Here is a 135183-nt window from a genome sequence, read left to right on the forward strand (position 1 = left end):
TTGCATGTTGGAAAGACATGTGTTTCAATTTTAGGCACAAAACATGTGACGGGACTACCGGAGTGGTATTCTGATTAATCGTTGAAGTCGTGATTAAGAAAATAATCGAATTAATAATTAATTAGAATACTGTTTGAACGGTTTCTTACATAAAGTGTTTAGATGTCGCTTCTTGTAGCTTGCATAGGTGCTTTGTTTCTTGTCCTTGGTGTTTCTCCTCCGCCTGAGAGCATTGCGGTGGTCTGGTGAACTACCAGGAGGTATTCCGGCGATGTGATGAAGGCCCTGTGGACTTTCTTCTATATATATTCTTTGTTGTTTAGGGTTTTATCTGTATTTGATCAATTTTGGAAAAGATGAGACAATGAGTCTATGTGTTTCATTGTAGTTTTGACTTTCTCCAGGGTTGTCTTTGCATATCCGGTGTAAGCTTGTTGTTTGTTTTAATATAACTGGGCTTCTAGCCCCTTCCAAAAAAATAAAAATAAAATATTATATATACACACACTGCACCGGTGATTGTCTCGTGCACTAAACGTTATTGGTAGGGAGGGGCTGCTTTACGACTCCATTAAATAGCCCACTTGGTGTCTCGACCTCGTGTCCTAAGACAGACTAGGACTTAACCCATTGCCAGTTGCACGTCATAATCGATCGATTGATCTTTACTTTAATTGCAGATTTTCTTAAGAACGTATTCTAATTGCAGCTTTGCATGAGCTCTAAGTAATACTCAATTCGATCATAAATATATATTGTTTTAAACAAGATATTATCTCTTATACGTGTATAGTTTTATCATCTTCTATTAAAATATATTTGTAAAATCTATTGAATCTGTGATATTACGAGAATATTTTTCAAAATAAAGTTACACATACGATTTAAAAGTTTTCAAAATAAATACCTTAAAAGCTATTATAAATCAAATCAAATCTTTTTTAAAACGACATAGGGTAACATTTTTCAAAACAAAGTTACACATACGATTTAAATGTTTTCAAAATAAATACCTTAAAGGCTATTATAAATCAAAATTTTTAAAATTTGATTGGATCTTTTTTAAAACGATATAGAGTAACATAATAATCAAACAGCTTTTGACCATTGGAACGACACGACTGTGAATCCACGGCACCACTAGCTTGCTGTTACTAATGTTTGCATATCGGACTGTCGCTGCAAACGTAACGCAGTGGATTAACAAAATTCTACAGCACCTATCACTGATGTATATCAATAGTCTGGACAGGTAGCAGAGTGAGCCAATTTGGAGCTGGTCAACTGTTGACTAATCAGCGCTAGATTTTGTGTTTGAACTTGATTATGCGAATAGCATCAGTGGACCGCGGCCGTGTTGCCCGGCCAGGGACCATTGTGTCATAATTTGGCCGCTCTTAGAAATCGAGAATATTCTAGAATTAAAAGTGATTCCAGCTAGTGCTAGCTAGGTTGTTAGTGCACGTTGGAGTGGTCGCAGGACTGCGTCGCCGCTGTACCTTATTTTTGACAATGGTGATCCTTGGCTCCTTGCTCTGCAAGGTGCTCACAGGATCAACATCTCATGTGCTAAGTTTGGTTCCGCGTACACACCGAGGACGAATCGAACAAACCGTTCCTGAACTCCACGCGGCACTGGACATGTTCTTTCCTCTCTTTTTTTCGTTCACGTGCGTTCCTACTGTTTTATGGAGTTGGCTTTTCTCAAAAGGAAAAAAATACAAAACCCCCCAAAATTCATTTTTGTTTTGAGATTCTCTCAAAAGTCATTTGTTGTAAAAGGTCACCTACAAATTCAGTCCGATCTGAACTACACCATTGCACACACATATTTTGTTTCTTTGACCCATTTCTGCCGACATGGACGCGGGGTTTGATATGGCAACCCAATCGGGCTCGGTCCAGCGTGGCCCATTTTTTTGTTTCATGTGACCATTACTTTCAATTCTGCTACTCAAATATCTGAACATACACCTAGAAGATAAGTTATCATGTTCAATTAACCATATCTATGTTTTTTTTCATGTGACTATTACTTGCAATTGTACCTAAATATATACCTAGAACAAAATAAGTTTTCATGTTCAATTAACCTTATCAGATCCAAGCAGCAAGGAACTATAGGACCCCAACCTCGGATCTCCTGTGGCTCCATATCAGTCTATAGATTAAATAACTAATACATATAATACAACAGTTATAGTATCACAGTCAACTTCGTACTTAAATACTAATGTTCAAAGTACAAAAGGTTACAACTCAAACTGTATATTACAAACCTGATCGAGCGGCCAATAAAACACGGTAAAAAACGAAAGCCCAACCCACAAGCAGCTAGGGTGCGAACGCGACTTCTAAGACTACTTTTCATCATCGCCTTCAACTTTCACGAAGTCAGTATCGGCTTCCTCATCTGAATGATAGCAATAGTAAATACGGCAGGTACTCAACAAATTCTATAGTACTTCAAGATATTGATAGATGCATAAAGGGGGTAATTCAAAGATAAGGTCTTACGATTTAGTTTTAAGCGTAAAACAGTTTATGCAGGTATCCAATTGTATGATCTACGATTAACTTCAAAACAGTTTAAATAGTTCAAAACCAGGTAACAAGCTATATCTGGGGGTTTTCGGTCCGGAGAGGGCTATACCTCACTCTGTAGTCCCTATCATCGCCTCTGGTTAACTCTAGTACCACATAGGTTCTGGTGGATTGAGCCAGGAATCTCATCACACGGACATCTAGTCCACACACTCGTTCATGAAGACACACGCACCAAAGTCTAGTCAACGCGATTGCTGCTTTCGCATGTATATGACTGTGGACAAGACTATTCAAATAGATTTGCACTCTGTAGAGGTTGTATATTGTACCCACGCGATATGTTCAGCCTCCAACCGTTGCAAGTGGACGAACAAATCATACCGAGACACTCCAATCACCTTTTCTATTGGGCTTTTTTACAAGATTTACTCCCAAGTGCCAGAGTCCATGTATTGAAGGCCAATCCCCTTTTTAAGCCTAGGCTGGTTCTAGAAACCTCCAAACAGAGGGACATATGGTCACTTGACTGCTCGCTGCTCTCAGCCTCCTAGTATGATGTCCAACTCAGTCCAGTAAAGGAGAAGTCAACTCTTGCCCATTCATGATGTACGGTTACACTGCGTGGCTCGATCAAACGGTGCAACGACTCGGTCCTTAAGCGGTCGAGATAGGTATCTTCTGGCAATGAACAAAACAGAGGTGACTCAAGCCCTAGGAGCATCCTCATCCAGAGTACTACTTTACATGCCCCCGTCAAATAGTGTTCACCAATTTTTACACATCACCCATCATATCTCACACGACATCAAGAATTTCACAACCATCAAGGATTCATGGTATATGAGTTATCATTAATAATAGTAAATCTTATCTCCGAGGAGAGATGTTTTAAAAGCAACGTCTCCAAGGAGACATATTTAATCCTAAGCATGTTAGATATCAAGACATTGTCCGACGTTAATATAGATAACGACAGGTAAATTCTAAGGTGATATGTATTCTGAATGAGGACATGTTAAGACATGATAATTGTTTGATATGATTAACTACTATAAGCAGTTGTAAAAGCGCAATACATATCACATGAGAAAATAAGTCAAGTTTTAGTTAATCATATAGATTATTTGAAAATATAGGTTCAATATGATCAAGGAGATATGACTTGCATTCTCCGAGCTTTTCTTGAAGATCTTGGTTGTAGTCAGAATCTTCCTCGCTCCTGACGCTTCCCGCACATGACTCGTAGAATTCTGATGGTTCTGAAACTGTGACTACGATCATTAACGAACTATACTAGGAAAGAATCAAATAACATCAAATAGAAAGCTAAATGATCCCTAATGGATATCACATTGTGATGGATAGATCAATCTCAAATTTAGAAGAATTTGAACAAAAGAATTGTCGAAATCGGAGCCAGGATAGAGAAATTATGACTCATGAAAGATTTAATCTAATATAAATCTAGAAAATATGAAATGTTACTATTTATAGGTGGGACCCACTGAATAGCAACTGATGAGGCCCATATAAATAGTCCTAATTAGGCTGAATTGGGCCAGGTCCGAACCTGGATAAGCCTGCCTGAGCTTGGGCTGCATAGTACTAGGCTACACAGTACTGGTCTACTCGGGTTAGGGTGGTCGGTTTAACGAGCTTTGAAGATGGGCTGACCCACTAGGGCGTGGCCTGTGGGCGATTGGGCTGGCCAGCTCGGTAGGAATGCGCAGCGTGCGGACGAAGTGAGCTGCGATGGGGTAAAATCGGGTTGACGGCGAGTGATTCGGCGGAGCCGCGCCGGTGAACTCATCGGGAACGAGCTATCATCGGGGTTCCATGGCGTGAAGCAAACGTTGGGCATCTACGCACGAATAGGGAACTTGGCTAGGGGCACATCGACAGCGGCCGATGGTGGGAACGACACCAGATGGCGACTGGAGGAAACAGTGACGGCGCAAGAAAAATGGGCAGCACCTCCCCTAGTCTACGCACATTCTTCTTGCAAGAAAAATGAGCCAAGGGCTCCTGGCTACACGGCATGACGGCCGGACCATATACTCATAGGCATAAGGCACACCGATGGCGAGCTAAAGCACAACGGTGGAGCAAAAGCTCAGCGGCACGCGGCTACGCACGAGAAGGAAACACGGGGATGACTAAATGCTAACTAGGAGGGCTCATGGGGGACTGGGAGGCTCACCGAGAGCAAGGACAGCGATGGGCAAGGCAGCGGCTGACGATTCGTCGAAGAGGCGGTGGCGAAGTGGCTCGATCGAAGGCTCGAATGGCCTCCCGTCGGGCTTATGGTCGACAGAGAGTGGCACTAAGATGGTGTGATCCTCCTGGAGCTCCTTCACAGCACATGGGTGGCGGACCGGCGACGACGAGCTGAGGTGGTGAATGGCAATAGCGCATCGGTGGGGTGGATTTGAAGAAAGGGGGGAGAGAGGACCAGTGGCTCTATTTATAGAGGGAGAGGGAGTAGTGAGGGGGTGCAGTGCTTGCATCACATGCTCGTCGGCGAGCTGAGTGGCGGTGAGGTGGTGAGACGACACCCACCTTAATCCCCATGGTATGGGCGCGCTGTGCCGTCCAAGCACGTGCGTGGGCGTGAAAGTCATGCGATTGCAGCGACATGGCCGGCGCGAGCATGGCCATAGAGAGAAGAGAGAGGGCGGGAGCACGGAGGGTGTCACGGCAATATTTCCCCGGGGAAGGTGGCCGATGTGGTGGCAAGGACATCGCGGCGCTATGTCACACTGGTGGAGGGAGGAAGACGACGGAGGCACAGACGCGGATGGCCGACATGTGGGAGGCTGAGCTCGCGCGGGCTGAGCTTGCGCTGAACAGAATCTAAGAATAAATTTGAAATTGAGAGATATTCAATTTTAAATCTCCATACAAAGAACCATAAAAACCATAAAACAATACATGTGAACTAATTTAATGCAGAGATCATTTTGAAAATAACCCTAGTGCAGTTTGGAATACCTAGTCAAGTTAATATATTTGAGTATGTATTTTTCCTTGATTTTAGTTGACTTAATTAAGTAAAAAAAGTTTTAATTTAGAATGAAATTTGCAATTAATTAACATGTTAAAAATCTCAGGATATTACAGGAATCGAGTAAGAATGACAATTACCTGCCTTAGCCTTAAGTCACTTCTCACTGAAAATCTCTATTGGAGCCAACGCCACCGATTTCATCACTTCGCTTCCTCCTATGGTTCGCCTCTGCACTCGATGTATGGAGACGAGTTCGAAGAGCAGAGCGACCGAGCAAGTCAAGCTCGAATAAAGATGCAACTTAACCATCTTCACCCCAGATCGAGCCTGGCTAGGCTGCTATAGTGAGCCCCATGTCCATGCCAGCGGCAATGAAATAGAGAAGCAAAACACTTACGCAAAGATATAATTTAGATTGGACAGAATTTATAGGTGACCTTTTGCAATAAAAATAACTTCTAAGAAGAATCTCGAAACCAGACTGATTTTTAAAAGATTTGCATTTTTCTCTTTCTCATAAGGCAAAAGGCTTGTGCAGCTTTTAGAACATATACTTCTTTCTTCTGTCGCAAACTTTTCAAGCACCTGATCCGGGCAAAGAATTGTTGAACATACGGAGGTGATAAAGTTTGTTCTGACGAACGAACGCACTATCAAGCCAGCCAACGCAACATGCGCGATTGATGTTTCCTTTGAATCTGCCTGAGCATGTGATCAATTGATGTTTCCTTTGAATCTGCCTGAGCACGTGATCAATTGAGTACTAAGTCCTAACGGAGAATCAAACATTAGCTAGATGGTGGGTGAAGGAGATTGTATCTCCTATTTATTAGATATTAAAATACTAAGTCTGCTTTTGGTATATTTTATTAAAGCAGATTTTTTCCCACGGTAGATGATATGTTTATCAATAACGAAATATTTATAATAATTTTATCAATCTTAAAACATCGCATCTTTGATTTTTTAAGTTAATATAAATATATGTATTATGACGTGAGCGTGTGTCTTTACGGGTGTTTCTAGAAAAACAATGATGAAGTCACCAAGAGGAGTCAAATCAACTCGTCCACAGAGTACAGTTAATGCTACGGTGATCGTACAATTAATGCACTAGATCCAGCTTCCCGGAAGCAACCTGTCTGCTAACGTTATATTTGTTTTTTAGCACTCAGTTTAACTGTTGCACCGTAACAATCACTTTCCCGGGAAATTCTGAAACGTGGCACTGAACAAGCGCACGTCTTCCGTCTTTCAGCAATTCAGCACACGGCGTGGACTTCACCGTTCACTAGCACTGCAGCAATAGGTAGCCCGGGCTCACTTCCACTAACAGCTACCTGGCGACAGTACTGCCACTAATCCGAGCCGAGCTCCCAAGTCAGTCAACATGCTGCCGATGGAGTCAGGGCTGTTTGGTTTTGTTTTAAGAAGCTAAGTTAAAATTTAGTTATTTCTATTAAATTTAGTTTTTGTTTGGTTTAAGATTAAAATTTGATCATATTTTGAAAAATTAGGTAGCTATTTTTTTAATAGCAAAACTAGACAATATTTTAGTGTCTAAAATAATCGTCTCGATTTTTGGCTCGTTGAATTTTTTATTTTTCTTAAACCAAATACTACTTGTTATGATTACATTTTAACATAATCAAATTTTAGTTTAACTTACTGGAGGCTAGAACCGAACAGCCCTCAGGCCCCAAGACGAAGACTCGGCCGGTCGTCGCGGGCCTCGCGGCCACTGTTCCCGTCAAGTGGTCACGTCTGGCGAGCGATCTCGTCTGGCGGGCGCGTTGCACACGGCACGGCTCCCTGCTCCCTGAGCAGCCGCCCACCCACCCCACCCCCACGCGCGGACGGGTCCAAGCAGCGCCGGAACAGCGCGAGCGCGAGCGACCATGTAGCCACGCGACGGTTTCGTTGGCGCGTCACACGATTCGGCTCGATCAGATCAACCAGCCGCCTTCGTCGGGGCTTCCTTGAATCCTAGCCTTTGCCCGAGCTCGACGCCGCTCCGTTTCTTTAGAAACCGGATCCATTTTCACGCTGTCATGGTGGGCCGAAAAGTCGTCAGTCCGCGACCGCGACGTTGATGCCCCAGTGCCACTCCCGCGGCCTCCCCTCCTGCTATAAATTCGCGTCGCTCTCCATCTCCTTGCCGTCCCAATTAAACTAGTATCATTTGTTCGTACCGTTGCCCGTCGAATTCACCGCCGAGACACAGCCCGGCATTCCATTTAATCAATTGCTGACATCGTATACGCCGGCCCGGGCAGAGCAAAGGCGGCCAGCCATAAGAGCGGCTGCTGGTTCGGCACGGTAGAGAGATCAATCCCGGTTGGCTTGGCTATGGCCGCGAAGGTGCGTAATCACTTGAGAATTCTTGCTTGATTTGCAGCTGTTATCAGCAAGCTTCCAGCTATTGATTGCTCGTACGGCCGCCGGTTGCTTAACTGGATTGTTGTTTGTCCTGCTGCAGAAGATCGTGCTGAAGCTGGACCTGCACGACGACAAGGATAAGCAGAAGGCGATGAAAGCAGTTTCCACTCTCCCTGGTACTGGCCTCCTTCCTTTATCTGCTCTGCTTCTGAGTCATGGAGGTGTCTGTGTCTTCAAAATTTGCAAACTGAACCAAAAAAAAAAAAAAAAACCTTTGGTTTGTGATCCATCTCCGAATTCTGATCTCTGACGACAAGAACTTGCTGCAACGCAACCGCAGGTATCGAGTCGATCTCCGTGGACATGAAGGAGCAGAAGCTGACGGTGGTTGGCCTCGCCGACCCCGTCGACGTCGTGGCCAAGCTGCGCAAGCACGGGTCCGCAGCCATCGTCTCCGTTGGGCCGGCCAAGGAGGAGAAGAAAGACGGGGACAAGAAGGACGGCGCCAAGAAAGAGGGCGATAAGAAGGACGGCGGCGGGGATAAAAAGCAGGACCCGCCCAAGCTCGTGGTGTGCCCGCCGTGGTATCCGCAGCACCCCTACCCACCCCAGTACGTCGTCCACAGCGCGGAGGAGGACCCCAACTCTTGCGTCATCTGCTGATGGCGACGATGCCGATTTCGCGGTCCCGTTTGTACATTCGTAGTTGGCCTGCCTCGAGCTCGATCGTCATCGATCGCTGGTTCGAGTGCGGTGGTTGGTTGTTGCGCGCATTCCTATCCTTGGGTTGGTTGGCCCGTCCGCCCGCCGTTATATGATGTAAGAATTATACAGGCGATCCACGAGTTCTTGGTTTTTTGGAGGAAAGTTCTTGGGTTTCTAGGCTGCAGCTCGACTGCTGATCAGCGTGTTGTGCAGTGTGCAGATGTGTTTTTGTCCTCCTATCCTCGCGCTGAGGCATGAAAATATTGAGTAAGGGTAATTAAGCATAAATTCCAGCTTCTGATATCTGAAGTTGAGTAATGAGCACATGCCATGGGTGATGATGTACTGTGTATGAGACAGTCCATGAAATTAATGTAAAAGGAAGACATATACCCTCGAATGATCTAGAAGTAGCGGACAGTGGACAAAATTCAACGGAGGCAAGATGAACTAATAAAATGGTTGAATGTAGGGATACGAGTGAAGTGAAATGCAAATATATCAATAGCTTTGGAACTTATCGCTTTCTTTGAAATCTTCAACCAAAAGTAGCTGTGTCGATGACTTTTAGCAAATAGTATGCACGTATGGATAGCAGTCTCGCGAATCCCCATCCAGGCCCTCACGCCATCCTGACTTCAATGTTACTGTAACGTTAAAGTTAGAGGAACCCGATCCACTAGCATCATAAAAATCGCTACCCTTTATGAGGTTGTAGCTTTCAAATAAGTAAATGCATATAAACGTGCAAACAATAAATATCTTCTATCCGATTTCCATCTGAAGATTAAGATTGATCTCATCGTTTCACAAGTGGAGAGATTATTTCACGATATTTTATGACTATATGAGTTTTTTCTACACATCAACCTCTCAACGGGTAGGATGGTAAATCAACTATAGCATTCAGATATGGATCAGACGGACGATATTCATGGTTTACACATTTACACCTATTTACTTGCTTGCACAAATTTTTTATCTTAAATGCAAAGAGGGGAAGATAAATATACATTTACTAGCAACTGTACATATGTTTCGTACATGTGAAATTAATCAGGATATAATGATATATGAAGGATAAATATTGAACGTCTAGGTATGAAATACAAATAATTAGGGATTGAATGTATTTTTAGAATATATGGAATGTAAATATTGAACATCTAGATATAAAGGAAATTTATGTGAGATTAAATATATTTTTAAATGAGGAATAGGAAGAATCAATGTACGTCAGCTATTTAATCAATTCAGATCGACGATGAAGATCATTAGATTCTATTACACCTTGTGTATTTTATAGTAGTATAAAAACATGAAACTAGATTGAATCCTCCCGAGTGATTGGCGTGTCATAATTGCAGATCGTCGTCTCGAAAAGGAAAGTTCGAATAATGAGTTTGAATTTGGTTTCTCGGGCTGAATACTTTAATTTTTTATCTGAAATGTGGGAAAAAAATTAGAGTTTCATGAAATGTGGAAAAATAAAACTGGAAGTCCTAAGTTTCGAATTGAAACTTCAACTTTACAAGTTGTTTTGTGGTGTAGGAGAAGAGGAAAAGGAAAACCAGCGAGTACTCGTGTCAAGGCATCAGAACAGGATGAGGAAGAAGCTGAAAATGTCTATTTGGTTTAAGGTGCAAATTAATTAATCTAAAATAACATTCTTTTGTTCAATTAATATCATTATTTTTATTAAATTGAACAATTTTTAAAAAACTAGTGTTATTAGTTGAATTAAAGAGGATAAATGAGTAACCTCCGGTTAATTAATTTGGATCCCTAATTTGGTTGGTCATGCGGTGGGCAATTGTCGATTAGGCACTCCCACAGCCAAACACCCACAATAACGAACAAATGCAGACGATCGGAAACTTCATTGTCACTCAATTTGCGTCATTATCTTTTAATTTATTAGGGGTGCTATCGTCTTTCAGACCATGGAATATCGCGGAATCCAGCTGAGCTCGACTCGAACACAAACACAGACCCCAGTGAGGGAGTGATCCGAGATGAGTGCACCGGTAGCAGCTGTTACGAACAGACGTACTTAAGCTTGATAATTTTTAGCAGTTAATCGTGTAATTAGCAGTTACATGCTGGAGGGACGCTCGTCGGAGAAAACCGACCCCAGAACAGATGGCTTATCATCCATTCCTCCAGTATAAATATGTAAACATTGTTGATTAATAATATAAGTTGAGATATTCCCTTTAATATCTCAATTTACTGTTTGATCTCTACTCTAATATATTATCAGACACTAGTTCTACCACTGATTGGCTACAACAATCAAGAACAAAGAGGAAAATCAAGAACAGAGAGGCATGAAAGACTCTCTCAGACGGTGAGCACTCCATAACAAATATATTTTGCTCTATTCATGGTATACCTGCATCTTCGTACTTCATCGTCGTCGTCTTACCACATCGTCCACGCCATCACCCTTTCTTTCATTGTCCGAACCATAGTACTATTCGACGTCGGCCTGGCCGCACCAGCGACCCAGTGCGTTCAACTGTACACGCTGCAGCCCCTGCGTCAACCACTACCGTTTGGCCACCGTCCTCTCTACCACCGGTTGCGCTGCCCTTGCCGCCCTTCTCTTTTGTAGTAAGGGCCACAACAGCCCCGACCACCGGCGTGGAGTCCTTCTATGCGGTGGCCGCAACCTCTACAGCGGTTGCCTTCGGCCCACCGCCCACCATGGTAGCCCACACGGTGCTTCCCCTTCTTCAATAGCACACCAGCGCCAGCAACGATAGGCTACTCATCGGAGGAGGACCCAGAGGAGTACGTCCCATGGGCGCTCTCCCAAACTATTCCTCCTCTGCAGGCTGTCCCTGACATCAACGCCCTAGCAGCAGCAATAGCGACGTCGTCGACCCCTTCTTCCTCCGCTGCAATGTCGTATCGTCGTCTTCATCGCTTTGCAACAGTGCCGACCAACCGTCGTCTAGGTCTTCGCCCTGGGTTGTGGGCTCGCACGGCCCGCGACTTCCCCTCCGACGACACCTAAGCGTGACCCGACATGCGCACATGCATGGGAAAATGAGCTTTCGGGCCCTTTCATGCGTGCGTGTGAAGGGGAAGGAGGCAATGCGCCCCCAACGCTGGTGACCCCATCGGTGCCATGAAGAAGGCGGCGAATCACGACGCTCGCGTCTAGCCTTTTGACCTCTCAACGTTGGAAGCCCGGCTTCTCAACGTCAGCTATGCGAGCCCTTTTCATCTCCGGCGACGTGGCCTCCATCCCGGTTGGCTCGGCTCCGACCCCTCTCTGGCGATGTGGCCTGTATCTCGACCGGCTCGACTCCAGCCCATCTCTAACGACACACTCTCCTTCTAGGTCGGCCAGGCTCCAACCCCTCACTGGCGGCGTGTTTTCCACCCAGGCGGTACACAGTGGGGGCGTGCGGTTATGGTTCAACCCTAATGACCCCCCTCTTGCTCTTTTATATGGCGTGAGGTGAGGGGGAGCCCGACCGAGCTTTGGGTCAAAAGGCCAAATAGATCGGAGCCCAGGTTGTCCCGTGCACGTGCACATGCTCATGGATTGGCTATTTATCAAAGGAAAATCTAGGTTTTTTCATAATTATATCCATGTCTAATATACATTGTTTTACAATATTACCAATTTAAGTTTTAGCTCTTATCTTTAACTGTAACTGTGTTCAATACTGTTTTAGGTTGTAAATTAATGTTTCAGACCATGTTTTATCTAAAAATTTGTTATGACATATGTATTTTCCCTTTGCATTTCCTATGATATATTACTACTTTATCATTTTTTAATTAAAACTCTATTCTTGCAAAAACAATTATTGTTTTAAGCAGAATAAAATAATACAAATTTAATCATTACCTGGTGCACTTGACATAGCACATGTTCCGAACCTTTGCATATTGGCCAGTGAGGGAGTGCACCGGTAGCAGCAGCAGCTCACCAAGAACAACGGGACCTCGGCCGCGTCACGAGCCGCGCACGCGACGAATATCCAATCCCCGAGCGCACCCCGTCCGGCCGTGTCCCGGTTCGTCTCCCCGGCCGTCCGTCCCTTCCAAAGCTTCTGGTTGCTTCGGCCTCCTCGGCCGCACCGCGCTTCGTCTGTCCGCATCCGCACATGTAGCGCTACCGACCGCCGAGCCAGTGTCATCGGGGCCGGCGACAGAACCAACGCAACCCGATCCAATCCCCCATGGCGATGCTGCTCCGCAAGGTGTGGGGCTCCGTGCTCACTCGCGCGGCGCCGCTGCCCGGCCCGGCGGCCTCCTCCCCGCGGGGCCGCCGTGCGCCGCCGGCCGAGTACTACGCCTCGCTCTCGATGGGCACGCTCGACGCCGTCCCGACCGACGTGCTCGTCCAGATCCTGCGCCTTCTCGGACCCGCCGACGCCGCGCGCACCAGCGCCGTCTGCCGCGCGTGGCGCATCCTCGCCTCCGATAACGACCTCTGGGCCTTCTTCCTCCGCCTCGGCCCCGAGCCCTGGGACCTCGTCGTATTCGCCGAAACGCACCTCGCTTCCAGCCCCGCCTCGGACCCCAGGTTCGTACCGCCTATCCCGTCTCACCCACTGTAGTTCTCACAATTGTGCTTCGCGCTCGCTATTGTACCTGACATCGCTACGCGTTTGTAGATTGTATTACAATAACCGGCCGCAGCTCTCGTTCAAGCAGATTTACGGCCTCAGAGCGGTGGTTCCGGGTTCTGTCATAGTGGATGGTAACAACTAGCATACTCCTGATAATACATGCTCTACACTCTGAAAAAAGAAAACATTAAATGCTCGGATAGTTGCGTACACTCACTTGATATATATAACAAAATAAACGTTATTACTGTTTGTGCATCTTCGGTTACTAGGCAAACTTATTGCATGAGTTTATCACAGAAGCAACTGGCTATGAAAGATATGCTATATTATGTATCCATATAAGATTGCCGTAATAGTCTGTTGAAGTTTAGCTCTTTACATGTGTGATGAAATGTGGATTGCCCTCCTCCTTCTTCTTCTTTAATTTCAGTCTTGGTATGTTCCCTGTTGTTTCTTTTATTGAAGGTGGATCCGGGTATTGCAAGTATGGCTGGAGCAAGTATGCTGCTCCTTCTGGGCGTTGCGCCACATTGATGGTAAGCTGTGGTGATTAGTGGTCAGGGTCTCATCCTAAAGGCACATGCCCATGAACATTGTGATGACCAATGTTAACCTACCAATCTCAAGATTTATGTTAACTGACGATAGAGAGATGTCATTTTTGCCATGTCTGTTGGAATTTTCACGCAGGAATTTGGTAACATCGAATCACCTATGTATGCAAGGCTTCGTCTCTTCTTCTCTACAGTATATACCAGGTTTTAAAACCAGTTCACATACACAGTAGTATGTTCTTTTCTGTACTGATCAAGCAGTTTAGCCTTAGCTGCAGCAAATTTGTCCGCTGGCAACCTTTTCTGGTCTTAAAGGGAATTTTATTGATGATTCGAGTGGGCATTGGGTGAAATTATATTGTACATTTTTTGTTATGTTTATGAAAACTTAGGCTGACTAGGCTGCCTGTTGTCAAAGTGACTGCACCATCTCTAGCTTTGACATGAGCATGCATGTGCACAAGTATTCTAGGATGTGTGCTCATTTATATTGCTGTTTGGATATTTGCTGTTGATAGTTCATGTTCCAATTCTATCCTTCTAGCACATGCTAGGAGATTACTCTTCCATGATTATTTTTATATTTGCTAGTATCTAAATCACGAAAACTTAAGAGATGATACTCTGTTGTCCCAGTATCCTTTACTGTACTGGGATATACAGATCTGTGTTCAACTCAAAATTCTAATCTGCTTTTATATTCACTTATTGGCATTTGTTGTAGTCTCTTACACAAAAGAAGCTAACCTGAAATGTGAAAATCATACTTTAGTTCCTTTTTTCCTTCGCCACTGATTTGGTTTGAAGTCATCAGGAGCTGCAAGTCTATCAATTTTTTTCTGATTAATCATCTCGTGTGGTGTTTAGATTAAATTCTTGCTCCAGACATATTCATTACATTTTTTCGTGCCATTCTTGACTCTTGCAGGATGCAAGTAAAGCCTTCCACTCAACCAATTATTGTTGTCCTTCCACTCTGCCACTCTGATGGTTTGTAATCTCACTTGACCCAACTTTCTAGTTTGTGGTTCTGCATTTTGACCATATTACTTACCTTCATCAGTATTATTGCACTACACTCGCGAAATATATTCATTGCTTCGTACCCATCAACTCTTTACATTTTTTTCCTTATTTTAAAATCGAATCCGTTACTGTGACCCATATATCCGGGTACCTATAAGTGTAATTCTATTTGTCACAGATACTGAGCCTGCTAGGGCCTCAAGAAAGCAATACAAGGAGACGCTGTACTCTGTCTTGTTTGATATGAATGTTCCTGCTGTTTGCGCTGTTAATCAAGTATGCATTCTTACATTCCCTTTGATTACTGTTTAAATAAACTGGATAGTTTTTTTCACCTTGTGATTTCTATTTAATTCAATCGTCGCTCGGTCGTGAAGCAATTTGTCCTTCGGATTTAGGTTTTCGTAAATTAGTTGGTTCATGTAATTGCACCATATCAGAATCACGCGTTTTGGTCCAAGCTGGAGCTGCCCAATTGAGATCATTGGCAGTGAGCTCATTGGCATTTGCTTTCCAGGCAGTTCTAGCTTTATATGCTTCTAAACGGACCTCGGGTATCATTGTCCACATTGGATTCAATGTCACTTCGGTTGTTCCCAGTAAGTAATTATTTGTATTCTTGCTTTTCTTTTGTAGGGTTCAATATTGGTGACAGTACTAATTCTTTTTCCCCCCAGTATTTGCTGTTTCTCATGAGATTGGGGAGCGTCAGTTATGCCATTTACATGTTTCAATTGCACATGGTGATGTCATTTACATTTCGTCATTCTGATGTAATATGTTTTCAACAGTTTTTCAAGGTAGGGTAATGCATGAGATAGGTGTTGAAACTGTAGGGCAAGGTGCCCTTAAACTTACTGGATTTCTTAAGGAGCTAATGCAGCGGAGAAATATATCTTGTGAGTCACCGTACACTGTTCGAACCATCAAGGAGGTAAAGTTTGTTTATGCCACAACAGTTGAAGTTATTTTGGGTGTACGGGCATTCTTCTTAGAATTTTACCTAATGGCCATGGCTACCTTTTTAAACATGAATATCACAAAATGGAGATGATCTCTAATATGTGGCTCTACCTCTCTCATATGCGAAGAAACTTTGCTACGTAGCGGCTGATTATGAAGCTGAGCTACGTAAAGACACACAAGCTTCTTGTGAGGTTGATGGTGAAGGGTGGTTCACTCTGTCGGAAGAAAGATTCAAGACTGCAGAAATCCTTTTTCAGCCCCATATCGGAGGAATGTATGTTATCTTCATATATAGCTTGATTCGTGCTTTTATTACAGTTCAGTTATGGTTGCTCAATGCTTACCTTGCAGGCGTGCTATGGGCTTGCACAAAGCAGTATCTCTATGTATGGATCACTGCTACAATTCAGAAGTGGTCGGTGATGACAGCTGGTACAAAACGGTCGTTTTAGCCGGTGGATCATCATGCTTACCTGGTTTGCCAGGTATTTTCCTATGCATTTTAATGCTGATATGCTTATTAGGTATTAATTGGTTTTTAATCAAACATGGAATGATGATGGGTAATGCTATTTATTCTGGATCGTGTTTATTTTTGCTGACACTGACAGATACCATGTAATACAACAGAGAGGCTGGAGAAAGAGCTGCACCAATTTCTTCCGCCATACATTTCAGAAGGAATAAGAGTACTTCCTCCTGCATTTGGCACCGATTCTGCCTGGTTTGGTGCAAAGACAATTAGCAATGTAAGGACATGGAGCCTTGAGCTTTGTTTGTGTCCAATTCATTGTTGGTATAGTTTCACTTTTACTAAGGGCTGCTTGAACTTTAGGTGAGTACTTTCAACGAGACATGGTGCGTGAAGAAGAAGCAGTTCCGCCAGAAGATACGTCGGAATGGTCCATCGTTTGTGAATTCTTGGTAATAAGAACCTCAGTAACGAAGTTACAATTGCACGGTAACGGAGTCCATGAGCAAGAAAAAGAAGACATGGGTTTTCCATGTAGCTGTTCCCTAAATAGGCTATACAACATCCAGGCCACTAGTATAGAAAAAACCAATATTTTTAAGTCCATATCATGTACATATGTACTATGAGCAAATGCATCCTTGATCATTGTTGTTATTGAAAGTGTATCTAGGTTTCTACGTGAGTTTTGTATAATTGATGGTGAGTTTTGTATAATTGATGATAAATGATTAAGAAATTAATAAGTTTGTTAAAGTTATGAATATATTTTAGTCCTATCAAAAAAGTTAAATGATGTGGCGTCTCTTACACTCAATAGATTTAAATTAATTTTATTTTTAAATTTGAGTATAGGTATATCGTACTATCAAAAAAAATACGTATAGATAGTATATCGTACTATCAAGAAAAATACATATAGATAGTATATCATACTATCAAGAAACATACGCATAGATAGATTTAAAGATGTTTTAGTGCTCAAATTACCTATTTAGACTAAAGAAGAGAGACATAAATTACCTCACGAATATCTCGTAAGTACTAAGTCTATAACTGGAGTCTCTAGGCTGATCTGGATACTCTAGATTATTCGTAGTTTTTGAACTCCAGCTCTAGCGGTTGTTTGGTTAGTGCCCTTATGTTTTACCCGGAGTCTTCAGGTTAACCTGGTTACTCTGGAATCTGTCAACCATTTGGACCCTCTGTATTGGGTTCCGAACAGGGCTTTTGTTTACGTGTTAAAGTGCCAACGTGGAGTTTTTAGGTTGAATCTGGATACTTCGGATCAGTATAAATAAACAATGTAATATTTAGTTTTTTGGAAGGGTATAAATATCCCTCCCTCTCTCTATTTAAGTGATGTTGTTGCTGAACCAACTTGAGACAAACACATTCATAGCCATTCAATAGCCCTTCTAAATCTTTTAGTGTATCAAATCTTGCAAGGTTTTGAAAGTTAGGTTAGGAAAGTGAGATTGAGTACTAGTGAGCATAAAATCATCTTTCGAGCACTTGAGTTTGTTATCAAACCGTCGATTCGCGTTCGTTACTTTTGGAGCTTAGAGCTCCTAGATGGCTAAATGTTACCCAGAGAGCACCTAGTGGAGTGTCTCGTGAAGTTTATGAAGGTTATCCTCGTCTCTGCAAATGTAGATTGCTAAGAGTTTTTGCATCAAGAAACCCCATCTTGATCACCCTTATCCGAGAAAGAAGAGACTACAAGAGGCTCACACCAAGTGTTGTGCTCGGTTGAATTCTTGCTCATGAGCTCATGGAGGAGGAAGCTAGTGAAGTTAAAAACCTAGTCAAGTAAAACTCAACCTCTAAAAACAAAGAAGTAGCATTTAAGGCAAGTAAGAGTAAGCAAGTTGAAGAATCAAACTCAAGTGAAGATAAGGGCTCTAATGACGAAATGATTGCTTTTTTTAAGGAAATTCAAGAAATTTATAAAGAAAACTGGCTATAGCAAGCACAAGAGAGACATGTCTAAAAGAAGAACATCTAAGAGAATTTGCTATGAGTGTGACGAAGTCTACCACTTTATCACCAAATGTCCTAATAAGAAAAGGGCAAGGACAAGGAAGAACAAGTCTTTCAAAAAGGACAAGTACAAGACCCCATAAGAAGAAATATTCTGGTCAAGCTCACATTGGCGAGGAGTGAGACTCCAACTCCGATGATGAAGGGGTCACCATCATCGCTGTTGGAGGGTTAACTCCTGTCGCAGGGATCCTGAGGGATCCCTTTTTAGAGATTCGATCGGAGGGATGATCCTGAATATGTTTGCCGGAGAAATAAATGGGTATAAATGCGATGGCTGGCGGGGTGGAATGATCTAGTGCGGAACGAAGTAAATGCACTGGGGTTTAGACAGGTTCGAGCAGGTTCGAGCCGCACGGAGGCGTAACACCCTACTCCTGTATGGATACTATAAATGCCCTGGGAATGTCCCTAGAATGTTTGTCTATCCTAGAACCTGGGGCTCCTTGTTCTTCGGTCTGTGTGTATCTGTTGCCTTGGGTGCTCTTGGACTTCTCGATCTTCTCTACTTCCTTAACTGCTTCAGCTTTCCCTGAGCCAGAACCACCTGTCTTTGTCCGTGCTGCCGGCTGCCTTAAATACCTGCCAGCAGTAGCGTGCCCCGAATGGGAGGGCACGAGTTTTAAGGCACCATAAATGGAAAGGGCGTCATCATAGCCTCTGTGCGAAGTGATTGGGGGTGGAAAATGCGTCCCGCTCCCGGTCATCCGTCACCATAAATACACTGGCAACGGGCGCCGTGGAGAGGGCCCACCGGGCAGCCGCAGAGCGGCCCGGCGTGCCCGCCCTGTCTTGTTCTCCTGCCACAGCAGCGCGGCAGACGGAACGCCTAGGCCCTTACGACGTTATCCCAAGACGTGCCGGATGGCACGGGATGAGACCCGTGCATTTAATGTCCTCACGCCCTTCTGCCAGAATATGGCAGGAACTGACACCGAGCGTGGTGGGAGTAGTTGGAGGTGACAGGCCGCGCGTGCTCTTAAATGCGGCCTCGAGCCTTTGACTGGCTGACACCTCATCATTGGGCCCCTGTGGGGGCCACCGACGGAGGGGCTTCCTGGGTCGTTGGGGAACCGAGTGCTCGGGGGTCACTGTTCACCTCCCCGAGCACTCTCTCCCGAGAACGCCCTTCCTCGGTCCTCGGGGAACCGAGTGCTCGGGGACTACTGATCACCTCCCCGAGCACTCTCTCCCGGGCATGTTTGTACGGATCATCGGGGAACTGAGTGCTCAGGGGCCGCGGTTTGTAGCCCCGAGCACTCTCTCCCGGAACTTTCTTCAGTGGGTCCTCGGGATACTTGGGTGCCCGGGAGGCCACCGCTCGCGGCCCCGGGCACACTTCTCCCGGTACTTAGCTTTCCTGGTCATCGGGGGACTCGGGTGCTCGGGGGTCACCGTACACCTCCTCGAGCACTTTCTTCCCGGCACTTAGACTTCGCAGATCATCGGGGAACCTGGGTACTCGGGGACCACTGATTGTGGCCCCGAGTGCCCTCTCCCGGGACTTAATCTTTTTTGCCTTGCGGAGGAGACTCCGCGGGATGGAGCCACGTGACGGATTGCTGGCCTGGCCTCGGGATTCGGGGACCCCCGGTTCCTGATTCACCGACAATCGCCATCTGCTCTTCTACACCGATAAATTCACTTTTTAATGACATGAGCGACGACGATAACACTCTCAAGTATCTTATGACAAAATGGTATAAGGTAAAATCACAACCTAAGCTCCTATATAGTGATGATGATTGTGAATCTTTACTTAAAGGTTTAAGTAAAAATATCATGTCTAAAATAGAGGAGCTAATGGAAATGATAGAGAGTTTAATGGAGATTCTTGAGAAGCAATGAGCCTTGAAAAGAAGAGAAACCTTAAATTTGAGGAGTTTCTTGCTAAAAAGAAAGAGAAAGTTAAGAAATTGACCAAATATTTTAATTTGGTCATTATCTCAATTGTGAGTCTAGATGGTGGCAATTCTACATTTCAAAAGAAATTCAAATGTTTAGGTGAAACTCATAAAACTCTTGAAGTGTAAATTGATGTTCTTAGGAGTAACTCTTCTTCCTCTAATGATGCGATCTTACTCTCTAATGTTTCCACTAGTTAAGGTTGCTCTCGTTGTTACTATGTTGATATAAATATTTGTGCTACTAATATTCAATCTTTACAAGTATTATAAAAGGAGAATGAGGGGTTAAATACCTTGGTTAAGTATATATTTATCAAGACAAACAAATTCAAAGATGCACTATACAAGATCATTGAGACCAAGGACAATAAACAAAAAAGAGGTATTGTGTTTGATATGCATACAAGCAAGCCAAGTGAGCGTGTGGTGATAAATGGCAAGAAGTATCTCAAGTTCATCAAAGGAGGCAAGCAAAGTGATCTCACCAAACAAGTCAAACAACTCAAGGGTCATGCACCTCAATCTACTTTTTATGCATCTTATATTTTAAAAAGAACCACCATGATAAAGTTATCACTCTATATGTTGGTACCCGCACAAAAGATTGAGTTATAAAAATATATGTGGGTGCTAAAAGTATTTGTAACTAGCATAAAATGACACAAACAAATTTGGGTACCTAAAATAAAAGTTTAACTTATTTTGTAGGCATACTCATCTGATAAATCAAATTGGGTGCTTGATAGTGGATGCACAAATTATCTGACCGGAGAGAAGGGAATATTCTCATCATTTAAAGAAAATGAAGGATCTCATGAAAATATCGTTTTTGTGATGATGGGAAAGGAGAGATAATTGGTTTAAGTTAAATTGTTATCTCCAATGATTATTCTAATTTAAATGTGTTGTTAGTCAAATATTTTAGTTACAATTTATTATCCGTATCATAACTTTATGAAATAGATTATAATTATCTTTTTAATAATAAGGGTGTGATCGTCTCTGTAAGTAAAGTCTCCTTAATAGCTTTCACTGGTCGTTTGAACGGTAAACTTTATCTTGTTGACTTTTCAACGGATGAAGTAAGATCTAAGACTTGTTTGATTGCTAAGTCTAGCATGAGTTAGCTATGACATCGCCGACTAGCCCATGTTAGCATAAAGAACTTGTTTAAAATTCTAAAGGGAAGCACATCCTAGAACTAACAAATATTTCTTTTAACAAAAATAGAATTTATAGTGCATGTTAAACGGTCAAATAAATTGGAGCTTCTCCAAGAATGTTATGACGACCACAATGGCACTATTCTTCGAATGTATTTATTTGGACCAATCGCCTACATGAATATTGACGGTAACAAATATGGTTTGATTATTATTGATGATTATTCTTGTTTCACTTGGTTGTTCTTTTTGCATGATAAGAGTGAAACAAAAGTCATATTCAAGAAATTTGTAAGAAGAGCTCAAAATGAATTCGATGTAAAGATAAAAGGGTGAGAAACGACAACGAAAACGAATTCAAAATTACACAATGTTATAGAATTTTTTGATAAAGAAGGGACCAAACATGAATTCTTTGCACCCTATTATCCTCAATAAAATGGTGTTATCGAGAGGAACAATACGACACTCATAGAGTCGGCAATGATCAAGCTTGATGAGTATAAGATCTTTAAATCAATTTTGGGGGAGGCCATCAACATCACATGTTATATCATCAATTGGTTATATCTCCACAAGATCTTAGAAAAGACCGCCTACAAGCTTCTAACCGGTAACAAGTCTAATACCCCCTCTGATTGCAAATGTAGGTCGTTTTAGATTTATGCACAAGGATTAATAAAGTAGATCAAATGACCTTGTTTCCCTTTATTTATTATGTATTGGAAAAGATAACTCATTCATTTGTGAGAGTGGTAGCATTTATTAAACAAGAGCAAGACGGGAACAAAAGAGAAAAAAAATGCATAGAAGTTCGAGAATGACTTATATTTAGAGAATAGTTGAGGATGCTAAAACGACCTATATTTGCACCCAGAGGGAGTATGTCTTATTTTAAAACTTTTGGTAGTAAATGCTTTATTCTAAACAAGAAGACCAAAAGTTCTAAGTTTGATACTAAGGTAAATGAAGGTTTCTTGTTTGGTTATAGATCAAATGCCTACGTTTACCGTGTTTTCAATAAAATCATCGGTTATGTTGAAATCGAATGTGATGTGATATTTGATGAATCTAATGGTTTCAAGTGGAAGCAAGTTGATTCTAATGTTTTAGGTGTTGAAGAAATTTCAAATGAGACAATTAAGAAGATGACAATTAGTGAAATCAAATCTCAAGAACCCCAAGAGCAACAAGTGGAGCCACCAACATCAACTTAAGATTAAGACCAAAGTCTAGTTCATGATCAAGCTCATAATAACTCTAACAAATTCTTTTATGGTGATGATGTGGATGACATTCAACTATAATCCTAAGTGCCACATTCAAGAGTTTATCAAAGTATCCAAAAAGATCATCCAGTTGACAACATCATTGGTGATATAAAAAAGGGATAATCACTCGTTCTAGAATTGCAAGTTTTGTGAATATCACTCTTTTATTTTCTTTTTGGAACCTTAAGGTATAAGATGCATTTGGAGATCCAGATTAGGTAATGGCGATATAAGACGAGATCAGTTTGGTCATTGGTGTAAAGATCTAATCAAAATGTGATTGGCACAAAATGTGTCTTCCACAACAAACAAGATAAGAACGAGATCGTGACTAAAAACAAAACAATGTTGGTTGCTTAAGACTTCACAGAAATATAAGGTTTAGATTTTAGTGAGACTTACGTTAGGCTTGAGTCAATTCGTATATTATTTGCTTATACTACTCATTATGATTTCAAGTTACATCAAATAGACGTTAAGAGCGTATTTCTTAATGCACCTATCTCCGAATTAGTAAGGAAACATTTGGATTTAAAGATCCCAAATATCCTCATCATGTATACAAACTTTATAAGGCGCTCTATGAACTTAAGTAAGCACCTAGAGCATGGTATGAATGTCTTAAAAACTTTCTTGTTAAAAATGGCTTTGAAATAGGCAAAACTGATACTACTATTTTACTAAAAAGTTGATAATAATTTATTTATTTGTCAAATATATATCGATAGTATTATATTTGATTCTTCTAATCAATTATTTTACGAAGAATTTAGTATGATCATGATCAAAAGGTTCGGGATATCAATAATGAGGAAGTTGAAGTTATTCCTAAGTTTTCAAATCAAACAACTTAAAAAAGACATTTATATGTCAAACTAAGTGCACCAAAAATATGCTCAAAGAGAGGCCTTTAGCGGCAGGCTGGAGGGTGAAGTCTGATGACTGAGCAGAGGCGGGCCTCCGGCGGCAGGACGACACAGATCCAGGTGAGGTAAGCATGGGTCTATCAGTGGTGGGCCCTAGTGCTAGCAAATTCGGCGAGGAAGACCAGCTCGTGGGCGCGGTCGAGCAGCGTCGTTCGAGAAGCGTCACACCGCGGCCATCTGCGAGCACGAGAGGGTAGCGGATCCGCCGCAGGAGGCCAGCGTAGAGGAGGCCTAATGGTGCGTCGGAGACACCGCCATCGCGCACCACCCTCTCGGCCGCGGCTGCTCCTCGCCATCCACCGGCGGGTGCGGATCTCCAGTGGGTGGGGAGGCAGCAACATAGAGAGCGGCGACACGTCCTCACGTCGGGAGCGGCGGGCTAGCGGGAGTGCAGCGACCGCCTCCCTCTCTTCTTGGATGGGCGCAACGACGAGCTAACTGATGGTAGGCGAGCCACGATGCCGTCCCGCTGGAATAGCATGGCCCCCCTATGCAGATCCGACAGTGAGAGGACCGGATCTGCTCGGTGGCGCCATGTCCCTGCTCGGATCCAGCGATGAAGGGGGGAGGCGAAATGGAGCAGGCACGGCCGAGTGCCCCAGCAGCGGATCCGGCCATGGGCAGCGCATGCGGACGGTGTTAGAGCCCGATAGAGCTTGCTGGTGCTTGACGATCTACAATTATATTACAACTAGGTGGCCGCTGTCAGTGACATGGGAACCAGGGGTCCTCGAGTCCCGAGGCCAGAACAGCGGAGTGCCACGTGGCGCCCTCCCTCGGGGGTTATCTCCCCGAGGTCCGAGAAGACCAAGTCCTGGGAGAGGGTGCTCGGGGCCATACACAGTGGTCCCCGAGTACCCGAGTTCCCCGATGACCCGAGAAAACTAAGTCCCGGGATAGGGTGCTCGGGGCCGTGCACAGTAGTCCCCGAGCACCCAAGTTCCCTGATGACAAGAGAAGTCAGTTCTGGGAGAGAGTGCTCGGGGCCGTGAACAGTGACCCCCGAGCACCCAAGTTTCCCGAGGACCCGAGCAGTCAAGTTCCGGGAGAGAGTGCTCGAGGCCGTGAACAGTGGCCCCCGAGCACCCGAGTTCCCCGAGGACCAAGAGAGGGCATATCCGGGAGAGAGTGCTCGGTGCTATGAACAGTAGTCCCCGAGCACTCACAGTTCCCCGAGAGCCTGAGAAGTCCTTCGCCGGTGGTCCCCACAGGGGCTCAGCAGTGAGGTGTCAACTGGTGAGAGGTCCGATACTGCATTTAAGAGGGCGCGTGGCCTGTCACTTCCAACCACTCTCCCCACGCTTGCTGTCAGTCTCTGCCACGGTCTGGCAGGGAGGCGTGGGGACATTTAAGGCGCGGGTCCCATCGCACGTCATCCGGCGCGCCTCGGGATAACGTAGCAGGGCTCGAGGCGCAACGCCTGCCACCCTATTGTGTTAGGCTCGCTCTGACCGGGGGGGCACGCGGGGCTGCTCGGTGGCTGCCCGGCGGGCCCTCTCCGCTGCGCCCGCTAGGAAGCAGGATGATGACGACGAAGACCGGACGGGGTCGCATTTTCAACCCTCCCCGTCACCTCACGCAGCAGCCCATTATGGTTACTTTCCATTTATGAGGCCTTGGAACTTGCGCCAATCCTTTATGGGCACGCCACCCGCCCCACCGGGTATAAAAGAGGGGCGGGCTCCACGGAGAAGGACAAGTTTTGAGAACACCGGGGCACATCAGACGAGCTCTGGACGACGACGGAAGTAGCACGAAGCTCTAGACTTAGACAAATATTCTTGTAACACAGCAGATCTTCAGAGAGACATTCTCAGAGCATTTATAGCATACACACATGAGTAGGGTATTACGCTCAGTGCGGTCCGAACCTGTCAAAAAATCCCCTAAGCATTTACTCCTCCTGCGTCCGATCATTCCACTCCACATGCATCTCATTTACTCCCATTTATTTGATGTACGAGACGGGTTCAGAATCACCCCTTTGGCTGAATCTCAAAGGAGGTCCCTCCGGATCTCCGCTTGAGAAGTTCACCCTCCGACAGCCGTCCTTAGGAGTAGAGATCAATCCTCCCGAGGGCAGCATCAGCGGAAGAAGATGAAGCTTCGGTTTGAATCGAGGATTCGAGGAGGACCTAGAGCCATGATACCATGTTAACAGTATAAAGGGGACGAAACCTGGAAAAAGAAAAATACACTTTTACCCTTAACAGTATTGAAGTCATCTCCCTATGTAATCCTTTATATTTATCTATTAGATCTTGGTACAGTTCGAAATATTGTTACAGCCAATAAATTATTCTGTAGATGAGATAATCTCTTTCGCTGATGCGATCATAATGCTGGTTGCATAAATTCATGGATATATTTTTCATGGCCGGAGCTTCTTGTTGGTAATGCTTGGTCCTCCTTGTGGCTGTCGTTCTCACTTCCGCCTTCACTCCAGCCACCTTGCTGCACATACATCAGCAAGCTCCGGGGCATGCTATCGAGAAGTTCGTCATGACGTAAGCCGCCGCGGTGACCTAGCCCGCAGCGGATCTGAGCTTTGCAGGAACTACGGATTTGATCAGGAAAGAGGTGGATGGGAGACGAGCAAAAGCCAGAACCAAACAACTCTTTCCAGCTTTGCCTCTTGTCCGCCTTCTCGCACTCTGCATGCCTTTATAGTTAAAAGAACCAAACACACTCAATAACTAATTTGGCTGGTATACCGAGGAAATCCACGATGGAGCTGGTTGTAAATAACTCATCCTGTATTCTTTGGGAGTTCCAACTAGCTCGTCAGGTTCTCAAAACTCGGCGCTGGATGGGCCCTTGAACCCAGATGACGCAAATTTAATAAACAATGCAAGCAACGGACGCCACACAGGCACACACTATATAAATATGATTAAGGAGGCAACTTCAGATAATGGAACACTCAGGTAGAACAGACTACCAGACTCAAACGGACTTCGCAAGGTAATACATATGAGTTCAACAGGACGCAATAGGCCTCAAAAGTCCATTCATACTTGTTGGGGAGAGACTTGGCTGGTTATTTAGGTGATATCGTTTGGCGGGTTCGGACACATTCACCAGTTGGCCTTCTTCTAGCCCATGGCATACTTCTGCGTCCAGGAGCGAGCAGTGGACTCGTACTTGGCCCTATCAGTCTTGTACATGTGAGCAATCTCAGGCACAAGCGGGTCATCAGGGTTCGGGTCCGTGAGCAGCGAACAGATTGAAAGGAGCACCTGTTAACACAAGAACAGAACAAAAGCAAATCAGCAATATAGCCACAGAACTATTTTTGTAACCTGAAGTTATCGAGGATCATAGCTAGAAAACCTGATGGATGAGCTAATCAGCTCACGGCACAGAGAATATGCATGAAAACGACAAGAACTTCAACAGAAGACATAATGTGGATGATTCACCTTTGATATGGTAAGAGCAGGGCTCCACTGTTCCTTGAGAATGTCAAGGCAAATGCTTCCGTTGCTGTTAATGTTCGGGTGGAACACCTTGGTCCGGAATGAGACCTGCAAATAAGTTCATCTGAACATTAGAATCCAATAAACAAGTTAACAGATACCAAAATATTTGTTATCTGAGGATGTACAACTGTAACTATAGTATACAAGTATACCAGGGAGCTGGTATTAGAAATCTGATATTTAGAGAAATTACCTTGGGTGGTTTGAAAGGATAATCCGGTGGGAAATGAATGTTCACCAAAAATACACCACCGGCAAATGGGCTGTCCGAGGGCCCCATGATAGTGGCTTGCCAATGGAACATGTCCTCCCCAACAGGACCTGGAAAACATAACCAGTGAGTACAAACTATTTTTAAAAACTCTAAACTGGCCAAGCAAGCACAATGTAACAAGGAGTACAACAGAGTCAAACCTAATTTCCTTTTTTGTGTGTTTTTGGATGTTTGGGGGGGGGGGGGGGGTATTTGATTATTATATATAAGTCATACCTATATCCAATGTGCACCAAAGATCTAGTACATTCAAACACACAACACGTAATAATCAATTACATGACACAAGTAATACCTACAACAAATGCCAAGATTGACTGACTATTTCCGTATCTATCAAGAATCAAGACTATCTCACAGATTAGCGACAAAGGCTGCCTATTGCAATCTTCCGCACGTGAAAAACATCCTTCTAGTGGAAGGCCTCCCCGTTGCTCTAGTGAATAATGTCCAGCTTTGTAGTGCTTCTTCCTGGTCCTAGAATATGACTCCGTACTGGGTTAATTCTGATTGCTCCTTGCTGTTAATTTAATGGCTTTTGGTAATCGGAGAACATACAGTATGCTTACATAAAACCTACTAGTCTGTTGTGTTGTGAATTGGTGATAACTCCACAAGCCTTTCTGTTATAAACCGATTTTAAACCTATCATCGAACTGAAGAAAGGACACTGACAGTCTAACCCTGATAGGCCATCACACTCATGTGACAATAGATCATAAGTAGTTTTGAATCATCATCACAAAATAACACACGGCTCATAAAGCTTCTACAAACAGCTTCCCGTTCATGCCACAACACATACATCACACAACAAACAACTTGTTCATCGCAGTATGGCCAGATCTGGACGTAATCTATCATGATAGAGAGCAAATCACCTGCGCTGCAGGAGGTGGGTGGGTCCTTCTGCAGGTCCTTCAACTCCTTAAGGATCCTCTTCGACGCCATGGATCAAACCCTAAATCCCCCAAAATCCACAGCTCAAATCAGACCTAGGGCTCCACAGATCGAAGCGATCGAATAGGGAGAGGGGTTCGAGGGCCGCGTACCAATCGAGGTCGGGGGACTCGGGCGGGGTGGCGCTGGGTCGGTGCGGCGGCCGCCTCCCTCTCTTCTCGGGGGCGAGCGGCGGCGACGGTGTGCCGTGTGGGCTTGGCCACAAACGGGAGGAGGCGAGGAGTCGGGGATTTAGGTGGGGGAGCACGGGGGTCCCTTATATAGGGGGCTACGGGAGGGCGTGGACCGTCCGATGTGGAATCCGCGGGCGCCGACGACTCGCGTGATGCTTACGCTGGACGCGCTCAGGTTCGCCTTTTTTTTTTTAACGGCGCTCCCCACAACTTGCACGGCCTTCTAGCAGTCCGGCCTCCATGCCCATCCGTCACACGTTCGCTTTTCGGTGCTTTCCGAGTTTTTTTAGGGAAAAAAAAGAGGAAAAATCATTGTTCGATGAGGGTTTGATGTGTTGGGATTAACACACTTCTTGCAAAGAGAGATCTGTTTTAACTCTATGAGTTCAATACAAATATCTGTATTTTTTCTTGTTTGTATCTAGTATACAACTCTTTTTAGATACAACTTAGCTAGATTCTCATTTTTAAAGAATAATAATTATTATTCTTTTGGAAAACGAAAAATGATTATCTTGCCAATGCTAGCTCCGTCAACAATACAATTAGAACAATCAATCAATAGAACCATGTTTTGGTGGACCAAGAGACACAAGTTATGAGCCAGCTGCTAACGATGTCGGCCCTGGCGGCGAGCCGCCGCCTCCTCCACCTCCGGCCGGGGTTGGAGCTATGCCTGAGGTCCCGTGCCCTTACCCCCCTCTCCTCCTGGTACCTCTCCAACCTGCTCCCCACGCCGCTGGCCTAACTCCTCTCGATTCTCAGCACCCAAATTCACGCTCTGCTCAAATGTTTTCTTTACCAGGGCAAAGGGGGTGGCTCGTTTCCGGCACGAGCCTCCGCATCGGAAGCTTGTGAGCTGCCGGCGAGATTCTTACAAAGAGGGGAATGCGGGTGAGACCGTGATAGAGCTGCGGAAATGGTTTTTATTACTGTTCTTTAGACTGTATTGATATAGCCTTGCTTTTTTGGTTTTTGCCCGTCAGAGATGGATACGGCTAGGCCGAATCCGGATGAACAGTTTAGTAATTGCAAGGATGGCAATGGCGCAACCCTGGAGCCCATGGAAAATAACTTTGCCGGTGAGTTTGCGCAGCTTTCCTTGGAAGAGGAGGTGAGTGACGATGTGATGTCCGGGATCAGCGAAAACGTGGTGCAAGATGTGGAGAAGGCTGCGGTTGAATTGCTTTCTGCCAGGTGAGAACTGATATATGATGTTCTATTCAGTATCCACCTAGAGAGGTTGAAGGAATCTCCCTGAAACTCTGCTCGGAAACACGGTGTTTATCTGGATGATGTTGCGCTATTTCAATCTGTAGTATGAACTGTTCATCGAGTATAAAATAATGTTCTGTAGGTGATGTGTGCAGATGATCTTGATGGTTCAGGTGTCATATTGAACTATGTGAATGCTTATCCCGCTGTCACCACCTAATTAATCTGTTGAATTTGCCAATTTTTATATAATGATTTTGTTTTCCTTTATTTTATTTAAGTACCATATATAGTATAATGGAAGTTTCTATGCTATAAATTCAGGAAACTGACATTTTGCTTTTTTTCTTCTATGTCACGGTGCCACTATTGAAAATGAAATCTGAAATATGCCTTCTCTCTCTTGGGCAGAGCATTTACAGTCTCTGAGCTTAGGAAGAAACTATGCAGTAAGAAGTTTCCTATTGATACAGTCGATGCTGTGATTGCTGATTTCAAGTCAAGGTAATATTGTTTTCCTGTTGGCTATGCTGACATCAGAAGTTGAATACCATGGATCATCATTTTAGTTGAATCAAATGGGGTAGATGCACAACTACTCATTTTCACCAGTGGTGGTGACAGCACAATGATTATCCACCTTTACAATCTGTGGAACGTAAGTCCTAAGTCTGGAGTGGATCCAGTGATCCAATTGCTTCTGGATGTTGAATCCTCAAATTTTGTAAAGGGTCTTCATAAAAAAAATTTATACCAGAACTTGAATGTTAAATCTAGCAAGTACTTTTAGCTGATATAGCAAGGCAGTAGGCATTAATATATCGTTTTAACAATAAATCTTTTCTTTGCCTAGGCCCCTGCTTATATTATTTACAATATTTTCTTATTTTACTTCTGAAGAGGTTTGTTGAATGATGGTTTTTATGCGGAATCATTTTCGCGATCCCGGTGGCTGTCATCAACTTGGGGTCCAAGGCGAATAAAACAGGCTAGTATCTTTTTTCGCTCTTCTCCCTTTCTGTTGTTCTGAATGAAACAGTCGACAGACCTATCCCTGTTTTATTACTGAAGCTCTTTGCTATGAGTTGATACCTATAAATAAAGTTGGAGAATCCTTCTCGTCATGATCTGTTAACTGCTAGTTACTGCATTGGGAATTCTCTTGTGCTGTCTCCATATATTCCCAGGGTAAGAATAATCTCCATACCTAAAAGTAGTTCAGTGAAGTGAAAGAAAAGTAACTTTATGAAGCAACTTTATATTCTGATGCCTTCTGAAAGCAAATTTTTGCTACCTGTGTTCTAGCTCTGCTCGTATATTTGATTCCATGCTTTGCATCTCCACTGTGAAATTTCTGTAGCACCCATATTGTGATTTGACACTTCCCGTTCTCAAATTAGGCACTTCGACAAAAGGGGGTGCCAGAGGCGGAAGTAGACCAGGCAACAAGAAGAGTGTTCCAGGATGATCACGGCCATGGAAACCAGACAACGTATGGCATATCAGAAGCTTCCATGGATCATCTGTTTGCTCAGGCATCTAAACAATGGCAGCGGGGACAAAGCTTGCCCCTGGAGAATCGCCGCGCCCGACTGGTGAGATGGCTTCAGTACCGGGGGTTCAACTGGGCTGTGACCAATGCCATTGTTAGGAAGCTGGAGGCGCAGCACCCTCCCTGAGCCTTGTGCTTTGCAAGTTAGTGTGTTATTTTTGTGTCAAGTTGGCGATGTAGTAGGAGCATCTGTCTGCTCTAGCTATCTGGTTTCCGATGAGCGATGAACCTGATCATTCGTTTGCCACGCCGACACAATGGTTAACGGTTCATACATTGGTTGCAGCAAAGTTTGAAACGTGATACAAAAATCTCTACTACTTCAAAAGTTTCTAAGGAATTCTTTCGAATGCCCCAACTTCATCTGTTGGCGCCGCACTTGTTCGTCCGGCCGTGTCTTTGTCCTGCATTCCGCGTCCTCCCCCACTCCATGTTTCGCCTGTCTCGCTATGTCCACTTGATGCCACTTTGCACCACAAGATTGTTGCTGAGATCGCCGGATCCACACCGGAAACAAATCGCCCTCCCTGCGCCTGATCGGATCCCGCGCACCGTGAGTCGGACTGTCTTCTTGGGTCCCCATGCTGCTCCCATTTGCACCACCGCTGCCGCATTCCATCCCTCCCACCTCAACCATCGCTATATCCCGTCTCCATTTCCCTTCCCTCCCGCCCCCACCACCGCCGCAAGCCATCCTCTCTCCCTTCCCTCCCACCTCCACCACCGCTGCCATGGCGTTGTGCGTGGCGATGCGGTCGTCTCCCGCGTTAGATCCAGCACGCCCCCTGGTGCTCGGCGGAACGTCCCATCGCCCGCCGACGCTAATGCCGGACACCCTCTCCGATGCCTTCGCCGCCACCGTCCTCTCCTCCACCGACAAGCTCAACACACTCCCGACGGGCACGCTCTCGCCATTCTCCCCGCTCCCGCACTCCTCCAAGCACCCCACTCTAAGCTCCTCCTCAGGCTCCTCGGGCTGTCTCCCGGGCCCACCTCGCGCCTCCCTCGGGCCTCGCCTCCTAGAGGAGCCACTCTAGCGAGATCCTGCTCCCCTCGGATGCCCCTCCTCACGGCGCGCCCCGAGCCACCGCTGCACCGGCTCGGCCCCCTCATCTCCACCTCCGGCATCAGCGCCAGTGCTTGCTCTAGCTCCACCACCTCGCCGCTCACAAACGCGCTCCCGGCATCTACCCCTCCGACCGGCTCGCCAAGTCGTTCCCCTCCTCCTACTCCATCACCACCTGATCCGAAGGGACCTATTCCTGAACGCCGAGAACGAGAAGCAAGCGTTATGATCCCCAGATGCTGTTCACCGCCGGATGAGCTCCCGCATCCTGGACACAATGCCCTTCGTGCGCTCCGCCATCGTCGTCACCTCCGGCGAGCCTGAGCCTGAGCCTGAGCCTGAGCCCTCCACCTCCGGCTCCTCATCGATGACGGGAAGAACTCTGCACGCAGCAGACTCAACAGCGCCACTACCGTGCCCCATACTGATCTATCCTTTGTGATGACTTCATGGCGCCGGCCCCTAGCTCGCTTGGTCTCACTCGTCTACTCCACACGTCCATGAAAATCTAAATTTTAGTTTAGATTTTGCTTCGATCCTACACTTTGGTTCAGTTCCCATGAATGGAAATGGCCTGATACTTGTGATTGTGAACATCATCACAAAGCTATTCCGCTTGCCATGTTCTGATTCTTTTTGTGGGACGAACAAGCATTCTGTCGCAGCTAGCTGCTGCCAACCGTCTGCATGAAAAAGCACCTGTGTCGCAGCAGCAAACATCGTGTACAGATCTGCCTGACAAGAAGACGGCAGCATTCAACCATTCAACTCGACATGAAGTCATGAACACGGCGCAGCTGTTGTATGAGGCACATGTGAAAGCAACTTTGAAGCCAATTCAAGCATCTGTCTCATCTTTCCATGAAAAAGTGAGAAAATTATCGACTGAGCCCATGTGAACGGGTTGCAGGTTCCAGAACAAAGTGGAGCTGAAAACAAGATTGATGCTAAAGTGTAATTAACTCAATTCATTACATGAAACATCAATGGCGGCGGCCTGGTTCGCCATGCCTATGTAATTGCAAAAAAAAAAAAAAAGACCAAAGGCATTTGGCCCAACTTTATTAGAAAGCATTCGTTTTGCTGGGGATACCAGCTTACAATATATACTTGCTTACAAGTTCTTCTCCAAAACAGAACGATCTACACGCGGATTAACAAAACTCTAAGCATGACCAAAAGAAGAAGGATTTCTCGAATCCACTTTTTGGTTTTTGCAAGCCACCCAGGGCTGAGCGCGGCACTACAACTACTAGATTAAAGGCACAGAAGCCACAAAGGCTATGCAGTTGAAGAAAACATATTACATAGCTTTTATCCTACTCCTTCCACACGATCCACTGAAGGATTATTGAGGGACATCACGTATTGTTTGATCTTTGTTGCGCACTCTTCCACCTCCTCGCTTGCGGTGCTTCATTTTACTTATGATCTTCCACCGCTGCATAAAGGAGAACAAACTGTAAGAAACCGAAAAACAGATGATGAAACTATAATATCTCTTACACACCTCCTAAATCCCAGACGCTTGAAAATGAGAGGGATCTCTCAGGTGTCCGAATTAGGAGAGGGGGTTAGGGTTCGGGTGTGTGATTCGGGGTACCGGATTTAGAGGGAAGCTGGGCGGTGGCCGGACCAACGGTGTACTGCGGCGGTGGCAATGGCTGTTGGATTGTGATCCGAATTCTTGTTGGGCTAGACAAGGGACGCCTTCGGCCCATATTCCGGAACAGTCCGTATTAGACTAGAGTCGTATGTGTCCACCCCTATAAATATATCTTGTAAGCTGCAAGGAGAGCTAAGACGCTCATTGTAATCCTCTGCATTGTACACATCCCTGATATAATGAAGATCGCCGATTGGCGCCCGTGGTTTTTTCCTGAAAGGGTTTTCCACGTAAAAATCGTGTCTCGTATTTGATCCTGTCGTGCTTTATTTTTAACAAGTGGTACCAGAGCCGGATAAAAAAAAAACACACGAGCACAAGAAAAATAGATCGGTTTTCGTCTCCTTCGGGTTCATCGTCTCGGTCCGATCTACATCGCCTTCGTCTCGCTGAATCCGCCGCTCTTCGTCGCTGCGTCGAGATCTGTCGTCGTAGCGCACCACCAGGTCCTGCAGATTTCACGCCGCACTCCTCGCTCGGTTCTTCTGCGGCTCCGTTGCGTGCGCTCGTTCGTGAGCCGCCAGGATCCAGCCGTTGCCGGTCTCTATCGCGCCATACGACTTCGTCTAGGCCGGTCTCCTCCTCCCCTACTGCATATCACCGGATTTTCTGCACTCAAGCTTTGGGAGCTACGCCGTACTTCGTGCAGCGTGCCACAGATCTGTCACAAAACCAGATCATCATCAGCCAGGGCCCACGCTCTCTCACGTGGAGAGAAGGAAGCTGATCCTGTGCTCTCTCACGTGAAGAAAAAGGTGCGTGTCCCGTTGCCTGTGGAGAAGAAAAGCAAAACTACACATCAATTCCCAAGGAGATTCTCTTTCCAATTGGTTCCTGCTTCGTGCACACCAGAATTTCTACCAGGAGATTGGTTTTGGCTTCATTGCTAAGCGTACACGAAGCGTACCAGGACTTGTTCAGTTTATTGCTTGCTACACACAGGCTGTACCAGAAGCGCTGCAGATTATTTTGTGCTGATTATTCTTCACCATGGTTTCTATGAAATATGATATTCCGCTGCTAGATCATGATACGAGATTTTCTCTATGGCAAGTAAAGATGTGAGCTATTCTTGCGCACACTGATCTGGATGATGCGCTTGATAGTTTTGGAAACAAAGATCAAAAGTCTTGGTCCGATGAAGAAAAGAGAAAGGATCGTAAGGCTATGTCACAAATTCATCTTCATTTATCAAATAATATTTTGCAGGAGGTTTTGCAGGAGAAAACCGCTGCTGCTTTATGGCTAAAGCTGGAATCGATCTGCATGTCTAAGGATCTGACCAGTAAAATGCATATGAAGATGAAGTTGTTCACGAACAAATTACAGGAGGGTGGTTCTGTGTTGAATCATCTTTCGGTCTTTAAGGAGATCGTTGCTGACCTACAGTCTATGGAGGTAAAATATGATGATGAGGATTTGAGTCTTATTCTTTTGTGCTCATTACCTACTTCTTTTGCAAACTTCAGAGATACCATATTATACAGTCATGATACACTAACTTTGAAAGAAGTTTATGAGGCCTTGCATGCCAAGGAAAAGATGAAACAGATGGTGTCTACTGATGGCTCTACTTCCAATGGAGAAAGTCTGATTGTGCGTGGCAGGACAAAGGAGAAGAATTCGCATAATAGCCAAAGAGATAAAAGTTCGAACGGTTACAGGGGTCGTTCAAAGTCCAGAGGAAAAGAAAAAATCTGCAGGTATTGCAAGAAAAATAATCATGACATATCTGAATGTTACAAGTTGAAGAATAAAGAAAAGAGAAAAGGTAAATCTAATGAAGAAGGTAAAGCATCTGTTGCTGCTTCCGATAATAGTTCTGATGGAGAGACTCTCGTTGCTTTTGCTGGATGTGCTAAGTAGTGGTGATGAATGGATTATTGACTCTGTTGCGTCTTTTTCATATATGCATACATAGAGATTGGTTCACCACTTATAATTCTGTTCAAGATGATATTTTTGTTAGGTTGGGTGATGACAACCCACGTCCAATTGTTAGAATTGGATCAATTATGATAAAGATGCATGATGATATTGTTACAATCTTGACAGATGTGAGGCATGTTCCCGGTATAAAAAAGAACAATATTTTTTTAAGTATTCGTAATAATAAAGGGTATGATTGGTCTGGTGGAGATAATATTTTGAATGTGAAAAAATGTTCTCTTATTGTAATGAAAGGTGATTTAAAGTCTGTCAATTTATATAATCTTCGAGGCACTACAATCACATGTTAGACCGCTATAAGTTCACATTCATTACCAGATTATGATACTACTAATATTTGGCATATGCGTCTTGGGCATATGAGTGAACTTGATTTGGCAAATTGAGCAAGATAGGTCTTTTTGATGGACATAACATCGACAAGCTAAAATTTTTTCAGGTATGAAAAGGAACCTTGTTTCTTTGAGTACTCTTGATAATAAAGGGTATGATTGGTCAGGTGAAGATGGTATTTTGAAGGTGAAAAAAGGTTCTCTTATTGTAATGAAAGGTGATTTGAAATCTGCCAATTTATATCATCTCCGAGGCACTACAATCACAGGTGATGCCGCTGTAAGTTCACATTCATTATCAGATTCTGATGCTACTAATCTTTGGCATATGCGTCTTAGGCATATGAGTGAACTTGGTTTGGCAGAATTGAGCAAGAGAGGTCTTCTTGATGGACATAGTATTGGCAAGCTGAAATTTTGTGAGCATTGTATTTTTGGCAAGCATAAGAGGGTGAAATTCAACACTTCAGTTCATACAACAGAAGGTATTCTTGATTATGTGCATTCTGATTTATGGGGACCATCTCGTAGGTCTTCACTAGGTGGTTCTCGTTATATGTTAACTATTATTGATGATTACTCGAGAAGAGTTTGGCCTTATTTCTTGAAGCATAAATCAGAAGCATTTAAATCATTTAAAGAGTGGAAGGTTATGGTTGAAAGGCAAACTGAAAAGAAGGTAAAGAAGCTTCGCACTGATAATGGGATGGAATTCTGTTCTGATGAGTTTGATTCATATTGTAAGTCTGAAGGTATTGTGAGACACTACACTGTTCCTGGTACTCCACAACAAAACGGTGTAGCTGAGCGTATGAACAGAACTATCATCTCGAGGGCCCGTTGCATGTTGTCTAATGCAGGTATGCATAGACGTTTTTGGGCTGAAGCCGCTTCCACTGCTTGCTATCTTATTAATCGATCACCCAACATTGCTATTGATAAGAAAACTCCAATTGAGGTATGGTCTGGTTCTCCAGCTAATTATTCAGAATTGAGAGTTTTTGGTTGTCCTGCTTATGCTCATGTTGATAATGGTAAATTAGAGCCTAGAGCTGTTAAATGCATCTTTCTGGGTTATAAATCTGGTGTTAAAGGTTATAAATTGTGGAATCCTGCAACACAAAAGGTGGTGATTAGCAGGAATGTTGTCTTTAATGAATCTGCTATGTTGCCAAATGCTCCTGTTCAGAGTCAGCAGAGTTCTAACGTGCAGGTGGAGCATTTTATTAATGCAGAAAGTACACCAGATACCGTTGTCCAAGATACATCTATTGCTGAAAATTTATTTATTCATCATGATGCATCTAGTGCTCCACCTCCTTCATCCATTGTGCAGCCTACACAACATTCTATTGCAGTTGATAGGTCTAGAAGGCAAAGTTAATCCACCAAAGAGGTTAATTGAGGAGTGTAATATTGCTGCTTATGCTCTGAGTTGTGCAGAAGAAGTTGAAGGTAATGCAGAACCTTCTAATTACAATGAGGCTATTACTTCTGCTGATTGCAATAATTGGATGACTGCAATGCAAGATGAGATGGAGTCACTTGAAAAGAATGGTACTTGGGATTTAGTCAAATTACCAAAAGAGAAGAAGCCTGTTCGTTGCAAATGGATTTTCAAAAGAAATGAGGGTATTTCTCCTAATGAAGCAGCAAGGTATAAAGCAAGATTGGTTGCTAAAGGCTATAGCCAGATTCCAGGTATTGATTATAATGACGTCTTCTCTCCTGTTGTGAAGCATAGTTCTATTCGCACTTTACTCAATATTGTTGCTATGCGTGATTATGAACTTGAGCAATTAGATGTTAAAACTGCATTCTTACATGGGGAGTTAGATGAAGATATTTATATGGATCAACCTGAGGGTTTTGTTATTCCTGGAAAAGAAGACTTTGTCTGTAAATTAAAGAAATCTCTTTATGGTTTGAAGCAATCTCCTAGACAGTGGTACAAGAGGTTTGACTCATTTATGCTCTCTAATGGTTTTAAGCGTTCTAATTATGATAGCTGTGTCTATTTGAAGACTGTTAATAGTTCAGCTATTTATTTGCTTCTCTATGTCGATGATATGTTGATTGCTGCAAAGGATAAATCAGAAATAGCCAAATTGAAATCACAGTTGAGTAATGAATTTGAGATGAAGGATTTAGGTGCAGCAAAGAAAATTCTTGGCATGGAGATCATTAGAGACAGGAAAGCTGACAAGTTATATCTTAGTCAGCAAGGTTATATTGAGAAGGTCCTTCGTCGTTTCAATATGCATGATGCAAAACCAGTGAGTACTCCATTAGCTACTCATTTCAAATTATCTTCAGCTTTATGTCCTGAGTTAGAGTATGATATTGAGTACATGTCTAGAGTTCCATATTCTAGTGCAGTTGGTTCACTTATGTATGCCATGGTCTGCTCTCGTCCTGATTTATCTCATGCACTGAGTGTTGTTAGTAGATTCATGGCTAATCCTGGCAAAGAGCATTGGAAAGCTGTTCAGTGGATTTTCAGATATCTACGTGGTAGTTCTAATGCTTGTTTGCAGTTTGGAAAATCTGGAGATGGACTTGTTGGTTATGTTGACTCAGATTATGCTGGTGATTTGGATAAGAGGAGATCTCTCACAGGTTATGTTTTCACCGTTGGTGGTTGTGCTGTTAGTTGGAAAGCATGTTTGCAGGCTACTGTTGCTTTATCAACTACTGAAGCTGAATATATGGCTATTTCTGAAGCATGCAAAGAAGCTGTTTGGTTGAAAGGTTTGTACACTGAGCTTTGTGGAGATAATTCTTGCATTAATATATTCTGTGATAGTCAGAGTGCTATTTGCCTTACAAAGGATCAGATGTTTCATGAAAGAACAAAGCACATTGATGTGAGGTATCATTATATTCGAGATGTCATTACTCAAGGTGATATTAAAATATGCAAGATAAGCACTCATGATAATCCTGCTGATATGATGACAAAGCCAGTTCCTGCTACTAAATTTGAGCTATGCTCAAATTTAGTTGGTGTTACAGTTTGAGTTCTAGAGGCTTTTGGCGTCGGTGATATTTATTATTGAAGGGAGTTTATTGATGATTCTTTATTTGCTACAAGATGGAATTCGTCTCAAGGTGGAGTTTGTTGGATTGTGATCCGAATTCTTGTTGGGCCAGACAAGGGACGCCTTCGGCCCATATTCCGGAACAGTCCGTATTAGACTAGAGTCGTATGTGTCCACCCCTATAAATATATCTTGTAAGCTGCAAGGAGAGCTAAGACGCTTATTGTAATCCTCTGCATTGTACACATCCCTGATATAGTGAAGATCGCCGATTGGCGCCCGTGGTTTTTTCCCGAAAGGGTTTTCCACGTAAAAATCGTGTCTCGTATTTGATCCTGTCGTGCTTTATTTCTAACAATGGCGGTGGTGCCGGCACCCGTGCCGCGGGCAACAGGCAGGAGGGGTTGGCAGCGGGGGAGAGTGGCGGCGGATTGGTTAGCACGGCAGCGGGCATTGGGGGAGCACTGCGGGAGGATTAAATAGTCGGCGAGAAAGAAATAGAAGGAAGAAGAAGATTAGTAGTAACCGTTCGGTTCTGAAATATTAGATTGGAATCGGACGCGTGAGGTTGTCGCCAGAAAAAAAGATAAAAACAGGTGTATGTAGTATAGCACCACCCTATCTCTTAACACAAAATCATTCCTAGTGACCCGCAGCGTCCAGCAAGCTTCTGCTATAACTACAAACATCAAGTTTCTTGTTTTTTTGGGTTCCTGGTATAACATGCCATAGAGTTGCTCAATGCTTTGTGGCACACATCTTCATTGGAACATATCCCGAAGCATGTAATTGCAACAAAATTTGAAATGCGAAACACAAATTGAACAGAAACATGGTTACAATTTTTTTTGGGAGAAAAAAACACATAGTTACATGGTATATATTTATGCATCAACACAAATAAAGCTCCACTGGCTTGCTTAAGGATCGCCATCTCTAATATGCGGACGGTGTGTTTATTATTCCTTTAATTTGACGGATCATTGCGAGAAATCCACTTGGTCGCCTCCTCACGCATCCGCGGCGCTGGGTGCGTCGGATGGGCTGGATGCGCTTGGTGCGTCCGCCGGAGCATCGGCCGGCGCTTCCGCGGACCCGCTGGGCCCATCCGAGCTGGACACGGAGGCGCCGGAGGTGCTGATCGAGGCGGTGACGGTTTTGGCCTCGGCGAACGGCGCCACAGCGACGGCGGCGACGAGGATCACGAGGAGCGCGAGGGCACGGGCCATGGTGGTGAGTAGGTCTCGGCGCTTGTGCCTTGCGAGCTCGAAGCAGTTGGTGCCCTGGTTGCGGTGTTGGTTGCTGCGTTTGCGTGCTTGGTTTGGTGGCTGATGCGAGGCGAGGTGGTGGGTTTTTATACGTGAGATGGTGGCTATTTTTGGGTGGCGCATTGGTGCTGCATGCGTTGCCGTGCCTTTGTGTTCTAGCACGTCGCCGTGCGTGCTTGCCCAATGAGAGCCTGGCCGTTTTTAGCCATCGGCCGGTGGGCGCGACGTGTGGCGAGTCCGGCGAGTCTCTCTACTTCCGTTAGATGCGGTCCGGCTCCGGCCGGGCGTCATGCATTTCCCTTTCTCTGGTAGACTTGCAAGGGAGGGGGAAATTTCATTTACATTGAGATATATGATTTAGAACCGTTCACTCGTATCGATATTCGTATTATAAAAATAGTAAAAATTATAAAATAGATAAGAGAATCAATAAATAGATAAATATTGATTAGAATGGTTCAACGACTAAGATAGACCTGCATGCACAAAGTTATGTGAACTTGTATTTCCTGACTGCAAATACAGACAAGAGGATATGTAGCATCAACTCAAATACAACTCCTTACGTACTTATGGACCATCTCAATCGTACATCTCTCCCACCTAATACGTATCTATTTATTGATTTTCTCATCTATCGCGTATGATACGGCCTACTATTCAATATGAATCTCAACACAAATAAACGATTTTGATAAGACGTGCATTCACAAGGGCTGACGGAATTTTCGTGTTCAAATCTTCGCGATATGAAAGATATCAGAAGAGCAAATGGTTCGGCAAAAGGATGCGAGGAAGTGATGGAGGATGGTTGATTGCCAGTGCTGCTGCCTCCGCAGAAGGCAATTTGACGATGTACCATCTTCTGATAAATCTTACAGTAAGCGTCGGCTACCAGTGCATTGTAGCAAAGTAATTCCTTGAAATAAAGATGCCACAACCAAACATTAAGACAACGCATTTTTACATTATCACAAAGGTTCTTATTTGCTTGCCGATTTCAGAGTTGGGGAGACTACGTCCCCCCCCCCCCTTCTTTTCTGAGTAGGGGGAGACTACATCTTGCACACCGCATCGCTTAGGTGCGTGGCGGAAGTATTTACCCCGAATTCCGATGGTTGGTAAACATGTCATAGCTATGCACATATACCAGGTTCACAAGACATTGCAGTCCCAGAAGGTTCAGACGACAATGTAGCACCACCAGTAACAAAATTTGCTTTGAAGCTCATACCAGCGTTGCAAAACATAGACAAGCTACAAGCGCTGCTCAGCTGCTCAGGTCACTGAGTGTGAATCCCTCCACTAAACTGACAAGGAGAAATTACTGTGGCATTTTATCTCTTCACTGAAGCACAACAGCTTCTACAACAAAAGGAGATCAAAGGGTAAAAGGTAAATTAAAAATAGTACATTTGTAGCACTACATTGGAACTGTATCAGTGAGGTGGCACCCGGACACTGCTTAATGCTCCAGTTCATTGTGGATTGCTTATGACTGGTGTTCCTAGAAAGGGTAAATATTACTTCCATCAGAAATTTTATTCAAACATCTTCTTTGGCAATTGCTATGGTGGCGTGTAAAAGCTAGGCAATACCTGTACAGTTGGACCGGTATACATGCCCGGGCGCATGTAAATATTCACCGGGGTGTTTATGGCCTCAAGCCAGGCATAATTATCTGGGCTACTGACTACCTTTATGTGTCCAGCCGCCACTGTTGGAACATCAAGTGACCATGAGAAAATCAATCATGCTGCAGACAAAGCACTGCTACAGCTAACAACAGTTCCAGGGTGCCCAGAACACTAATACAGCATCTAAATGAACATTGCTTTCCTAAATTGCGGTAAACAGACAAAACAAAAGAGAACATATATCTAAAGTACTACCTAAAACACCAGTGGAAATAATAGCTATGTACCTTACACTGCTATTAAAGGCAATAGGATAAATCCTGACTAGTCACCAACCTGAGCAGACAGATCAAAATGCACTACACAGAGTGGCAGGTATGCCATGCTTGGCAATTGGCATGAGGGCAGACCTCTCACCACTGGCAATCCTGCGTTGCATCAGAGGGCAATAGGTGGTCCTGCAGATATATCTCCCTCCAAAGCTTTCATAGGCAATGAGGGCCACTTTTGAAAATTGTAGGCTGCTGAATTTGTTAAAGGGGCTCCTACAGAATGCGAGAGCAATGTTTCACCATGTTTCATTGCACTGTAGCACATAGGACTTCAGAAATTCTCCGAAAACAATTACTATTCCACTAATTGACTGGTTTACATAAGCCACCATGCTGGTATTTGCTGCCTCCAGTCTCTGATTTGTAGTGAGTTCTACTAATTAGATGCTTTTTTTAATGGATCTAATTAGATGCTTCTGTCCTGCTGTATGTATGACCTTTACTTCTATATATCAGATTCTATATATCAGAAACATGCCTCACTCCTAGCAAACCAAGAGTAATCTTACACCAACACCAATAATCTCTTGGGCACGAGTATGACCAAATCAATCAACCAGAAATCCAATCCAATTAATTCATAAAAATCAACTGGGAATAAGCAAAAGTGCAAAACAAATAGCTCATTGTCCTCCGGAATCATGGTTCCCACCTCATAAAGCAGACGTGTGCAAATTGTTATTTCCAGGACCAATATACCCATTTCAAAAATACAAATATCTAAGATGGTTGATATGTTGCTTCCACCAAATAAATAGAGTGAGTGTCATGTGGGTCTAGCATTATGCCAGGTGCCCATGGCAACAGCAGCAGCCACCACCAACCAAACCCTAGGGGGTGGTAGCAATGTTGCTTTGCCTGTTAAGTTAGCTGAACAAGATATTAGATCCTTCAAAAGATTTGGATTCTATCTTTTAGTTCAAGATCATTAGTCACCACCTTCACCATGACAGGCCCGACTCTGAGTCCCTGGACCATGGTCTGCTGTCCACAACTCCTACATCCTATGCTCCAATTCAGCCCAAAGCCCCAAACCCATAACAATGAATGTTTTATAAGAACAAACATGTAATATGATGACAATGAGAAGTTTTACTTACAGAGGCTAGAAAATGGATAATCATGAAAATATGTGCAAATCCGACCAGCATCTTCGGAATATGGTGGGGAAAGGACATCAAGAACAGCACAAGAAGCTACTGAAGTGAAGCAATGTAGGTTCCCACCGCTTTGGGGATACAAAACAGAGGTTGGACATGGGGCGGTCCGAACATCATCCGTATGTAACTTGGCCAGTCTTGCTGTAAATCACGAGCAAGAATAATCTTTTAGTAACCAAACACCTTTTTTTTCTAATACAAGATCAGGCTCTGAAAAAAACCAGGAAGGCTGAAGGCATGGGAATAACCAATCTGAAATGATTTCTCAGTAACACTGATAAATGATACAGTTGATTGAACACATAAGAAATTTTGTTATTCTCATAAATAAGGCCAGAGTTCTGCACTGGAATATGAATCACTTTGTAATGAATAAACAAAAAAAAAATTCTGAAACAAAACAGGACAATGACCTGGCTGGCTGCTTGCTAGCACAGTAGGCTCTATCCAATCATATGATTTTACATGCATAGAACCATAAAGGATTTTGCTCAATACAGTCATTCCTGGATGATCATGAAGAGGAATGATGGCTGAAGTTGGTAAGCAGAATATTCCAATCTGCAAAATATATAGGAAATAAAGAAGATGTGTTAAATAACCACTACAAGCTAGAAGTAGCATGTAGCATGTACATTGTATTTTGGTAAAAGAGAACTGCAGTCAAGCAAAACTGAACGTGCATGGAAAGCTTCCTAGGATAATTTGTCAAACTTGAACCATGAATACACAATGGTGAGCATTGCTAGCTAGCAACTATTCAGTTTAATGGTATCAAGACAAATATCACTCTTGAAGCTAAGGAACACCCAGATGAGAACCTACTTTGACTATAAGAAAGGGTATGTGGAGAAAAATACTTGGAATTGCACAGTTAACCAGCAGAGAGAAGTCCACACTCCACAAGAACAAGCTTGATATGCATAAATAGTATGGTTCGCGAATCAACATTAATGAGTTCATAAGCAACATTATATTTTCCAGTGTGGTTATTAACCTATAGGGATCAAGGGGGTTATGCAACAAATCACATAGTTTAAAGTTTAGACTTTGCAAAAGTAGTGGTTGCAATTAGCACAACTCTGGTCACAAAATAGTTCAAGATTAATAAGTGAACTCACAGAGAAAGCATCGCACTCGTAGATATGTAGATACGTGATAGGCTGCGCCCATCGAGCCACCCTTGCTGAACCCTTCAGGAAGTTGGACTCAAAGAACCCATGCCCCTTGTCGTCCTCAAGATTATCATCTCTGAGTCCAACATCCGCAGGAGTGATTGTATCTGAACATTAATAAGCATTCCATCATACACTATAGCAGGTGGCGATGCTTATTCAGTCTTATTGCCGGAGCATAAGAAAAAGATCAAAATTTGCGCAAGCATGAGCTAACTGCCGGCCATCAGCGAATTGCAACACCACAAAGGCACAAATAGATAAGGGAATAGGTCGGGAATAAGTCGCTGAGAGGCTGAGCTTACCCATGAGAGAGGAGATGGTGCGGATGGCGTGGGCGGGAGGGGGCCAGGACGAGGCAGCGGCGTCGGAAGGGGAGGGGAAGGTACGCTTGCAGAGCTCGTAGAGGGCCTGCACGCGCGACGACGGCGACCGCGGGGGTACGCCCCACGCCATTGGGACGGGATTCCGTTCAGGAGGGTCCTCTTCCCCTGCGCGGATAGCGCCTAGATGAAGGGCAACGGCGGCGCGGCGAGCCCGACAGGACGGCGAGGGAAGGGTCCGGGTGGTGTCAGGAAAGCGATAACGATGGTTGGGTTCAGGTTAGATATGCAAGTGGGTATTAATGGGCGGTTCTAGCTTATTATTTAACGTTTTTAATTTAATTTGGTGGAGATGAACGTTAGCTATTTTTTTAATTTTAAATCGATCTAATGACTAAAAATACACAACTTATATCACTATTTTAGGTGTCTTCAACGGATGTATTAGTTCACCGCGCAGCATATTTAAATGCGGTCAAAATTGAGTCATTGAATTTCATAAACAACTAGATGCAAAACATATTGCTTTGTGTGAGTAGAACGTCAAATTTCCTAACAACAGGCATACTATGTGTGTTGTGTAGTTTCCTAGTGTTCGGCCTAACATAAGTTGTAAAAAAGTCCTAAAAAAACATAAGTTGCATAAAACTGACAAGCTTGCGTGTCCGAGAAAAATTTTAGATTTTGCAGTTTTACTATTGTTTCCTAGACTTGTATACAGTGTTTTAATTTTTTCGAAACCTACGTGTATTTTTGCGAAATCTACTCATTCAGATACTGTGCACAGAGTTCATTTATTGATGGCACTGAAACCTCATGGCTGCTGTCATCTTTTGACCTGTGAGCAATACCTCCTTTTTCAAACTTAAAATTTCATGCCTAGTATCTGTGGTGTTGCTGTATTCGTTGTGTGCCGAGCAATACCTCTTTTCTAGTCGTCTCATACGAACTACTTTATGGTTCCTGTTAGCCTGTGAAACAAAATGTCAGCCGGTGCTGCATAATCCAGGCTTGTCCAACCTGCTTGCTTAATCTAGGATAAAAAAAATTCATTTAGAATATACGAACATATGATTTATCATAATATGACTAGGTCTTTTAGGCCACCGGTACAGATCTGGTTTGTCACGGTTTGTCAAGCTCGACTAACAAACCGGGTTGTTGTGCCGGCCCGTATGCTGAAAGTTGGCCGTCGAAGACATGATGTGCCGTGCAAAGTGGCAGGGCACTTCGTGGCAGCATGGTGAGGCGACTGAGCGAGGCCTTTGTGCATTGCTTAGGATCTACCTACAGTAGTAGATCTCGTGTTAGTCTAGATGACCAACCTTAGCTTATTAGGATCATTTATTTAAATTGAAATCCGTATCATAAAAGTAAGTTAAAAATTATAAATATGTAAATAATAATAATAAATAAAGTACGATTAAAATATACTTTTCATATATAAAAACACTTAGATCTTGTTTGTTTGAATTTCAAGCTATTACTTTCTAGAAAAACTAGAAGCAGAGCCCGCTCCATTCCGCTCCGCTCCTCGTTTGACCATACGCCGTCCGTCTCCCCTCCCCATTCCGCAGCTCTGCACTGCGCTCCTGCGACGAGTGGGCGCCGACTCCGTCCAAAAAGAGAGGAAGGAGCCAGCGACTCAGCCGCCGCTGTCTTCAGATTTCCCCTCGAATCCGCCCCCTCGATCTCGCGCCCGTGTAGCACGCGATGGACGCGGCGGCCGCCCCACGCGCGGCGCGGCCCACGAGTCCGTCGCGGCCGCCCAAGGCGATCCGCAGCACCAAGCCGCGGGGCCTCGACGAGGACACCGCGGCGCCGCCCACGTTCCCGAAGGGCCCTTCCTCCTCCGCCGCGGCCTCGCTCCTCCTAAACGCGGACGTCCCGATGGACGCCCGCGTCTGGGCGGGGCTGCCCGACGACCTTCTCGTCGAGGTGCTCGCCCGCGTGCCGCCCTTCCTCCTCTTCCGACTCCGCCTCGTCTCCCGCCGCTGGGACGCCATTCTCCACGACCCCACCTTCCTCGCCGCGCACGCGGCGGTGCCCTCCTACGGGCCCTGCCTCCTCACCTTCTCGAGGGGCGGCGGTGCCCACTCCCCGCCGCAGTGCAGCGTGCTCAGTCTGCCCCTGCACGCACGCTACAAGTTCCCCATCGGGTTCCTCCCCGCCTGGGACATCTGGCTCGTCGGCTCCTCGGGAGGGCTCGTCTGCTTCTCCGGTTTCGACGGCTCCGGATTCCGCACAGTCGTCTGCAATCCGCTCACGCAGGCCTGGCGGGTGCTCCCGGATATGCATTACAACCAGCAGCGGCAGCTGGTGCTCACGGTCGACAAAAACCGCCAGTCGTTCAAGGTAATCGCCGCCAGTGATGCTTATGGGGACAAGACGCTCCCCACTGAGGTATATGACTCTAAGGAGGATAGATGGTCCGTGCACCAGATGATTCCCGCGGCGAACCTGTGCTCGTCAAAGATGGCGTTCTGTGACTCTAGGCTGTACCTGGAGACGCTCTCGCCACTCGGGCTGATGATGTATAGAGTGGACGCAGGGTATTGGGAGCATATACCTGCTAAGTTCCCACGTTCCCTGCTGGATGGGTATTTGGTACCTGGAGCTCGCACAAGACTGTTCTTAGTGGGGCGGATCGGGCTATACAGCACACTGCAGAGTATGAGGATCTGGGAGCTGGATCATGGTAGGACAGTCTGGGTGGAGATAAGCAGGATGCCCCCCAGGCACTTTAGGGCTCTGCTGAGGTTGTCCGCTGAGAGGTTTGAGTGCTTTGGGCAGGATAACTTGATCTGTTTCACGTCATGGAACCAGGGCAAAGGTCTTCTATACGACATTGATAAAAAGTCTTGGTTGTGGATCGCTGGTTGTGCTAGCCAGCTGTGCAATAGCCAGGTCTGCTTTTACGAGCCAAGATTCGACACATCAATCTATTGAGTATGGCAATATGACCTGCATTGTGAAGAGTTTGTGCTCAAATGCTTCTGGGGTTGTATATCGAGATGCATGTCTGATGTCCTATTGAGTCATGGCTGTCAGATGCAAGTCAAGTGCTGAGACAAATAGTGCTTCTTCTTCGAGACACTTCTAGCAGTGGACTTGAGCAACCAATATTCTCAAATCATGCCACTAGATATTCTTCACTACTCAAGCTCCAGCAGTTAAGCCATCTCACAGTTCTGGATTAGAACATACAGAATATCGTCATTTTACACAGCAATGGAGGTCTTGTAAATGATATCTTGTCTGAAATGAAAAAAAGATCATGCGGTTCTTTGTGAATACAATTTCAATGGGTAGTGACCTTAACTTATTACTAGAGTTCAATTGGATCTGGGATGGTATTTCTCCATGCAAATGATTCCTGCATTGTTTCTTATGATACTTGTATGCTGTCATTCAAAGAACACCATATTATATTGTTTTCTTTGTTGTTCCAAAAGTTCATTTCTCCCCAGTTTTGATACGTACATTTGTACCATGATTCTTCTCCTAGGCAAAACGGATTTCTTAGCCTCTTAGCAGAATTGCTTACCAATATCTACTATTTTATAGTTCATTATGTTGACGCCACCTTTTTAGTGACATGATATGGTTAGGTTTGGAAATTCGATTATTTGAGATATGCTCAAAAGAGACAGTATTTTCATGGTGTATTGGCGACCTGTTAATAGACGCATCTTATTCTGTATAGGTTAGTACTTCGTAAATTAGATAACCCTGAACAGAGGTGTATTAAAGCTAGGTGTTTTGGTTTAGTTGTTCACTTGTTTGGGTTGGTGCTGGATGTGTCAAAGATGGTGTTTGGTTGTCTGAACTATGTTGAGATTTCTGCATTTGTTTACGTGAGCGAATTCTAGATGGTGTTGTTAATTAGCTACGTGGTTCACCCAACCAATGTACCAAACACTGTCACAAGTTCCATGCATCATTCTATGTGAGAATAGTGTAATGGGAGCAACAACTGAACACCTCAAGGTAAATACAACTGATGTCTGATGTATAGAAGCTGCAACTTCCAGGTTCAGTATGATCATCTACTCCCAGGCACATAGCACAATTTCCATTTATGCAATAGTAACTTGAGTTGCTTTTGCAGATATCAGATGCAGAATACAATTTTCTAAAGAAGAAATGAACAATTATATCAGCGCAGAGTGCCCTTGAGGCCATAAGCGCTTTACCACTCAACACCTACTAATTTATTCTCTTAAGCTGGTATCTCGTCTGAGGTTGACATGAACAAGTATAAAAAGATTAAAATTGGAGGTAGTGTCCACTGTGTGGGGGGGGGGGGGGATTGTTCTGGTACAACCTTTATCTATCCTCTGTATTGTTGCTAAGATGCTTGACCATATGTGTTCAGTGGGTGAGATGTTGAACCGAAAGCATCCAATGATACTGGCTGATGCAAATGGTTTGGAGGCTGGATCGTGCATGTGGTTTGCAGTCCTTGCTACATGAGACAGTAGTAGTCCATATACCATAGACCAAGGGTTCAAATTTCTATTGAATATATTCTATTAAATAACTAGTTGCATAGGGAAGATAGGCAAGGCTGTGTTAATGATCTGATGAAGTATTTGCTAAAATATAAACCCGCAACCAATTTGTAAAAGCAACTTTTACAGGCTGGTAACTCACAAATAAGATTGCGGCGCTGGTGCCATTGTTCAGATCATGTTATCTGTTAGACTGTTACTCTGTTATCTGGTAATCACTTATTTTCGGTCCAATCCTGGGAACTTGTTTCTCATATTCCTTTTTGGGAAAAGGGCGTACTCTTTGTTGACGACAGTATCTGCAGTGGAGTTTTTTTAGAACTGGAGCAGCTTTGATTTACATTGTTCGAGCAAGCATGTATTGAGGAAAGGTGGAGTATCCTCCAACCAAATAGCATGCTGCAGTGGAGATTTTGAACAGGCATGGAATGGCAAAGAGTACTGCAAGTTTTTGACAGTAGTGAAGCCGATGATTGGCTTATGGAGTTGGTAACTTCTACTGCTATGCATAAAGAAACTGTGCTTGAGGTTGATAATGCTATAGCTTTAACAGGACAACCATAATGATTGCACAAATGGAGCAATTCTATTGTTCAAAGATCTACTTTAGATAAATAGTATTCATGGACAAAAGGCATTCATATTATCAAAGTCTTCCTTTTTATTGACGGATTATGCTGAGTTCTGTTGTGCTCAAAGTCTACAGGTTACAGTCCGTGGCTAAATTAGTCAGAATGCGTATTGTTATATGTGAATCTATGATGATAGAATTACTGTTATTGGCTAAATGTTGTGTTCTCTCTCTCTCTCTCTCTCTCTCTCTCTCTCTCTCTCTCTCTTGATATTCTGTTCAGTTATCCACCATATAGTCATATGATTCGTCATGCCGCTGATGCACCTGAAGACTTTGTTCTTGTCACAACAGAAGCAGTTGGAGGTAGTTTTCCGCCTGGCTGTCCCCTGTTTGCAAAACTATCTAAGTAACTGGAGGTGAGAAGAGCTCCCGTTATTTGAGTTGAGTATTGTTAAACTATTTAACTAGTCCAAAACAGTTTTAAACTTGTCATATATGAAACATATATGCCTCGAAGAATTTTGGAGACCAATACCAAGCAACCATGACCACATCCAAGATATTCAACACCATTTAAGCATTTACATAGAAAATGCAATATTTACACTGCTCACAGCACAAACTACAAAGAATGTTTAGCAGCAGCTAAGAGATTTCACACAGTATCTAGCATCAAACCAATATACACAGGCTGACACGCATTTATTATTAATTATTTCCCTTCTTAAACATAGTTAATAAACATGCATAGCACTTCTCCACACCCACTATCCTTTTGATCCTGTGTATCCGATGCATAACAGTTACATCCCAGATCGTTGCACAAAGTTGAAGGTGTCTCATATGATGATATCTTCGTCCTGTACTCACTCCATAAGCAAGCAATACAAGTAGCCATATATACTTTCTTCTCTGCTGCGCTATTGCCCTACTCAAAACTTGCATGAAGTGCCCAGCCTTTGCTTCATCCTTTGACCTGCAGCTGCCCTTGCCCGCTCCTGCAGCACTTCTTTCAGCAGGTCCTGGAACTTTTTAAGGAAGAGACTCCACTCCTCTGCACTCATGTCTGACAGCCTGACAAAGCACATACTTGATGAAAGTTGTTCATCCGCACTCCTGTTCATGGCACTTCTTGTAGCGTTGCCATTCTGACCTGTAACTTTGCTAGGAACGCTGGGTGTATTCAATCCAGCATAAAAGACACGATCGGACTCGTTTCGGTCTTCATGGTCGTCATTGCCCTCATCAACGCTCTCGACAAGCTTGGACAGAGGGCTTCTGAAACTAGACCCCTTCACGCCTGAGCCACTGAACCCTGGGGATCGCATTACATCATTGTATTCTCCTAACATATCCATCGAGAACTGGAAATCCATATCCTCTCCTTGTTCGGCCATGGCAGAGAATGGCTCCCACTCTGCTACTCTCTTCCTGGCCTCCATACAAACAACCTCCAGCTGGCTTGGTTCCTCCTCCATCCCTTTGAACTCCCTGGTCATCATCTCGCCTATCTCTGCCAAGCAAAGCCCAAAAGCCGCGGCCTCCTTAAGGAACATTGTGCACAGGACCAGGATATGTAGGCAGGCCTCGCGTATCATAGGAAGTTCTCTGCGCAGCATCGCAACATCCTTCATTGGATCAAGATTTCTGATGTACTCGAGCTCTTCCTCGGAGAATGGAATCGACGACTGCGCCCAGTGTATCCACTCGAAATAAGGGTCCTCCAAGTTCTCCGGCAAGCACATGCCATGATCAATAGGAAACAACTCTGTCTGGTAACCAAAGCGGCCTGTGCCACTGTTAAGCTTCCTCACCAGCACGTTACCGCCATGCCTGTCAGTGTTGAAAATTCTGATATCTAGTACGCCGATCCTATGAACGGTGGTAACAGGGAAGCTTGACGTGCCGTGATCACTCGCGTCGAAGTCATGAGCGATGAACTGCTGGAATGAAGCAATCTTGCTGTTAACTTGCTGCTTCTGGTCATGAGCTGCTGCTGTATTTCCACCGTTCACTGGACAATTTATATTGAAAATGGAGTGTGTTATCTTCACCAGCGCCGTTGCAGGAACATTAGCAAAATTTTCATGGTCCAGCAGGTATGCCGCAACCTCCCTGAATCCTGTCTCCCCTACTCGCACAGATTTCTTCAGTCCCGGCTGGCCAAGCGATCTCCCGACAAAACCCTTTGGATTGTTTGGTGCAAAGGGCTCCTCGTCCGTCGGCTTCACAATGGCAACCCTGTCACCGACGGCATTCCTGAAGTAGTATGAGCCACCAAGGCCACAGTCAATGGGGACCGGATCCACGCCGCTCCTGATGGCAGCGACCACGTCGTCGACCAGGCGCTTCACCCGGGCACAGCTGCTTGAGCGCCCAAGTATCTCGACCAAACCACTGCAGTCCTTTTGCTCGAAGTCCTTGGAAACTGGGCAGAGGCACGGGGTGGAGCAGCTCCGGTTGATGCTGTTCCGGGTGAGCAGTAGCGGAGAGTCAGGTCGTACGAAAGAGAGGTCGTTCTCCAGGACGCGGTCGCCGAACGTGAGCGAGGTCTCACCGGTGGGCACGTTGAGCGCGAGCTGCAGCCGGCGCTTCACGGTGTGCGCGTTGTCCCCGCGGTCCAGGTCCATGCCGAGCACGCAGCCGGTCTCCGTCTGCACGAACACCCGCCGCCTCCCCACCGGCGAGCGCGGCAGCTGCTTGACCTCATCCCACCGCCCCGCGCCGTAACGGCGCCTCAGGAGCAGCGCCGGCACCTGGGTCTTGATAGCGCTGTCCAGGTTGGGGGACATAACTTCTTCCTCTTCTTGGTGCGCGCGCCGTGCGGGGTGGACGACGCCGTCAGGGAGAGGGAAAGGCGCGCTCTTGTTGCTATCATCGGATCACGCCTGCAAACCAACACCCCCCCCCCCCCACCCCAAAAAAATGAATCTTTTCACTCAATCCCTCAAACCAAACATCTAAAAATCACAAAATTGCTACGAACTCATCGTCAATTCAACCGGCCAACCTTGAAAAGAAAGAATTTGACTGAAAGATGCAAGAAAATATGTCAATTAGATTTCAGTTCTCACCATGGGGTGGTAAGGTGCCAGTGGAGAAGCGGGTGTGGGGGATAGCTGCAGGGACCGGCCGTGGCGCGGCCATCGACGGCGGGGGCGGCGCAGCGGCAGGCTAACGGCGGAGCAGAGCCCGGTTCCTCATCTGCCTCTCGATCCTCTGCAACTCGCGCACCCGCTGCCCACCGAATGTCCGAATTCCGCTGGGTTTCGGTTGGTTTTCTATCCCCATCCATGGAAAAAAGAAAGAAAATGATTATCCTTTATGATAAAACCTCCTGTGGGATACAGTATTTGAATGTAGGTTCACGCTTCCAGGCATTTAGCTGGGCAGGAGCGCACGCAGAAGAGGCCTAGCGAGAGAACATGTTTCCGCTCAAATTTTGGTTTTTTATAGACTTAAGTAGATTTATATTTTTTAAGTTATAAACTTCCGGTCACTATTACGTCTCCGCTCAATTTTTAGACTGATTGATCTGAAATGAGAAACTTCGAGAGGTTGCTTGTAGTAAGTAAATCTGGACGTGCATAGTAATGATAGACAATCTGTGCTAGCAACATGCACGGTCCGTTGATTTCAAGATTGGCGGCTCTGATGAGCTGGAGAGTTTTCTCGGGAAAATAATATATTTTTAGTTTCTCAACTATCACTACGGTTTAATTTTCACCTTTTATCTTCAATACAGAAATATTTCATCCCCTAATATTTAAAATCGTCCAAACTCATCTCTCAAGACGGTTTTTGCCTCACTAGCGTCCACGTTGGCACTGGTTTTGCCACACCCACAACTATTAGGTCACTATCTCGTCGCTTCGAGCCAGCCGAGCACCATTGCATCTAACGCCTGTGCTCCATCGACCTACTATACGCATTGCCTCTATGTGCTCTTCTCCCTCGCCTATAAATCCCCACAAGGATCTCCCCTTTTCCCTACACCAAGCTCAGAACATAGAAATCGTCACCACCCTTCCTTTCTTCTCCGACACTGGCAACCATCGCCCCACCTCTCCAGTGCCCCATTACTCAAACCAAGCGCACCAATGTGCTCCCCTCATCACCATGGTTTCGTTTTTGCCTTTCGCCGAGCTCGATTCCGACCGAGGCAGAAATGCTGAAAGGATTGAAAGACCAAGAAGAGGTGAATTAGACACTAAATAAAAATGCTACAATCGAATTAAAATAAAAATAAGTAGCAACCTTATCCTAGAAGTAATATAGAATAACTACTCTAACAAGCTAGAGCAAGGTTACTACACAAGCAAGCAATGACACAAATCAAATTGCAGGATTAAAAGCTTGCATGAAGATAAATACTCGTTGGAGCATCCACCAAAGATATATCTCCCCCTTGAGTCACCAAGACTAAGTGCTTCCTCATGATTACCACTTCTCCATCTCCGATTTTACGTGCATCAAACCAAACACATCACTCTTCCTGGGACTCCCACAAGAACTCTAAGAGCTCACTGAGATACCTCTAATCACTACAGACCAGCTAGATGTTACCAACTACCAAAAGTAACAAGTTAATAGCTTCACTTGCCCAAGATCAAGCCTAAACTACAGCTAGTAGCATACTTGCTACTTTTGAAGCACTAATGATGTCCTTAATTTTTAATTAGGGACTTGAAAATCAACCGAAGTGCTATCTCTTTCTTCTAGATGACGCACGCACTATATGAACTCCTCTGGATCGCAAGAGCGCCGAATGAGATCAAGTGGGGAGGTATTTATAGGCTAGAAGTCTAAATCTAATCGTTACCCAACTGCCTCATTTTTCTGTGAACGCCGAATGATCCGATGTGCACTAACTTACACACGCCGAAAAATTCGACGTGTATCCTTTTCAACCACTCCCGACTGCCAACTGTCAATTAGTCGTTAAGCCTGCTAAATACTCTAGCGAAGCCTTGTGGCACACACCGGATCATTCAGTGTACAGAACCATAAAATCCAGATTTCAAAATTCTTCTATGTAAGAAACACTCCGGTGTATATTTCGATGTACACTTCGGATCATCTTGCATGCATATTCATCAAACACGCTGCTGAAAACCATTCTGCAAGAAATGCTCCGGCGTAGCCTCTCATTAACGCTGGAACATCCGGCATGGACTTCAAATAAAAGGTGCTACATCACCACACAAAAATCTCCGATGCTCATAAGTCTTATATCGCCAGACCATCTATGGTACTTATGATCTTTTTGCCTTGATCTAAGAAATATTCTAGCGTTTTAATCTCTGGTAATGTCAGACCATATGGTGTATTGAAAATTTTCTGAACTTGTCCAATTCAAGTACTCTTGAGCTCTAGCTTCTCGGCATCTTAACCATGGTTTCTTTGAGCTACCTAGTGTTATAAAATCATAAATGTACATCCAATCTTGTCTAGACTCAACTAGATCAAGCTAGAACTCTTAGCCCCCTTTTATAGTACGGTCAAAAGACTCAGAAAAAAAGATCTAAACTACTATAAGTGTTTTTCTTCTCTTTGTAACATTTAGAATTAGAAGATCCTTAATCTTGATGCATATGTCCTTTGATCGTCTATTATATCACCTTAGGGACTAATAAAACCACTCATCATTGTGAATATTTTTTTATACCCTTCAAAACACACATGTTAGTCAAGATAATTTATCATTAATCACAGAAATACTTACAACTTATCTGGGGCTAGATGCTATAAGCACTCAATCTGGGCCGCCTCCGTTGATTCCTCCTCGCCGGTAAGACCTCGTTCTAATTCCCGTCTCCCTTGTGAGGAACCAGCGACTTAGCCAATAAATACTTAAATTTAATAAGCCAAATAATTTGTTGATACTAATTAAACATGGTAATTTCATTAATTATTTATAGCTTAAATGGAGAAGATAAATTCTACATATGGCCCACCTATCATGGATATATAATTTTGAGTTATTCTAGGATCACTTTGGATATGGATGAGTATAGTAATTTAAATATTTTAACTTGGAGGCCCACATGTATGTCACACATGAGCAACCATAATTTTTTTTGCATGGATAAAATCAAGCCAGCACATGGTTACTTTCACTATATATATCTTCCACGTGATACTCACCGTAGCAGCACCCACAATTCATGAATCAGCCCCTAGCTTTGCCATCATTTGTTAAATAAGGTGAGACACTTCCTTGTGGGATCTATTGATGTTGAGGTATATCTAAATCTGAGAAGCACCATGTGTTATGGTAGAAAGAAATAGCGCACAACATTTTTTACTCTGGTCTATCCTCCACGTAAGAATACCCAGTGTTTTCATTCGGATAGAGTCCAATCTTTTAACACAGTACATAGTTCCTTTGACCATTCCTTATCCTCCATGTCACATAGTCCAAATTAGCACTCATTATTTAATTACTACTCCAAGCACTCATTCATACTGTTGTTGATCATTAATGGTAGAATAGATACTGATGTGGACAGTTGATACATTTTGAGTCACCGGAAGTGTCTAGTGAAAGATCTAGTCATGTAGCCGAAACTATTTTATTCATATGTATGGTGCAGCATGTGCATTGAATGTATCATTTGGGACTATCCATAGGAAAAGCTCAGGCCTTGTCGTGGTACAAAACATGATGTAATATTAGTGATTAGACAATCTCTGCATAGTTAAATAAACAATGAAAATTTGATATTAGAATAATTCAGGTTTATTTATGCATGCAATGTCTTTATTTTACTGAGTATTTTATACTCATATTTGTTTTGGGTGTTAAACGTAGAATCTTAAGGTCATGATCAAGACATCGACGACTAGATGCTATGCGCGGGAAATTTTGGGATATATCAATAGTGTAGTATTTAATATTTTATTCACATCAAAATAAGTTGTATAAATAGACACTTAATCATGTATATTATGACTTCTCCTATAAATAAAGTTTCTGCTAGTTGCTCTGTAAACTACTGATTTTATATGAGTATTTTTTTTTTGCCTTAACATGGTTATGAGTTTTTAATCCATAATTATGTGGCGGCTGTCGCGTGGGCCCGTATTCGGGGTGTGACATCCCTCACCATCGCATAGACCCTAGCTCGCCTCTCATCAGTGTCGTGCCGCCTCTGTCTCAACCGTCACACATCATCGCCAACCCAATAGCTCAATCCTTACTCCAATCCATCCCTTTGCATACCCCCATCTTAGCTTAGAGGTGCTCTAGCCAAGGCCAATCTTCCCAAGGGGCCTCGACCTTCTCTCCCCTCTCTTGCGACCAAAGGTCATGCTACCGCCACTCGGCGCGAATCATACTCTCATTCACTGATCTGAGTCAATCACCTTCCTCCTCTCCTACTCTATCTCCTTGCCAAACCTCAGAGCATGAAGTGCTCTAGATTGCTCGGCCAAGAACGAGCGTCACTGGTCATCCATTCTTTGCCCTGTTCATATTCTTCCTCCCACCGAGCTCGATACCTCGCCCTTGATACCCTCTCTCTCCCTCACCCTCTACTAGAATCCAGCTTACCTTTTGTAGCTTCAATTTGAACCCTTCCGCCTCGAGCTACGTGGGCACCATGCCGCCCATGTCCTTGCCACCGTGCGTAGCTGCCGACGTCGTAGAAGAGACTGCAGCTCCATCTATTCCTCGGCATAGCTTCGCCTCAGCTTCTATGTGCTGCTAGGAGTACCACACCGAAGCCCTGGCTGCTGGTCGTGTTGTGCATGCCACCCACGCTGCTCCTGCTGGTCGTGATGTGCATGCCACCTGCGCTGCTCATGTTGGCCACCCAATTGCCACTACCCACCGTGGAGAAGAGGATCGGAGCCTTACCGATCGGAATGGCAAGTCAGGACAGGGGATGGAATGAGGACCAAAAATAGGTGGACAAGGTCATGGCTCATATCAGGAAGTCTGCGTCACCGGCGGTGTGGAGCAAGATCAAGGACCATCCAACCAGCGGGTTGTGTTATGCTATGTTGGTACACCAGAGAGAGACTGAGACGAATGGGTACTGACTCAACATGTTCGAGCCACGTGGGATCCTAGTCATGCACGCCACTTGTGTAAAACTACTCAAAAGTGGATCCAGGGATGAGTTCTAAACGTTTTTAAAAGTTTGAGAATGAAAGATTTCTGATACTAAAGTTGATGAACAAAAATGAAATCAGAGTAATAGTTGAGCGACTGTAAATATACTTTTTTACTTTTCGAACGGTTTCTCGAGAGTTGAGACCCGGATGAGAAACCAGGATCATATTTTCCACCGTGCAGAAAGGTCTAGAAGTGCTCCGGCTGTCGTTCGTGGTGGAAAGGGAAGGAGCTGGGCCGTCGAAATCTCGTGGAGGGCCCTCTCAACGACGGCGATTTGGATAAGAGTGATTGGGCCACGACCGGATGACGTGGGCCTGCCATGTGGACCCTGCACGCATGCGTACATTTTGCATGTAATCGTAGACTGGATCAAATTTGGAATAGTGTAAAAGATTTTCCCAGCCATCACTAATGGTTTGACTCAAATTTGGAATGGTGTAAAGATTTTCCGATCCATAGCCAATGGTGCAGCTATTACATGTCTCACTATTGTAAATTATAGTATTAACGTTCATTGTGAGTGTGGTGTGCAGTGTCATCCGTGATATATATTTTTTTTGCAGAAAAATTTTGGATAGTTCAAATATGGAAAGATAGAAATTTGCACCAGTTATCATATGCTTATAAATCAGATTGTTGAGAGGTATGTTTCAACAAACAATTATTAAGACAAGTTATACTTATGGTGCATGCTTTATGATATAGCTAACCGCACCAAGACAATATTAGCGCCCTGAAGAGCAGCGCTCCTGCTCATGGTTCAAAAAAATTATTGGCACCTTGGCCATACCATGAAATTAACGTGGTAATGACAGCACTATTGGTCATTTGCTGCACATTGTCATATGTGCACCAAATCAACTCCTATTTCTGACCTAAACATGTAATGTAACCAGGAAAAAAAATCTTACCTAAACATGGTAATGACAGTAAAAGTATTAGATAGCATAACACAGACGATTGATATATGTGCTTACACCTGTTTAGGTTCTAGAGATTTTTATGATATATTTCGAATTTGAATTAAATCATAAATTAAGTTATATTCACTTATGATTGTCAAATTAATCAACTGAATTCGCTAGCTAATATTGTAACTGAAAAATATCCAAAAAGGTCAATTTTACTTCTTGAAGTTTTTTTTATTGTTTGGATACCTGTTACATTTTTATTCATCTCATTTTACTCCCCCGAACTAATATAATCAAATCACTTCGCTTCATACTAACATTTGTCTCTTTCTCCCTCTCTGTTTTTTTCGCCTCCTTACAAGAGTCACGTTTAAAGTTGGATTTTTTGTCAGGTGATAGATGACAAATGCAAATAGTCAAAAAAAATCTTTAAATGCTTTATAACATAGGATATGATATAATCTATCGTTTAAAGCATGTAACTTAAGACAAGGGCTTGTAAAATAGAAGAGAAAAAATACATATGTCATCAAGGAGTGAATTGCTATGTTTTTAGTAGTTTGGGGTAAAGAAAAATGAAAAGATTATTTGACAACCGAAAAACCTGAAGTAAACTAGATACTTTATAAATGAGTTTCACAATAAAGTAGAATATTTTTAATAGTATGTGATATATCCATCAATAACAAGATGTTTAAAGTAACTTCGTCAATCTTATAACTTAATATATCTAGTCTTCGATAAATATTTTGTGAGTGTGTCAATGTATACTTGTGATCGAGTGTATATATATATGTGTAAAGGTTGTAGTAGTGTTAAAAAACACACGGCAAGCCTGCAAGTATGTGGCTATGCGCCGGTCCGACGGTACAGATCAGGATCTACGGAGCTGACAGCAGCAGGTAATGTCGCTTCTAAAAATGCCGGAGGAGAGCGTGGGAAACAAACTGGTGGTGTGGAGAGAATTGGGGATGTCGTCGCGTCGCGGTGGAGCAAGGCCGACCAGGAGCGAAACCCATTTGAACAGGCGGCCACCGCTGCGCCCCGAAGCCTCCTCGCTCGCCACCTGCTCACGGAGACGTCGCGAGGGAGACAGAGAGAGGCCGATGACGAGCTCGCTGGCCCGCCTGGGAGCGGCGCTGCTGCCCCGCGCGCGCCCGCGCGCTGCGGCGCGGGTCCTGCCGCCGGGACGGTGGGATGCCGCGGCGCTCGGCGTCTCTCGCCGTGCTGCGCTGAATGGTAAGCTAGCTAGCCATTTCGCGGTCCTCGATTCGTCGTTAGAGGGGAGGAAGGGGGATTGGTGGATCGTGCTTACTCATGAATCCTGTGGTGACCAAGTCGCGTACTTCGATCAGAACTAAGTAGATTGTTTTTGGTGAGTTGAACTGCTAGGTTGTGATGCTGCGTGGCTTGATCTCACACTCTCTGCTGCATTGTCTGATCATTGGGAGATCATTCGTGCAAAGTGATTTAGATAAGAGCTCAAATTTATCGTGCAAAAAAAGAACTCAAATGAGTAGCATTTAGAGACTTGAGGAAGCCCACAAAACTATTCCGTGTTTATTCCCTTCGCTACGAAAAATGTGTTGTTAGGTCTGTGTTTTTATACAGTAAATCCTGTTATTAATTGCGAATTGAACTTCAGCTTGCAGATGCCAAGTTCATTCCGACGTGAAAGTAGCCCCTACATCAGAATTAAAGGATGGGGGTAATTCATCTGAAAGATGGAGGATCAAGATGCTCTATGACGGTGATTGCCCGCTCTGTATGCGTGAGGTATGTTGTACAACAAATGGTTCGTGGGACCTGTCATGTTCAGCCATTGCACAATCAATGTTGCCCTAGAACTTTATGATGCATCTTAGGAATAACACAGCTTCATTTTCCAATAAGGCAATGATTATTTGAGCATGTTGATCTAATGGCAACATATAACTGTGATAGCATTGCTGATTGTATGATAAGCTGTACGGGTAACTTTGCATTCAGAAGTTGTTTTGTCTTGGCCCGGTTACAGAAACAAGATTTGTTGCATCTATTTAATATCCCAGGGGTATGCTTCAATTGCCTAAAATATTCTGAATGTAATAATGTGTTCGTTCCTATTATCTTTAGTTGCCTGAATACCCTTTCCAGTCTTATGGTCACTGATGACTAATCAACTGCTGAGAATAGTTGGCTATGAGCCTAGTGTACCTGGGTAGAAATTTCAGGATAAACTACCTTACATCTAAGAACTTCAGCTGAGATATCTAAACCCCATGCTTTCAGGGACACTCAGTGCAGACTGCAGAATTCTCCACCATAAATCTTATATTTTAAGACCCACTTACCAGTGTTAGCTATGCTATGAGCTCAGTGTGCAGCGTTATCTCATGAAAGGCCCACACTTTGACTCGTATTTATTTGAATTTGAAAGGATTTTATTCACTGATAAATGTTGGTGATGGCCAGAAAAAATAGACACCCACTGTACTGATATCAGAGCAACTAAATTTGCTTGTACTAACTCTCATGTTTGTACAGGTAAACATGCTGAGAGAAAGAAACAAATCCTATGCAGCTATAAAGTTTGTTGACATAAGCTCGAAAGATTACTCTCCAGAGGACAATCAGGACCTTGATTATGAAACTGTGCGTATTACTAGATTCACTTGTTTCTTTCCTCAGTTTATGCTTTCTCATGGCTGAAATCGTTCATGTCATGTTTGGTTTCTTAAAAGGTATGGTACAAAAGTTACATTGAAATAGTAGCAGCACACACATAAACAATCTCTGGCAATTTTTGGCATGCACAAAAGACTGCAATGAATTTCTCTATGTCCACTGAAAAATATTGAATTATGACCTTTCTTATCCTTGCTCAAGCACTTGATGTTGAATCTTTGATGGCTGTCGTTTTGTACTAGGCACTGTTGTTCTGATACTCCAACTACTTATGTTTGTAAATTCTTGACTGTGCTTAGCTCGTTAGTATTCGTGCTTCTATGCTCTCTCAAAAGGTGAAAAGCAAACTTTAAAGCACGTCAAGGGTCTGATTTATAACCACCCTATACTCCACTACTAACAATACTACTTGGTTCCTGCAATCCAGTTCTTGGGAGAGCATAGGAGCACTACTTGTTAGTAATATGTTTACTGGAACCAGACTTGTCCGCGTTATGTTTTGTGGCCACATAGGTAAATTTATTTTCTGCTTTCAGGCTATGGGGAGGATACATGCCATTCTCTCAGATGGAACTGTCGTCACAGATGTTGAAGTATGACACTCACATCATGTCCTATTGAATTTTTCGGGGATCGTCCTTTTCAAAAGGCAGAGGCTGCTGGCTTACTTCCAGATAAACTGTTGCATAGTAAAACAGACTAATTTGAACATATCTTTGCAGCTAATTAAAGGTTGAGTTAGACATGGAATTAATGAATTACTAGATGTTTCACCACCACGAACCTGTAACACATCTGTTTCTCCTGTGGTCACCTAAATACTCTTTGTTGGTGCATAAATGCATAGTTTTGTGCTTGTGTAGATGAGTTTCTACTATGTTCAAAATCAAGATTGTTCTCTTCAAAGCGAAGCAAGCTCAGATACTAATGTTTTCTTGATGACGTCCAAGACACTATAACATGCAGAGCTTATAATCATTAGACTGTTACAATAATTGTGTTGAGCATAGTGAAATATTTGCTTAAGAACTTTCCATTGAAGTTAGTCTGACTTTATCGTCAAGAAAGTTAGTTTGACCCAAGATCCGAAAGAATCACTCCAAACTGTAGTGCCAGCTTAACAAAGTATGAGTGCAATACCAAGAAAAATAAGATTTCTTATGGGCCTATTCAGAATTTAGTTGTGTTTAGTCTATGCATCAGGTATGTTTTATGCTAATATTATGTTTTTGAAAGGTAGTAATTGTTTTATAATTGCAGGCATTTAGAAGACTGTATGAGGAAGTAGGACTTGGATGGGTTTATGCTGTTACTAAGTATGAACCTGTAAGTCCTTACAGAGAGCAAAACATATGATCAGTTTATCTCATTCATTTCAGAGGGTTACCATTCAGCTGCATACTTTTTATATACTAGTAGCAGAACATTAGCTTTTCCAGCGGTGTTAGTGTAAGTTTAATCTTCTTACGACATTTGTACTTATTCTATTCATCTTGTTGTGATACTCTGCAGGTGGCTACCCTAGCAAATGCAGTATATGGTGTATGGGCAAAATACCGTATGCAAATTACAGGTTTAACCACTAAGAACTTTGCATATGATTGACTCTTGACAATATTGTTCTGTTTATTGTGGTAATCGGATTAAAATCATTTTAATGAAACAATCGGATTAAAACCATTTTAATGAAACTTACTTGCAAATGAAGTGTATTGAATATTTTGCATTAGTGTGAACGATTTGATCATTTTTTCCTACTATGGCAGGTCGACCTCCACTAGAAGAGATTTTGTCATCCCGAAAAACCGCAGTAAGTTAGCCTTCTAGTCACGAGCTCGTCTCCTCTGCCTAAAATTTCTGTATTAATCATACTGTCTGCGTGTGAATGAACATATCGGCAGCTTCAGTTTACTGACTGCTTTTGTCCTTCCGCAGGGCGAATGCAAAGATGACAAAGTATGCAAGATGTGAGCATGAAAATGCTGGTCTACTCTGCTGCACACCTCAGTTCTACATATGTTTACATAGGCACATACACAGTCTTAACGTTACAATAATAGCACAGTGGTATGGAAAAAATATATTCAGAGAATAGCTGATATAACGGTTTGTTGAAGTGAATAATGATATAACCTGTACACTGGTTCTGTGTGGAAGACATTTTATGGTGACCGTCTCCATGAACTGTTCTCATTTTAATCTTGAGCTACGGTGAGGGATCGCACCGTGCCTCCTGGACATGCGAATCATCTATGATGCCCCTGGACATTGTGTTTGTGAATTTACAAAGCAAATGGGATTGCAACGTTTAATAAATCACATTCAGAACACTGCAAGCGAATCTGCAATGTTTTACAGCCTGAATTGGCATCTTTTCATACATAAGATATTAAGTTGTGTTGCATCTACACCGACTTCTGTAATGTACGATCCAGGCCAAAAGAAAAACTAAGACAACTATTTCCTAACTTTAAGGGGGGAAAGAAAAACAAACAGAATATCATCAAAACTTTGAAATCTATGATGCCTGAACACGAAGATACAGGTCTCAGTCTTTACTTGTAACCGACTTTTTGACACAATCCACGATACCTTCACAATCGTTTTCAGGTATTACACATTCCGTATCAGTTTCTAAGCAGTTCTGCATGGAGTGAGGAGAACGAAGAGTTCCATGTGTTTGACAGGCCTTCATTGTCTTGCAGTGTTCTGCCTCATCATCTCGTATATTAACAAACACATCATATAAGTTATCTGCAACGCAGTAGTGGAAACAGTGAGCACTTACATACGATAATCTTATGGCAGAGAAATAGAAGGGTGAATTCAATATCTTTTTAACGTCAACACAAACAGTTCAAACCAGAAGGCCAGAAGTCAGTGAACATGGAATAGAAACAGTGATTTGATGGGTCCTAAATTATGTCTGTCTCAGTAACCGACAGTCACCAGCAGAGTTTCCCAATGAATTCATGACTTCATTAGGCAGATCAGTGAAACTAATTTCACCTTCCTTCTGAAAAAATAAATTAGCAAAAGGTAGCTGTTACAGGAAGAACGAGAGAATAGCAAGTTTACCGATTTTAGGCCTCCTAGAACATGGGACTCTTGCTGTCTGAAACTCATCTGAGAAAGAAAAAAGGCATGTAAATGATAAGCATAGACGGTAATGATTAATATATAACATTAAGAGATACAGGCCAATGAAAGGCATTACCAAATAAGTAAAGATCCTCATTCTGGTAATAGTTTATAGCTGCCTTCGGAGCTGGCAGTCTTTTCAACTCCTCTGTTAAAAAGAAAAGAGAAACAAATAACTAACATCATCGAATTGTAAGTGTAAGTAAGAATGATTTAGCAGCTTTCCTAATTACCAGGCGAGCTTCAAAACTATGTAAGACATCAGAATGATTGAACAGGAGCAATTAATGGCTTGAAACAATTTAAGGCTTCTACATGGTTGGTATGAATGAGATATTCAAAAATAGGTTGAAGGATGATAGCGTAAATTTAAAACGACTGGACCCTCACCCTCCCTGCCTCACATCGATAAAAATGCTAAAATCATGATAAAATGTTGCACAACCAGAACATATAAAAAAATCCCATTAAGGCTGTCTTACCTTCATGGAGCTTGAGAAACTTGTCATAAGTTGAGTATGCATGCCTCTCCACACATTCAGAAAAGTGATCTGTATATAAGATTAGCAAGTGCAAGTGTTATCATCACAAAAGAAAAGCATGGTAATAGAAAACAAGCATTTACTTCATAATTAGCAGATAAGCGTACTTACATGCCATTCTTGGGCTCAGCATGTACATCGCAACAGTAATGAAGTAGTAAAAAAATGCCATAAACCGTGCAAGAAAACGATCAACCCATAAAGAGTTGCCACCTAATTCCTGATATGAGCCAAGAGGTGAAAGGAAGTAAGCAATATGCAATACCATAATCAGGTCAAGGGCTCAATAAGTAGGTTGAATTCACTTAGAGAAACAACCTGATAATTGATACAGAAAACAGAATATGCGTACTAACAGAATAGAAGGAAGGCACAATAGCACTTTCACATAACACTGTAAGGCTTACACACATGATTTTACTGATAGAGAGGCAAAAATATGGAGGCATACTTCCATGATTAAGAGGTGATGGAACTCGTTCCAGCTTTCAGCAAAGTGAACCTTTATATAATCAGATCTTCTCCACCAGCCAAAGGTCTCATACATATGAAGCACAGATATAAATGCTGTATAATAACCAAGCATACATCAAAACAAAAAATAAAATGATTTGCCAAAAATCAACACTACAAAATTTATAGGGACCTTCAGGCTATAGCAAGCATACAGAACGGAGCCCTCACCAAAATACGGCACCCTAGCAATCGTCTCCAACACGAAAAATCTGGCATAGTTGCGGTCACGGTAAAAACTATCAAGTATCGTGATCACTGACTCCTGCAGAAAGAACAACATGTAAAACCACCCAGATGTACATTCAACAACCGGACCACGCTTACAAGGCCTTCTGAGCACAAAAAAAAAAAAGCGCTCAATTATGTTTGGAAATCTGGTGTTATTCACCACCTCGTATTACCGTGAGGAAAATGTTCACGGACTGCTCGAGCTTCACCACCCAGCTCTCATCCGTGGAAACCATGGGGTCGTCCGCTCCATCCAGAGGCGCCGTCTCCCTCACGGGGAAGGACTCCTCGACGGCCACCTCCGTCTGCTCCTTCTCCCGCTGCGTCTTCATCGCCTCCGTGCGAAACCTGCTCCTGCGCCAGCCGAAACGAGCCAGCGTCGCACAAATCAAACACCGGTATGAGGAGGAGGGATCGAGGGCGCGAGTGCATGAGGAGCTAGGGTTGGCGCGCGTACCATGTGGCGACGGGGCCGAGGCGCGGGGCGCGGGGGCGGTGGGCGTGGAGAGGGAGGAAGCCGGGCGAGCGCCGCGGCGAGCGCGCGGAGGGCTTGGCGGAGAGCGCGGCGGGGAAGGGGGAGGTGGAGATTGCCACCGCCATGCTGGTTCTGCGATTTCGTGGGGTTTTTGCGGCAGCGAGCGGCGCGGGAAGGGGGAAACCGGCCGCTGGTGCGGTTGGGTGAGCAAGCGGCTCCGGCTCTGCAGGACGCCACGCTCGGCACGGCAGTAGTGCCCACAAGCCGGAAGCCCGGACCGGAGGACGTGCGGGGACGGAAGGAACAGCAGAATTCATGGGCCGGTGACGACTCGACTTCCGGGTGGCGAGTTGGTGCCGTGGCGCGATGCGCTCCGTTGCCTTTTCTTTTCTTTCTTTGCAAATTGCAAGTGTAGCCCGCGTTCTTTCTGAAAGTTTTCGTTTCCGTGTTACTGCTGGGGTAGTACGGCTGGAGCACTAGGAATAGATGAATGAAACGCACTAGGACCCCATGTGAGTTCGTTAATTGCTCGACGCCTTCGGCTGTTTTGCTGTGGGCTCGGGGGTGGGGGCGGTGTGGATCAGTGGATACCGCTTGCGGTAAGTCAAATGCGCGAGGCACGAGCGGCAAGACCAGACCCCCCCCCCCCCCCTTTGCTTGTAATAATGGAATTAGAAAAGAGAATAATAGGTTTTAGGTTGATTGATAATGCGTATACTGTGAAAATATTGCTGAAAAAAAATCTTAAGTAGTTGAAGATTTTGGTCTCATAAATAAAATTTTCTATCACTTCAGATGATACTGGTTCAAACTCTAAAGCTATAGATATTATTACTCTATTGTTTAGTACGTATGCTGAATCTTTCTTGATATATCAATGATGTGCTTGTCCTTTATCAATCTTGTAGTAAATCTGATTTGAAGAGGTTATGATAATACCTAGACGATTTTTTTACTGCAATATCTTTTGTAAACTCATCTAATCAACGAATTGCAGCATATAAGCAGTACTATATTGCAATGGGTATGCGTTCACGTAAGTTTGCTATGGATATACCGGTAAGATGGAACTCTACTTTCTTGACGCTAAAAAATATGATAACATATAAGAGCGTATTTGGTATGTTTATTCATACACACTATCATCAATATGAGGGTTAAACTTTACTCACGAAAGCACATTAGTATGTTGCCAAAATGATACTAGAGTTTCCTGAATTTTTTTATTCGACTGTGAGTTTATTAGTAGTTTATTATCTAATATTTTATTTAGTAGTGCATAATATTGTTGAAATTGCTACTCATTTAAATATGTATAAAAATGACAATCTTATAAGAGATTGTGTAGTTCCTATGAAATTTAAAATTTAAAATATTGGAAAGAAATTCCTTTGTTGTATGCATTTGCCTTTATTTTAGATACTAGAGCTAAAATCGCAGGGTTTTGTAGAGTTATCACAATTCTAAGTGATATTCTTGACCATGATTATTCTACTCATTATATTAATGTTCGTTCTAAGTTATTAGATGCTTATAGTAAATATGAAATAAAGTATATCGGAGTTTGCCTGCAATGACCTCCACTAGCACATACAATAAGTAAGAAGACGATAACGTAGGAAAAAATATTTGGTGGAGGTTTTTTATCAAAAAGTTTAGACTCTTCGTCACGATCGTCTACGACTACGAGAGCTGTAATTCTAACATTTGGAGAGGAGCTAACTACCTTTATCGACAGCGGTGTTATCAATCATGAACAAAAAAAAATTCAACATACTGCAATGGTGGCATGAGCACAAGATAAATTATCCAGTGCTTTCACTGTTAGCACGAGATTTGTTAACGGTTCCAATATCTATAGTTTCTTCTGAAGCTACCTTTAGTCTCATTAGAAGTATAATTGAAGAGAAAAGAAAAAAATCTTACAAGTGAGATAGTGAAAATACTTACCATAGTAAACGACTAAGAATAAGTTGAAGCGCGAATGCAACACACCATAGAGAACACTAAGCTTCAAGTTTCATTCGAAAATTTGTATCTAAATATTGATAAGGACGTGTAATTTTTAATTTTCTAAGCTAAGTTGTACTTTTTTTTTACTACAAAGATTTTTAATGAGCTAACCTATCAATAAAGCTTATTTTCAGAATTAATTATGTCTGTATATTATTTTTGATTTTTTTATGATTTTTATTTTTTAAAAAGCGATCCGAGACCTACCACTCACCTCTCATCTTGACCTGTAAATAGCCACTATTCGTCCATGCCAAACTCCCACTGATCCAAACTCCAAAGCCACTTGCCCACTTCAATAAATCAATTCTATATTTCCAATTTCCCATTCATGGATCAAGACACCGAAAACTTGCGTGCATAGTCATGGGTGTGGCAATATTTTGAGAAGTTCTTTAGAGAAATTAACAGGTAACAGGTAAGATTTGTTAACTGTAATATATGCAACAATGAATTAGATACCATATCTACAAATAGAATAGGCACTTAAGGAAGCATGTTAAATATTGCAAGTAAGATTCTAGGATTTCTAATAAAACCACATAATTTTTAAAGCATAGCCACATGTTGTTCTTTTTTCCTTATAGTAGAAAGATTTTTAATGAGCTAACCAATCAATAAAACTCATTTTATTTATTTTATATATTTTTTGATTTTTTAGAATTTTGTAACTATTGTTTTTTATTTATTTTTCCTATTTTCGAAGTGTACCAGGCCGGCGTGCCTAACGTACCTCCACCATACCAGCTGGCCCGCCGGTGTGCTGCTGTGCCGCTAGGCTGCCCCTGCATCGTGCCTCCACCGAGCCGCCCGGGCCAGCCGTGCCGCTAGACCACAATCGTGCTCGAACTGACCCGGCACGACACGATGGATGACAGGCCGTGCCGTGGGCCGAGATGACGACACGCGGACCGGCATGACACGATCCATAACAGTAGCTAGGCCGATCGGACCGGACCATAGCTAAGCCATGCCTAGACGGGCCAATGCCAGGTTGACCCAAAAGGCCCATTTGGGTATCCTGGATAACATACTCCACCTTATATATTTCCTTAAAATTAACTTCCTAGGACTCTATTTGACAAAACTCCTAACGTGTATTTTCTTAAAATTAGCAACCTAATCTTATTTGATAAAGCTCCAGCTTATAGCTCCATATCACATCTTGTGTTTATAGACTAAGATAAAATAATTTAAATCTCTATTTTTAGACTAAAATGATCCACCCAAAGACCTTTGGTCAGCTATATGAATTTCTAAAGCTAGGGATAACTAACTCCAAGAATTCTTCTCAAGAATTCTTAAAGCTAAAACTCTATCAAACAAAACATGACTATCTGATGCATAGATCGAGAAGAAAAAAAAAGAAGACAAATCTGATGCAATCTTTCGATCATAACTTGGCTGCACGAGGCTTTCAGTTCTCATAATAACGTGGCATAAAAGAAGTATAATCTGGACGGAACAAATGGTACATCAGTACTAGACAGGTTCCCCGTCTATCATCATTCAACTGAATTTTTCCATGTCACAGCTGCATCCGCATAGTTATCTTAATGCTACAAAATGATCCACCATCGTGCTGACTACCTACCAGTCATATGGTATGTGTACTAAAGCGTATAGGCTATGCGTTCACAACTTCTATTAGTCATGTACAGCCTGCTGCCTGAGCATTGCTGCTAACATTCTCAGACGCCCTGCTACTTGAGGGGGCATCGGTGCTTCGGCCCAATGATCTAGGGGCATCGGGACTCTTGGTCTTGGACGTGAATCTGCTACTTCTGAGCCTATTTTTCAGTTTATTGAAGGGCCGCCAGTGCCATCTATTGCGCGACTTGATTTGACCCATCAGCTTCTGTTGCTCTCTTCGGAAGGCCCTTCGAGCATACCAAGCTCCACCTCGCCACCCTAACGCGTACCTGGCAACTCCACAAGACAACACGTTTAGGTTAATTCAAACAGACAGACAGCATACGCATGATTTGTTACTTGCGTAACATTATCATCAGATGGTAGGAATAACGAAAGAGACCCCAGGATTATACATAAACAAAGTGGATTTGCTGGCCTTACAAGATGCTACGCCGAAATTTAAGCTGCAGTCAGCAGTACATCTGGCAACAGGTTCCAAACACAGAGCGTTTGTGTGCAACAATGATTCATAAGTCATAACTAAGATAAGCTGAAGCATGGCATGTGCAATTTAACATCAGACCAGTGAATTTCAAGTTCGGACTTTTAAGTACAACCTGGAGCAGTCCCAGTGGTGCCATAGCTGGAAATGGTCGGCAGTGTGTACAGAACAAGTTATTATACTTGATGCCGCTCTCTATGGTGGGAAAAAGGTTCAAAACTCAAAACCAACCAAAAGATGGTCTGAGAGTAAATACCTCCTCTAACCTCTTCCCATCCTAAACCAATAACCGCATAGATCAATGAGTCAAGTACCGATTTTGACACATTATGATCAGCATGGACTCCATTCATGTGTCAAGTACAGAACATATCGGTGTAAACAAATTACATTAACTCAAAGGGCAGTACATCCCAACTGGATGATAGTGAAGTAGAACAGTGAAAGTTATATATCAACAGCAAGAGCATACCCAACAACCGTTGTCGTCAGCGCCGTGGCTACACAGGCTGGAGTGCTAGCATTGCTGGAAGTGACAATCTTTTTTATCTCCTCATGTTGAACTTTGTGATTATCCTTCAACTGTCAACAGATCAAAAGATGGTATAAGATAAATATCAGTAAACTAACAAAACTCAAAAATTGCTGGCAGTTGATAAGCCAAAAAGAAAAGAAAAATACAAATGAAAAGGAAAAAAGAAAGCACATGGTCCAACCCTCAAGAAATTAGTAAACAACGTAGTACACGATAAAAACCTAAGCATCATTATATTTTGTTGGGGTCAGGAGTGTATGGCCTGTGGAGTCACCAGCAACATCATAATGCATACAAATTAAAACTATAAATCCAGTGTCACAAAGTCACCATGACTCTTTTGTTAACTAGAAAAGGCAAAAAATTGATAGGGACACAGTGAACAGCAAGAAAATATCTTAGTCTCATTATCAACAAAGCAGCAAGTATGATGCACTGGAATAACAAAATAGTACATATGGACATGTGTATCTCTTATGCCCTGAATTTTACACCTACAATGGAACAGTCCAAACTTGCTGTCAACTTTCGAAATGTAGGTCAAGATGACAATGGCACATAAACACGTGGAAAAAAAATGCAGCGCTGTATTCAAAGAATAATTCGAAAAGTTTAACGGTATTTCTTCTAAATTGCTTACAGATGTTTCAATTGACTCAAGCCTCCTGTCAATCCTTGATTGCTGCATATGACGAAGTGAATAACCTATAATGAGAAATTCATGTTATATATTAGAATATTGTGAAACCTTCTGATAAAGACATTCCAAGAAACTTAAGTAACCATGCAATACATTACAACTCTTAAAAAATGGACATTAGTCGCATTATCTTTTGTTAAATTCTAAATGTGGTGCAATGCTTCAAAAAATAGACACTAATCACGTTATCCTTTGTAAACTCCTAATTTCAGTACATGAAAGAGAAACAACCAGTTGAAGATAAGCGAGTCGACTTCAAATTTAAAATCGATTAACATCGAGTAACCGGAGGGTGGAAAGCAGATCTAAATCTCAATTTAGAATAGTAGTTTCACACAAATTAAACTGGGGATCAAGAAAGAATCCAACACCAGAGATAAAATGTTCTTCCAATTTTCATAAGCCAACTACTAAAAGATTCCAACTCCAACCACACTGCAGTGACTGAGTGACCATTGATCTACAGCCGCTTTGGATCCGATTAAGATGTTCACTAGTACCTATCGAAGTGAAGTGTCATGCTAAACAAAGCTTAAGCAGCATATCAGCTGCACGATTGCAGATTTGCAATACTCGTTCCCTCGACTACAGTAATAGAAGAACCCAGCCTAATCTATCGAATTAAAACCCCTTTTCGCATATCGCCCACCAACAATGAGCAATACTGAACCCTAAATCAACAGTCGAACTGAGAGAGCAGGAACTAGCAGAAGCGTACCGGCCCATGCCGTAAGGATGGAGGCGACGGAGGTGCCGACGGTGAAGACGATGCGGTGGCTCTCGAACACTTGCTGCGGTCATCGGACGACCAGACGCGTCAGTGAATCAATCAATCACAGGAGAGACGGGTGCATTAGGGAGGCACAGAGGGAGGGGGATAGGTCGTCACCTTGGTGGAGAAGAAGGTGTCGCGGACGGCGGCCCAGGAGTTGGACGCCCGCCTTCGGATGTTGGGGAGCGTGAGCAGCGCGCGGCCCGCGCCGCCCAGCCGCCGCACCACCATCTCCTACTCCCCCGATCTCGGCGCTACTCGCCTTTTCGGAGGTGTTTGAGGGTTCTATTTGGGTGGGGTTTCGAGTATTTTCGGTGCCTATTTGGGAAGCGAGCGGCCGAGTCGGCTAAACCGTTTGGCTCCTCTTCCTCCTCTCCTTCCCGCGGCGAACCTGGGCGGGGGCGCGGGGCGTCGGAAACAACATCGATCTGGCGGATACACCGTACTGGACCCGTATTGTTAGTTGCTGGCTTGAAAGAAAAAAGAATTTGTATTCGTTTCGTCCTAACCTATACTTAAATTTTATTTGACAGAAATCTAACTCTAGATCTAGCGGAAAGAACTCTAATAGTAGAGCTGGGCGGAGGGTTAAGGTTGGTCGGGTAGCACGCAAACGATCTGAGGGACGAGCGAACGATCAAGGGGGAGAGGGGAATGAACGAGAGGTATTACTTAGTGATAATGGTACATAATTTCCCTTCAATTCTACATATCAAGTTTTTTATAGTATTATTTTACCTACTATACAAAATTGTATTGCGAAAAGATCAATTCTACGTATTAAATTACTTAAAAAAATAAAACTATCCTATTTGACAAAGCTTTATTTAGATTCAGCGTGAATCTAAAATCTGAAGCTATACTGTTTGACAAAGCTTTATTTAGATCCAATGTCAATCTAAAATCTAAAGTTCTACCAAACACCCTTGTAATCCATATTCGAAGCACTAGCGGAGCAGTATTTTAAAAATGATTAAGCAGTTTCCAAAAAAATCAATAGTAACGCAAAAACTGATCTGCCCTTGATACGAAGGCCAGATAAGGTCCTCACTTTTAAGCTAGTGTATTACCTTTTTATAACTAATATGAAATTATTCCAACATTAACAGACCCGAACACACAGTTTACAAATTTGGAATAACTAGACTTTTAATCAGTTCAGGGGATCAATGCGGAAATCGCCCAAACTCAAGCTGTTAGACTATTTCCGAAGGATTCCGTTATGGACCAAAATTCTTTTACAAATAGATTTTTTTTTTCTATTCAGCGTTTTAACGGTTTTTTAATTCCCAAATTCATTCCTTTAAAGATAGAATTCTCTCTCATTTTTCTTCACAAATAATTTAAAAAATTTATTAAAAATAAAAAAATAAAAAATAGAAATAAAAAAAACAAAAATAAAATTAAATGAATATAATTGAAGATCATCTTACAGACTTACCGTAGGTACACGTTATACCAGCGCCTTGCCCTTGGAAGAAGAGGCTATTGTTCACCAACTATTTGTTGTTAGATACTGTTCATTTGTTTTTCAAATTCAAGCATACACAACGATGTTAGACACTGTTTATTTCTGTTGTTGATTGTTACAATTTGTATTATATGGAAAAACTATTTCTCATAAGATTGTAAAATGTAGAATTTTATAGTATAACTTTGTGATAATCAGCTTTTAGATTAAAATTATTTGTTTTTTTGTTTTTGGAGCTAGAATACATATTCAGAATAAAAAACAGCGCTTAGTCTAGCTAAACTTCCTCTTCGAAACACATGGTCTTTGCAGCAATTTTACCTTAGTAATGTGCCTAATCAATCGGAATCCCAAAAAATGGATTAAACGATGATGGAGCATCAATTCGTCTATGTTGAAACGTTGAATCTTCGGTTCAGGACACAAAACACGCAAGCACGGAGCGAAAAGGGCAAGAAACACATCGCTTCTACCCATCACAACAATCAGTAAAATACCTCAAAATTGTAGCACGATTCATGGCAGGAAGATGGTTGCAGATCCAAAACAAAAAGAGTGGGGAAAAGAACTCTCGAGGATCTGACCTGAAGCTGCACTGCTTAGCACAAATCATCCCATCTATTGGATGGACTATTGCCATTCTTATCGCGTACAGAATAGTAGGTAGTACAAGCTCTCTTGAGCACAGCAAGCATCTGGTCAAGAAAAGAAGACCAAAGTAAAATCGCCTTCTCCTTCTGCTGTTGTTGATCGTGGATCCTATCAATTCAGAACCGCAGCTCCGTGCACGGCTCGTGGTCCCCGTCCAGCGGCGGCGGGAGATTGAGGTCGAACGGCGCGCGCGACCGGACCGTGGAGGCGTCGTCGCCGTCGTCCACGACGGAGGCCGATGAGGCGCAGTCGCTGTGGCAGCCTGCGTCGGGCGCTGCCGGCCGCGGGGGGCGGGGCTTCACCACCCGCCTGCGAGGTACCGCCGCCCCTGATGCTGCCCTCGGCCCCCCGCGGGGCCCACTAGATGACTCGACGGTGGAGCTGGAACAGCACGTAGGGGCGGCCGGCGCCGGCGCGGTGACGAGGCCGCCGGGGTGGGAAGCGAGCGGGAGGCTAGAGAGGGGGAAGTTGGTCCTGGCGAGCGGCCCGCGCAGGTTCCGCGCGGCGACGTCGTACGCGCGCGCCGCGGCCTCGGCGGAGTCGAATGTGCCGAGCCAGACGCGCGCGCGCTTCGCCGGGTCGCGGATCTCCGCCGCGAACCGGCCCCACGGCCGCTTCCGCACGCCCCTGTACCGCGGGGCCGCCACAGCCACGGCCGCCGTGTCGCGCATCGTATCTGTCTCACGGACCGCTCGCTCACCAAAAGCACCTCGACGCGCGGCTGTTTCGAGCTGAAGCGCGCGGGATTCGAGAGGGCGGCGCGGAGGATGAGCTCAAACGCGCGGGATTCGGCTATGAGAAGAGGGCGGTGTGGCCGTGGAGGGAGAGAGGTGGGTGGGGGATAGAAGAAGGCATGGTGTGGTGGGAGGAGACGCGGCGCGGGTGGTAGCTTTGGGCAGCCGCTTCCCACCTTCCCACTCCTCTCGTGCTGCCATTTACTTTTCTTTTTCCGATTTGATTTCCTCTTTGGTCGCCGACTTCACTTTCATCTCCCGCGCTTCGTTGCGGCGCAGCCATATCCAGCGTGAGTACCTCGCGTGAGTGCGCATGTTGGCATGTGGTATACGCGTTTACAAAATTATATTTTTTATAAAAGAGAAGAAAGAAAACGGCCAGAGACAGGTGACCGAGTGGTCACGACTCACAATTCACAATTCACAATTCACAGCAATCAGCAGCCGCCTGCCGTGCGCCGTCCCAGTGGCGGCGAACGGTCCCACCGTTGGGAACCACACCACTCCACCTCCCACCTCACCCGATAGCCGGCCCGATACACGCCAAGTCGCCAACCCAGACGGTGGCCCCCGCACCCAGCACGGGCCCGCAAGTCAGTGCAAGCGCGCAGGACGCGGGGCGCGGGGCCAGAGGAGCGGCGCCGCGTCGTCTTGGTCACGCACTCGCGAGACGCGCTGCCCAAGAGCGCACCGTCTTTTGATGCGACGTGACGCGCAGCGATCACGCGGTGGGAGTGAGGTCGGGATCCGCTTTTGACCGCGCCAGACGCGCCCGCCATGCCCCCGCCGCCCCGCGAGACCGGGTCGGCCGATCGACCGCCCAGCCGCGTGACGGCGGCGCGCGGGTGTGTGTGATGGATGGATGGGCCTCTTCTTTTGGGCCTAATCCTCCGAATTCTTTTGCGCTAGCTTACGCCCGGCCTTTCCAAAATCATCGGCCAACTTCGGGAGCCCAGGATGTGATGCAAACTCCAAACTTGCCAAGTCGCCATCGGAAAATAATGGTATGAGAATGGGTCTCATGGTTTGCGGTCTGGATCTGATTCTGATTTATATCCTGACATATGTTAATTTATTTGTTTTTATACATGATTTTCACTAATTTGATTATAGATTTTATAGTAATTTGTATTACACATCACGCTATAAATTAGATCTGAAGTCTGAACCGTAAATAAATGACACATTCTCGTACCATTATTTTCCGTCGCCACCTGCCAACGGACGGCACGGCGCGGTCGATGAGCGACGCCGCGTTTGCCGCGGCGAGCCCCGTTAACCCGCGGGAAGACACTCCCCGCGCGCGCCAGCCAGCCGTGGCATTCTCCACGCAGAAGTTGCCTGCCTATCCATCTCTCCGGTCCTCCTCCCTCTCCTCGTCTCTTCTCTCCTCTCCGGACCCGGGCAGAGCGGGAAGGGGGGAGACTGGGGGAAGGCGAACGAGTCGGGGAGAGATGGGATCGGACGCGTCGCCCAAGAAATGGAGCCTCAAGGAGCAGCGCAACACCTACCTCCAGTGGTTCTCCCTCGCCGACGACGGTTTGATCCATGATTCGTCACAACCCCTGTCGAATTCTCTCATTCGATCTTGCCGACAAATGTTGTTTAATTTGATTGTACTGGTGTGGTTGCGCGATCGAAGACGGGGACGGGCGCCTGACGGGCAAAGATGCCCTCAAGTTCTTCGCCATGTCGAATCTCTCCAAACCCGAGCTGAAGCAGGTGAATTGGTGTATTCAGGCTCCTCCAGACTCAATGCAAATGATAGAAACGATCAGCAATCCTGCATGCATTGTAATAGATTTCTTGTGATACGAAACGATCCATTATGCTCAGAAACGTGTAATGCGTTTCATTTTATTGGGGTGTTTTCATACGTAGCACGTACACCCTCCAACTCTTTCTCCTCAATCGTCAGCTTTCCAGCAATCAAGCATTTCCTGATTTGTTTTTTTACCTCTGTTACTAAAACGTTCTTTTGGATCTTTAGGTTTGGGCAATTGCTGATTCCAAACGCCAGGGATATCTTGGATTCTACGAGTTTATGACTTCTATGCAGGTTTGCATACATTGATACTGGGCCTGCTTATATATGATTTCTGCGTATGTGGACCTTTTCTTCTACGGCATTTTATGAAAAGATTTTGCCAATCGCATTGATCCTCGACGGGATCGTGATCTTTATATAGCAATAATCAATACAACGGATCCATGATCCGGAATAGCAGGATTGAGCCTGCATGACCGGCAACAGCCTAACCAATTAGACGCGGTCGCCACACACGTGATGACGCAGTCACCACTAACGATTATGTGCCCGCGCACACTGCTAACACTTGTACACAAACACATACAATTTCTAACAGTCCTCCTCAATCACAACGTGGACTACTCAGGTTGAGATTGCAGCAATTTGAAGTGAATGGAGCCCTTAACAGCGGTTTGGTGAAGACATCAGCAAGTTAATCTTTTGATGAAATGAACCTCACCTCCATTGCCTTCCGCGCAACTTGTTCACGAACAAAATAGAAGTCAACTTCAATATGCTTTGTTTTGGCATGAAACATCGGGTTCGCCGTCAAATAGGTTGCACCAAGATTGTCACACCAAAGCAAAGGAGACATGTGCTGAAACACACTGAGTTCTTTTAACAATGACCGAATCCAGATTAATTCAGTCGTAACATTGGTTATAGCTTTGTACTCGACCTCTGTGCTTGATCTGGAGACTGTTGCTTGCTTTCGTGAGCTCTATGACACAACATTTGTGCCCAAGAACGCAGCATACCCACCGGTTGATCGCTGATCCTCAGCACTTCCAGTCCAATCAGCGTCTGAAAATACGCTCAGTTTGGTTGTTGGTGATCTCTGAATTTTCAGGCCTTGGTCAATTGTTCACTTTATGTACCGCAAGATTCTTTTAACAGCAGCCAAATGAACATCAGTAGGGTTCTGAATGAATTGACATACCCGATTAACTGCAAATGAAAGATCTGGTTGAGTCATGATCAAATATTGTAAACCTCCAACAATGCTTCTATACTTAAAATGTTCTTCTTCATTCAGACGTGTGCCTTGATCTCTAGACATCTTCTCACCATGTTTGCTCTCTTCAGCAAGTCAAAAGCATACCTTCTCTGAGACAACAGAATGTCATTCTTCTCCTGTTTGACATCCACTCCCAAAAAATATTCAAGTGGACCAAGATCCTTCACTGCGAAGTTTGTCATCAGTTGCTTGATCATCTAGCACTGGGTGAGGAGCTCACTATGATTATGTCATCTACATAATCAACATATATATAGTGACACCCCCTCGGCAGAAAACAAACAACGAAGTGTCAACCTTTGAAGAAGTGAATCCCAGTTCCTGTAATTTACTGGTCAAATGAAAATACCATGCTCCTGGAGCCTACTTCAGCCCATAAAGTGCTTTCTTGAGACGATATATGTAGTTTGATGGCTTGCTTGGATCTTCATAACCCGGAGGTTGTTTCATGTACACCTCCTCCTGAAGAATACCATGCAAGAAAGCATTTTGTATGTCAATTTGTCTCATACTCCACTTCTGTGAGACTGCAAGTGACAATATAATTTGAACTATTGATGGTTTGACAACGGGATTATAGGTGTCAAGACCATATCTTTGTTTAAATCCCTTTGCCACCAATCTTGCTTTGTAGCTGTCCATCGAACTGTCACCCTTTATCTTGATTTTATACACTCAGCGATTGTCAATCAAGTTGATCCCCTTCTTTGGTGGCACTAGATCCCAAGTTTCATTTTTGAGCAATGCTGAATATTCAGAGTCCATGGTTTGATGCCACTCTGAATCCTCCAACGCTTGCTGCAGGTTGTGAGGTTCTGAAATAGCAGAAGAATATGTTGTCGGATTGACGCCAGTGACAACACCTGCAAACCAGCGATAATTATCTGAGTATCTAACTATCCCATCTGTAAACTCTCTAGGTTGGACAATGTTGTCACGAAGTCTGGTTCTCATTGGGTGCTGCCTTTCTCTTTCTGATGATGAAGTTGTTCCATCTTCAGCCGACTCATTCATACCAAGGTTCAAGTCAGCCTAAACTAAATCACCATTGATAGTTCTGTCAGCTGATGGCCCTGTAGGAGACACACTAGCACTTAAAGGATCAGTGCCAGCTTCTAGGTTAGTTTGTCCATTATTCATGTGTGGACTAGCAACTGCTAGTTCATCAGAGGAATTATTAGCTGGATCAGTGAAAATAAATGATTGTTCTGAATATTTGGTGGTTTTGGCTAGCATAGGTAGAACTATTGACTGGTGTTGATGATTAGGCAGTTTAGTATTTGTAGTGGGTTGGTTGGCGAAAGGGAAAATATTTTCATCGAAAACAACATCACAAGATATGTAAACTCATCATGTGGACTGATCAAAACATTTGTAGCCCTTATGAAAAGAACTGTAGCCCAAGAAAATGCATTGCCTTATTCTGAAATTCAGCTTCCTAGAGTTATATGGCCACGCGAGTGATGACGCAGTCACCACTAACGATTACATGCCCACGCACACGGCTAACACTTGTACACAAACACATACAATTTCTAACATTTTAAAACGGATGGAAATGTGCAGCTGGTTTCTCTCGCACAAGCAGGGAATGAGATCAGTCAAGAAACCATTGCAAATGCAGGTAAAGCAGATTCAAACTAGAATTAACTACTAATGGAATTATATGAAAAAATAAATTATGGCTAACAGTTTTCTTTTGTTTCAGATTTAGAGAGGTTACAGCCCCCTACAATGGAAGGTCTGGATAAAAAACTAGTATGTCTACGTTAATATTTTAGTTTCATTTGGATCCAAAATTACTGCAGTATGCAGCAATTGCATACAGCCTTATTTATTCGTCTTCATCTCTCTTTTTGCTCTCTTTAAAATCTCGGAAGAAAAAGAACTCTGCAAGCAAGGGCGACTCCACTATTGTTGGTACGTTTTGTTTACTTTAGTACCAAATGGAAGGGCTAATTCTTTTGTCCGTTTAGTCTGTAGATTGTTTCTGACTGGTCTCACGGTCCCACCAATTATTCAGCATGTCACCCATCAGAATCACCCATATCTGCTAGCTGGTTTAACTCCAAGTCAGGAAAGAAGGTACATCGTTAGCTAGATGCATACTAATGATATGAAAGTATTATTGGTCAAAAAAATTCATTATGCTAAATACATTATTTATGCAGATCCCTTTAAAATCAGTCACTTCTATCATCGACGGGCTAAAGAAATCATACATTGAGAAGTTGAGGCCCTTAGAAAAGACTTATCAATTCCACGACTTTGTTTCTCCTTTGCTGGTAAGTATCACCCATTTACTTTTTCTCCGGTACTAATTTTTAGCCAAGCTATACCTGTCTTAATTTCTTGTGTCGTCTTTAGACTTTAAACTAAAGATAAATATCTGTCCAAATTCAAAGATCCCAAATTAAAGATACATATAACTATGTAAGGTTAGGTAAACAAAAGAGTGACAGAAATGAAACCAGATAGTACTCCAACTATCACTTGGTATCTGTGATCTCAAGGAGGCATTCCTTCTGCACAACTATGTATTTGTATCATTGTATTAAAACAATAAATCGCAAATGATGCTTGCATTGTCCATTTCTACGTACCTAGTAAGAGAGTTGTATTCGTAAAGTAACACAATGATATTTGTTCAACTTCTCCCAATTAACATGCTTGAATTCAGTATAGAGATTACTACATCACATTTTTCAAGATATCTTATGTGTAGACTAGCAGCGATTTTGATGCGAAGCCAATGGTCATGCTGTTGGGTCAATACTCCACGGGAAAAACCACATTCATAAAGCATTTACTGAAGACAAGTTATCCAGGTAAGCAGGATGGAATGTTGTTCCCCTTTTCAACTTTATTTTTGAGAATTTGTTGTTCATTTTCTTTGCTGCCCATCATTTCTTGAATGTCTTTGAACAATATCTGCAATGTTCCTTCTGCAGGTGCTCATATTGGACCAGAACCTACAACAGACAGATTTGTTGTCATTACTGTAAATTCTTTCTAACAAATGTCAATGTCTCTGCGTTAACTTTTGTTAGTTATAATTAACATATTTTGATTCGGTACATATGTTCTTCACTACATCGTACCATTCTGGTGATACATCTTTCCACCACTGTAGTCTGGACCGGATGAAAGATGCATTCCTGGAAACACAATTGCCGTCCAAGCTGACATGCCATACAGTGGCTTGTCATCTTTCGGAACCGCATTTTTGTCGAAATTTGAGTGTTCTCAGATGCCGCACCCAGTATAATCTTTCTCCTGAACTAAGTATTTCATTCCACTTTCTTTTGTTTTCCTGTGGAAGAAACTGAACATTTCATTTTCTTTATTGTCAAGTTACTAGAGCATGTAACCTTCGTGGATACTCCTGGAGTTTTATCAGGGGAAAAGCAGCGAACTCAGCGCAGCTATGATTTCACTGGAGTTACATCATGGTTTGCAGCCAAGTGTGACCTTATTCTTCTCCTGTTTGATCCGCATAAGCTTGACATCAGCGATGAGTTCAAGCGTGTGATTGGGTCTCTCCGAGGGCATGATGACAAAATACGCATAGTTCTCAACAAAGCCGACCAAGTTGATGCACAACAGGTGAATATTACTTCTTATCGCCGTGCCTTTTCTCTATCCCTCGATATGTCAGCATATTCCATTTTTTGCTCCTATATATATTCTTGAAATATACAACAACATACAACATATTTTCTTTTTAAAACTTCATATCCCAACGGGGAAAAGTAGCAAAGTTATTTCAAATCCTTTGGCTGCACGGTTACCCTGCTAAGCAAATGATAGTTTTCTCTTGGAAAAAAAAAACAGCTGATGAGAGTGTATGGAGCACTATTATGGTCGCTCGGGAAAGTCCTGAACACACCAGAAGTTATGCGTGTCTACATAGGGTATGGGCCATCCTCACTAGGAGATCTTACATATGGCAATTTATCGATCAGGTATTACTAAGACTGTATTGTTGTAACTGAAAATACTAAACAAATGAACTCTTCTAGTTCATTCAACGACAAGCCGATCAAGGAGACAGCAGCTGGCCCACTGGGAATGGAGCTGTTCCAGAAAGAACAAGATGACTTGCTCTCTGACCTGAACGACATCCCTAAGAAGGCTTGTGACCGTCGGGTGAGACACATCACCATATTCAGCAAATGTTTTGCATTTTCAATAAGTTCACTTATGCTAAACCGTATAATAATCATTATCGGTATTTTTAGATCAATGAATTTGTGAAGCGTGCGAGGTCTGCCAAAGTTCACGCGCATATAATCAACCATCTGAAGAAAGAGATGCCGGCACTGATGGGCAAAGCCAAGGCTCAGCAGAAGCTGCTCGATAGTCTCGACGAACAATTTGCCAAGGTTACTATGCATCGCTCATTGCTAGTAACACTTATTTAGTCACCTGTACTGCCTCTGAAGCTGAATGGCTGTTTCTTTTTTGGCGTACCATACAGGTTCAGAAGGAACTGCACTTGCCATCTGGGGATTTTCCCAGCGTGGAGGAGTACAGGGAGATTCTAAGCGCTTACAACTTCGACAAGTTCGAGAAGCTGAGGCCTAAGATGGTGCAAGGCGTCGATGACATGCTGGCCTACGACATTCCAGAACTCCTGAAGAAGTTCAGGAACCCTTACGACTGAACGATGGATCCTCCCAGGTGGCAACACTGCAATGGCTCGACTTGGCGACAGTTCCAGCAACGTGCTCCGATGCGGAGATGATTGAGCAGGGAAGGTTGCACGTTGTGAATCCATCTCTCTCTGGATGTTTCAAACGATAAAATCCACAGCTCGTGTAACCAGAAGGCACTATCAGCTATCTTTCTTGTTCTCTTTCTCTCACTCATCCGAAAAAAGCAATGTTGGATTGATCGGACTTGGGCCTCCAAGTCATACTCCATCTGCTTTTGGGCTCAGCCCAGCGACACGGCACAATCAATAGACAGAGGTAAAAAAGAATATTAAATTAGTCAAATCATGTGCTTAATGACTATCCCCCTTGGCCCCTTCTTCACTTCACCTCCGGAAATATCTCCCTCGAACCTTGCTCCTCTCTCGCTAGCATCTCTCCCGCCGACTTCCAACGGAACTCATTCCTACATAGCTCGCATTGTCGCTCTGTTCTCGTACTAAATTCGGTATTCACCGCGCATCCTATAACTACTTTGTGTTTTCTTAATCATTTTTTTGGCTTTAGATTATGAGAATCTAGTACGGTCTATAGAATATATAAAAGCTTCTTTCTATCCGAAAATAGATGGTGAGATTTTATAGTATAAATTAGCTTGTGTGGTGTGAAAATTAGCTTTTATATTATGACTATTTTTTTAAGACTAGAATTTATAATTAAAATAAAAACAAGTATGACCTAAGGATATATCCTATAAAAGAGTGTATTGATATCCTCAAACTCTTTTCCTCTTCGGAGGTAAGAATTCTTACATGCTTATTAGATGTAACCTAATAACAGTTTATAGTTATATGCTATAGAGTTGCTTTAACCTATTATCTTTTAAAATACATATCGGTAAACTTGTTCAGCCTTAGTGCCGCGATAAAACCAACCATAATTAACTCAAAGTGACTACAAATGAGTTTTTGGATTGTAGGATAAACATGCACTTTTAATTTTAATTTAACTTTTAAATAAGCCATCAACAGAAACTGATAAATCAAAAACATAATATAGGGATAATTCAACGTAGACATGCAAGTAATATAACTATGTATGTAATAATCAAATGCAATCGCTAATATGAACATCAGAGAACTATCCAATGTATTAAACATGACTAAATAGAGACTTATCATAGCGCATGTAACGATCGACAGTGTGAGTGGCGACGTAGAAGACGATGACGACTAAGGAGCAAAACACCGGCGCTTGATGGCCAAAAGGAAGCATATCACAAGCAATCGCGTATAGCGCTTCCTAAAAAACAAGCGCAAGATAACACTAAGGGGTTGTGGTTTTTTTTTCTACCAATAGGGGCTGGGGAAGAAAAAAAATTCAGGGTAGGAAAGCAGCAATAAATGCTACTAATTATAGGGATTTTGACAAAGCGAGTTTATTCATCACTAAAGCCAAAGTCAGTAGAAGTACTATTATAAAATAAATTCAGACATTGTCCTCTGCTCTACCAACTGAGCTATCCATTCTTTCTTCCATCCATCATAACAAGAAATCAACTTGTATCAATGCTCAGAGGGGATGTTAGAGGGAGGATGGATAGCCCCCGAATATTGGGTAGCTGTTGTTAAACCAGGTCGAAAGCAATACTCTAACCATTGAGTTAAGTAGGCAATTTATCACATAAAAGAACATGTCAACAAATAATTCAAATTACCTTGACGTTTTCAAAATAGGTCCAAATCAAATAGCAATACCGAATCGACGGCCTATATATAGAAAAAAAGGAGAAATTTTTTGGATTTAAAGCCATAGAATGGAAGAGATAATTAAATTTATTATGCGAAATAGAAAATAATCAGTTACGAAATACAATATTTCTTCTTTATTCTTCTAATTGATTGCAATTAAATTTGGCCCAATCTTTTTTTCTCATGATTTCTATTTTCTCTTTCTCTTTCTTTTTGTTGTTTCCAATATATATCTTCTCACCATCCCCATATTGTATTAGACAAATATATGCATTTCGCTTATTCGCTCTCTCACGCTACAGGATTCTAAGGACAATGGTTTTTGGAGACCTGCTCACCCGATCGCTAACGCAACGGGGCGGAGTTTACTACTTATGGCGGCACAACAAAGAGAAATAGTCAAAACTCTAATTGCATATATTTGTGGCAGCGATCGACATATATAGAGAGAAAATGTGTGGTTGAGACGTGCCACGTCGAATTCTTATCCGACATGATTTTTATATATATTTGTTTATCCACGTATCAAAAGAATAAAATTGTAAAAAGATATCGCACCTACGTAAACTACTAAACCCGATTTTGATGAACCATTCACATAGGTGTTGTGTGCTCACACCTTTCGCACCGCACCACCCATTTCCTCTCGTCAACACATGCACATGCGTATTCTTCTAGTCCTCTCGTCAACATATACTAAGTGGATGGACGATACAACTTATTTTAAATTGGTCTTCCCCTACTACATTAGCAAGATGTGACTAAAATATACATCCATACCTATATTTAGTGGACCTTTAAAATTTATTTAGAATTTTTCTTAAATATAACTGACTAGATCCATATATCTAGCGCTGAGAGGATGTGCAGAGCAGAGCATGAGTTCTTAGAGGCATCGGGTGATATGTATGAGGAGGCCAGGGCGGAGAAGAGGAGGTCACCCTCCATGAGCTCATCACCTGTAAGGGGGTGCGAGGAGAGAGGCAACTGCAGTTGGGAGGCGGGGAGGTGCGAGGAATTGAGTTGACGATGCGAGAGGTGGAGGTGGTGGCGGCTAGGTGGGAGAGACGACATCGGCGGTGTGTAAGTAGGTGGAGGAACTGGTGCCGTATGAAGTGGAGGCGGGTGTTGTTGGAGGAGGTGATGTGGAGACGATGCTAAAAGCTAGGTCAACAGGGATCGGAGGTGATGCACGCGAGGAAGAGGAGACGGATCAAACATTCGGGCGAGAGACGGATCCACCAAGGGTTAGGTTTAGGAGAGAAGAACGAGTAGGCGGTGCGGACCTTTGGTGATCACAGGACTGAACATGTGTAACCAGGAGGTCCGTGCGTACGGTATACAACAGCCGCGCCGCTGTCTGTTGTGACCTGATGGAGGAGGACCGTCTACGTTTACGTGGTCAGAACAAAGGCTTCCGTCGCTGACCGTACAAGCCGACACGACACACACGCACTGACCCACGTACCCCAGTTGGACCGGAAAAGGTTGAGAGATACCCATCAGATTCTTCATCTCAGCCACCAAACCCGACTCCACACCAGTACACCACACCGCAACGCCTCCCATCTCTTCCCCCCTCGCTTCTCATCTTCCTTGTTGCTAAGCCCCGACAAGGCAAGAGCCCCAAGAGAGTAGAGAGGAGAGGGAGCTAGGCAACACGAGCTGCGCGGCCGCCATCCGGCAGCTACTCCAAACAGCAACGTCTTAGCCGACGAGAGCCCTCTCCACCTACCCACCAACCCCTCCTCCTGTCTCCTCCCCTTGGCTTTTCGTCGAGGAGTTGGTGGGCACCTGACTCTGCTAAGGCGGGCGGGCAGGGAAGTAAGTAAGCGCGAGTGAGGGAGTGAGCCGGCGGCGGCCGTGGGAGAGATGAAGAAGCTGTACCAGGGGAAGGGCCGGCGGGTGCACCCGGCGCCGGCGGACGCTGCGGCCGGTGTGGTGCTGCCTGCTGCCGTGCTGGCCCTGGCGTCGGCGCTGACGGCGGAGGAGCAGGAGGTGCTGGCCTACCTGCTATCCTGCGGCGGCGCGGCCGGGGGCCGGCGCCGCCGTTGCGGGCCCCACCCACCGGAGATGGGCTGCGGGTGCTTCGGCTGCTACAAGAGCTTCTGGGCGCGCTGGGACGCGTCCCCCAACCGCCACCTCATCCACCGTATCATCGACGCCGTCGAGGAGGGTGGTGGCGGAGGCCCCCCGCGCCGCCCTTCCCGCCGCCGGCGCCGCGGCCGGCGCAACAGCGACGCCTTCGAGGATGCCGCGGATGCCGGGGAGCCGGACATCAGCGTGGAGCACCACCCAAGCTGCGACGGCGGGAGAGACGGCGACGACGAGGGGAAGGATGGGTGCAGCAGCATGGACGGCGACGAGGACGACGAGTCGATGGCCGACGAGAGCGATTGCAGCGACAGCAACGGCAACACCGAGAAGAGCACGGTGGGGAGGCTAGTCCGCTTCATCGGGGAGAAGGTGTGGGGCGCCTGGAATTGATCCAGCTGAGCTGTCTGAGCAGCCTGAGTAGGTGCTGCAGCTCACTTGTTCTTGTAGATTAGGGAAAGGAAGGAGACCACCAAGAAGGTCTTGTCAAGGTCAGTACCAATAGTAGCTGTTTTGATCAAGAGCACCTCTGCTCTGCTCTATGCCGTTTTCCTCTTCTTTCTTTTGGTTAATTTCTTGCACTCTGGTGAGCACCGTGAGGCTTGCAGGGCGAAATTAGCATTATCTGATCCAAATTCGGTCCTCCCCTTCATCCTCCTTTGTACCATATTTTTGCTCCTTTGGTTCTACAATGAACCGCTTGCAAGAGAACAAGATCCTTTCCCTTTCTGCTTGGTGTCAACTGTTTGGTATTGACTTTTGGCAGCTGATCCTGTTGTTCTGTACTCATGAATCATGTGTGTAGATTGATTCCTCCTATCATGAGGAAGAAGATGCTTGTTTAGCTTTGCATAAAGCTTGGTATGTCTGCAATTGGTGGTGGTATCAAATTATGCCTGCCCCGTTGTCCATTTCTCCTCTACAAAGGAAAGTGATGTATCTGTGCAAAGCTCTGGGGTTTTTTTCCAAGTTCGTTAAGCGTGTTGCCTGAACTAGTGAGGTTCATCTCCCTGAATAATGGAATCATTAGCATCTTTGATTTAGTCAGCTTGTGCAGTTCTCTTCGCCTCCACCAACAAACAAACAATCTGCTTTTAAAACGTGACAATTCATGGAGGTAAAAGAACAGCCAATTTGATCAAGATTTCTTAGTGGTGAGGGAGAACAGCAATTTTCATGCTGAGTTTCTTGATCTCAAAAAGAAGTTTTTCCTTGTCATTTTTTTCACCTTCCCTTTTGAATAGTGCATTTTGTATCAATCAGTTATTCTATTGGACGCTGCAAAAGGGACCATTGGAGCTTTCCTCTTGAACTGCATTGGTACTCCTGTTGAAAGTAAAGTGAAAGAACTGCCATGCTTCCAAAGTGAAAGTTAGCCATGAGCCGTGAGCGAGCTAGTTAGTTTTCACTCTACTTGGCAAGGACGTGTAGTCCACAAACTTGCTCCATCCTTTTGTCAATTCAGTGCAAAGTTTATGCAACTTTAATACGGGATTTTGCTCTCTATAGCCTTTCCCCACTCCCACTGGTGCAGGAGCGAGTAAATTGCATAGCACTGTAGTACGTAACCAGCTGCATTTCCATTGGCCAAATTTGATGTCATTGTTCAACACTCCAGGAGGAGCAAAGTCGCTGCAGTTGTTAGGCTTGGAAAGCGAAGCTTGATAGCTGAAGGACAAGGAGCAGGCTACTTGATGACACACAATTTGAATCGATGGGCACATAGCTCTGCATTTGCCTCTGCCTTCTCTGTGTACCACGCTGCTACACTCCACGGCAGGGAAAGGACGACCAGTACTACCTAGCACTGCAAAGGCAATAAAGAACGCAGCGCCGCACTTGATGACATTTCTTTCGATTTGGCGGCAGCGCTGCTGCAAAAGCAAAAGAATGAGGTGCCGCTCGCTTTATGACGCATGCAATGCAGTGCAGATCGATCGGGGCATCAGGGGTACCCCGGCATCCTCCATTATTGCACATTTTGCAGCTCCGGTTGATGTGCTCTCGGCCCAATTTGCTTCGATTAGATGTGATCTGATTCGATTTCCAGGATATTTATGCACACACTTACCTGTGATGTTAATGTCCATCATCAATTCGGAGGGCAGTACGTTCGCGAGGGTGTGGGCCCTCCCGGGGAGTAATTCGATCAGGCGTTATCGCTGTGCCGTGGGCCCCGATGGCGGTCCGCCCACTGGAGCGCTTCCCCATGCCCAGTCAGCAGCTGCAGCGGACACAGTGAAAAAGACGGTATACACTATTGGACTTTTAAACGGATTTTAACATATATATTGTGGTCTTTTCTAATCAATTTAATGTGAAAATTTTGTTTGACTGTTGTAGGTGATGGGGAATATTTGGTGCAGAATTAATTTAAAATATTAATATGAAAATGTGAATACTACTGTGCTGGAATCCATTAGAGGAATGGAAAAAGTCCATTTTACTCTCCTGAACTATGCTGTTGATCCGGATAACGCTGAACTTTGAAACCGTTCATTTAATCTCTAAAGTTTCAATACCGTATCACTTAGCCTCTTAGCTGGTTTCAATAACAGTTTTAGTGATATAAAAATGGTTTTTGATGATGTGGCTGTCACACCACCTGGGTTTTGCCACGTGACTACCATATCATCTCTCTCGAGAGCCGTCATTTTCCACCCGAGCTCCACTGCCGCTTTTGTAAAATCCACTACGACTGAGCCCTCTCCGCTGTAGCCGAGCCTAGGGAAGCTCAAAGGAGCTTCTCCTCTACATCCTCCCTCGATTCCCCAGCCGAGCCCATCGCTCACCGGTCGGAATCGACCTCGCCTCGTTGTCTTCCCTACCTCCGACTGCCGCCTTAGCGCCTGACCGATATCATGCCACACTACCACCCCTCCAAGCTAACGAGCACCATGGTGAGCTTCCCCTTCACCTATAGATCCTCGCGCGTGCCCTCATTTGGCCTTGGCCTGTCGCTGGCGCGATGCTCATCTTGCTCCCAAGTGTGGCCACATCGCCCTCACCGTTGGTCATGCTCCAACCAAGCCGGTCGACCGAGGGCCCCCCTAGCCGAGTCCGTATCATCGAGATGGAGCTTTTGGCGCAGTCGGTTGGCCGAGCAGTCGTCAAAATCATCGCTGGCGAGGTCTGGCCGTCGTGTGCCTGCATGTGAGTGGCCTGGCGCGGAGAGCTAAGTCGGTGCGTATGTGAGTGGTTCACGTCACTACATCGGTGCCACCTCGTTCTACGCTGCTGATGTTGTCGCTACTCGGCGCATAGCCACTGTCCCAGCTCTGGTCCGCACGCGCCGTGCTCAGCCACCCTAATCTTGCTCCTGTCGTCGGCAAGCTTAACCCATCCCCCTCTAATGCCATCTTCGCCCCCTCTCTGTCGGCTCCCTCCCTTCCCCTTCACCGACGCCGTACTCTCACTCTCTCTGTCCTCTCTATCGTGCGCGTGCGAGGAGGCCTTGCCAGACCTGGCCGGAGTCCTCCCCACCCCGGCTCCTCCTCCCCGAGCGGCCTCGATCCCTCCAGCCTCCTTCTCACATCCCCGGCGCCCTCTACTCTCCCTTTGGCCATCTCTTCCTCCGCTCCATCTCTCTGTTCCCCCCTCTCTCTCTGAGCCTCACGCACATGCGAAAGAGAGAGTTGACGTGGTAGCCACGTGGTAAAAACTAGTGGTGTGATAGCCATGTCATCAAAAGCCGCTTCCATGTCATTAAAACCGCTATTAGAATCAGCTCAAGGGGTTAAGTGATCCGGTATTGAAACTTCAGGGGGTTAAATGGACGGTTTGAAAGTTCAGGGGGTTATCCGGACCAACGACATAATTTGGGGGAGAAAAATGGACTTTTTCCTAGAAGAATTGATTGAGATATGTTGTACTTGAATTTATATGTACGTACATGTTTTAGCCTGGGTACAATACATGGTAGAATAGCTGAATTTTCTTTGCAAGATCAGCTCTGCATGCTGCCCACAAGATCGTATTGGAATTAATATCGTATATAATATGATTATGACACATGACTCACACATATGTGCTAGGGCCTAGTATATTGTAGACTCGTATAACTGATATGTCTGATCGTGGTTGGTGATATGGTTTAAAAGTCTACCGGTTTATTCAAAAACAGGTGTAGCACCTGAAAGTAGAGTCTATAAATAGGTCTCTACCCTCTAGCCTCATTATGCATTGTGAGAGGCACCATAGATAAAGTAGAAAAATATAGGGTAGACCGTATAGCCCACAAATGCTAACATTAGTATCAGAGCTGACTACAAGAATAGGAAGAAGCATAATGATCAAAAGAAGTAGATTTATCAGTCGGATTATAATGAAGGCAATCCTTTGGCTGGAGGTATGCATTATATTTTTGTATGCACTGGATTTTTATTTAATACTACTTTTCTAAATAGTTGGGTAGTTGATTCTGGTTCTACATCTCATATTGCTAGAGATCATAAGTGTTTTACTTCCAAACAAACAATTCTAAGGGAAAATAGATAAATCTACTTAGACACTAATGATAAAGTTGATATACTTGGAATTAAAAATTATGTCCTTAAACTCTTTGGTGGAGGAAAATTATTGTTAAAAGATGCACTATACTCGTCTAGCATGAGAAGGAATTTAATCTCTATTTCTCAATTGGAATCTATTGGTTACGATGTACTGTTTAGAAAAGTAAGAGTCAAAATATTGTTGAATGGGATAGTAGTGCATACTGCAATTTGTCACGATGATCTTTATTTTCTTGATGATCTATTAGATGGTGAAAATATCGATTGTTTAGTTAGCGAAGATAATTCCATAGGGAGGAACATAGGTAGTAGAAACACATGTTCGGAATCATATTTATGGCATTTACGACTTAATCACATGTCTAAAAACAGAATTAGGAGGCTTATTAATTCTGAAATTCTATACTTTAAGTGGAAGGATTATGGTACTTATAAAGCATGTATAAGGGTAAAATGACATGTGCGGCTTTTCCCAAGGCGGAAAGATCTAATGAGCCTCTTACTATTATTCATTCTGATATTTGTGGTGAAATATCTATTATTACTAAAGGTCAAAAGGTTTATTTTATTACATTCATTGATGATTATTCTAGACATGGTTATGTGTATCTTCTTAAACACAAGTCGGAAGGTTTTGATGTGTTTAAGACATTTAAGATTGAAGTGGAAAATTAGTTAAATAAAAGAATTAAAGTTTTAAGAAATGATCGTGGAGGAGAACACACTTTAGAAAATTTTAATGATTTTTGCAAAGAGCATGAAATTATTCATCATTATACTATGTCATATACTCCACAACAAAACGATGTAGATGAGCGGAAGAATATAACATTTACATTTATAGATATGGTTAGGTCTATGATGACATACTCAGATCTCCCTTTATCCTTTTGGGGTTAAGCTTTGCATACTGCTGTTTATTTATTGAATCATTCACCATCAAAAGCTGTCACAGTCACTCCTTACGAGTTGTGGGCTGCAAGAAAACTCTCACTTCGTCATTTAACTGTTTGGGGGTTGTAATGCTCAAATTAGAGTACCAAATTAGAATTGTACAAAGTTGTAACCTAAAAGCACACCAAAATTTTTTATTTGGTATTCTATGGATTCAAAAGGGTATCGGTTTTATGATTAAAAATGATAAAATGATAGAAAGTAAGAATACAATATTTCTATATTAGAATACACCTCTCCATGCTAAACATGCAAGGGTGGAATTATTGGCAACTCTACAAGAGCCATAGATGTATACATCTGGAATCAATTCAACTAATGAGTAAAATCAAACCCCAGGAGGAAACACAAGTCTAACTCCCAACACTAACATACTTAGAAGAAGTGGGAGGAATACACAAACACCTTCATATTTAGATGATTATTATGTGTTTATAGGGAAAATGCATTCTAAAATTTCAGATTTAGAGGAAGACCCAAAGACTTATAAAGAAGCCATTAGTTGTCCTCAATCAAAACCATGGGTGGAAGCAATACGAGAAGAATTAAACTCAATATGGAAGAATAAAATTTGAGAACTTGTTACTTTACCAAATAACCACAAGCTCATAGGGTGTAAATAGATATTTAAAAGGAAACTTAATACAATAGGCTAAGTGGAAAAATATAAGGCTAGGCTTGTTGCTAGAGGCTTTACACAAAGGGAAGGGGTTGACTTTGTGGAAACTTCTTCTCCTGTTGCAAAGTTTACTTCTATTCATTTTATTAGTCCTTTACCAACTTATTATGATCTTGAACTCCACCAAATAGATGTCAAAACTGTTTTTTCTTAATGGTCATTTGGAGGAGGAAATATATATGCTTCAGCCAAAAGGTTTTGCAAAAAAGGAAATGAAAATAAGGTTTGCAAATTGAATAGATCAATTTATGGTCTCAAACAAACTTCACATCAATGGTATATTCTTTTTGATAATGCTATCATATTATATGGTTTTTCAATGACGAAAGTTGATCATTGCATATATTCAGACGTTAATAAATTTACATTGATGGAAGTTAAAGCTTGGTTGTCTTCTCAATTTGATATGATAGATATGGGAGAAGTTTCCTATATTTTGAGAGTGGAAATACACAGAGATAGGAATCAATAACTTCTTGGTTTGTCCCAAAAATTTTATCTTCATAGTGTTTTAAAACGATTCTCTATGAAAAATTGCGAACCTGTTAATGTACCTTTGGTAAAGGGAACTAAACTCGGTAAGAAAATGTGTCTAAAAACTTTTGAGCAAAAAGATAGAATTATTAGCATTATTTATTCTTCAGCTTTGGGATGCCTTATGTATGTTATGTTATTCACGCTACCTGACCTTAGTCATGCTATTAGAATTCTTAGTAGATATAAAAAAACCTGAGAAAGAGTATCAGAAGCAAATAAACATGTACTGCGTTATGCTAAAGGAACTTTGGATTATTTATTATGTTGTAACAGTCATAATCTTCAACCGCAGGGCTATTTTGATGATGGTTGGTAAGGGGATCTGGATTATCAGAAATCTACTTGAGGTTATTTATTCACTTTTGGCAGGAGGTTCTATTTCTTGGTGTAACATGAAGTAGAATTTTGTTGCTCTTTCTTCTATGAAAGTTGAATATATTATTTTATTTGAGGCATTAAAGGAAGACGTATGACTAAAAGAATTTCTTGCATCAATTAAGGTCATGGAAAGTGCATCACAATTTGTCACTATTTTCTATGATAATTTGGTGACGATTAAGATTTTCAAAGATCCTAAATTTTACAGTAAAAGTAAACATATTGAGGGAAGATATCACTGTATTCGTGATGTAATAAATAGATTTAAGTCTGTTTATTTAGTTTATTTGGCTAGTATTAGTATGGTTGCAGATCCACTGACTAAGTTAGTTAGTTATAAATTATTTTCTCAGCATATTAGAGACATCAGCCTTCATTTTATTGATTGAAATGTTTTAGCTAAGCAGGAGATGTTGGACTTTTATGTGGCTTTCAATATTTATTCATGGCTATATATATTATGGTCCTTTTCTAGTCAACTCAATGTGGAAATATTTGTCTGGCTGTTGTATGTAACAGGTAATATTTGATGCGGAATTCAACTCAAGAAATTAATATTTGAGGTCCCGAGTATAACTGTACTGGAATACAGTAAAGGAATTGATAGAGATATACTATACTAAAATTTATATGTATACATGTTTTAACTCGGGTACATCACATGATGGAATAGCTAGGTTTGCTTTGCAAGATCGGCTCTGTAGGTTGTTAGCCCACATGATTGTATTGGAATTAATATCATATGCAATATGATCGTGGCACATAACTCACGTATATGTGCTAGAGACTAAAATATTGTAGATTCATATAATTGACATGTCTGATCGTAGTTTGTGATATGATTCAGAGTCTAACGATTTATCTAAAAATAGGTATAGCAACTAGAAGTAAAGTCTATAAATAAATCTTACCCTTAGCCTTATTATACATTGAGCGACATTATAGATAAGACAAAGAAATAAAAGATAGACCGTATAGCCCATAAACCCTAACCTACACTAGGAGCGGTTTGGTGGTTCGAAAAATACAGAGAAACTCACTGTCAATATGTCGTTTACTCGTGGACGGTGGTTAAACACTAGTACGATGCAAGTACACTACATATACTAGTATACTAATCCGAATATAATTTTATGCAAGAATAATAAAACCTCTAGATCGTCAATGTTTGAAGAGAAGATTCTCCGTCTTGTTGGATTAGAAAACGAGAGCATTTCGCACACAACGATGATACGCTGTCTAGGTATTGCAACCCTGTAGTCTTTAGTCTTTACGTTTATGCTCCTACGGTCCTGCTCCCTCTAATTCTAAATATAAGTATATGAGAACATAGACTCTTCGATATGATATTTTAACTGATTATATTTATATAATTATATTATTTTAAATATAAAGAGTTATATATTACAAATGTATTTTCATAATGAATCTAATAACATTAACGTTATGGTGTTAATATATATAATTTTTTTAGCTATTGATAATCAAAAATAGAAAAGTTTGATTCAGAACAAATCAAATAAATTTATATTTGAGATCAGAGTGAGTAATGATTGTTACCGCGGTTACCGGCTGGTCTCATGAACTTATATTTGAGAGCAGAGTAATGATTATTACCACAGTTACCAGCTGGTCTCATGCGTTTGCATGCCGCGATAAGTAGAGTTAGATAGAGAAGGTAGAACTGTGAATGGTAAAAAAAGAAGGAAAAACGTCGACGTGGTCGTGGCGAAGACGAGACAAGGTGATGGGCGATGGGGGACGGTAAGCACGAGGAGCGGGAGTAGGGAGACTTTGGCTTTTGTTCCCGTTGGTATCCTCGAAAGGCTGGGGCTGGGAGAATGCGTCGCGTTTTCTACTGCCTCTTCTCGTTTGTTTTCCGTGCTCGGCGTTGGCGTCTCCAACGCAAAGCTCCATCCTTCCCTCCCTCCTCCCATGAACCGCAGTTTTCTAGGGCAGCTCAAGCACAATTGCACAAATATCGTAACGTAAGCTGGTGGAACCGGTGGCCTAATTTGGGCCCTGCGCGCCCGGTGAGCCCGACAGGTTGTGGTCAGCAGTCCTAGCCTGAATCTGGAGGGACAGCTGACGCCACTCGTAGAATCTAGCAACCATTTTAGAACCAATCTAGCAACCTGCTTAAATCGTGTCAAGTCCGTAAGGAACACTTCGATTCTCACGGGAACGGAAATTTTGCTCCCATTCCAAACGGGGCCTTATGTCAAATTTCAGCAAAAGAACCCTACGTATTAGGTAGAGACGAACACTTTACACTGCTGAATTTATGTGGCTGCATTCTGGGCCTCGCATTCTTACGCGTGGAAGCATCCACCGTTCAACTTAGACCTATGGAAGTCGCTGTGCCGAAAAATGCAGAAAGCAACAACACGAAGCCAGGTAGTGGACAACTCGATAATAAGGCCAGGCCAGCAGAGTCCAAAGTGTCCAGCGGCCACAAGTCATCGTCCGTGATAGATCGTAAACCTTGAAATGGTCAGTGGTCAGCACAACTGCGCAAGGAAATGGTCCATGTGAATCGTTGAAAGGAAGTTGCCAATGAAGGGTAAAGACCAGGCGCTTCACGGCTATCGAAACTGAGGAAAGCGGCGATGCTCCCACCATTTAAAAATAGTGACATATTTTTTTTACCTCGATCTTTGAAATGAAATTTAACCAAGATTTTCTTATAAAATGTATTATTTATAGCTACAAAATCTATATAGTGTAAAACTATTTTGAATTGTAAATCTAATTGTATAATTTATATACACTGAAAATTCTTATAATTTAATTAAATATTAGTCAAAGTATAAAAAATTAACTTTTTCAAAAAAATAAATATATACTATTTCTGAACGTAGTTAGTACCTTGTGGCCGAGAGACAAATAGCAAGTATATGTCATGTCAGAACTTGGAATCAAGAGACGAAGTATGTTCACTAGACGGAAAACAAACTAGAGCTGCAGTCATTGTATGTGAGATGCCAGGCATATTAGAACTTCAGAGGTATGTTCAGAACATCCATAAAAGAATCCCACTATCTTGCTAACATCTTCTATGTGCCGTTCTCAGTCTCACGGTGTGTCACTGATAATCGATTGGAAACAGATGGAAGTGGATCAAATATAGGAATGAGATGCCAGGCATATTAGAACTTCAGAGGTATGTTCAGAACATCCATAAAAGAATCCCACTATTTTGCTAACATCTTCTATGTGCCGTTCTCAGTCTCACGGTGTGTCACTGATAATCGATTGGAAACAGATGGAAGTGGATCAAATATAGGAATCAAGGATGGATGGTATTAATAGACAGAGTCAATTAGAGAAACATAAGAGTATTTATTAAACTTCAACTCCAGGTGTAGTTGGCCAAACCTAAACAAATTCCAGGACCAAGTAGCCAAGTAGTCCATCGGTCCATCATATGTCCTTTGACATATTGATCTACTATATGAGAAGTCTCATATAGCAAGTTGAATGACGCAAAGTCAGAAAGATTGAATACAGCTTAAACATGGCAACATCCGCCAAGTTGCTATACTGGGGCAGAGGCCTAAATTAACCGTCCTTCTCCTGAGGGGCCTTTAGATGACTTCTGATCCATGACTCAAGATAATGCAGCTCTTCCTGGGAAATTGAGTGACCAAGATCTGGATATGCCTGTAAAATGCATATGATAACTTGGTAAGTTGGATAATCAGAGCTCATGTCGACATCAAAGATTCTCTGAAGAAGGAGATAAAAGGACCATGCAGAAATCTACCTTAAATTCACAATTAACACCTGCACTTTGCAAAAATGTTGGACCAGCTTGACCAGCTTCAAATAATACCGTTCTGTCAGCTATTCCATGTGACCAAAGAAATGGTGTCTGAAAAGTTAAAAGACTGTTATTAAAATTTAAACCAAAATAAACTAATGACCATATTAAGAATTCAAATTTCTTTCAAAATTATATTCTTACAGCAGAGGCCAAATGGTCCATCTAACATTCTTCAAGGTTGAATAACTGTGAGGCCAGTACTTTCCTTAATCTATTGGGTTAGTTTTTTCAGCAAGTCTGACAAGTGACTGCAGTCTGCCTGATTTCATTCAAATATTCTAAATCTCCCTCAAGGATTTATGCTATCATCATTACTGTGTAAATAAACATAATACTTGATTGGCTAAAATATGAGATTAGGTGCGGAATTTAGCTTCCATTATGCAATGTTCTATTGAATCTGTAAAATAACATTTTTCCTATCCTAAGTCCTAAGGTGGGGCCGCAGGGTCACATTTTTTTCCTCCTTGACTTAACTCTACTGGCACCCAAATTGATAGGTAAGGTTGCGCCATAATAGGCATATTGCAATATTTGATGTTTAGGAGGGAACTGCGAATATTAAATCTGAAGTACATACTTAGGAAAAGGTAAAGTTCAGACAGTGAATTTCATATGATAACATCCAGATAAGTCAAGTGCTGGAAAATTTAGCACTACAATTCAGCATCTTACTTAATTATCCAGATTGCTCACTGAAACACAACAATCCATAACCAGTGCAATTTAAATGGTTCTGTTTTAGGTGTATATGTAATCCATCTCGAATAGGAGAAATACTCAATACTTGTCACCTGATGGTTCCTAGGTATGGCCATGCCAACGTAGGTAGAGGTTCCAGCAGTGTTCGTTCGATGCGTACGAAAAGTTCTTTCAAATCAAAAGACAACAACAAGAACCCAAGAGAGCAAACATCATCAGCTACATCTCTTGTTGTTCAGCAATTTCCATCAACCTCAACATTTATGCTTGCTCACACCTTACAGTTGTGTTTGCGCATTAAACTTAATGAAAGGGAAACAGGGATGAAAGTATTGATTACCTTCCTTGCTTCAGGTGAAATCCTTTGAATGACTGACGAACCGAAAGGCACCCACCCGCTGAAAACGGCACCTCCGCCCAGCATCTTTGGATAGAGCAAAACACTTGCTAATGTCAGAGCACCTGCAGAATCACATTCCACTACTTAGCTCACAGCACACATTCTTCCTTCTCCACAAAACGATCCATCCAAACGCATCAATGATATTCTTACCTCCTTGGCTAAACCCACAAACAAATATATTCTCAGGGTGGATACCATCTGCTACTTCCCTGTCTATCATTGCGTGCACATTTTCCACAGCCTTGAGAACCCCACTCTCATCTTGCGGAGAACCCTACCCGTCAAGGTTTTAGCTCGATTAACATCTGATGTCACATTTACCTATGAATTTACAAACGGTAGTGGGTGAACTCACAGCAGTCATGGGCAGCTCATGGATATCGAACCACGACGGCATCACAGCACCATCTGCAATAGGGGGGAAATGCTCTTAGGTTAGCTCATGTTACCATGATGCAGCGTGGAGGTGGAGAAGAAGAGAAGGGAATGGATGCCCACGGTTGCAGGAGACGGGGGCGTGGGGGGCGGAGGGGAACGCCCACTTGGTGAGGCGGAACTCCTGGGCGGAGAAGAAGGTGCGGATGGGCTCGTTAGCCGGGCCGGAGTCGCCGAGGCCGTGCAGCCACAGCACGAAGCTTCGGTTGCGACTCGCCATGTGGGAGGAGGGGACGAGCTGGGCGGGGAGGCCGGGCGTCGGCGCGCGGCGGCGGAGGGAGGCGACGAGCAGGGCGGCTGCGGCGATGGCCGCGGCGAGGGTGATGAGGCGGCGGGCCAGGCTACTCATGGGTCATGGGCCGAAGCGTGCCGAAATGCGTCGCTGTTCGGCTAGGCTTTGCGCTGGGTAGGTAGTTGTACCAAATTTGAAAAACAATTCGATTTACGTCCCTCAACTATCGCAAAATTCTGATTTTACTCCCTCAATACCAATTATTATCATCCTCACACGGATAAAACCGGTTTTTTCCCGATTGGTTTGTACCCCGGTTATCGTAAAATTTAGTGATGTGGCAACAAGCGGAAAAAAAAAACCAGAGTGCAAACCACTCGAGGAGGAAATATAACTGGTTTTGTTAGTGTAGGGAGGTTCCATAAATGGTATTATGGTTGAGGGTGGTTGAGGGAGGCAAAACATACTTTTCCCACCAAATTTCTAGCATCTTCTTGAAAGAAAGAAAAAAATCGTCTTTGACTTTGTAATTTCCATAGAATTGTATTAGTTTAGGCATAAATCAACTAGCTGAATTGTATTAGTTTAGGCATCAAATCAAAAGCATCACGTTGCATAGACAAAAATTACGATGGCATTCAGCTACTAGTTGCATCATACAAAAATCACAAGACATTCATTAGACATTCATTAGGCAACCTATAAAATGTCATTCATGTGGGCCTGTAGCAAAGCAAATTGAAGTTTACAACCGATGTGCCACCTAAATATAGCAGCCATGAATTGAACTAGAAACTAAGGTATATTCATCAGAAGCAGCAGCAGCTACTGGAGATCCTTGTGGTGGGGTGATGATGATGGCCTTGTGGTTTCAGTTCCTGCAGAGATCCCTAAACGATCCTTGATCCATTGTTGAAAATACTGGAGCTCTTCATCTACCAATGAATGTCCAAGAGTGGGATAAGCCTGGTTATATGATTGGAAAAGGAGAAAGAAAACAAATTGAATTCAGCAAGTTTGAAAACGATCCCCAATGTTGAAAACAAATTGTTGGAAGTGAACTTTGACTACGGCTTCATATATATATATTTCATTCTTACCTTGAATTCGAAGGTCATGCCAAGCTCTTCTAAAAATGCACACCCAGCATGGCCCGCTTCAAACAGAACCAGCCCATCCGCCATTCCATGGAACCATAATACCGGTGTCTGCACGTTATCCAGAATCCATCGTTTACACTCGAGAGTCAAGAGAAGATGCAGTTCTGAAATGTTCGGCATAAAGATAGCTGATGGGTATTACCTTTCTAGCTTCAGACGACACCTTTTCAGCGAATGATTTACTCAGTGGAACTGAACCACTGAAGACAACACAGCCACCTAAAGTTTTTGGGTAGAGTAGAGCACTTGCTATGGCTAGAGCACCTAAGAAAATGAAAAAAAAAAACACAATTGTATTAGTACTATCTTGTGACCTCGAATGATGAGTGCAGATTAAGCTCAGCGATTTACCTCCTTGGCTCATCCCACAAACAAAAATGTTCGACGGACTCGTTCCAGCAGCTATTTCTTTGTCTAATAATTCATGCACCTGCTCAACAGCTCTAAGGACTTCTTTCTCGTCTCTAACGGTTTTCTAGAAAAAAAACATTGAAATCATAAAATGAAAGCCACAGTACTAATAGTAGAAATAGAAAGCAATTAGCTGGACAGAAAATGTGATTCTTTTATCTGTTTTTCATTTGAAAGCATAGCCTATAAAACGATAGAGTGTAACAGCAATCCACTGTATTCAGTATATTCAAGGTCGCACTATCATGTTACGCCTCTGATCAGCATCCTCTCTTTCTGTCCTTTAATCATGTGCTTCGTAATATTCCTATTTAAATTAACCTCCAAATAGCACCAGCACTATTGTTTTTAGCGAAAGCACTACCAGAATCGAATGTGTGGAGAACGCTTGATTTCTGAAGCATGCATGCATAATTGTGTACTCTAGACTCTACAGTCTCGGCAAATGCCATCACTCAAACAGGAGAAAAGCAATCTTCATTTGCGTAGCACAGGTACTGTGAATTGACAAATATATTGAAGCGAAAATACAAGTTACTGCAGTACATAAATACGTGTAGAATAACGGGCATTGGTCAATTACAGCAGTTATAGGAACCTCCGTGATGCCGAACCAAGCATTGATCACCGCATCACCTACAATAATATCACAATTGAGCAACGGAGTTATGGAGAGGAGTGCAATCTCTTCACGCGCGAGCATTGCAAAGAAGCCGTAAGCCGAAACAAGAAATTAGATCGCATCCTCATGCATCACGAGATTGAAGAAGAGCATGTGGTGTGGGCTATGGATCACCAAAATAGCAAAGAATAGCCGGGGTAGATGGGTTTGGGACTAGCGGGCGGTACCCACGCACCGTAGCAGGGGATGGGGATCGTGGACGCGGTGGGGAAGGACAGGCGGACGGAGGAGGCGAGGCCCGGGGCGGAGAAGTAGGGGCCGACCTGGGCGCAGCTCTCGGCGCCCGACCCGCCGGAGCCGTGCAGCCACAGCACGAAGCCGCCCGCCGAGGGAGGCGCCGCCATCCGTACGCGCGAGGGCAGAGTTAGTTGGTGGTACCAGCGAATCAGTTTGGATTTGAGACTTGGCAGAGGCCCCCGCCCCCCGGCGCGTGTTGCCGGTTTTGTTGGTGGGTGAGGGATCAGAATCACCTCGTTGGTATGTGCCGTGTGGCGTGGGATTGTGGGAACTGCCGCCTGCGAACCTGGCTGCAGATGACGCCCCGCGCGCGTCGCGTTGTTGGCGAGCTTTTTATTTTTATATTACAAAAATAAAAAATTATAAAAATAGATCTCCGTTTAAAAAAATTACAAAAATAAGCTACCCTTTAACCCATCTAACACATGATAGGTTCAAAAGAAACAAAAATAAAAAATATTACATCCTATTGCCCTCAAAATTTATAATAATATCGAAATAGTCATGAAAAATTCTGAAAACAATTGATAGCGTAGAAGATACTATGATCTAGCTTAAAAAATAATTCAGAAAAAAATATAAATTTAAACAAGAATATGATCTATACAATAAAAATAATTGTTTGAGTTAAAATTTCTTGAAAAGCTAGATTATAGCATAAGTCCGTAGGGAGTCAGTATACTGGTTTGAATCGAGGTATCAAACAAATCTGATGCATCACATCACACACGCTCACAGAACGCGGCACTAGCATCAATTTACATCACTTGAGGCGATCGAAACAGCAAACTATTTGGAGAAGAAGTTGAGGACTCCGCAAGAAAACTTGCTCACCGACGGCCCACCCCGCTTGAGGCCTTTTCCGTGCTCGTTCAGGATGTCGTCTGCCGCCCATCGCTCACAGTACTCCAGTTCGTAGGGCGCCAGCGTATGCCCAAGCCTCTCGTACACCTATACATCCATTTACGACAGCATCAAACGACATAGAATAGCAGCGTCAGCTAACCAACCAACAAATGTAGAGGAATATCATCGTTACCACCTCTTTTCAGTTTTCTAACGGATTTTTTTAGAGTACTCCCAAATTAATATGGACCGACCATCCATCTGCTTTGATCTAAAGGACAAGATTAAACAAGATAAACTATTACCTCCTAGGTCCCCAGTTAACCGGCCGCAATAGGGATTAAAATTTCGTATGAAATATCTAATTTTGAAAAAAAAAATTATTGACATGCGGGACTCACGGAGGAGAGGACGAAAAATGATTAAAATTTTGATGAAATTTCACAAATTTTGGCCATTTCGCCGGTGAAAAAAATATTAAAACAAAATTGAAATCACTATGTGCAACCAGTTAGTCGATAATGACAATTTTAATTACATCACCTAATAAGAAAAATGGACGGTCTAGATTTGCTGACTCGTCTTACCCCCTAGGAGGTAAGAGAAGGTAATTTCTAACACATTATTTACCTGCTGGTGGTTGAGCGTATGATGAAACTAGAACTGTGTACTGTACCTTGAATTCGCAGGTCATGCCAAGTCCTCGCAAGAATTTGACTCCATCTCGCCCTGCCTCGATTGGGACTAGCGAGTCAGCTCCCCCATGGATCCACAAAACGGGCGTCTGCAAGTCATGACATGTAATATCACGAATTATACTGCAGCAAATGAAGGAGTCACTCATCTATCAGACAATATCGATGGGATCACCAAGCAAGTATTTCAATGAGCAAGAAACAGAGATCAATTGCAACTAATTAGGAGCATCTTCCCTGCAGTAATCACACTGAGATATAAATGAAGTAGTACTACCTTCTTTGCTTCGGCTGTAACTCTGTCAGCAAAAGAGGAGCCGAAGGGAAGGAAGCCACTGAAGACTGCACAACCGCCCAGAGTTTTGGGGTATAGCAAGACGCTTGTAATGCTTAAGGCACCTGCAATATGTTGTACATATTTACTACGTTTTAACCGATTGAAATCAGAGATTTGTTTCACTTGATGTGTTATTCATCCGATCATTCGATCGTGCGTCTGTCTTTTGATATGTACTTAATCAGGGATTTTTGTCTAGCATGCAACAGAAAATTATATATATTTTTACTATAAAAAAATATTGTTCACTTGTGAATTAGTTTTTTTTATCAAATATTAGATCTTTATTTAACGGTTGCTGTTGTCAAGTGAAAAATAACTTGTTTTCACTTGATTGAAAATTAGTGACTCCCTATGTTGTATCATGAGTGAGCATGGTCTAGTTCATAAGAATAACAAGAACTAAAGGCAGGGCGGGTTGATCTACCTCCTTGGCTAAGTCCAAAAACGAATACGTCTCCCGGGTTTGTTCCAGCAGCAATTTCTCTGTCGATCATGGTATGCACGCTCTGAACAGCTCTCAGCACATCCTCCTCATCCCTTACAGACTTCTGCGCACAGCAAGGTGAAGAGTGAGCATTGGTTTCATACGGATCATGGGTAAACAAGCAATCTATCAAATGCTGGAGAAATCAAATTCATTTGTATCTCCACAGCCAAACACAAACAGAAACAGGGGACCAAAAAGAATCCAAATCATTTGCATAAGTTGCATGAGTAACAGATATCTTACCGACGTAATGGGAGCGTCATGGATGTCGAACCACGAAGGCATCAGCATACCACCTGAGAATCAAACACGGGAATTGCACTTAACACCAACGAGCAAGCGGCGTACAGTTTGAGCAGGACAGTTAGGCCAAGCGTGTGATAGCACGCACGGTTGCAAGTGACGGGGGAGGTGGGCGCGGTGGGGAAGGCCCAGCGGGTGTTGGTGAAGGCGGCCGCGGAGAAGTGGTCGGCGACGAACTCGTTGGCGCGGCCGCAATCGCCGAGGCCGTGCAGCCACACCGCGAAGCCGCACCCGCGCGCCCTCGCGGCGCCCGGCTCCTCCATCGGAGTTGGCAGACGACGCCCCGGCGAGGCAACCGTTGACGACAGCTTGAGGAGGAGAAGATGGCGCGAGGGAGCTAAACTACTCACTTTACTTCTTCCCTGTAACAATCAACGCCATCGATCGTCTGATCGTCTCCATTGATGGAGTATTTGATAGCCAGGTTCTACTGAATTTCCGTGACGCGCATTGACTAGCGAGAGCGAGTTGACTTTGACCGCATCCCCCTGATACATCTCGCCTGTATAGATACTGAAGCTGTCCTAGAACAGCATCAGCTAGTGGCCTGAAGTTCTGAACAGCAGCTAGATGTATCATGTACACCACATGAACATCGACGGGTCTTATTACCAATATCAAGATGAAAAAATCGAATGCTTCTCTTTGACAGAAAACAATAACAAGGTAATACTTGCCAAAAACTATTAGAACAAAATTTATTGGAAATACACACGTCTATATCTATTGAGATAAACGTGGAGATATCTCGTACATTTTATTGTTCAGCTCCTCGCTATGCTGGAAGATTTTACACTAGTAGTGTACACAGCTCAAACTAGAAAGGGACCAGACATGTTGGTTTTTCATCATAATCCCAATACTGAAAAGCACAAATAAGCATCCAATAGTGCTTTAGAACAAACTATTTATCAATACTCAAGTGTGCATAGTGGACCATGGTAACTGACGGAGATATGTCTCCTCAAATGCCAAACAGATGGCTCGCCTTCTCAGTCCTGACCAAACGATTGAACATGCACAATGACTTGCTCGATGTTATCAAACTGCCGTCTTCCCTTCAGGATTGTCTTTGCACAATTGAGGACGGCACGCTCACACTGTGCTCTCTTGCTGGCATCCTTAATTGACTCAAGATCCTCAACATGAGCAATCCCAACTATTCTCCTATATACGAAAGATCCAAGTTCAGGGAAAAATATTCAAGTGGGAATCATGCGTAAGACAAAATAATATGAGTAGAGTCATAGAGTTTGAAACTGATGTCAAAATGTGACTTATATTTCTTTTGAGCAGGCATTTTCCGTTTCAAAAGGAAAAGAACAAATATTTTGTGAATTATATATAATTCTTTTGCTGCACAGCATTCCTGAACTGCCCCAAATCTAACCAGCTTTTTTACTTCTCAGCTGCATTCATCAAATCTGTCTTCATAAAATTTTGTTTTATGATTCACCATTGTGAAAAAGAGATGCTACATCGAAGCTATAATCTACAGCCTTTTTATTGGCTGGCCTTAGTATGGTTTTGAGTCATTTCAGTCAAAAAGGTAGCTTTGATATCTCATTGCTATCCACGAGAAATGAGAGAGTGAGTTTATTTAGAAAATTTCTTTTTCAAGAAAAAATATTATTTAAAATTCTACTTTGGAGCTACCTGATCATTTTGGCTGCACCAAATCCAAGGCTATCATGAAATAGGTTCGTCATGTACTTCTTCTGCGCAAGGCTCAACAGGTCTGAGTTGTATATATCGGGCAGGTATGCCTCCCCATTCCCTTCTTTGTGTTTATTCCATAGTTCAACAAACTTCTTATGGAACAAATTCCATGACTCTTCAATTGTCTTCAAGATCCATTTCTTGTAAGCCTGCAAAAGATAGGCAACACTTAGTTCATGACTGGAACATCATGAAAATAGTTTCTGAATGTTACATGCTGCGCATGCATTGTTCTATATAATTAACTGGCACTTCTGCCACTGCCATAAAGTTATTCAACTCATGGCATATTTTGGGGTGGTAAAATTTTTGTCTGCCAAGCACCCTCCTCTTTATGCTAAACATGACAGCTTGATTATCCCATTTTCAAAAAATCGGTTCTTTATTCTCATACAAGACGTAAGCATCATATTCCAAACATCTATCCTACTGAACTTCTGAAAATAAAAAGTAGGCTTGAAGACATGTGGTTGACATTACCTTAGTAGTGTTGAAACAAGCTAAACCACACAAATAACCCAGCTATGTTCAACACCAATAAACCATTAAATATTTTTGGTGGATCAGGTACCCACAAAAGTCACTGTTAAGTAACTGAAATGCTTTATGCCGTATCAGAAGATCACATACTGATACTGCTATTGGAGTTATAAAGGATGCAAAAATAACAAACTAACAGATTTATACATACTTTACGATCATTTGCTTGATCAGCATGTCCATCCTGTGCGTAGTATGCCAAAATCAGGTTTCCTAGGAAGGCCCCAATGTCAAAACCCATTGGCCCGTAGAACCCAAACTCTGGATCAATAACTTGAGTCGAATCTGGGGTCACCATGATAGAACCGGTATGGAGATCGCCATGAATCAGAGCCTGAGCTCTCTCGATAAACCTGCAGTTGCGAGTCAAATAAGTCACGTTTTCCATGTAAAGAAACAAAACAGACATAACATTGATTTTGTATTTACTGAGCTAATTACATTGATTTCAGTTCAGCTACTTCCAACTTCAGTGCATCATCCTCTCGAACTGCCTCAGCATCTTTGTCAAGATAAGGTGAGGTCCACCGATTAAATTTGGAAACCCTGTATGGGTCCGAGAACACAACTTGCTCCGTGAGCCTACACATCTCCGCATTCGCACTGTATTGAGCAACTGCAATCCACAGCACGTTACATGCCATCAGGTTGATACACTTCTTTTCCCCCTTTTTACAGGCATACCGATTAAATTGTGAGTTAACAAGTCAACGTGCAAGCAACTCACCTCCTTTCTTATGATCCGTGGTGTTGTTACAGAGGAGGGAAGTGAAGAAGAGCGTCTTGGCCATGTAATCCGACATGTGGTCGGCGAGCAGCGGGTACTCGACGCCGGCTATGAGGCCCTTGCGGAGGATGATGTGTGGTGGCTCGATGTAGCGCATCCCGATGAGCGACATGTCCCGATCGAAGTGGTAGACCTCCGGCACGTGGTCCGGGCACAGGCGGCCGTGCTCCCGCAGCGCCGAGGCCTCGAAGTAGGCGCGTTCCCTCGTCATCGGCCACGAGTCCCCCACGCAGCGCACGTACGGGAGCGCCTGCGTTCCATTTTACCCGCGCCAACGCCGTCAGGTGAAGATTAATTTGCACAAGCGTTGTGGTGACGGTGAGCTGAGCTGAGGGTAGGACCTGCTTGACGACGATGGCGCCGGCGTCGGAGAGCACGATGTAGACGAAGTTGAGGTTGCCGTCGCCGACCTCCTTGACTGTGATGGAGTCGAGGCGGTTGCCAAGGCGGGCGGCGAGGGCGGGCGTGGCCTTGATGTAGGCCACCAGGGCCGCCTCGTCGAGCGGGCGGAAGCCCTGCTCCATCTCCGCGGTCATGGCTGACTGGTACGGACGCCGCCCAAGAAGAGAGGAGAGTGTGGACAGAGGTCGGGAGATGTGTGGGTGGCGGGTTGGGGAATTTGTTGTATCCGGTGGGAGTTTATGAGGAACGGCGGAGCGGTTCTCTGAACCTGGACTTGTTTGGGCACCTCTTATTCTCTCGCCGGGTTTTTTTTTTTAATTAACCGGTGGTCACCATTTATCGGATCTATCAAAACAAAGTTAAAAAGAATTCAAATAAAATTTCAGTAAACACGCTAAAAAATTTCTAGCGGAGTTTACAGACAAACCGAATATATCATGTATATTTGTCGAAATTTTTTCCATGCTAGTCGATCACAATCTTTTTGTGTGGGCCTTACGCCTCGGCACAAGTATTCAAACACAGTAAGATGATAAGGTGGAATATGACCGATCAGTTGGCGGCATGCATCACGCTGATCTTTTCAGTAAGAGGAACTCCACTTCTGCCGGCCCTACTTGATCCAATCCTTGCGTCATTTTGCGAACAGCATGGAAGCATTTCGTATCCAAAAAACAGCACGAATGTGGTTGCTTCTAGCAAGAAAGCGGCACGAAACAACCTTGTTCCGAAACACCATACATTAGAAAATTAATTGGCACAGAAAATTTTGTAATGCATGATCTCACACAGCTTTTGATCGTACATGGTAAGAGTGTAAGACGTGCCACGGTGGCGGTCCAACTCGCCACGTGTGCATATAGGACGGTCAAAAATGCTAAGCTCGGTTTGACCAAGAGTGATTGGTAAAGGTGCTCGGTTCGAATGAGTAAACAAGCTCGATCGGTTTGATTAGACTCCAAACTTAATTTAATTGAGCTTATATCATCGAGTTTACTTTTTTTCATTAGGGAGGCTCCACAAACTCAACAGAGGGCGCATCTGAGGGATCAGTGCTCGAACCCAGATCACCGATCTTAGAGCTTATATTATCGAGTTTACTTAGCCAACAGTACCAAGTTTGTTCAATTTGAGTTCGAGTGGTGTGTAGCTAAGTATGAAACACCCCTCGTTTATACCCTACCAAACTTACTCAAAGTTATTCTGGTTTTGACCGAAAACAATCTCGAACTCCAAGACCTCCTCTAGCCTACACTCACTGAAAGCCCTGATAGAGTCGGCTTCACCCTGTGCGTGCGTGCGAGGTGACCATGGCAGCAGCAAAGGAGCAGTAGCGGATGGAGAAGAACACGTACGATGCTCATCCATCTCTTTCTCCATCTTCTTTTTTCTTTTCCACCTCCTCTTTTGCTTCTTATCCCTCTTTATTTTCTTCTTTCTCTCCCTCACTCATGACAAAAAAAAAATGTTGGAAGGCTCAGGAGTGCTTACATTAGCTGCCAAGCAGTAGGAACTGGACCCCAGATATGCCCTTGCAAAGAGCTATGATATATGTAGAGAAGTACTCTAAATGATTAATTATGGGAACAATGAGATTGGCTCAGATGGAGTAATGAATGTTTGATTTGCATCCCAAACTAGGTCCTAACTAGAGATGGAAACGACCAGGCTCTGCTCAGTCAATTAATCGAGCTGAAATACAGACTTGGCTCGGGCTCGATAGAGGCTCGAGCCAGTTCAGCTGGCTCACGAGCCATATGTGTTTGATACCTTACGAGCCATGTGTGTTTGATACTTTACTGACGATAATTAAGCATGCATGAATGATAACTAAGCCAGGTTCTGTTGATCTGGTGCATGCATTACTACATTAGCTACTAGACAATAACTAAGCCAAAAAACAGGGCGATGAGCAGATTTCCATACTAGAACAAGTTTCAATTACACAAGAATCCATCAATTTAGCACTCTTTTACCCCGAGGAACTAATTATGCAAGAATCAACCTTAGGAATTTAAGAAGATGCATTCGTTCTTCAAGAAATTAACAAACGATAACATGTTTGAAACGGTATAAGAACCAAACGCATTAGTTCAAGTAATAATAAAACATTCAACCTAGTGAGTACCTTGGCGGAATAGAACCTGATGAAAGCCCAGGATGCGGTGTCCGACATCGCCATCGCCTCTAGCTGAGCATCGCAGGACTAGGCGTAGTAGGGTGGTGTCGACGGACACACCGCCTACTCCGTCGGGACAGAAGGCTCCCTTCTGGCTCACCCCAAATCAACGCTTGAAGCCACCGCCACGACTGCTGCTCACCACTAGGGTGGTCCCGTTGGCCGCCACGGTATCTCCCATAGAACCTTCGTCCGCATACCATCCTCTGGACCCACATCGGAGGAGCCTAGGTTTTGTGAAGATGGCCAGAAAGGAAGGTGTGGGACATCCAAATCTGGTGGAGACACAACCATGGCGTGAAAAAGTGTGTTACGAGAACAGGTGAAGAGAATTGTGAAACTCAAAGAGAGCAAGTGAGAGAGGGAGGTGAGCGCATCAATGACCCCCTGCAGGTGCGCTCACCCCGCATGCACCTTGCTAAAGGCATAGTGTTGGGGCGGTTAGACCCGTGATCAAGCCATTGAGCCACTTGTGAGCCAAATCGGACTCGTTTGGGCACCGTGCTGCAAAGGTGGCTTGGACTCGACTCGTTTGGCTATCGAGCCAAGTCAAAATCTATTCAAACTCAAGCTGATTCATGCGTCTTGAGCTTTATTTCCGATTCTAGTCATAACTAAAGATTTGGTAAAATAAAAAAATATATATTGTAATCATGTTTGCCCTCCCCCATCACGCTAAAATTTCTAGCACTAAAACGTTGCCACTATGTGAGTCTTAATTCATTGATTCAATTGCGAGGAATTCGATGTACGAATCAAAATCACAATTTAAACCATTTTTCTTTCGTTTTCAAATCACAAATTACAAATCGGAGTACAATTTTAAGTCTTTAGTGAGTTATGTCTTATTTACCTATACTCTTAACCCGCATGTGAATGACAATCACTCGTGTCGTTTCTAAATTCAATTCGTCTAACGTATTGTCCTCTAAGACTATCTCCAACGGTTTTTTTTTAGGGACCAGAATTCCTTTATAATAGGATTTTCGTTTCCTTCAGCGTTTCAACAGTTTCTCTTCACGGTTTCTATCACAAAGAGATTCTTAGTGTCATTCCCTCTAGGACGGGATTTTCTCTCATTTTCTTTCGCGATTCCTCCGATAGAAAATTGTTAGAGATAAGAGAAAATAAAGGGAATAAGAACGAAAAAGAGAATAAAAAATAAAATAAAAAGAAAAAAATATGATTAGAAATGATCTAACATGATCACTAACACATAAACCCATTTCCGAGTGGCAGACCGAGATCTCATCTCGTCTCGTCGCCTCGTGTCCTCCTCCCTCCATATTCTTCCCCAAAACAGCCAAACCGAAAAAGATTCCCCGTCCACGCCTCTCCGAACCCTAACCCCGCCGATTCCCATGGCCACCCACCCGCGATCTCCCCACGCCCTCCTCGGCGGCGGCGCAGGTACACCTCTCTTCCCCAGTGCCGACTTATGCCCGCGCAATTCCGTCGATCTCTGACCGCTCCTTCCGCGGCTCCCGCTCCAGTCGCCGACGTGCTGCTGTGGCGGCGGAGGAACGCGTCGGCGGCGGCCGTGGTGGGCGCCACGGCGGTGTGGTTCGTCTTCGAGCGCGCGGGCTACAGCTTCCCGTCGGTCCTGGCCAACGCACTGCTCCTACTTGTCGCCATCCTCTTCTTCTGGGCCAAGTCCGCATCGCTGCTCAACAGGTGAGTTAATCAATTACTCCAGTTTAGCTGAGGCTGCTCTGGAGCGCGCCTATCTGAGATCTGGTCTAGAATTGACGCTGCTTTGCTGTAGCGTTGTGGGCGCAGTGATTAACGCAATCAACCACAGTATTATGTTGTCATAGATTATGACAGAATTGCATAACTCTCATTCGTGCGGGAGCTCACTGCCAAATTACTGCATGGTTTGTTCAAACTAGAGTTCTTAGATTACGATTGGTGCATTCTTGAGTTCGCTAGTTGAATGCCGGTAGATGTTGTTCTGTAGTGCTTTGGGATTGCTGGAGTTAGTCCTTAAGATCTGGTGAAGATTAATTAAGGCTTGATCTATCTGCCAAGTAGGAAAGGGATCCTCTTCTTTACCCTCTTCTTAGAGCCTGTTTATTTCGCCTTTATTACATCAGTAATCATGCACATCAGTACATGATCCCTTCTCTGCAAAGGAAAGGCTTGGCTTTACTTTACAGGTAAGTTGTGATAAATGTTTGATACTCTTTTCTGCTAGCATGTGGCATTTTTCTCCGTAGCCTGTAATTATGCTGTATCGTCCCTTAAGAACCCGTAGGTGTTTATGTAGTTACTTTGTATTATGTGCCCTTTGTCTTTGATATGGTTTCATGTTCCATATTCAGTTTCAGGAACTTGTTGCACTCGGTCATGGCATGCAGTCTGTTAGCTTTGTTGAAAATAATTAGTCACTATAATTTAAAATTTTAAACCATATGATCGGATTTGTGCATTGCCCAGAATTGATCTGTAATTTATTTTTGCAATATCGCACTGGTCCAATGGTCAAAATGCAAAATAAGTTCAATTTTAGATTTTTATGGTTTTATGTGCTGTGATGTGATTGTCAATATACTTCCATCATAACTAGGCTGTTTGTGCAGGCCTCTTCCACCTCTTCCTAATCTAGAGGTTTCAGATGTGGTTGTCGAGAAAGCTGCAGATCATGCTCTTGTATGGATCAACAGGGTGTTGGCTGTTGGCCATGATATTGCCATCAAGAGAGATAGGAAAGTTTTTATACAGGTCTCTCTCTCACACACTCCCTCTTTCAACTGTACATTACTTCGCATGCTCTCTATTCTATTCTGTTCCCTCACCCCTGTTCTCCGCGGTGCAAAAAAGGTGATATTGATTTTGTGGGTGGTCTCATACATTGGAATGCTCTTCAACTTCCTTACGCTCATTTACATTGGTGAGTTCTGTTAATTATGGCTTCATGTACTTTTGCAATGTTTGGATCTACTGCTCTATCATGAATTTATGATAGCTCATGTGCATGCTAAGCTTGTGTTGTTTTTGCTTATTCTAGGGGTAATGCTTTCTCTGTTGGTTCCACCATTGTATGAGAAGTACCAAGATCGTGTTGATGAAAAGGTTGGTGTAGCACACAGTGTACTATCAAGGCACTTAGATTCCATCATTAGCAGGACTGGGCAATCAACCAAGCAAAAGAAGACTGAGTAAAAGAAATATTTTGCCGTATTTGGTAAGCCTCAACGTGGCATGGAATATCTCACTTGTTCATGGTATACAGTAAATCGATTGCAATATGCAATAGCATTGTGTTGTGCATCTCTATTGTGTTACACATTTAGTCAACATGGTATTGTGTGATGATTATGAGTTAAATCAGTTTTTTCATGATGTATATATTCCTTAAACTGTTATACTAGGGTGTAGTGCTTGGTTAGAATCTGATTTGTGAGAATAGGATTTAGCTGTTGTGCTTGGAATTTACAGACATTCTGAAATATCATTGTTGTGTTCATGCTAATTGCTGCTTTTCTTATTCACGATTACTTTTGTCTTATCAGGAACATCTCTGGTTGTCCGGAGCAGTTGGCCATGGGTCTTTCATCCTTGACTATTCATACTTGTGTGAACCTCCACTAAAATTAGTTTTCAATATGCAAGATTAAACATACCATGATTGACTGCTGATATGAGGTTTTGATGTACGCTGTTCTATCTGAGAAATGGAATGATCTGTGTATTTTTTTCACTAAGAACCTGAAACATGCTGAGGTTTACAATAGGTGCTTATCTTATTGGCGATGCCATATCTTTCTATGTGAGATATTGCAGCTTGCAGCACATACAGATGTTTGGGATACTTGTGCACTTAATCGTACGATCTTGTTGCCATTGAATTTATTTTTGGCTATCTCTAAGCAACTTTGGGGAGCTCATTTGATGCCAAACTGCCGATTGCCTATTTTCTGAAACAACAAATAAGATGTATTTTATATTGTCAATTTCATCATGTGAATGATGGGGTATTCTGTCTATGGTTCTGATTATGCTCGACCTATATTCTGCATTTGCTAAGCAAGTGGTATTAGTTTACTTCGAGCTATTTATACTCTGTACTGGTATGGAACGTTGAGAACGGTGTCATATTAATAGACTAAATTCTCATAAATTCGACTGGACTACGGGCTACAGCAAAGTAGAAAGGATAATGTGCTCTCATGGCTCATTGGGATTCCAGGACTCAGATGAGGTACTGTATAATGTGGAAACATATCATGCAAAATTGGGGAATTCTGTTGTTCTAGAAAGGTCGTGCATGTTTGGATAATTTCTATGCAATGTCTGTAGCAATGTGATAAGCATCCCCGTGGTCTGAAGTTTTACCATATTCTAAACAGCTAATGAATCTCCATTATACAAGTCTCGAGCCTCAACTTAAAGCCACTCAACTGATTGGAACTTTTCACTCGTTCGTACATGGTTTAATGCCATACACCTTTCTGCAGAGGGCAATCGGAGGTGATGATTTGATGGCCTAGCCATGTACACGGTACACCAGTTGGCAATTTTTATTTGGAAGCATTATGATATCCATGAATAAAACATTGATGCTACTTCTTTTGTTAGCCAGATTGTAGGGCCACTGGGTCCAGTAGACATAATATAACAAAGATTCTGAGGACCAAAAGTTGACGAGGCATTACGTTTGCAATTTTGAATGCACTGGGTCCTCTATACTAGAGTACAAATATCTTTGGACTTAAATCAGAAGAGCTTAATTGTTATTCGGATTATCGGATATAGATTGTAAAGTGGAACCGTATCTTTCTTTTGTCGAAGCTGTCGACGGAATAAGCATCAATCAGACAAATAGAACATATAACAGAAAATCCCTCTTATTAATACTGCACACTCATCTGTGTGTAAACACTACAATGCTTAGAGGCTGAACCAAACCAAATGGCATCGCAGTTTCCCAGAGACGCATAGAAAGAGCAAGCTTCCTAGTAGACATCCGGGACTCCACGTTTGCTCGTCCCTGGGTCACGTTGAACCTGTTGCAGAACAATTGAGGCACAATAGAGAGTCGAGATTGAGAATGAAATCGATTGATGTTTATTTATACAAGATGAATATGCATCCCATCCGTTGGGGAGACATCTCTTCCCAACTGGCGGGAATAACCGCCATTGTTCTTGGATCATCCGGTTCGTAACAGAATCCATGTCGGCCGCGACCGCCCCAAGCATGAACACAACATGACGACATCCCACGCACTGTGGATACGCTTCCCGTCAGGGGAATTCCTTGTGTCAGTGACTCCACTCCAATCATGCACCTAGAACGCAGCACTGACATGTAACCATTACCAAATCATGCGACCATCTGCCCTTCTGCCGAGGAAAGCCGACACCCACAACACAGCACGCCGCCGCTCCGTTGACCAACATAGCATGGCTGAACCAAGTGGCATATTTAGCTGGTGCGCACTCGTGTGTATCAAACAGTAACGATGATCAGAGGCTGAACCTGAACCAAGTGGCATCTCAGAGTTATCCCAGTAGACGCATGGATGATAGAATTATGAAGAACAAGGTTCCCAGGATCGAGTTATTTGTGGACTAACGCCAGATACGGCTTGCAGTAGACGGCCGGGAGTGCTCGTCTCATCCCTGGATCACGTTAGAGCTCATGTCTGTCGTGGAAAGCTCGAAGCACGGATACAATACACTTTCAGTCGGCGACTCTAACTCTGTAGAGTGAGTGGAGCACAACAAACAAATCATCATGTACATGTCCTTCTATCGAGAGAAGCCGACAAAGCATGAAGTTATGCACCGCATGCAGTTGTGCACATACGGTTTGCCTCACCTATCTATCATTCTCATTTGTTACTAATCTATCTCTTATTCTCTTCACATATTTTATGATTTTTTTCACTTATTTTTTTAACACGAATCTCAATACAAATCGATAGCATAAGGGCATGTGAAAATTTCCCTTTGAAAGCCGACACCCACAAACGCTGTTTCGATATCCTTCCGCCGCCATTCCTTTGTCTTCCCCACTGGCCCAAGAACTCATCGATCAGGGCTACCAGACAGCCTTGACCAAAGCAGCACGAGTAGCTAGCTAGCCATTATGCCGAAACGCCCAGTTGTGGTGCACTCTGCAGTCTGCACTGCACGCCGCTGCTGCGGCTTCTCCTTCGTCTTCTCCTACCGCCGATGGAGACTAATTAACCGCCAACCCCACTACCCTGTGCTCGTGCTCTGCGTGCCATCTCACCACTTCCCTTCCCGCCCCCACAGCAACCTCTCCAATTCCCACCCCTTTTCCGCTCGTAAAGCAGCTGCGCTGATGCTCCACTTGTGTCAGTGCGTCGTTGCTGCCTCCATCTCCATTGAAGCATGGACCCATCTGTTCGTCCTCTCCTCCTTATATCCCACCTGCATCTCCCCACCATAGCTGCCACCCTTCTACGCCATTACCCCCATTGCTCCAAGGTAGAGAGTAAACGCCCAACGTGCTAAAATGGCGGGTGTAGCGACGGCTCCAGCTGCACGCCGTGCAGTGACAGCCGTGGTTGTGCTCGCCGCGCTGCAGACTGTCCTCTGTGGTTCCAACCACGTAAATTTTGCCAGTGTCGCGCGCGGCGGCAATGCGCCATCTTTGCGGCCCCGCGCAAACGGCACGGACGTCGCTGTCCCCGCGCCGGCGCCGTCGGGGACCTCGGTGGAAGGGTGTGGGTGCGCGCCGGCGCCGGCGCCGTGGGAGTTCTTGAACAAGAAGCTGGCGGCGCTGTACCCGGTGATCCAGGCGTTCAAGAGGATCATCACGTGCGACCCGCACGGCGTGACGGCGACGTGGGTGGGCACCAAGCTCTGCGACAGCTTCAACGGTGGCGGCATGTACAAGGGCTTCTACTGCGACTACCCGCCGGACGCGCCGATGACCCTCACCATCGCTTCCATCGACTTCAACGGCTTTGGCCTGTGCGCGCCGACGCTGGCTGGGTTCGTCGACGCGTTCCCGGACCTCGCCCTGTTCCACGCCAATTCCAACAACCTCACCGGCGACGTCCCTAACCTCACCAGCCTTCCGTACTTCTACGAGCTCGACCTCTCCAACAACAACTTCTCCGGCCCGTTCCCGGACACCGTCGTGCCACTCGGCGGTCTCCTCTTCCTCGACCTCCGCTTCAACGGCTTCGCCGGCACGGTGCCATCCCCCGTGTTCGACATCACCGTGGAGGCGCTGTTCTTGAACAACAACGGCTTCACCGGCCGCATCCCGGACAGCTTCGGCAGCACGACGGCCAAGTACCTCGTCGTGGCCAACAACCAGTTCACGGGCCCGATCCCACGCTCCATCTACAACACCTCGGAGACGCTGTCCGAGGTGCTGTTCCTCAACAACAAGTTCTCCGGGTGCCTCCCCTACGAGATCGGGCTGGTGGAGGGGCTGGCGGTGTTCGACGCCGGCGGCAACGACATCACGGGGCCCATCCCCCTATCGTTCGGGTGCCTGGGCGACGTGGAGGAGCTCAACCTGGCGGGGAACCAGCTGTACGGCCACGTCCCAGACGTGTTGTGCCTGCTGGCCAAGACCGGGAAGCTGCAGAACCTGTCGCTGTCGGACAACTTCTTCCACTCCGTGGGGCACCACTGCATGGAGCTCGTGCGGAGCCGGGTGCTGGACGTGCGCCGCAACTGCATCCTCGGATTCCCCGACCAGCGTCCCGCGCTCGAGTGCTCGTGGTTCTACGCCGACCCGACCAAGCACTGCCCCTTCATACCGCACATCCCCTGCGCCCTGCCCGGGTTCAGGCCGCCTGCTACCGCGCTGCCGGCGACGGCGCACGGCCGTCCCCAAGGGGGTGGCAACTGAATCACTCAAATTTGTCAGCGTTTCGCCGTTCTGATCGCACGATGGGCTACCACAGGGGGAAATAAGTCCACCGTTGCGAGATGGTGCTCTGACACTGGAGGTCAAATCACTGCCTACTAAACGAGTACAAAAAATTAGCTTCCTTTCTCAGTATGTGACCGCCCGTGATGTATTGCTGACCAGTACCTGATATCACGAGGATCGCAATAAAAATTCACCAGTGAATGAACAGCACAACGCCAAACGGATGACGCACTCTGCCCCTGCGTCTGCAATATCCTGATATCCATGCCGTTTAGCCGTTTAGCCTCGGAAGCGGTGGCCCATTCACATGTCAGTCTCAGCAGCCAATTAACATTTGTTAAGAATGGCAAATCAGCAATTTTTCCGTGGCTGATCGGGAAGGAAACTAACGGGTTCGGAAGCGTTCGAGGCTTGTTCCCGTGGGCGGGCTAGAGTGAGGGAAGCCCAAACCCCGTGGGGACAACAATTCGGCCTATGGGTTTGCTCCTCGTCAAACCAAGTGGCCTTTTGGATGTAAGGCGGGCTGAAAAGTCCTCAGGCCATTCCACTCCTATCCCGAGTTTTTTTTTATATATATTTTTAGTTAAAAATTAAATAAATAAATTTTCGACGAAAATATTTGTAAAATTAGCCGCCTGCAGCCCTCTGAGAGGGCGGTTACGGATCCTAACCGCCCCCTCAAAGGGCGGGTGGGGCCTTCCCGTCCGGTCCAATGCTGCAACTACTAATTACTGATTTTTTTCTCCCGTTATTACATAACCTACTCCAAATTTAATTTCTTAATTTTCTTACATCCCTTTCTTTTTTATTTCTTTAATTACAAAAATAATACATTTTTAGAGGATAAAATGGAAAAAAATATTTTTAGAGGAAAAAATACCCCTAACCGTCCCCTCAGAGGGCGGCAAGAGGGGCTAACCGCCCTCTGAAGGGTCGGTTAGGCCTATCGCCCTCTCAAGGGGCGGTTAGGAACCGTAACCGCCCTCCCAGAGGGCTGCAGGCGCCTAGTTTTACAAATATCTTCACCGGGAATCTATTTATTTAAATTTTAACTAAAAAAATATAAAAATAAAAAAACTCATCCTATCCCCGTCGATCCATTGGGAGCAAAAAAAAACACCTCCCGACCCATTTCTCTCTCCCGGCATCGCTCTCTCGCTCGCTCGATCTCGCAAATTGTCGTCCCTTTTGCCAACCGAATCAACCAGAAGCTCTTTTTTTAACACCAGACCTCGTTACCGGAGCCTTCATTGGAAGCCATACGAGTGCGACACCGGGTACTCCATGCGGTGTAGTTCGGCGACTCCAGATCAAGAACCACATGAACGTGAGTCTTGATGTTGATGAGTTGAGCAGTGGCGGCCGAGATCGGCTCGGGCTCGGGGTCCCCGAAGGGATTGCCGGAGACGGAGGAGTGTGGCGACGCCATGGAAGGAAGAGGGAGGCAGCGGAAGAAAGGCTCAGAAACGTGCGGTATCTGGTACCATGTAGAAGAACAGAGAGATGGAGATGAAGCTCATCATCACATTGATCATCTCGGTAGTGTACATATACACCAGGGTGCTAACCACCTCCATACATGCAGGCGAGAGGACGGGAGTCAATGGGAGGTGGCGTGAGACTAGGACTAGCTAACTGATCTTAGCCTAAACTGTTAGCCTAAACCATTACAATCTTAGCCACTTTGACACATGCAATTTATATTTGTTAATAGTGGCAAATCAGCAATTTTTTCGTGGCCGATTGGGAAGGAAACTAACAGGTTCGGAAGCGTTCGAGGCTTGTTCCCGTGGGCGGGCTAGAGCGAGGGTTTGTTTGGGAAGCCCAAACCCTGCAGGGATAATAATTTATATGATGAACTAATTTTTAAAATTATTTTTAGCCCTAGGTTTGTATATGTTTGAATTTAAATAGAGTTAAAAAAAAGAATATCATATGAAATTATAAAAATACATATACATGGAGCATTACAAAGAAACCCATTTTCACCATATAATCTAGTGCTAAAAATAATTTTAGAAATTAGCTCATCATATAAGAAGAATATTAGTGAATTTTTAAAAATTTATGGAAATTTATTTGATGCCCTAACAATTTCTAGAAGTTATAAAAGTACCTTTTTTAAAGAATTTTAGTTTAAATTATACACATGATTTTTAGATGAATCTAATTAAAATAGGTTGCACATAGATTATGGAATATGTAAAAAAAAATTAGGATTTTTGGAGCAATAAAAAACCTCTGTTTTGAACAGAGTAGATATGAAAAGAAAATTGAACAGCTGAGTACTGTTCACCACGGGAACTGTGGGCTAACCGCCCTCTCAAGTGTCTGCAAGGGCTAACTGCCCTCGATAAGGTCTGCGCTTTCTACCATGTTATCCTTACCTCCTCTCTCAAAAGGCTATAACCCTTTCTGAGGGCGATAGATGTCTATTTCTGTAATTTTTTCATTTGGATCTATTTATTTAACTTTTTATGTTAAAAAAATGCAAAAATAAAAAAGCTCGTCTTTTGGATGTAAGGCGGGCTGAAAAGTCCTCAGGCCATTCGATCCCTATCCCCGTCGATCCATTGGGAGAAAAAAAACACCTCCCGACCCATTTCTCTCTCCCGACATCGCTCTCTCGCTCGCTAGATCTCGCGAATTGTCGTCCCTTTTGCCAACCGAATGAACTAGAAGCTCTTTTTTTTTTAACATCAGACCTCTTTACCGGAGTTTTCATTGGAGGCCATACGAGTGCGACACCGGGGGATCGAACCTCAGTGGGCTTGATAGCACCTGCTGCTTTGCCACCATGCTCCTTGCGTGTTCGCGTCTCAACCAAAACCTCACGATGGGCGGTGTTTACCTCTCGTACTCCCTCGCTAACGGTGGCTAGAGTGAGAGCTTGTTTGGGCAACTTGCGACTTCGTCTCTCTCCAACGACGTCTCAACTCCAAGAACACATCTCTGGGTGTGAAGGCTTCTGTGACCTCTTCTTCTTGATTCCCTATCTCATCCTTTTCCTCCTCCATCCTCTCCTCTTTTTTCTAGGTCTCTAAGTGTGCGGCTTTGTCAGATTTCATGAGGTCTTTTCAGGTTTGTGAATGTTCCTTTGCATCGTTTGAATTTTTATTTGTTTTCCTGATTTTATTTTTCAATCATTTGAGATATGTGATGCTTCAGTGCAACAAGTGAAGCGAATGGGTATGGAGCCCGATTGGCAAAGCCACAAGGGAGTGTCCGAGCCCGCCGGTACGAAGCCGCGGCGTCATACACCCATGTTAAAAATAACCTCCAATGAAGGCCCGGATTAGGGGGGCCGGTTCTAAAAAATTAAGAAAAAAAAAGTGAAGGAATTGCTACTGGTGTGATCTTCTTCAGCGGCTAGATTTTGGTGAGGTGAGAAGGCGTCCATCTCCTTTGTTTCCTCTCTTCTGTATTGATTATTTGAAATCCTGATATCATAATTTCTTAGGAGCTCATGTCTGGACAGTGAACACCATTTTGTTCTTGTCGCATTGTAGTTTTAGTCTATCTATTTAAACATGAAATCTATAGTAGGAGTAGAAATTATCATAATAGTCTAACTCCTTTCCTGCCTTATGTCATGTGTTACTAAAGAGACGACTAATAGAAAGGTAAACACGATTAAGACACCTTGTGTCATGTGAGAAGAAAAGAAGACACGGAGCCTGCATTCCAAATTATGCAAAATTTAGCAAGATGGGACAAGTGCTCTACACACCCAATATATCTAGTCAATGGTCATGCTCATTTGGCTTCAAAGCTTTTACCAGATAATGATTCTATAACCAAATTCTGAATACCCAAACCATGTATTATGATGTTGTTGCTCTGCATGAAAACATGTGTAGGCCTAGAGCGTGAGAGTACGGCGACGAAAACATGGAGCATGTTTGAATTAAGCCAAAATTTCAATAAACCTTCGTGGTTAACCATGGTTATTTTGTGATGGCCAATTTGGTTAGCATAAGCTAATACGAGCTAGTTTGTATCAGATGCACTTCAACTGCTAGTACACTGTTACCGCAAGCCTACTGTCAACCCGTGTGATTTTGGACCTCCACGACCTATAATCTCGCCAGTGTGTGTGCTTGATGATTTGTTCTAAGTTGTGCCGTTTTTCACCATATATTTTACAGTGCAAAAGTTGTTAGGATTGGTCTGTGAGGCGCATAACTAAGTTAGTGTTTGGTTCGTGGGACGAGATGTGATGGAGTTGATCTATATCGTTTTTAGCTGTTTAGATTGAGAGCAGTGGAATAAAATGGTTCGAAATCAAATATTCTTTAAAGATTCGGGACAGAGTTGTTCCAAAAAATAGTGAAACGCAACATCTTATTTCGAACGTGACACTGACGGTAGGCACAAAGTGTTAAAATAGATTTGTTCCATTCCACCCACCAAACAAGTATTTATATATGAATAGAATCATCATATCTCACCCCGCTCTCCAACCAAACACTACCTAAAGGATTAAAACTATCTATCTATCATTTAAGGCCAACAAAAAATAAAGATATAATGATATTTCCTTTCCCTCTCAACTGATTTTGTTGGTCAGTATTTAGAGATTTGTGTTAAGTAATGGTTTCATTCCTTAGAGAATTTATGTTAAGTTATGGAATGGATTAGTCATGACCTACTTGAGTAAAAACCCTCCTGAATAATATGTTTGTCCGTTATTGTATTAAGTAGTGTTTTATAGCATCATCATGCTTTATCCGTTCTTGAATGATATGTCTATGCATAAGCTGTTGTTTTCATGTTGTGTTAAGTAAGGCATCTATGCTGCTAGCATCATCACACTCTATCCATTCTTGAGCGTAATTTTTTCCCACTGGTTGGTACTCACTGGCTGCTACACATATTAGTTATTTACGAACCAACAATGCATTGATACTAGGATAAATCTAAAAAAAATACACGTGTATGTTTTAGACTTATAGCATACACACCTATTTTTAGTAAAAAAAATATCTGAACATGAGCATTTTATTATTAATTTTTTGACTTTTTTACATATGGACTTGTAACACTTATTTGTGATTAACTTAAATGTGTGGCAAAAAATAGAAAAAATATTTGATAACAAATACATCTGTTGGTCTGCCTCTTAAATGCAGTTATATAAGTAATTTTGTGAAAAATTGTAAACAAATTAGAATAGACCCGTGAGCAATTTGAAATAGGTTAAGGCAATTCAGGATTGGGTGTTCAACAAATTTTGTGAATAAATTAGAACCATTCAGAGGCAATATTAGATCTAGATGCTACATATTTTCAATAAAAAAAGAGAGAACAATTTGTGAACAATTTTGCTGCAAGCAAATTGGCTCAAACTTGCAAATAATTTTGTATACTTTTAGAAGCAAAATAGGTGTGCATGTCATAAGATTAAATCATGTACGTGCAATTTTTAGATTTTACCTTGATACTATATCTAAGTTTGTCCTATCTGTAAATGTTAGATAATAGGTTGTAGAAATGAGATTATGGGATATATGAAAGAGAAAAATAGGAAATTCATGTGATTATGGGATATAGGAAAGAGAAAATTAGGAAATTCATGTAGATGGAAGATGAACTATTTTTGGTAATCGTTCCTGCCATACTTGAATAACTTAATGATGAAAAAAGGCATATACATACTTCATAATATATTGGTGCTAAAAAGATGAAGTAAATTCTTGAGGGACATGATAGTTTCTAGGACTGAGTTCCATATGAATCCAGAGATATTTAAGGCGACATCAAATTATCTTATGTAAGAGAGTCTACTGCATGACACACGTGGCATTACTGTTGATTAACATGTGTTGTTAAGTGTTTGCCTGATTATTATATTACATTCTTAACTCTCATGCATTATGATGTATCACATAAATTATTTAGTTTTTTTACTTATCTTGTTTTTTTATGTCCTCACGAACCTAATTTTGATCAGCTTATAGCTTCTGGATAACAATTTTACATAATAATCAATTGTTCATGTGCTTTGACTATTGAGTTGTCAGTATGAGCACTTTGAATTGTGTCATCCACCACAGTATTAGAAAAATATTGAAGCTTTGAATTAGTAGATGGCTAGTATAATGATTAACTTGATCGGATGCGTGTATCGGTACTAGCGAAAGATTAACCATACCACATATTTTCTATATTCTAGCAGCAATTTTCATTTTTCTTCTTCTAATTTTTCTGAATTGTTAGGATTTTTATCCCTGTGTCTCCCAAACAACAACGGCCAGGAAAATGTGAACCCACGGAACTCAATATTGAAACCAACCAATCATAGCTCGCATAATAATCTCTATGCTTGTCCCAATAATACCTAATGAACCTAAATCCACTTCCATCCAAACAAATCCTTCGCCAACCAAAAAAAATCCAAGCTGAAGTGAATAGATACTTGAACTTGGATTATAGAACAGTTCATTCATGACCAATATCCTTGATGACGTAATCAGAGTACAAACGATAGCTGATTATTTACAGAGGATTCAGATTCATGAAAGATAAATAGTACTAGAACATATACAACAATCTATGAAAGCCATGTCTTGATCAAATTTTGAACGAGATTTGGAAGCGCGGAATCAGAAAAGCTCCGGGCAGTCCCATACTTCTCCAGACCGACACTGCCGTCTGGACGAGTTCACGCGGAGTTCAGCTTCGCGAGGGTGCGCTTCACGGCCTTCACGCTCAGTGGGCTGTTTTTGCTCTGCTCAATTCAGACAGAGAAGAGACAGTTTCATTATGTTTCCTGCTATGGTCAATCGTATAAGCACCTAGGATCTCTTTCGGTAAAGTGTACTGAAAGAGATTCTTCGGTTAGCTCATGCATGTTGCGTGGCAGTGTGAAACTGTCTAACTTGCATAAGCTAAACAAGGCTGTAGATGTATCAATGTTGCAGTGAAGAGATTACCGCAGAGCAAGTTCCAGCCCTGGTGTTGCAGACAGGGTAATCCCGTGGGCAGCAGCTGGCGTGATCCTTGCAGCAGACGGCGCTTTCCAGTGGGCAGCAACCCCAGACCAAGCAGAGATTCCTAAAGCCGAATGCACAGCAGCAGGTGCTGCCTGCTGAGCACGAAAAGTTCTCGTCGCAGACCAATTCGGGGGCGACGGGGGGAGGTGGTGTTGGAGGGGTTGGAGATGGCTTGGGAGGGTTCGCGCCCTTTTTAGTGGGGTAAGATGCCATCATGGCAATCCCGCACTTCCCGCTGGTCGCATTGATGTTGCGCTCCATGCGGACGTACCCAGCCTCACCCCACTTCGGACCCCATGAGTTGCGGACGATCCAGTAGTCCTTGCCATTCTCGGTGCCATAGCCGACCGCAACCACACCATGGTCAAGGGTTGTGGTGCACCTTCCACTGAAGACACCCTGTAATAAAAAATCGAAGACGAGTTAAGATCAACAACCTACTCGTTGTATGATAACATAGGCAGATTGCTTCAGCAAGTTTGTTTACCGATTTATAGAGCTGGAACTCGCGGCCACCAGCAGCAATGGCAACACTGACTGGCTGGTGAGCAACCGCCTTCTGCAACGACTTCTCATCATTTCGAGGGACATCTTCAAAGCCATCAATGCTCACAACCTTTGCATTTTCCTGCAGTGATCAATGTACCAATCTGGACATGAGCAAAGACCATCACGTGAAAGAGGGGAGCATATGAAGGAATAAGGAGATACATACCCTGCTGATGTCGCATTTGCCATCCACGGCTTTGTAAGGGTAGTCAGCTTCAGTGTCAATGCCTCCGTTCTTTATGACAAAGTCAAAGGCAGAATCCATAAGCCCACCATTGCAACCATTGTTCCCTTCATTGCTCGAGCATTCTACAAGCTCCTGCTCAGACAATTCGATCATCTCTCCAGTGACAAGTTGGTTAATGCTTTCCACTGTGCTGACTGCAGAGAAAGCCCAGCAACTTCCTGCAGATCACCATTCCATAAACAAGTTACAATCACAGAAAATTATCACTTCCCAGAACTGCATGAGTTCCAATTGTATTGACTTGTATGCATGTACTGGCAGTAAAAAAAAGGTGAAGAGCGTGCCAAACCCTTAATGGAGTTCTAATCACATCAATTTTGTTAGGATAATATAAATAAGCAGTGATTTGCAGTTAAATTGTTTGTTTGTGGCGTTTGCTTTTCTTTCTTCATGAGGCAACTTTAAAAGCAACATATAATTAGTTGATTTGTTTCTTGCAATAGCCAGCATCATACAAAGTCTTGATAAGGCTAACGAAAGAGAGGACGAATAACCTCCGGTGCACTATCCTACAGACCATAAGAGAAGAGACTTTCTTACGATCACCATGCAGAACAAATTTTCCATCATGTTTATATGCTACCAGAACCAAAAACTGTTATGATGCAACATCTGGTAAACGTATCCCTCCAAAGAATCTGGCTAACGTCTTAATAGTTGGTTGATGCCTTGATAGTTCATGTCATGAAGGCCAACATGTTCTCAGAATCTGACCGGTAGATGCACCAATAGCATATTGGATTGAAGGACCACAGAAAAGGCCACTGCAACGGTGGTCTTAAACCAGAAAAACAGTTTGGAAGGGAGCTACACTACAAATAAGGAAACCACGACACGCAGGGCAAGTCGAATGGAAGGCCGGTTCCGCTCAAAGTCCATACCGCACGACTCACAACCTTTGCTTCCACCATAAGCAAAGAATGAAGAAAATAAACCCCTTGTGTACAATATAATACATCTAAGCAAGTGACTTAATCTTCCTCCAAAATAAATCTTATCTTAATCATCATATTCCAAACTATTCTTATGCTGATCAAATCATCATATTCTGTCATGATGTGACAGAAAAATCCATCTTTTTCAAACAAAAATGGTTTAACTTTGTTGGAACGATAAAAGGCCAATACCAAGTACGGTGCTTATCAGGTTTGAATGGATCCTAAACAGATCTAATGCGAAATTGGCGTGTATAGATCCGAGGTTAGCGTTAAACTACTAAACAATCGCGCAGAATCGATCGGCAAAAGTCAAGAAAGAGGCAAAATTTCTCACCGCATTGTCCCTGGTTCTTAACGGGAGCAACGGCCCCCTTCTCCCTCCAGTCGACGGCCTCCGGCAGCTCCTCGACTCCGTCGTGGCGATACCTCTCCGCAGCGGCGCGGTTCCTCTGGACGGGCTTGGCGCCGAGGTACGCCGCGCGGAACTCCTCGATGGTCAGATCGGCGAAGCCGTTCATCCCGAGGCGGAACCCGTGCTCGTCGGCGCGGGCGTTGTGCGCGTCGACGAACCTGAGGTTGTCCCAGAACACCCGGAACCGGCGGTCGTGCTCGCCGAGCGCGTTGTACGCGCGGCCGTGCTCCGCCAGCCAGAGCTCGTACATCGCGCGCGCCTCCGCCTCCGTCCGCTCCAGCCCCCGCGCGCCGTGCTCCTCGTTGTAGGAGACGATGGACATGTCGTCCGCAGCGGAGGCGGCGAGGAGGAGGAGGAAGGCCGCGGCGAAGATGCCCCGGCCGAGAGCCATGATGGCGGCGGTGGGGGTGACGAGCGTCTTTATCAAACCTCTCTTCCCTTTTCTTTTCCTTTTCTCTTTTTATTTGGGCTGCGGTGTGGGGTTGAGGGTTGGACGCGATGTTGATTTATAGGCACGGGGCGGAGAGTTTGGGTCGATTTGGTTTATCGGTTAAGCTTGATTTGGTTTCTTAATCCTAATATATTATTCTCGCGAGGACTCTAATCAAAAGGAAAAATTGATTATATGTTTTAAAGTTTATCCACCTTTAATAATTATATGTCTTATAGGAACTAGTATTAGAGGTGAAAGATAAATTTAGTTACAAATTAGTTTCTATGGAATTTATGCTTAAAAAATAATTATCTTCAAATATATTATCAAACGTTAATTATTTTTTAAGCATATAATCAAATTTCTAATCAAAATTGTAATTAAAAGATCGAAGCAGCGCGGAAGCCTTCTTCGGACTAAAAAAATTCTGCACCCGATTGATCGGATAAGAACTCTGATGAGCCTTCAGTATAGTTTAGAACGATGCCCTGTCATGGTTAACATGGGGTGTTAGATAAAATAATGGACAAAGAATCGTAGGGCAGTACAGGTACAGGCTTTAAATCGTAGTATTACAGTTACATGCATGTTACTGCATTTCACTGCATCGGATATTTTGATGTCGATCCATGACTTTGATACGGGAAATGATATTCGTACGCAAAAAGATTTTCACTAAACGTCTACAGATGCATGTGGCCTTTGCCCTTTGATTTGGAGGCAACGGATCTGCGAGACTGCTGCTCCTTTTGCCGTGATATACTGTAAAGAGGGGAGCAGCCGAATGGAATTATACGAGACCTTCTGCAGCTGATGAATACTATTTTTTTCTCCATTCAATGGTTTGATTGAACACATGTGAAAAGAATAAATTATAAATAACACATATCACAGAGAGACGATAATCTTTCTACAGGAGTGGGCCTCATAATTTCCTTCGTACCTTGCTTGGTAGGACAGTGGCGGTGACTTTGACTTCTTGCGAGCTGTGATTGGTTAACTGCTAATAGAAAAGGGCTCGCTTGCAGCAGCAGCGGCAGCATCATCCTAACGCACCGCTAATCGCACAAGTATATGGGCTAATAACGAGTAATAGCAAAGCTAATAATGCACATAATTAGCAATCGCGTCGTCTACCAGCACTATGAATATGCATCGCTATTGTTGACGCGTGGTGTGGCCGTCCGGCAGAGCTAGGCATGGACCGACGAGCGGCAGGACCGAACGTCGGCGTGTCGCCAGACTCCTTTCGCGAATGTAGAATCGTTTCGGTTGGAGCTCCGGTTAAGAAAGCCGTCAACGATCAGCAACTGCCGCGCTAGGGTAACCGGTTCGTTTCGTTCCGCGCCGCCGTGGCGTGGCGTCGTCGTGGCACGACTCCGTCGCTGGTAATCAAGGACGTTTCCTTGCCCGGGAAGAGAAAAGGAGAAAAGGGTGGGTGCGGCACCACACGACTGGTCCGGTCTGGTCCGCCTCGGTCGGTTGGGAGATCACGATCACGGCGGGTCGGTGGCGGATGTAAATGAATCAGCCGGGGACTTATCCATCTCTTTCAGTCTTTTTTTTCTACAGTTGGATCTTTTTTTCAGGCCTAAATTGAAGACTTAAAATGGGTGCACGTGGGAGTGTCGAACTTCGGATCGGCAAGATTGTATCTGATACATCTTATCAGTGAACTGTTCGCTCCCATGTAACTTTTTATCTTCTTCTTTCTTCGTTTCCTTTCCTTTCTTTTTTTTTCTTCCTCTCCTTTATCTATGGTAAAATAATTATTAAGGGACTCTATTGGCTACTAACGGTATAGGAGGGAGCTACAGCCCCGATTCGCCCTACAGCGGGTGATGCACGCGAAGGGCCGGATCTGCGCGCCCATGTTCTTGCCGAACGAAAGGTGCGGTGGTCGAGTCGGGCAGACCAACTTGGTGGCAGGGGCGACCCTGCCCGCACAACCTCCTCGGGAACCGGAGCCTGTGCGCGAACATGGTGGGAACATGGGCTCGTTCCCGAGGAACCGTGAAACATGCGGCAGTAAGCGCGACCAGATCACATCTGAAGCTTTCCTCGGCACCCTACTCAATGGCCGAAGCGCGGCCGGTCTGGTGACACTTATTTCGTTTGGGCGTGACTGAGAGCACGCGCCGCAGGCCCGGCGCCCACCTGTCGTGTTGTGCCGGAGCCCCAACTCCGAGAGGCGTTGCCGTTGTCCACTTCGAGCGGGGAAGGGACTGCGGCAGCCACCGGCCTAAACGATCGTCTCTGATTTGGAGTGGGATCCTCCACGATAATGCATCGTCACCAACACATGGCCCGGCAGAGGATCTGGGTCCCTCTGATTTCGCTTCGCTCGAGCGGCCGGGCACTGTGCACGAGTTTCTTGCGTCTACAGCGAGTACCTTACCGGCTATGCTCCGGCATGCCATTTCAGTGTCCTGCCGACCAAATCATTACTGCCATGCCATTGGTACGATGGCTGGGAATACTTTTCTGATGGGAGCACTGGAATCTGGAGGTCCGGCTACTCTCTATATTTCACTTCCACAATGTAGTTGCTCGTTACCGGTGGGCGAGAGGCGAGAGCCGAGAGGCAGGAACATCCAGTAGCCGTGGGGACGCTTCACGGGCCGGCGAGCTAGAAGCCAAGCCAATCCACAGCCATTCGAGATAAGCTACCGTGCGTAGGCGGTAGGCCCGCCTGCCATGACCGATGATTCTGGGAATTGAAATATCGATGTCGATTACCCGTGTGTATATATATATATATATATATATATATATATATATATATATATATATATATATATATATATATATATGCTAACTGAAATGTTGATGTCGATTATTCTTCTCAATTATTCATGTAAGCTAACGTAGTATAATATCTCGAAAGAAAATTCGTTGCCAGATACTGTTGCGCTCACACAGACTGCTTGCCCTACGCAATGTATAACCCCTAACCAATGAGGTCTCATGGAGCCATGACAGGCCACCGCGCCATTGTTGCTTTTCGGAGCGCCCAAAGGCTCAAAGAAACGTTTGACTTCGACATAGTGGAGATCACGTTGTTGATCCTTGCAAGATGCTTTCCTATCCTGACCAAGAAACGTTTCATCCCTAGCTAAAAACACCGTTTGTAGCAGCTTCGCATTCTGGATTTAGTTACCCCTCTCACTTCATATGCGGAGAAGCTGGTGGTGAAGTAGGTAATATGCTTGGGGTCGGTACGGAACACATGAATTTCATAGTAAACAGTCTAACTCCAGAAGGATTCCCGGAAGAAAAAAAAATCCATGTTCCAAACGGGTTGTGTTGATCGATATTCTACCCTCACACAAGACCAAAACCACTTCACAAGTGTTGTATACTTGTATTGATCGATATTCTACCTCTCTCTGCTGCTCCTACTGTTTTTCTTCCGGCAGAAATCTGTTGCTCTCTCGTTATATATATCGCTGTAGCTGAACTTGTATTTCAGTTTGCTATGAACGGGAAACGGAATTCCCAGGGCGAAAAAATCTGCATCGAGGTTGCTGCTACTGGAGTACACTGCACGCACAATCCGTGGTTCCTGGACGATACAAGTCTTCACCCTTGGGCAGATGCTGCTTCGGTTTGTTCTTTTTCTTGTACTCCTACTCTTACCTTTCTGGCCTTTCCGTTGGCAACCATTGGTCCCGCTGACCGGATCCAGCACAAAGAAGCAGACAACCATAGATACTCAAATAGGCCAGTCGGATCGATCCGGCACGGGTCCAGCTAGACACAGTTCGATTGGCCCAGCTAGTGTAAAGGATCATGTTATGTCGGCCCGCGTGCCACGCTCTCAACCCACGGCACGACCCGTCATGCATCATGCTGTGTCGGGTCGGTCTGGGTATAGGGATGGCAACGGGGCTAATCCCCGCGGGGAATGCTTCCCCATCCCCGTCCCTATTTAGCTATCGGGGGAAAGATTTCTCCCATCTCCATCCCCGCGGGGAATTTGCGGGGATCGGGTCCCCAATGGGGATATAAAATTGAATGATATTTGATTATTTTTATATATTAATAATATGTATGTTGTATAAATAAGTAATTTATTGATGTATACGAGGGTAATTAATATAAGATTGATTAAATATCATAGGTTAGACAAAAAAGAATAAGAGTAATTTATTATTTATTCTACGTAATGTAATGTTTGTACATTTATATAATAAGAAAAATATGTATATATGTGATATCGGGGATATAGCGGGGAGCGGGGACGGGGAGCGTCTTCCCGTCCCCGTCCCCATATGAGTTCGCGGAGGACAAAATCTCCCCATCCCCGTCCCCTAATAGGGGAATTCCCCGCGGGGAATCGGGGATCGGGTCCCCATTGACATCCCTATCTGGGTACGATTATGGCCCGACGGCATGGTCGGCCTAGTGGGCACGGGCGGCCTGGTGCCATGGGCGGGCAAAAAAAATAAAAATAAAAAATAGCTACAAATTTTAAAAATATATAGAAAATAGATAAAAAAAAATACCTGCAAAATTAAAATATATAGAAAATACAAAATAGTCGGATCCAGACGTACTAGGCCGGTCGGGTCGTGCCTGTCCGGCTGGCCCATGATGGGTTGTGCCCGTGCCAGCCCGACTTAGCTAGGATCTGATTTATTGGGGCCTACAACTTCGCCAAAGCCGACTAGCATCCCTTTCCACTGCGCATTTTTCGAACAAAGAAGACTACTAAAGGATCGAATTCGCTTTCCGTGGTGAACTGGTCGTCCCATACCTTCATTTTGTCTCATGTGTGTTGAACATTGTCTTCCTCGGTTCCAGCTTCACTGATGTAGGTAGGGCTGGGCGAGAAAGGGTCCCCTCTTGCCTATTAGTAAGCGGGCCTTCGATTCCACCGGGGTCTTACGGTCTCATAGAGGGGGGGAGAACTACCTAACTAAAGAAGCTCGCTCAAAAAGCTCTAATGCTCGTTTACGAGTGGAGTGCATAAGCCCTTATTGAAGTAGGGCGAGGCCTTACTACACGAGCTCGTAAGTCAAGCACGGAACGAGCCTTGTCTACGAAGCTTCGCTTCATCATCTTGCTTGCTGCGAAGCTTAACGCACTATAACATAGGCATGCATGATGGTATGGTAGGAAGACTCCTTTTAAGGCCGACCACTACATAGGAGTGATAGGAAGCCAAGCCGTCAAAAGGAAAGGTGAGCAGCCCCATTTATCTTTAATGGAACATAGTACCCCTTACAGTAAGGGTGAGGTCCTTTTATGATGGAAATCATATAAAGATCTATCTATCTATTCATATTATTAAGCAATAATAGAAGCTTGCTATTACTATTGTGCTTCTGCTTGCAACTCCAAGCATAACATCATTACTTAAACTTCTTATGTTCTCCAGACTTCAACACTGCCATCTTCACGTAGGAATACAATCTTTTCTTCTTCTGAACCAACCAAGTAGCTTAAATAATCATAATTAGTGACATGCCTGGGCCGTGCCTACAGTACCGGGCCTCAAGCTGACCCAATAGGCACGGCTCATTTAGCCATCTCTATAGACAACATCGATATTTTTTTGCCAAAGGGTTGGATTTATATTATTAAAACAGTAACACAGTACATCCCAAATTACAACAAAGACCATATGAAAAGGAGAAAATACAACTAAGTCCTCACGGGTTAGTTATAACGCTGGCGACAACTGTTCCAGATTCTGCTATCGAGGAAGATGACCATAACCGGAACCAGCTCCACTTCTACATTGAGAAGAAACTCCAAACTTTGGAACCTACCGCATCATCCAACGCCCTGGACCATCCAAGACGTATCTATGTCACTGAAAGAGCATCGACTTCCACCATGCCGGACACAGAAGGGAAAGGAAACTGACGCTACCTTCTTCAACAAAGAACAAACGTCTAGAGAAAGATCTACTATGTCTCGCCATGGATACACCATGACGACCCGTCCAGAAGGAAACTCTGCCACCTGCGACAAAGTCATCAGGCCTGAAGCAAAACCTAGACATGGGGACCATTGAAAGCTCCATCCCAAATGCAAAGATCCTCCCACAAGGATGCACGTCGAAATCTTCTACACTGTGTGCCGAGAAGCGGCAGTGCCCGAACCCCATTGCGCACATCAGAGGCAGCGGAGTTCCCGGCCCCCACCATGAGGTTGCCACCGTGGGAGCATTGATCTTGATAAGACCGATGACGAAGGAGACGACGACGGATCTCAAACGACTGGAATGCAACGCCGCCTCCTCCATCTCCAGGAGCATCAACTCTGGCGGACCGGAGATTAGGAGTTGCAAAAGGAGAAAGGGAGATGGAAGTCTGGATCTCATCCACTACAAGGTGGTCACAAGAGCCGCTACCATTGAAGATGACATCGCTCGTCGCTACACCCACACCGACGAGGAGCCCGAGGAGGAAGACATCCATATGAGCCAATTAAGAACTACAACCTACTTTGATTGAGGATAGTGTACAAGCTACAGATCTAGGGGGCTGGCCACACTCCCTCCTGTTGGTGAGGTCGATGAAGATGGGGTGGGAGGGGGCCAGTTCTAAGGAGCTTTGGAGGAACTAAGGAGTTATGGAGGAGTTTGTCTCTCCGTCGCTCGCATCTAGGAGCTTCTACTGTAACTAGGTCATGTCTAAGCGACTACAGACAACAATGATAATTAATAGCACTCCAATATTGATTCTAGAATAGTAACACATCTAATATTTTTGTTAATTACTACTCCATTCAGACATATGCTCTCAAAACACATATTTGACTACTACTCTTTTTATAACATATTTATAAAATATGACAAAGTTATACCATTATGAAACTAATTTTTAGATAAATCTATCCGTATCATTCTTAAATATCAAAAC

At 43.7% G+C, this 135183-nt stretch overlaps 19 protein-coding genes and 1 long non-coding RNA gene across 30 annotated transcripts; 10 read left to right on the plus strand and 10 right to left on the minus strand.

The window, feature by feature from the left end:
* The first annotated feature begins 7700 nt into the window (after positions 1-7700).
* LOC133888989 (heavy metal-associated isoprenylated plant protein 39-like) lies at positions 7701-8941 on the plus strand. Its single transcript, XM_062329418.1, has 3 exons — positions 7701-7915; positions 8034-8109; positions 8274-8941. Exons 1-3 carry the CDS (start codon positions 7904-7906, stop codon positions 8594-8596), a joined length of 411 nt encoding a protein of 136 aa, XP_062185402.1. The 5' UTR covers positions 7701-7903; the 3' UTR covers positions 8597-8941.
* A 3608-nt stretch (positions 8942-12549) lies between these two features.
* Positions 12550-17020, plus strand: LOC133888219 (actin-related protein 8). Of its 3 annotated transcripts, XM_062328375.1 has the most exons (12): positions 12553-13187; positions 13279-13364; positions 13702-13772; positions 13927-13994; positions 14719-14780; positions 14995-15092; positions 15334-15415; positions 15608-15750; positions 15908-16056; positions 16134-16267; positions 16413-16531; positions 16618-17020. In XM_062328375.1, the coding sequence occupies exons 1-12, from the start codon at positions 12841-12843 to the stop codon at positions 16708-16710; spliced, it is 1452 nt and encodes a 483-aa protein (XP_062184359.1). In that variant the 5' UTR covers positions 12553-12840; the 3' UTR covers positions 16711-17020. The 3 variants fall into 3 exon arrangements, with proteins under 3 accessions (XP_062184360.1, XP_062184359.1, XP_062184361.1); XM_062328376.1 differs by lacking the exon at positions 16618-17020 and having other exon boundaries at positions 12550-13187; positions 16394-16532; XM_062328377.1 differs by lacking the exon at positions 13279-13364 and having other exon boundaries at positions 13055-13187.
* A 9381-nt stretch (positions 17021-26401) lies between these two features.
* Positions 26402-28528, minus strand: LOC133887872 (ubiquitin-conjugating enzyme E2 28-like). The gene is made up of 5 exons (XM_062327866.1): positions 28373-28528; positions 28202-28281; positions 27240-27367; positions 26987-27091; positions 26402-26803 (listed from the first exon to the last, which is right to left on the minus strand). The coding sequence occupies exons 2-5, from the start codon at positions 28269-28271 to the stop codon at positions 26660-26662; spliced, it is 447 nt and encodes a 148-aa protein (XP_062183850.1). The 5' UTR covers positions 28272-28281; positions 28373-28528; the 3' UTR covers positions 26402-26659.
* A 153-nt stretch (positions 28529-28681) lies between these two features.
* Positions 28682-31560, plus strand: LOC133887871 (uncharacterized). Of its 2 annotated transcripts, XM_062327864.1 has the most exons (7): positions 28690-28710; positions 28982-29164; positions 29259-29347; positions 29440-29650; positions 30080-30172; positions 30569-30656; positions 31069-31560. In XM_062327864.1, exons 2-7 carry the CDS (start codon positions 29052-29054, stop codon positions 31345-31347), a joined length of 873 nt encoding a protein of 290 aa, XP_062183848.1. In that variant the 5' UTR covers positions 28690-28710; positions 28982-29051; the 3' UTR covers positions 31348-31560. The 2 variants fall into 2 exon arrangements, with proteins under 2 accessions (XP_062183849.1, XP_062183848.1); XM_062327865.1 differs by having other exon boundaries at positions 28682-29134.
* Positions 31561-41738: 10178 nt separating this feature from the next.
* On the minus strand, positions 41739-45448 carry LOC133889653 (plant cysteine oxidase 3-like). 5 transcript variants are annotated; one of them, XR_009903915.1, is made up of 7 exons: positions 45153-45448; positions 44794-44954; positions 44086-44233; positions 43613-43813; positions 42517-42725; positions 42142-42260; positions 42030-42050 (listed from the first exon to the last, which is right to left on the minus strand). XR_009903915.1 is itself a non-coding variant. In XM_062330102.1 (6 exons), exons 1-6 carry the CDS (start codon positions 45301-45303, stop codon positions 42036-42038), a joined length of 795 nt encoding a protein of 264 aa, XP_062186086.1. In that variant the 5' UTR covers positions 45304-45448; the 3' UTR covers positions 41739-42035. The 5 variants fall into 5 exon arrangements, 1 of the variants encoding a protein (XP_062186086.1); XM_062330102.1 differs by lacking the exon at positions 42517-42725 and having other exon boundaries at positions 41739-42050; XR_009903912.1 differs by having other exon boundaries at positions 42517-43813.
* A 1260-nt stretch (positions 45449-46708) lies between these two features.
* Positions 46709-48630, plus strand: LOC133887789 (F-box/kelch-repeat protein At5g15710-like). The gene has a single exon (XM_062327771.1). The coding sequence runs from the start codon at positions 46884-46886 to the stop codon at positions 48117-48119; it is 1236 nt and encodes a 411-aa protein (XP_062183755.1). The 5' UTR covers positions 46709-46883; the 3' UTR covers positions 48120-48630.
* A 2160-nt stretch (positions 48631-50790) lies between these two features.
* On the minus strand, positions 50791-53579 carry LOC133888198 (phosphatidylinositol 4-kinase gamma 5-like). Its single transcript, XM_062328349.1, has 2 exons — positions 53333-53579; positions 50791-53146 (listed from the first exon to the last, which is right to left on the minus strand). The coding sequence occupies exon 2, from the start codon at positions 53048-53050 to the stop codon at positions 51191-51193; it is 1860 nt and encodes a 619-aa protein (XP_062184333.1). The 5' UTR covers positions 53051-53146; positions 53333-53579; the 3' UTR covers positions 50791-51190.
* A 6671-nt stretch (positions 53580-60250) lies between these two features.
* On the plus strand, positions 60251-64136 carry LOC133888208 (uncharacterized protein At5g50100, chloroplastic-like). The gene is made up of 8 exons (XM_062328361.1): positions 60251-60530; positions 60937-61067; positions 61818-61925; positions 62495-62551; positions 63219-63284; positions 63471-63531; positions 63725-63768; positions 63894-64136. Exons 1-8 carry the CDS (start codon positions 60263-60265, stop codon positions 63927-63929), a joined length of 771 nt encoding a protein of 256 aa, XP_062184345.1. The 5' UTR covers positions 60251-60262; the 3' UTR covers positions 63930-64136.
* A 118-nt stretch (positions 64137-64254) lies between these two features.
* Positions 64255-67278, minus strand: LOC133888207 (ubiquinol oxidase 4, chloroplastic/chromoplastic-like). 2 transcript variants are annotated; one of them, XM_062328359.1, is made up of 9 exons: positions 66843-67272; positions 66559-66739; positions 66326-66419; positions 66093-66208; positions 65753-65861; positions 65582-65650; positions 65176-65247; positions 65037-65084; positions 64255-64712 (listed from the first exon to the last, which is right to left on the minus strand). In XM_062328359.1, the coding sequence occupies exons 1-9, from the start codon at positions 67175-67177 to the stop codon at positions 64507-64509; spliced, it is 1230 nt and encodes a 409-aa protein (XP_062184343.1). In that variant the 5' UTR covers positions 67178-67272; the 3' UTR covers positions 64255-64506. The 2 variants fall into 2 exon arrangements, with proteins under 2 accessions (XP_062184343.1, XP_062184344.1); XM_062328360.1 differs by lacking the exons at positions 66093-66208; positions 66326-66419 and having other exon boundaries at positions 66843-67278.
* Positions 67279-70260: 2982 nt separating this feature from the next.
* Positions 70261-74416, minus strand: LOC133888026 (uncharacterized). Its single transcript, XM_062328111.1, has 5 exons — positions 73135-74416; positions 72964-73036; positions 72186-72250; positions 71483-71592; positions 70261-70795 (listed from the first exon to the last, which is right to left on the minus strand). Exons 1-5 carry the CDS (start codon positions 73246-73248, stop codon positions 70525-70527), a joined length of 633 nt encoding a protein of 210 aa, XP_062184095.1. The 5' UTR covers positions 73249-74416; the 3' UTR covers positions 70261-70524.
* A 671-nt stretch (positions 74417-75087) lies between these two features.
* On the minus strand, positions 75088-76120 carry LOC133888028 (ethylene-responsive transcription factor 7-like). The gene has a single exon (XM_062328112.1). It carries the CDS (start codon positions 75808-75810, stop codon positions 75256-75258), a length of 555 nt encoding a protein of 184 aa, XP_062184096.1. The 5' UTR covers positions 75811-76120; the 3' UTR covers positions 75088-75255.
* Positions 76121-77007: 887 nt separating this feature from the next.
* On the plus strand, positions 77008-83965 carry LOC133887629 (EH domain-containing protein 1-like). Its single transcript, XM_062327579.1, has 16 exons — positions 77008-77412; positions 77516-77595; positions 77864-77932; positions 80487-80544; positions 80629-80678; positions 80801-80840; positions 80944-81005; positions 81092-81205; positions 81646-81748; positions 81872-81921; positions 82054-82182; positions 82275-82526; positions 82755-82834; positions 82943-83069; positions 83162-83305; positions 83401-83965. Exons 1-16 carry the CDS (start codon positions 77052-77054, stop codon positions 83584-83586), a joined length of 1905 nt encoding a protein of 634 aa, XP_062183563.1. The 5' UTR covers positions 77008-77051; the 3' UTR covers positions 83587-83965.
* Positions 83966-86841: 2876 nt separating this feature from the next.
* Positions 86842-88149, plus strand: LOC133888975 (uncharacterized). Its single transcript, XM_062329400.1, has one exon. It carries the CDS (start codon positions 87199-87201, stop codon positions 87811-87813), a length of 615 nt encoding a protein of 204 aa, XP_062185384.1. The 5' UTR covers positions 86842-87198; the 3' UTR covers positions 87814-88149.
* A 9613-nt stretch (positions 88150-97762) lies between these two features.
* LOC133889737 (probable carboxylesterase Os04g0669500) lies at positions 97763-100242 on the minus strand. Its single transcript, XM_062330200.1, has 6 exons — positions 99909-100242; positions 99766-99818; positions 99561-99684; positions 99348-99469; positions 98246-98353; positions 97763-98142 (listed from the first exon to the last, which is right to left on the minus strand). The coding sequence occupies exons 1-6, from the start codon at positions 100192-100194 to the stop codon at positions 98041-98043; spliced, it is 795 nt and encodes a 264-aa protein (XP_062186184.1). The 5' UTR covers positions 100195-100242; the 3' UTR covers positions 97763-98040.
* A 492-nt stretch (positions 100243-100734) lies between these two features.
* Positions 100735-105805, minus strand: LOC133889369 (probable inactive carboxylesterase Os04g0669700). 2 transcript variants are annotated; one of them, XM_062329905.1, is made up of 10 exons: positions 105327-105805; positions 105179-105231; positions 104873-104996; positions 104386-104507; positions 104090-104197; positions 103402-103518; positions 101589-101712; positions 101380-101501; positions 101178-101285; positions 100735-101012 (listed from the first exon to the last, which is right to left on the minus strand). In XM_062329905.1, the coding sequence occupies exons 1-10, from the start codon at positions 105499-105501 to the stop codon at positions 100968-100970; spliced, it is 1098 nt and encodes a 365-aa protein (XP_062185889.1). In that variant the 5' UTR covers positions 105502-105805; the 3' UTR covers positions 100735-100967. The 2 variants fall into 2 exon arrangements, with proteins under 2 accessions (XP_062185889.1, XP_062185888.1); XM_062329904.1 differs by having other exon boundaries at positions 100735-101043; positions 105327-105796.
* Positions 105806-105911: 106 nt separating this feature from the next.
* On the minus strand, positions 105912-108930 carry LOC133889368 (methylthioribose kinase 1). Its single transcript, XM_062329903.1, has 6 exons — positions 108626-108930; positions 108225-108534; positions 107939-108113; positions 107649-107850; positions 106895-107106; positions 105912-106405 (listed from the first exon to the last, which is right to left on the minus strand). The coding sequence occupies exons 1-6, from the start codon at positions 108818-108820 to the stop codon at positions 106231-106233; spliced, it is 1269 nt and encodes a 422-aa protein (XP_062185887.1). The 5' UTR covers positions 108821-108930; the 3' UTR covers positions 105912-106230.
* Positions 108931-112092: 3162 nt separating this feature from the next.
* Positions 112093-114679, plus strand: LOC133889213 (reticulon-like protein B11). The gene is made up of 6 exons (XM_062329702.1): positions 112093-112275; positions 112359-112539; positions 113448-113589; positions 113689-113758; positions 113876-114052; positions 114381-114679. The coding sequence occupies exons 1-5, from the start codon at positions 112227-112229 to the stop codon at positions 114028-114030; spliced, it is 597 nt and encodes a 198-aa protein (XP_062185686.1). The 5' UTR covers positions 112093-112226; the 3' UTR covers positions 114031-114052; positions 114381-114679.
* Positions 114680-117170: 2491 nt separating this feature from the next.
* LOC133888690 (uncharacterized protein At4g06744-like) lies at positions 117171-118852 on the plus strand. The gene has a single exon (XM_062329023.1). It carries the CDS (start codon positions 117355-117357, stop codon positions 118708-118710), a length of 1356 nt encoding a protein of 451 aa, XP_062185007.1. The 5' UTR covers positions 117171-117354; the 3' UTR covers positions 118711-118852.
* A 2544-nt stretch (positions 118853-121396) lies between these two features.
* Positions 121397-126502, plus strand: LOC133888361 (uncharacterized). Of its 2 annotated transcripts, XR_009903784.1 has the most exons (4): positions 121405-121815; positions 121903-122118; positions 125641-126273; positions 126364-126502. It is a non-coding gene; the product is annotated as an uncharacterized LOC133888361 (long non-coding RNA). The 2 variants fall into 2 exon arrangements; XR_009903783.1 differs by having other exon boundaries at positions 121397-121815; positions 121903-126273.
* Positions 125137-128367, minus strand: LOC133888360 (oryzain beta chain-like). Its single transcript, XM_062328566.1, has 5 exons — positions 127798-128367; positions 126445-126683; positions 126217-126357; positions 125670-126128; positions 125137-125464 (listed from the first exon to the last, which is right to left on the minus strand). Exons 1-5 carry the CDS (start codon positions 128264-128266, stop codon positions 125399-125401), a joined length of 1374 nt encoding a protein of 457 aa, XP_062184550.1. The 5' UTR covers positions 128267-128367; the 3' UTR covers positions 125137-125398.
* Between the last annotated feature and the right edge of the window lie 6816 nt (positions 128368-135183).

The sequence above is a fragment of the Phragmites australis genome, chromosome 13 (assembly GCF_958298935.1).
Source record: "Phragmites australis chromosome 13, lpPhrAust1.1, whole genome shotgun sequence".
In the NCBI taxonomy this organism is placed as follows: domain Eukaryota; kingdom Viridiplantae; phylum Streptophyta; class Magnoliopsida; order Poales; family Poaceae; genus Phragmites; species Phragmites australis.

Excerpts from the sequence above, each read along its gene's own strand:
- LOC133888028 (XM_062328112.1), bottom strand. The coding sequence starts at position 75,810 with ATGCGCGACACGGCGGCCGTGGCTGTGGCGGCCCCGCGGTACAGGGGC.
- LOC133887871 (XM_062327864.1), top strand. The coding sequence starts at position 29,052 with ATGAGCCAGCTGCTAACGATGTCGGCCCTGGCGGCGAGCCGCCGCCTC. Across the intron at positions 29,165-29,258 it reads CTTACCCCCCTCTCCTCCTG|GGCAAAGGGGGTGGCTCGTT; the intron begins GTACCTCTCCAA and ends TTTCTTTACCAG. Across the intron at positions 30,173-30,568 it reads ATTGCTGATTTCAAGTCAAG|AGGTTTGTTGAATGATGGTT; the intron begins GTAATATTGTTT and ends TTACTTCTGAAG.
- LOC133888026 (XM_062328111.1), bottom strand. The coding sequence starts at position 73,248 with ATGGTGGTGCGGCGGCTGGGCGGCGCGGGCCGCGCGCTGCTCACGCTC. Across the intron at positions 71,593-72,185 it reads TTGAGTCAATTGAAACATCT|TTGAAGGATAATCACAAAGT; the intron begins GTAAGCAATTTA and ends ATCTGTTGACAG. Across the intron at positions 70,796-71,482 it reads CTGACGACAACGGTTGTTGG|GTACGCGTTAGGGTGGCGAG; the intron begins GTATGCTCTTGC and ends TGGAGTTGCCAG.
- LOC133888975 (XM_062329400.1), top strand. The coding sequence starts at position 87,199 with ATGAAGAAGCTGTACCAGGGGAAGGGCCGGCGGGTGCACCCGGCGCCG.
- LOC133887789 (XM_062327771.1), top strand. The coding sequence starts at position 46,884 with ATGGACGCGGCGGCCGCCCCACGCGCGGCGCGGCCCACGAGTCCGTCG.
- LOC133887872 (XM_062327866.1), bottom strand. The coding sequence starts at position 28,271 with ATGGCGTCGAAGAGGATCCTTAAGGAGTTGAAGGACCTGCAGAAGGAC. Across the intron at positions 27,368-28,201 it reads ACCCACCTCCTGCAGCGCAG|GTCCTGTTGGGGAGGACATG; the intron begins GTGATTTGCTCT and ends TATGTTTTCCAG. Across the intron at positions 27,092-27,239 it reads ATCCTTTCAAACCACCCAAG|GTCTCATTCCGGACCAAGGT; the intron begins GTAATTTCTCTA and ends ACTTATTTGCAG.
- LOC133888360 (XM_062328566.1), bottom strand. The coding sequence starts at position 128,266 with ATGGCTCTCGGCCGGGGCATCTTCGCCGCGGCCTTCCTCCTCCTCCTC. Across the intron at positions 126,358-126,444 it reads GCAAATGCGACATCAGCAGG|GAAAATGCAAAGGTTGTGAG; the intron begins GTATGTATCTCC and ends TGATCACTGCAG. Across the intron at positions 126,129-126,216 it reads AGTTCCAGCTCTATAAATCG|GGTGTCTTCAGTGGAAGGTG; the intron begins GTAAACAAACTT and ends TTTTTATTACAG.
- LOC133888219 (XM_062328375.1), top strand. The coding sequence starts at position 12,841 with ATGGCGATGCTGCTCCGCAAGGTGTGGGGCTCCGTGCTCACTCGCGCG. Across the intron at positions 14,781-14,994 it reads TCCACTCTGCCACTCTGATG|ATACTGAGCCTGCTAGGGCC; the intron begins GTTTGTAATCTC and ends TATTTGTCACAG. Across the intron at positions 15,751-15,907 it reads CTGTTCGAACCATCAAGGAG|AAACTTTGCTACGTAGCGGC; the intron begins GTAAAGTTTGTT and ends TCATATGCGAAG.
- LOC133888207 (XM_062328359.1), bottom strand. The coding sequence starts at position 67,177 with ATGAATTCTGCTGTTCCTTCCGTCCCCGCACGTCCTCCGGTCCGGGCT. Across the intron at positions 65,651-65,752 it reads GCTGAGCCCAAGAATGGCAT|ATCACTTTTCTGAATGTGTG; the intron begins GTAAGTACGCTT and ends TCTTATATACAG. Across the intron at positions 65,248-65,581 it reads GTTTCTCAAGCTCCATGAAG|AGGAGTTGAAAAGACTGCCA; the intron begins GTAAGACAGCCT and ends TCTTTTTAACAG.
- LOC133888989 (XM_062329418.1), top strand. Across the intron at positions 8,110-8,273 it reads AGCAGTTTCCACTCTCCCTG|GTATCGAGTCGATCTCCGTG; the intron begins GTACTGGCCTCC and ends ACGCAACCGCAG.
- LOC133889737 (XM_062330200.1), bottom strand. The coding sequence starts at position 100,194 with ATGAGTAGCCTGGCCCGCCGCCTCATCACCCTCGCCGCGGCCATCGCC. Across the intron at positions 99,470-99,560 it reads TTGTGGGTTTAGCCAAGGAG|GTGCTCTGACATTAGCAAGT; the intron begins GTAAGAATATCA and ends GTGATTCTGCAG. Across the intron at positions 98,143-98,245 it reads GTGTTAATTGTGAATTTAAG|GCATATCCAGATCTTGGTCA; the intron begins GTAGATTTCTGC and ends TGCATTTTACAG.
- LOC133888690 (XM_062329023.1), top strand. The coding sequence starts at position 117,355 with ATGGCGGGTGTAGCGACGGCTCCAGCTGCACGCCGTGCAGTGACAGCC.
- LOC133889213 (XM_062329702.1), top strand. The coding sequence starts at position 112,227 with ATGGCCACCCACCCGCGATCTCCCCACGCCCTCCTCGGCGGCGGCGCA. Across the intron at positions 112,276-112,358 it reads CCTCCTCGGCGGCGGCGCAG|TCGCCGACGTGCTGCTGTGG; the intron begins GTACACCTCTCT and ends CTCCCGCTCCAG. Across the intron at positions 112,540-113,447 it reads TCCGCATCGCTGCTCAACAG|GCCTCTTCCACCTCTTCCTA; the intron begins GTGAGTTAATCA and ends CTGTTTGTGCAG.
- LOC133888198 (XM_062328349.1), bottom strand. The coding sequence starts at position 53,050 with ATGTCCCCCAACCTGGACAGCGCTATCAAGACCCAGGTGCCGGCGCTG.
- LOC133889368 (XM_062329903.1), bottom strand. The coding sequence starts at position 108,820 with ATGACCGCGGAGATGGAGCAGGGCTTCCGCCCGCTCGACGAGGCGGCC. Across the intron at positions 107,107-107,648 it reads ATCAAGCAAATGATCGTAAA|GCTTACAAGAAATGGATCTT; the intron begins GTATGTATAAAT and ends TATCTTTTGCAG. Across the intron at positions 106,406-106,894 it reads GGTGCAGCCAAAATGATCAG|GAGAATAGTTGGGATTGCTC; the intron begins GTAGCTCCAAAG and ends TTTCGTATATAG.
- LOC133889653 (XM_062330102.1), bottom strand. The coding sequence starts at position 45,303 with ATGGCGTGGGGCGTACCCCCGCGGTCGCCGTCGTCGCGCGTGCAGGCC. Across the intron at positions 44,234-44,793 it reads ACGAGTGCGATGCTTTCTCT|ATTGGAATATTCTGCTTACC; the intron begins GTGAGTTCACTT and ends TATATTTTGCAG. Across the intron at positions 43,814-44,085 it reads GCTAGCAAGCAGCCAGCCAG|CAAGACTGGCCAAGTTACAT; the intron begins GTCATTGTCCTG and ends CGTGATTTACAG.
- LOC133888208 (XM_062328361.1), top strand. The coding sequence starts at position 60,263 with ATGTCGTCGCGTCGCGGTGGAGCAAGGCCGACCAGGAGCGAAACCCAT. Across the intron at positions 61,068-61,817 it reads GCCCGCTCTGTATGCGTGAG|GTAAACATGCTGAGAGAAAG; the intron begins GTATGTTGTACA and ends ATGTTTGTACAG. Across the intron at positions 63,769-63,893 it reads TGTCATCCCGAAAAACCGCA|GGCGAATGCAAAGATGACAA; the intron begins GTAAGTTAGCCT and ends GTCCTTCCGCAG.
- LOC133887629 (XM_062327579.1), top strand. The coding sequence starts at position 77,052 with ATGACACATTCTCGTACCATTATTTTCCGTCGCCACCTGCCAACGGAC. Across the intron at positions 77,413-77,515 it reads GTTCTCCCTCGCCGACGACG|ACGGGGACGGGCGCCTGACG; the intron begins GTTTGATCCATG and ends GCGCGATCGAAG. Across the intron at positions 77,596-77,863 it reads CCAAACCCGAGCTGAAGCAG|GTTTGGGCAATTGCTGATTC; the intron begins GTGAATTGGTGT and ends TTGGATCTTTAG.
- LOC133889369 (XM_062329904.1), bottom strand. The coding sequence starts at position 105,501 with ATGGAGGAGCCGGGCGCCGCGAGGGCGCGCGGGTGCGGCTTCGCGGTG. Across the intron at positions 105,232-105,326 it reads CTCCCCCGTCACTTGCAACC|GTGGTATGCTGATGCCTTCG; the intron begins GTGCGTGCTATC and ends TTTGATTCTCAG. Across the intron at positions 101,502-101,588 it reads TTGTGGGATGAGCCAAGGAG|GTGCTCTAGCCATAGCAAGT; the intron begins GTAAATCGCTGA and ends TCATTTTCTTAG.